This window comes from Balaenoptera musculus, chromosome 1 (assembly GCF_009873245.2).
Source record: "Balaenoptera musculus isolate JJ_BM4_2016_0621 chromosome 1, mBalMus1.pri.v3, whole genome shotgun sequence".
Taxonomy (NCBI): Eukaryota; Metazoa; Chordata; class Mammalia; order Artiodactyla; family Balaenopteridae; genus Balaenoptera; species Balaenoptera musculus.
The window spans coordinates 78693385-78837563 of NC_045785.1; the positions used below are offsets into that span (position 1 = coordinate 78693385).

Here is a 144179-nt window from a genome sequence, read left to right on the forward strand (position 1 = left end):
TGTTCATGCGTGCTGTCTCAATCCATCCAACAAGGTTTTATTTGGTGTGTTATTCCCATTTTACAGATGAGAAAACAAATGAAAAAATAACTTTCTCAACATCTCATGACTGTTCAGAGGAATCCTATTTAACCTACAGGTCTGCAAAGCCGTTTCTTCAGAGGTTTAGGTAAACAGCACCCGAGATTAGCACTTTACCCCCTCTCACCCACCTGGTGTTTGAAGGCTCACAGATCATGCTCTGGTTTTCAGAGCTCACTGGTCTCCTATCACCTTTACGCCCAGCGCTTCCTCCTATTCCATATCTATCCTAGTTTGCTTTCTCCTGAGCCAAAGAGTCACCTAACCTTTTTATTTTCCCCCTTCATCTCCTAATGTAATTCTAGAATTGTGGAACTTTCCAGTTGGAAGAAACCATGGAGACTTTTCTGAAGAGGAAAGCCTAGATGGCTTGTCTGAGATCACAAACCCACTGTCTGAGGGAGGTGGCACCTAAGTCTGCATGTCCCCCTGTTTAGTGCTCTTTCCACTCTCGGGTCTGGCTCTCAGGAGCACAAGTGGTCTATAAGCAAAGCCTAGTGGAAGAGCCAAGGCTAGCACCCAGGACTCCTCCCTAACTGCAGGTCCTGTGCCTTCTCTAACAAGATGCATTCATTTTAGTTACGTCTTGCATCCTGATAATAACCCTTCCTGTGCCAGTGCAGTACTGGGCTCAAAGCACGTGAGGCTTCTTTCCCCATTTCACTTGTAAGAAAACTAGACTCTGAAAGGAACCATCAGGAGTTACCATTACTGAGAACTACTAAAGCATTTGTCATAGTAACATCACGAATGTTTAAAACGTGTTAAGATAGGTACGATCTCCATTTTATAGAAAAAAGAAATTGGTCCAGGATGGTTAAATGACATATTGGGTTATATGTTAGATTAGATAGCTAGGATGTGGCAGACCCAGGTTTGAACTGGAGACTCTGTACCACCAAATTTCTGCTTTTTGTACAGTGCACGCTGCCAAGGTCATATGACAAGCGAATGATGGTGGTGTGAGAACAGCCTAGGGTTTCGACATCTAATCCAGTATTCTGTCCTTTAGACTGTGCAAGACATTCTGGTAAAAGATTGATATGCATGCACATACACAAACACACAGTTTTAAACACCCTTTAGTATAAATATAACAATTTCATCCAAAGGACTAATGTAATTTTAAACTTCATGGTTATTTTTGAAGCGGCAGAGTTTTTATTTCAATGTCCTAACCTAAACTATGAGCACATGTGCTCTCATTAGAAGAACAGAGTGCCATTCTGAATTTCAGACCCTGTGGGAGACGATGGATGAAGACCTCATCCTGTTAAAAAGAGTTGTCAACATTTTGGCTTTTGCTTCAAGGTACAAATGGGGCTCCCAGTCGGTTTGGGTTTTATACAGAATTGCAGTTCCAGTTTAACTCCCTGAGAGTCTTGATTTATTATAGGGAGATGCTGGCAGACATTTTAGACTTGCAAAATGACTACCAATCACAGTTCAGGCTTAATTGGTTCTAAATTCGTTCTGCTGATGTAGACGTTTGGAGAGTGGGGAGGAGGGACGGGTGATACTGTCCTTATTGAATTCCTGCTGTGCTACAGATAAGAAGCTGTGTTCCTCACCCTAAGCCAATGGTGTGTCCCTCCCTGGCTCTGCCTATTAGCTGAACACACACTGCTAAGCATGGAGAAAGCCTCACCTCAAGCTCTAAGAACCCACTCCCTGAAGCACTGGTTCACTTGGCATTCCCCCTTGGTTTTTTTCAAAATGCCTGCCCTTCAAGACAAGGGGCATGCCAGACCCACTGTGAGCTGCCCAGATCAGCCGCCTCCAAGGCCCTTCACACAGTGGGACTGCAGCTCTCACATGACACTCCACCCCTTTCACCAAGCTTGGCTCAGGAAGAAAAGATGACTTACCAAGTGACTTCGCACCATTACATTAGCTGCTTTTTATATTCTTCTAGAAGATGCAAGAAACTGGCCCGCCTCCCTTTTTCTTTCTGGTGGTGAGTCTAACTCCCCCAGCTTAGAAAAGAGGGCCCACAGAAAATTTTTTTTGTAAGACTGGAAATGAGCCGAATGGCTGGGGTGCTGCCTCAGATAATCAGCAGAGGCCCCAGCTGAGCTCCTGACCGGAGGGGCTGCAGGAAATCAGCTTCTCGGGGTGAGCTGTGGCTCAAGAGTTTGGAGATGCTGAGGATGCCAGAGGCCAGCTCATAGTGGGAGAGAATATGGGGTCCTTGTGACTTCTAGGATTCGGCATTGGCCCTTGCTGCTGCCGTTTCCAGTGTGATCTGAGGACGCCAGTGTGCTCAGGGTCCCCGTCTAACAGAGGCTAATGGGAGGATGAGCTTAGGTGTTCCCTGGGGTGCCTTCCAACTCCAGTATTCGGATCTATATAAGATGCTCAGTAAGTGGGAAGTGTTGATGAGGGTTAATAATGAGTAATATTCTTAAGAGCTTGAGCATGTCATACATTTATTTTTTAGCTTTGTAAATGACTCACTTTTATGACATATGAACAAGTCTTTTATTCACTGAAGAACTTAAAGCATAATAGCAAGTGAAGGAGGATGGGATGGTTTTCAAGTGTTGCTCTGCCAAGCACCCCATCAGGAGAGCCAGGTGTGCGGTGAAGAGGAGCCATGTAGGGCAGGGCAGATAGGAGCATTCCCAGGAGGGCCTTCATCAGCTCAGGCCACATTTCCCTTACTAGGAGAAATGGCCTCAGGTTGCACAGGTACAAAGGTGACCTGGGAGGTTCTCTTGGGCTTTAACACCGAAGTGTGAAATCTCAGGCTGATCCATCACCACTGATGTCCAGCCCAGAGTCTGATCTGGGACCAACAGATGCCTCCAAGTTTTCAGTTTTGGGTTTCTGTTTCATGGGACTCTGGGCCTAAGTGTTTGGTCAGCTAACAGGTTCCCAGTTCGAGAGACACACCTCCAGGCTTTGGTGCACTGAGAGATGTCAGCTCCTCCCTGAATTTAGGGTAAAGCCCCAATTGGGTGCCAGCTCAAGGGCAGACTGTGTGCCCATCAGGCTGACCGGACCCATGGTGAGCTGTCCTGGAGCTGTGTGCTGTGTACCTATTCTGTGCTCTGGTGCCCAGCTCAGGACTGCTCCAGGCCTCGACGTGGCTCTGCTGTGTCTAGAAGAGGAGAAAGCAAGTCCACTGTCTTGGAGCTGGGCTGTCAGCCGGCTGCCGGGAAGGCTCTCGGCTGCACCCTGGGCTGGAGTCTCATCTCTACCAGTAAGATTTGGGTAACCTTATCTCTCAGAGCTTCAGTTTCCTCATCTGTAAAATGTAGACTCTATTCTACAAATATTTAGCGTCTGCTCCTAACCAGGGCCTGCCTTAGGTGTTGAGGATACAGTGGGATCAATGGGAACAAGACAAACAGGGTCCCACCATCATGGAAACAAACCTCTCTCGATCTCAGGAGGATCCCAGGAAATTATGTACAACGCTTAGCATTTTGTCTGGTCCCCAGTGGGTGCTCACTACGTGTTAGCTCTAATGAGTTTTCCTCCAAAGGTGGTAAAAAAATCTTTTAAAATACGCTCTTTTCCACCTTGCTCTTTGCACATGTATTTCTTTCTGCCTGGAAAGCTCTTCCATGCTCCATTTGTCTCACTAACTCAGGTTCACCCATTTCTCCAGTTAAATGCTCACTTCCTCAGGGTAGCACCTGCCTGACCAGATTTACGTTCCCCCATTGCGCGTTCTCATGGCAACTGGCACTCTACTTTGACATAGTATTACCTTGGTAATACTAGATACCATTACCTTGGCAACTACTACTTGTTTAACGTCTGTGTTCCTGACTAGACTGTAAACCTGGTGTAGACAGCATCCATGGCTACCTGAGCCTCGGCACCGGGCTTTGAGGTTCTCCGTGAATGTCTGACCATCCTACTGGCTGACGTGTGAAGGGCATGTTCTCCTCCGAATGAGAAAAGTACACCAGACCAGGACAAGGAGAACCTGACCCATCAGGAGCACATGGGCCCTTTCTTTCCTCCCTTTCTTCTCTCTTCTAATATGAAGAGGAGGGGCAGCCAAGAGATGGCTGAGAAAACCATGCCCTGGGAAGCATCCTCATCTCCCTGGGAACAATCAGGTGAACAAGTTACGGTGCAAAGGAAGGCATGTTGGGTTTCCCATTGGTAACAAGCATTAATCCACCAGCTCTGAGGGCACTGCTGAGAACAGGGCAGTCAGAGTCTTCTTTGAGAAGTCAAGTCACACTCTTTTTTTTTTTTGACATAAAAGTGTTTTACTGTACCAGGAGTTCACAAATCTGTGGACAGCACACACCAGTGAGAATTCCACATCATTGGGGAGGGCAGATGGGGTGGTGCTCAGGACATGGACAGAGCCCTTGGACCCACTGTTCACACAGCTTCACGTCGGGAAGGGTCGGGGGAGAAGGAACAGGCAGGGTCGGGTGTAGCCCAGCTGTGGGTTTTGGAGAAAGATTGCATAGCTCGTTAAACCTTGTCCTTTTTTCTTTTTTTTTTTCACTTTGCCCTGGGCAACCAGGGTGCCTGCCCAGCACTTGGACAAGTCAGCACCCCTGCCCTGTTAGGGGTTCTGTCTTCCCCTCCCAGTAGGGCCATTTCTGCTGGGGAGAGGACCAGGGTGTGGGGAAGGTTGAGGGGATAGAGGGAAGGCCTGTGGAGGGACCACAGGGGGACTGGGAAAGGCCCTGCTCCTCACATCCCCCCTTCCCTGGTTAAGTCACACTCTTGTCTGTTCTCTCGCAGCCAGGCGGCGTGATTAAAAGAAGTCTTGCCTCTTGTAACTATAGAGAGAAGAAGGTTGAGAAAATGAAATCCAAGCCCACATGACGGGAATGACGTCAGCATCAGAGATGTAACTGTGTTGACTCTTTACTCTGTCGCCCAGTATGAAAGAAGCCCCCCACCGCCACCTGAGTACCTTGAGAAAGAGACAGTCATTTACATGCGACTCACTGGAAATGTTAATGTTCTCGCCCTTTGGTGCACTGTTGGATTTAGCAAAGCAGCCATGTGACCTGACCCCAGTGATTTGCTTTTGGTCAGACTCCAAATCCTCGGGGCAGTGCTGGACTTCCCATGTGCCTTCCTACAGGCCCAGCACAGGGAACGGCGTGGCAGTCCTCTGTGCCAGGCCTTTCCAAACCTCCATGCCTTTGCCCATGCTGTTCTCTCAATCAGAGGTCCCTTCCTTCAATATAAATTTGGAAGACTGTCTATCATCTATCTATCTATCTGTCTGTCTACCTACCTAACTACCTATCTACCTGTCAAACTTCCATTCATTCTTTAAGACTAAGACAAAATATTTTGTCTCTGACCACCTTCCTTCCCCCAAGTTGGAGTTCAGTGCTTTTATTCCTGAACTTTATAACAACGTAGTGAAGTTATTTATAGATTTCCTCCTCAGTAAATTGACAACAGAAACCAAATCTTGTTCGTCTTTGTATCCCCTTCAACTAGTATGGTGCCTAGCACATTGTAGGTACAGAATGAATGAAAAGCGGAAAGCCAGGCATTGGCAAACCTCATCCCAGGGCCAGTGGGTCAGCCAGAAAGCCTAAGGACAAGTGTATGTGCCAGAAACTGCTAGTGGGTACTTCTGTGGACAGACTGAAAACAATAAGTTGTCGAAGGCTTGTGGGCAAGTAAACAGCATGAAGAAGTTTCAGTAGAACTTTGGGTACATGATTTGAGGGTATAATGGGTATGATGAGGTTATAGCATGGAAATCTTATGCTCATTCTACAGATGAGAGAACTGAGGCTTTGTTAAATGTTTTACAAAAACACACACAGTTAGTAAACAAAAAATCTGCTTTAGAATCCAGATCTGATTTCAGAGTTTGTGTTCTTAGATACTATGCAAAAACTCAACCAAGTCTGCAAACACCACCTGGACCTAGTGTCCTTGAGGTCTTCAGGGAACGTTCTCCCAGCTTGTTAAGTGGCTCCAGAATGTCACTAACCCTGACTAGGCCCACTTCGGTTTCCTCTTTGGTAAAATGAGGAGCATTGAGCTAGGTGACTGTTAAGGCCAATTTTAGGCTCTGAGATGTTATGATTCTCTGTGGAATACAAATGGACTTCCTAACCTGGAAATCAGCGTGGTCAAAACGTAAGTGCACTCATTTATTGGTCCTGAAAGACTTTCACAGTTTGCAGTTGTGACTCCAAAACACAACAAAGGCTATGACATATTACCTTAAGTATTATCTTAAAGGTCTAGTTATTCTTCCCGAGTGGGCATTTAAAATATGCCCAGGCACTAAAGTATGACTCTTGAATTCACAGAAAGCATCCATTTACGTGAATAGTCATATTTAAGTCACAGCAAATTTTCACTCACTCTCCACGGCTTAGGGCCTTTATTCTATCTGTAATTCTGTAACATACTGAAAGAAAGTTCAGCATCACACCACCTGGACCTGCGGCACCCCACCCCATCACATAAGTCTCCATTAGACATACGTGCACTTCTCTGCCTTCAGGCTGAATTTTAGGGTAGAGCGCCTCTGAAAATGTCTTTGTGGTTCAGAATGAGCTCTGAAATGAAAAGTTCCCACCCAAACCACTGAATAACATTGTGTTGTTGTTTTCATCAAATCTATGCAGTCACTTCTTTGATTTGGCTTTCATTTGGAATGATCTGTCCGATGCCATTTTTCTGAAACATTCAGAACAATATACAGTCTCATTACGGTCAGCTACATAGAGTGGACCTTTCAGAGCATAAAGAAACATCTGTCCTCCATCTGTGGTGTCTAGAAAATAGGACTTTCAATAGAGTACATTGTAGGACTCTAATGCTTTTAAAGGGCAAGAAATCCATTTTTGACTAAAATCTCCAGAAATATGTCTAACAGAATATTTTCATCTTACATACTGTTTTTCAAAGAGCATTTCAAAGGCCACTAGTGCAGAGCATTTAATAAGAACATAATCTTTAGGTTCAACCAGACCTGGTTCAAATACTTGTTCTGTCATGTAGTAGCTGTGTGATCTTGGAAAGTGACTTGATCTTGATAATTTTAGGTTTTCTCAGGGATGTAAAATAGAATAATTGTACCTGTTCTAGGAGATAATGTTTTCAAAGAGAATGACACTTAGTAGGGCACTAAATAAATGTCAGTTGTTGTTCCTGCTTCACTGTTGCTGTTGTTAATACTTGAGGCAGAGTGGCCTGATTCCTCATGCAGCTGAAAGAACACGGGATTTGGAATTAGAAGACCTGAGTTTGCACCCCACTGCTGCCACTTACTAGTTGGGTGACCTTGGGGAAATCACTGAATCCTTCTCAACTCAGCTTCCTCATCCCTAAAACAAGGAAAATAAAAACTAACTTACCAATAACATATGTGAGGTGTAAATGAGGTGATTTATGTGAAATTTCTGTGCCAACTGCCAAACTCTGTATGCATGCATTATTTTGTCATTGTTAATATTATGGACTCAATGTAAGTGTCCCCCGCCCCCAAAATGCAGATGTTGAAACCCTAACCCCCAGCGTGATGATGTCAGGAGGTGGGGCCTTGGGCAGTAATTAGGTTTAGATGAGGTCATGAGGGTGGAGCCTCCACGATGGGATTAGTGTCCTTATAAAATGAGAGAGTGTGGAGCTCTCTTTCCCTCTCCTCATCTTAATTCAGCTGTCTACAAGCCAGGAAGAGGATCCTCAACCGAGAACTGAATTGGCGACATGTTGACCTTGGACTTCTGGCCTCCGGTACTGTGAGAAATAAATGTCTGTTGTTTAAGCCACCCAGTCTGTGACATTTTGTTATAGCAGCACCACCACCAGAACTGAAGAACAGATCTCATTTTTTTTCAGGAATTTTCACCTACAGAAATCTTGGTTATGTGCTCAAGTGATGATAACTGATTTCCACTTAGCCTCTGAAGTGAAGATTCTGGGGATGGAGTAAGGCAGCACTGAGGGTAGACCGTCTGTCTTCCCCAACAAAATTTCACCATTATTGGGTACTTGTCTTAGAGCTGACCTCTGTGAACATTTAAAGTCCACAGGTCTGAAGAGGTGCTGAGACAGAGAAGGGTTGTTGACTATGGTCTCTTCCTGTTGCATGTTGTTTTGATGTTATAATTGTTAGGTTTTTCAGATCTCACCTCCCAACCCCTCCCTGCATTTATTTTTATTTTATTTTATTTTTATTTATTTATTTTTGGCTGTGTTGGGTCTTCGTTGCTGCACGCGGGCTTTCTCTAGTTGCAGCGACTGGGGGCTACTCTTTGTTGCGGTGCACGGGCTTCTCATTGCGGTGGCTTCTCTTGCTGTGGAGCACAGGCTCTAGGCACGCAGGCTTCAGTAGTTGTGGCACTTGGGCTCAGTAGTTGTGGCTCACGGGCTTAGTTGCTCCGTGGCATGTGGGATCTTCCTGGATCAGGGCTCGATCCCGTGTCCCCTGCATTGGCAGGCGGATTCTTAACCACTGTACCACCAGGGAAGTCCCCCTCCCTGCATTTAAAACAACTGGCAATCCAGCCCCTACCCACCCTCCTGGGTACCTGATCCCTTTGTCCTCCCCCTAGGGTGGAAGTCCTTGGGCTTGGGGCTTTGAAACCTGCCAGACTTAAGTCTGAATCTTGCCTCCCCAACTTTCTAGCTGTGTTACCTTGGTCAAGTCACTTAACCTGTCCACACCTCCATTTTCTCATCTGCAAAATGGGAGAGAATAACTTGTTGGGAAAATTCAGTAAGACAGTACATTTAAAATTCTTAGAGCCACGTCTGTCAGCCAGGGTCACTCACCATCTTCACCCTCCTCCCTTGAGCTCTCGTCTTACCCCCTGCTTGCTTCTTTTCCCTGATTATTGACACCTCTCTGGGGCCTTTGGTGAGACGATCACCAAGAGTCGGTAGCTATTGTGCACCTGTAAGAAAGTGTCCTTGGGGAAACACTAATCAATACTGTATCTCAGTAAAAACAATAGACTCAGTTGAATACATTTGCTGATTGAATGTTTGAAAGAGAGAGTGTGTAAGCTTGGATATTCACAATATCTCTGGTGGATACACACACAAAAAAATCGTAACACTGTATATCCTACTCTCTGCATATCTTTTTGTATTTTCTTTTAATTTTGCATCATGTACATGTAATACCTATTTAAAATTACTTTAAAAATGTCAGTGATGTTGGAATACGTTCTTGGCTTAGATAATCTAGAAAGAGTTCTCCAATGCCTTGAATGTTAGCATAGACTCCAAAACTTTCTAATATATAGACAGGGGAAATTGTGGTTCTTGAAGCAGAAAACCACTGTCTAATAATAGCCTGTTAAAGGCTAGAAGAAGAGAGTCTAATCCTGCAGCCTCTTTCCCTTAGAACATCTGTAAGCTCTCTCCTCAAGATTTGTAATGTAACCATTTGTCACCAATAATAGTAGTAATGTTTATTGAGACCTTACTGTGTCAAGCACTGTTCTGCATACATTTCACACACTACCTCACAACAATCTTGTTAATCTGTGTTAATTTGCACAACAGTCTTGTGAATTGAGTCATTGTTATTCATATTTTACAAAGTAGAAAGTTGAGTCTCAGAGAGTTTGCTAACTAGCAAGTGACAGAGCTGATATTCAAACCTGTTAGAGGTTTTTTAATGTTTCTTTTTTATGATTATTTACTGGATAAATTTGACAGATAAGATTTTGTAAATTTAAGGTGATATTTATTTATCACATTACATACTTATAGTACAGTATTACTGTCTATATTCATTAACTGTACATTAGATCTCTATGGCAAATTCACTGCTCATTACAAGTCTGCACCCTGAAACACCATCAGTCTTATCCCCCACCCCTGATCCTCTAACCATCATTTTATTTTGGTTTTTGTTTGTTTGTATAGGTCAAACCTGTTGTAGGTTTATGATACGGGGCATTGGACCGTTATAAGGATTAAATTAATTAATACATTCAAAGTGCTTAGAACAGGATTCCTTGTAGTATTCCTCCCCATTAAGTGCCAACGTTAACTTTCTGGAGTCAGGGAGGAATTCTGTAAGTGAGAAACATGAACAAGTCAGCAAAAGTACATGAAGTCATTTTTATAAACAGAAATATAAGTTAAGGTCCCATTTATTCTGTGAGCTCTATGTTATTCAGGATAGTTTTCCCTTTGTTCTTATTGCCTATGTATGCCATTGCCTAGAAGATCTCCTGCCATAAATTTTAAGTTATTTGTGCCCCCCTCCAGCATTTTTATGCTTTTTCATCACAGAGATTTTTAACATAAAATCAGAGAAAGGCAGTATTTTTAAATGCAGCCATTAGGATGACCACCCACACCAGCAGAAGCTTTGTGATTGTATCTTCCTTCGTGGTTCTGATTGGGGTGTGTTCCTACCTGTGGGAGGTAAGAACAAGTGAAGCAGGAGACTTGTAGGGCAATTTGCTGTTCCAAGTGGTTAAGGTATAAAGACACTTTGAGATCCTGTTTTCAACATGTACAGGAGTAACAACCACATAACTGCCTGCTATATAAAGCAAAGGAACAAGTAATACCTGAGCCTGACTGACAAAATACACCACGTTTCTGCAGTCAAATGCCAGGCTCATAAAAATATAAAGCAAGAGAGGAAAATCCCTCCCTTTTGCCACCAGAACTACCCTGTCCAGTATGACAGCCACCAGCCACATGTGGCCACTGAGCTCTTGAAATGGGGCTACTTTGAATTGAAATGTTCTGTACGTATAAAATACATGCTGGATTTCAAAAAATTAGTGAAAAACAATAAAACATACCAATAGTTTTATATTGATTACATGTTGAAAGGATATAATTTGAGTGTTTAGGGTTAAATAATGTAATTAAAATCAACTTCATTGCTTTCTTTTTATTTTTTAAAACGTGGATACTAGAAAACTTAAAATTACCTGTGTGGCTCACATTACATTTCTACTCGGTAGAACTGCTCTAGACAGAAGTCTGAACTTTACGCTGACCTGACCCTTAAGTCTCCAGTATCTTAGTACCTTAGAACTATATAAAGTGACTAAATTCAAATCTAGAAACAAGTAAATTTATTGTGCACATATTAAGAATACAAAGATTAACAATACAGAGTTCTTGTCCTTAAGATAAAGAAAGTAAGTTTCATTGGGTCCTACTTGAGCCAGGCCCTGGGCATCCTTGCAAGCTAGATACAATTTCCACTGCACAACTCAACTCCAGCTTCACAGTCTTCTCTGTTTGGAGGCCCAGAAAGCTTCTCCAAACCGATACGTGCACAGGTATTCTCTTCCCCATGATCTTCTCGACACCCTTAGTCACAAATACCCTCTTTCCAACTCTAGCCTATGTGTCAGTCCACTCAAGCTGCTATAACAAGGCACCAGAGGCTGGGTGGCCACCCTGGACTTCTTGCTATTCCTCAACAACAGCAGGTAATCTCCTTTTCAAGGCCTCCACCCAAATGCTCCGATATCAACGTGGCTCAGTCTCACTCCTCCTTCAAGCCTTTCCTCAGCTGCTTCCTCTCCAGTGAGCACTTCCTTGACCCACATACCTTAAACTGGTAATTGCCCATCCCACATACTCCCTTCCCCTGCTTTATTATAACCCTTATCACCAGCTAACATATTATGCCTCCTACTCTTTTATTGTTTATCTCCCCACAATAGAATCTAAACTCCACAAAGGTGGGGACCCTATTTTGTTCACTGCTGTCTTCCCAGTTCTTAGAACAGTACCTGCCACAGATGTTCAATAAGTATTCAGTATTTGCTAATGATTGAATGAAATTCTCAGAGCAAGATAACGAGGCACAGAGAAGCTCAGTTTTAACCTTAGGTCACAGGACTAGTCTGTGCCGGGGTCAGAATTAGAACTCAGCCAGCGCTCATTTCACCCTCTCAATCTGGTTCAGCCACTGAAAGGGGGCTCCCCTTCGAACCGCAAGAGCTGGCCGGCTGTGCTGTGCTGCAGGGGAAGCACACACCAAGGTTCAAACGCAAATCCCGCTGGAAGGACTGAGCTGAAACAGAACCAGGTCTTTTGGCAGCACTGCTGACAGTCTCTGAGATTAAGGAAAGTCACTTGAAGGCATAAGCTGAAGGTTTCCAGTTTTAAGACTGGCTTTAACTTCTTTTCTTTCAGCTGTAGCTTTCTGGGATGATGAATGTACCATATGTCTGTATCTCCAGGTTCCCATACAAATTAGGAAACTAAAAATGCCCGATGATTAAAACAGATTTCTGCTTGTTTCCATGGGAAATCAACTGCTGCGGAACCTTAGGAAACGGGAGGGAGACTGTTCAGCTCGAGGTGCCGTCTGGGAGTGGCTGCATTCTGCCTAGACTCCAGTCCTGTCTGTTCACAATTTCGGACAGGTGAGATGCTGTCCTAGGCCGCTTGCCCTGCTGGTGGCCAAGGGCCACCGTGAAGATCAGTGTGTCTTGTCTGACTCCTTTGAGCCTCCGCCACCAGTGGACTGGGTGCTCTACCCCAGGCCCTCCAGTGTTAGATCCTGAGCCAACCACACTAGCTAGGGCCCCTTCCTAATGACAAATAGACACTGAACAGTGCCGAGCCCCCAGCCTCGTCCTCCCACTGTGGTTTCAGCGTGTGTTGAGCCCACTAGCAGGTCTTCTGGTGGACAGAGGGATGCACCCTCAAGGATTCTTGCTTGCAGACTCACTGCTGGCTACTCACAAGTAGGCAGAGTTAACTTGGGGAAGAGGCGGGGGTGTTCTAAACACAAGAAGGGGGCCCTGGGCAGCCGCACCAAGGACGTCTCTAGGAGGCTGTGATGGTTGCTTGTTGCCACCTGCCCCAGAATTAGCACCAGTTTGCTTAAAAGAGAGAATGCTGAGAGAAAAGGCTGCAAAAAGATTTCAGTGTTGCTTGCCAGTGGCAATCTTTGGCTTGTCTGGGGAAAACTGGCTCAGGTGCTTCCTCTAGCCTAAGTTGAGGATTGATTAAACCACCTCCACCACTCTCCTCCAACCCCCAGGCAAGTTGAGGGTGAAAAGATAACCTTTCTCTGCTTTCCTAAACCATAGTGTAACTCAGGCTGCCAGGGTGAGGCCCAAAGCTGGAAACTTGGCAGTAAAGTTGAGTGTAGAGTTTAAATTTGGATCCAGACGGCTTACTAACTCACTAGCTGGGAGACCTCAGGGAGCTCACAGCCATAGTTTGAGTGTCTGTAAAGTGGAGATGAAGATACCTCCTCCTCAGCGAGGTTACCAGGATGAAATAAGCTAGCTTAAGTAAAAGCACTCATCCTGAGCCTGGTAGGCAACAGGTGCTCAGTGCCTGTGGCTTCTCTTTTTCCTTCCCTTTGTTGCTATATTTTACTGGCAAAATTGGAAACAGGGTAGCTTGCTGAGCAATAAGTAGGCAATGCGGTCCCTCCTCCCATAACTATTACCACCAGCACTAGCAGCTCAATTCTTCTCAGAATTACTACTGGGGATGCAGACAGTACAGAGAATTCCAAATCCTTGTACATAACATCCCGATTGACTTGTAGCTCATCAGCCAGGCTTGGTTGTCTTGTCTAGGTGGAATGTTTCTCAGAGACACTAAGTGGAAAAGGACACTTGTGTTGTCTTCTGCCAAAATAAACCATTGGTAGGACCTTGTGGAATTAAGACCATAGATCACAATGCATTCCAAATGCCTTGCCCTAGGCTAGTCAAAATATTTTGACTCCTCTTGTGTTTAAATGACTCACAGACATGATTCTTTACCACGAGGCCATCCTAACAGGTTCCACGTAAGCCAGATTAGAGGAAGCAGAGTTATCATTTTGTGGTCCTGGGGAGACTTTTAGTAAATCAGTCTTTCCATTACACCTATGATGTACAAAATCATGCTCTGGTAACTTGATCTATTTCCGTAGATTTCCAGTAATAGCTTCTCAGTACTGTGGGCTCTGTTTCTACCCCAACCCAGTTCTGACACTGACCACCCGGAGTTGGTACAGGCTCCACAGGTTAAGGGCAAAGTCCCCCACAGGACTGCCCTTACTTCAGATGCCAGCCATGAGTCTTGGGAGGTCGCTAGGCCACCCACTCTTCTACCCAACTGGCTACAAATTTGGGGGTTCCATGACTCCCTCCATTTTGAAAATTCACTAGAATGACTCACGGAGCTCAATGATTACAACTTTATTGGATACAACCAAGAGCAGCCAAATGAGATGCATAGGATGAGGTCTAGGAGAGAACACAGAGTTCAGTGTCCTCTCCCCATGGAGTCAGGGCATGTCACTCTCCAGGCACATCTATGAGTTCATTAACTGGAAAGCTCCACTGAGCTCCAGTGTCCAGGGTTTTTATTGGGGTTTCATTACATAGACATAATTGATTAAATCATCGGACTCATGATTGAACTCAATCTCCAGGCACCCCCAATCCCAGAGGTCAGGCTGGCCCAAAGTTCCAACACTCTAATTACATGGTTGGTCCTTCTGATGTCCAGCCCTTATCCTGAAACTATCTAGAGGCCCAGATGAGTCACCTCATTAACTTAACAAAGGCACTTCATCACTCAGGAAATTCCAAAGGTTTCAGAAGCTCTGTACCAGGAATAGACAAATACCAAATATATTCTTTATTGTACCACAGTCTTTTATTATTTACAAACCATCAGGGCTTTGAGTTTAAGCTTTTTCCTTTGGGCAGTGGAGACTTACTTAAAGCAAGTTGAAGTTATCATGTATTGAGCAGCTACTATGGCCAGCCATTCATAGTATGTGCTGAGAGCAGTACCTTTGGGCAATAAATTGGGCGATTGCATGGACGGTGGTCTGGCTGAAGCTAAGATGGGAAAACTGGGAAAGAGGCAGTGGCTGCTGTGTAGCCATGAAGTGGTGAGAGCTAAACTGGGGGAGCAGAAGTGCACATGGAAATGGAGGAAAGGGAGGAGTTGAGAGAGATTTTGAAGGAAGCTTTCGACTTATCATTTAAAGTTTTGTCTCCATTATAAGAGGCTACACAATGGACTGAGAAGTTAGAACTACTTGAAGAGTTAAACTATCTTCTAAAGATATGCAAGTAATATTGACAAAGTGGGTCCTCTGTGATTAACAGAACTTTGTATTCTAAACATTAAAAATTCAACTGTACACACTGCTATATTTAAAAAGGATAACCAACAGGGACCTACTGTACAGCACAGGGAACCCTTCTCAATGTTATGTGGCAGCCTGGATGGGAAGGGAGTCTGGGAGAGAATAGATACGTGTATATGCATGGCTGAGTCGCTTTGCTGTGCACCTGAAACAATCACAACATTGTTAATCGGCTATACTCCAATATAAAATAAAAAGTTTAAAAAAATTCAATTAACATTAAAGATCTTAATGCTTTACCTCTTGAACAAATTTCAGGACCCCTGTCCTGATCTTTAATGCCATATTCCCATGCATTCTTCTGAACAAAAAATGTGGACTCCTCTTGTCTTCAAATGGAAGACTTGTTTCTGTTCTGAAATGAATACTGTCAGTTTTTACCTTTCAAACAACTTTCTGAGATTTGTTCACTTCTGAGTTCAAGGTCCTTCCTCTCCTTGTAGATCACAAATTCATGATGTATCCCTGTATAAATCATGTATAAAAGAGAACCTGTAATATTGTTGTGTGAAAAACCAGCTATTTCTTCCTGCATGCAGATTTAAGTAAACAATAAAAGTAATATTTCAATATTCTCAGTGTGTACTTTCTTTCCACACTAATTATTAAAACAGTGAATCGCTCATATCTGAGGAAGTACTGCAATATGACAGATATTTTAGATATGAATTTTTCAAAAAAATAATTTAATGGATTTAAATTTGGGGGTGAAGAGAAATGATGATTATTTTAATGTATCATGGGTGATATGTTACACTGAAATAGAAATGAAATAGTAAAAATTATATATAGTTTACTCAGGCAGTAAGCACTCATTATGCTTACTTTAAAATTTTTTTATTATATATCAAGTTAACAAGTTGACTTTTAAGAAAATTGGCAACTGGCAACTCTTCATGTTTGTCAATATACTTAAAAAAAAACTTGACAGAAAGACTCCTCCTTTGACATTTTATTAAAATAATTAAGTGAACAAGTAATTTTTGAACATCAACTATGTGGGAAACAGAAAAAAAATGTAAAGTGTCAAAAAAGAAGATGTAATTAGCTGTTGAATATTAATGAAAGTTAACATTTACTGCATATTTCCAATGTGTCAGGCACTGTGCTGATCTAATCATCACAGCCACACTATAAATTAAATACTATAACTATCCCCGTTAAACTATGCCTGAAGCTCAGAGAGGTTAAGCAGCTTATCCAAGTTCTCACAGCTATGGAAGATAAAAAGATGATTCATTACTGTAAGAGTTTACAGAAAAGAAAGTGTTTTTTAAAAAAACTTTATGGAGAGAGAATTTGAATTGGACATTTTAAAAGGCTGACGAAATTTGGAGGAGAGTGGAGAGATGAGAAAAGAGAAATGTCTCGAGAAAGCAGAAGGTAGTGTGAAGACCTGTACAAAATCAAGGTGGTAGTAAAGAGTTATAAAGGCATGTGCCAATGGGATGAAAGTGTCCCCTCAGAGCAAACAACTGCAACACTTCCGAAGGTGATTTGGCCAAAAAATGTTGGGTCCATAGGCATTCAGTTATCATATTAGTTACAAAAACACACAATGCAGATTAAAGTCCAGATAAATCCAAATCCTTTTAGTTAAGGGATTACACTATTTCTGTGCAGCTCCTTGAGGTCTCACGGAGATCAGGAGATGGAACTATACTTGTGTTGGGGGAGGTCACTGAGAAGACGTGACCACTGGTTTGACCTGCAAGCTGGACCCGAGCAGGTGGAGGCACCGCATCCCTCCCCTTGCTTCCGCCACTCCCAGAAGCTGCCCCAAGGATGAAGCCTTGAAATAAGAATGTGGTGATGAGACTATCTAGACTGTGTACGCGACTGAACCCAGTTAAGACCTCTATATAAACTTTTAAGATTCCAGAGGGCAGGTGCAGAAATCTACTTGTCCTGCATCTGCACAAGACAAGCCTTGTTAAGTAAACCTCCGTATGAAACCTGCCACCTACCAATCTGGAGTGGTCTGCCTCTTTCTTCTGTCTCTCCCTGCCCTCCCAGTAAGGGAGCCGGCATCAGATCACAACCGGGAAGCTCCCAAGGAGCTTTGTGAACCATCAACTCACTCCTCTTAAACTTCTAGATTCACTCCAGATTTGAAACTTCTTCCAGTTCTTGACAGAAGGAAAAATACCGACCAATCTCCACAAAAGTCATTCAGCAAAGACCATGATGACTCCTGCATTTTCTTGTGAAAATGGTGGCAGGAGATGCAGAAGTGCGTCTTGTTCTTGCAGCTGAAATCTGTGCCATACCATTTGTCTTCATTAGCCAGACACTGAACAGATCTAACCTTGCAGAGAGTTTTACGTGAAACCTTCCTCTCACAAATTTTCAGCAATCATTTTGGAGTTCCAGAGGCTGGCCAACAATCTACAAATGCTGTATATTAAATGATCTCATCATTCTAAGTAGCAGTCAGCCAAGATTTTTAAAATTCCTTTCCCCTTAAAGCACTTAGAAGTCCCCTATTATTGCCCACCACCATGCTCCTTGGTAGATTAGCTGGGATAAGCTGCCAGTCTGATTTGAAGAAAAGCACTGTGATGTGATGCGATTGTTAGCCTAGACAGGGTCACAATGTGTCCATCTGGGGACTGTGGCAACTGTGGGTGATTTGGGGAATGGTAGTAGCACCACTCCTGGTCATGAAAAATTAAAGCTTGCCCAAGTAAAGAACTGGTAACTTTAAAAGTATGGTTACTTTTTCTTCCTTCTCTGGATACAGACTGAAAGACAAAAACACTCAACATTTTGTATTTGTTTTAGATTATTAAAAGATTTTTCAAATGCATCTTGTATCAGGAGTTTAAGGTGCATCAAAATGGAGCATTTCAAGGTGGCTTAATTGGAGTGTCTCCCTGCTCAAAATGAGCTACACAATATCTCTCTTCTCAGTCAACATGGGCTGATGTTGGACATAATTCATCCTTAATGGTCCTGACATATATTCATTACGGAGAAATGAAGAACAAAACATTTTATCTGGGAAGATAGTCTAGAGATAAAACTCCAAAGAAGCAAGGAAATTGATGTTTATTTCCCTTAAGCATTACGGGAAAAAAAAAATCACATTTTCTAGAAGTTTAAAAAATTCTGTTATAAGGCAGAAAGGAAGTACAAGAGTAGAGTGTAGGCTTGATTCCATTGTAGGCGCCTTGATTCTGTTCCTGGCTCTGCCACCTACTAGCAGCGTGACCTTGGGCAAGTCACATTACCTACCTGTGCCCCCAGGTTCCCCATCTGTGAAATGGGGACAGTGATAGTACCTACTTCATAGTGTTGTTACACGGAGTAAATGAAATCATACATGTAAAATGCTTTAGACCCTGCCTGGCAGAGAGCACTCAACAAATGTTAATTTACTACCCTATTTGTGGCATTCAAATCACTGTAGCAAGTTATCAGACTACCTCTTAAAAATTCCAGACCAGGTTGCTCACAAACCAATTATTGTTATATTCTAAAGTTCCTGAAACCCTTTTGATCAGAAAATATTTGTTTCAAAGCAACTGGTCAAAAGCATTATTACAGAATAGATAATTTTGAGTTCTGGTTTAGCCAATGAAATCAACAGTTAATATGAAATGACATCAGATAAGGTGTAAATAGACTGTTGTAGGGAGTATCTTACAAGCTGAAGAATGTTGTTGACATTCAAGAAATCTGGATGTTTTCAGTTTCTTAAACGTGATCACTGTTGTTTTCATGTTATGGTAAAATCATGCTCCCTTTGGCCACAGGAAGCAAGTTATGTGCTTATAAGTTATCTTATCCAAACTCTAGTCTTTTCCTTTATCTACATTGCTTTTGGAAGAAATCAGTGCAGTTAACTCAGAAGTATCCACCCCTCCCGCCCCCAGACACATACTTATCCATTCTGTACTGTAAGATGGTACTTCCTTTTCACTGAGGATTAATTTTTAAATTCCTTTAAAGTAAGATAGAAAGTAAGATAGTTTCTAATCATTTTAATGAAATATTATCATGCCGGACAGAAATTCACGGTGCCTTTCTTTGATATCCCATAGTCAGAGCACATCACTTCTATCAGCCCTCTACTGAATGTTCCTCAGAAAGAGGGCTGGACAGCTGTTAATGTTACAACAGGCCTAGAGAAGCACTCATAGGAGAGTATGTTCACAGCACCAGGGAGGGAGGACACCTAAGGACATGAAGTTACTCCACCACTGTCCAATTCATAAGAAGGAAAAAGCCAGTTACTGTTAAGGACTGTGAAAAGCCTGAGACTATTATTTGCAAGCTAAAAAATCAGCTTGCTCCAGTTTCTTGGATTCTGGTAGAAGACATGAAGCTCCTGGATCAGAGATGGAAAAATGTTCATCCCTCACAGCAACAGCAGTAGCCCGAAGTATCAGCATTTTTTATGTGTCCGTTCCTTGAGCTCTAACATATTAACAGTAGGTTGTGTTATAAGAGAGGGACCATGAGCTCAGTGAATGTGAACCCTTTATAACGAGTGTGTCTGCCTGTCCTTTGCTCTGGAGAGAGACATTATCTTTATTATACTGGACAGTAAGTATGCATGCCCTTTGCTCTAGAGGCAGACATTATCACTATCTTCGAAGGCTGTTCACTGTACAAGTATCTTTGAAAATCTAGTCCGGAAGAAAGGGCAGTTAGTGTCTTGCTCATAAGATGTGCAGAAATACTAGAGACCCATGGAGAGCTGTCTCCCAGTGGTCATTGATAAACTATTCTACGATATCTCTTCGAGTGCACAGAATGAATGTGTTTGTCTTATACCACTTTCAACTATTTCTAAAAGAATGTCAAAGGATCTAGAGGCCAATACAAACGTATAAAGGCAAGGGAATATTCCTCAGTGTAAAGGAACAAGGTTACACTATTACCAGTGAGAATGGGGGCTCTTTGTCCTATTGAAGATAGCAGGCACTCTGTTATGGCTGTTTGTAAGGAAAATGCCTGCAGGTCGCATCTATCAAGAGGGCTCATCTCTGTAGGCATTCATTAAATTAGTTAACACGGCCTATAATTCCCTTCTCTTTCCAAAGGGGGAAAATCTTATGACGGTTCTGAAGTCTTTAACTCTAGAATAACAATTCAAATATTCTATTCTGAGAGAGTTTATTCTTCTTGGGATGTTGATAGATATGACAAAGGAAATAGTTCCATGGTAAATGAAGTTAGAGACATGCTAGGTTCAGCAAAGTCAACAAGTATTTTTAATGTGGGACTTCTCAGAGCCCTGAGCATGGTAATATGCATTGTGAATCTCCAAGAGGAATATAGCGTTCCCCAAATGACTTTGACCACAGACCCCTATTTCTCAGCGTACTCAGAGGTTCTACAGAATGCTACTTGGAAATGCCTCAGTAGAGGAATGGCTCTATCTCACTGGTAATGGATGGTGGAAGACAGAGGTGCTTTGAGAAGATGTTGCCTAATTGGTCTACCCTGCTCTAGACATATTTCCCATAGATAGCAGCACCGGATGCCTTCTTGGATCTTTGGTTACATATTGGTGATTATATCCATTACTGACTGAAATCTAGGGAGGATAAATATGTACCATATTAAGATCAATGTGAAAAGTTCTAGCACTGAATAAATCCTAAAAAATCACCTATTCCAACCCCTTCATTTCAGATAAAGAGACCAAAGATCCAAAGATATTAAGAGGCTTGTCCTAAGTCACAAAGTTAGTCAATGACAGAACCACACCTGGACTCCAGGTCTCTTAATCTCGGTTTATGCTCTTTTCACTGCTAGCAATAAACGTGATCATAAATGATCATTATCATTGATACTGAGAAAGCTAACCAGGCTTTCCTGTTGATTTTTTCCCAGAGAGGTAAACAACGTAAGTAAATTCAGGAAATTAATAAATGAACTGAAAAAAGGCTCAAGAAAATGTATCTTGTGTCAGTATGGGTGGAAGCTTTAAGAAGAGAGCATCCAGGCATGCTTGTAGCATCTTCTAAGTAAACAAAGCACAGTCCATGATACTTTTCCAAAGAGAGAGTCATGTTTATGTGAGTAACAACAGCATCTTCAATTTCACTTACCCTGATAAGGTGTCTTGAGCCATGGATCTTCATGCCTCAGAGAGAGAGAGAGAGAAAGAGCAGCTTTTTAGTCAAAGGAAAGAAGCAGTTCCTTAGGCCTGAAATTAGGTGCTTTGTCAGGGCTGATGTCACTGAAATTTGAAGCTAGTTGATGTTAAAAGGTGATCTGAGATGTTCTAAGGTACATTCTATACATGCATAATATGATACGGTATTAAGAAAAGGCTGAAAATGTTGAGTCCTGGGAAAAAATGAGTTACCTTCCATAGAGGTAAATCCGAATGTATTTTGTTTAATAACTAAGGAAGTTCTAAACCCCTAAAGAGTGTTTCATTTTCCTTAGAATAATTTACTTCATGGACAGAGCCAGTCATTTGTAGATTGAATTAATGAGTTAGTACATATAAGGTTCTTAGATCAGTGGCTGTACATGATTACTAAATAGTAGCAAGCAAATATTATTTAGTAATGCAGTTATAGCAGTGATATTTGGGTACAAAAAAGTCCTTAGAATGTCAAACTCATTTTTTACTTTAAACTTATACTACATAGCTATCATATAAACAATAATTCTAAGAATGAGGCTCTCTGCCTGGTATATTTCATATTGCCTAAACTCAGAACCACAGACACTTCATGATCTTTCATTAAGTTTGCTTTCAGTCATAAAATGCTTTTCAATTAAAGAGTAAGCTGTGAAATCACCCCAGGAAGGCACATTTAGGATATGAATACCCTATTGAGAAAAGTACAAATGAATGCAATTTCAAAAACTACTGAAAAATTACATCATTAACCTTACTGAATATACTTGATGGATTCAATTTAAAAATAAATATTCCTTTTCCATGGATTGAGTAGTGGTTAAGCCTGAGAACTCTGAAATTAGACTCACCTGGGTCCAAATCCTAACTCTTCCACTCACTGGTCATGTGACCTTTGGCTAGTTACTTGATTACAAAGTGCCTCAGTTTTCCCCTCTCTCAATAGCAGAAAATAACACTGCCTACTAGTGGATGGTGACAGCGACTAAATGAGACAATACATATAAAGCTAGTACTTAGCACATACCATGTACCTAGTAAGTGCTTATTCATTATTATTATTTCCAAAGAATATCCCACAAGTTAGTGGTACCAACCACTTCCAACTCGTGTGCATGTGTGTGGAGGGAGGTGTATAAATGATACAGGGCTGATTTTAGAAGAATTTGACCCAAAGTTTTCTAGAATCCTATTTTTAAGTCCTCAGCAACACCACCCTCTCCTCTGGCACAAATTCTTCTGCCTTTTTAGGGTCAAGACCACATTTGACCACATTACCTCTTGGGCAACTTCCTGCTCACTCGACTTTTTCTAGGGAAGGTTTCCCTAGCATTTTTATTGGCATAGAGTCAAGGATTTCAAAACTGTTGCTAAAGGTGGGTTTTATCTTGCAGCTATTAATTCAGAAAGTGGTAATGGTTGCAACAATGTTAACAGCTGAAACTCAAAACAACCATGTTTCCTGTTAGCTCAGGATCTTTCCCACAAAGCTCAGAAAAGGTCTGGGGAGCAGATGTGCACAGAGTGGGTAGAGAATGCTGAGTAAAATCCTGCTGGTGGTTTTGGTTTAGAATTTAGATTTTACTTTCACTATGACTAGGCAGGATCAACTGACATCACAAAACAAAACAAGCATAGCAGGTTGGTCTTAAAGAATAAGCCCAGCATTGAAAAATCAAGGTTTAAGCAGATACATGTTCATAATACATAATTTTAGTATAAACTACGAGCAAAAGGGTTCAGGTTTTAGAGCCTGCAGTTTAATACAAATTATACTGAAAGTCAGAACCAGTACAAGAAATTGAAACATTTTTAAACTTGTTCTTTTGAAATTTAATGCCAGGCTCTCTGCTAGGTGTTGATGTAGAGATGAATATACAGTAGAGAAGCAAAACGTAAAGAAATAAATGGCAGGACACCAGTAAGTGCTGAAATAGAGGTTCAAAAATAAGTGCTGTGGGAGCACAAGGAAGAGAGAATTACACTTGGCTGGAGCCTGCAGAGCTCCACAGAGAAGGCAGCTTTTGAAATATGCCTTTAAGGAATGATATAGTCCAGCCTGCTTTTTCCTGTAGCTAACAAGACAATGTAATATAATCACCATTTCCATACAATCCACCAGAGCGATTGCAGATATTCTAAGCCTCACTAGAACCTTAAAAAGAAGGTATTGCTGTTCTAAGAGACAGATGGGGAAACTGGGGTTCAAAGATTAAGAAGCTCAGGGTCACATAGCTGGTTAGCGGTGGACACAGGATTTGAGCCCAGATCTACATCGCTCCGAATTTCTTATCATGGTCGTGCATTGCTCAGAAAGGTCTACTTCTGCTCCCTATTTGTCAACCAGTACATAGTTAACTTATGTGTGGAGTCTAAGTATGGAAACTCACTCTGGAAGCCCATTTGGAATGTCAAATTTTGCCCTAAAGAATTGGGTATTAAGTGAAAGATCAAGATGGTGGCTCTGGCCCACAGTTCCCTCTCCTTTCTCTGAACTTCAACCACATTTAGTTAAAAATGGTTTATTTTGATTCATATGCATGCCAGATTCCCTCTCTCATGCTCTGTGAACACCCTGAAGTCAGGGAATAAGCCTTATACTTCTTTGAGACCCTCAGGGTCCAGCCTTCACAAAAGTTGGCTGATTGCTGATTCATCTAGTGTTTTACAGAGGGCTTGATAAGTGTGTGTGTTGATTTCTGTTAGGTTGACTGAAGTGAGGTGACTAGACTTACAGCTTACATTCTGTAAAATAAGAAAAGGAGACCTAAGCAGTACCACACAGTGGCTTTCAGACTAGCGCCTCTCAGACTTTAGTGTGCATGGGAATCACCTGACTACACGTAGAACTGTCCAGTTCACCCTACTAGAAAGCAGGCACAGAGTAGACAAAAGTATCACAATTAAGCAACTGTCAGGGATGGGGTGGGGGAACTCAACTTGCAGGGATTCAAATCCATCTCCAAACCTCCTTGCTGTTTCTGTCCTTTTGTTCTCAGGGCAATGAACTGTAGTAAATACAACAGCTACCATTTACTGAGTACTTGTAAAGTGTTTGGTCCTGTTCTTGGTGATTTAAGCATGTTATTTAATTCTCACAGCACCCTATAGTACTATACCTATATTGTTGATGGAAAAAAAAATGTAGCAGTAACTTCCTTACATTTACACAGGAAGAGTAGGGATTTCCTCCTGGTTCACCTGAGTCCAAAGTCTAGAATTGTGGTTCCTTAACACTGGGTAGTGTGGGAGCATTTCAGGGATGACTAAGCTTGAGTTAGGGTGCCAGTGGCACAAGGAGGATAGAGGTGCACTCAGAAAGCTCTTGGAGAATAAAACCCTCCACAGGACATTTGTGCCCTTAGTACTCACCTCACTGAGCATTTAAATCCCGGCAAGGCATTGAAGAGCTGGAACTACCTCAGCTAGTACATGGTGGCCTGCAAGGTACTCAGTACTTTTTAGCAAATTGCTAGTCAGCCTCTGTCTTTTCCCCAGGAAACTTTCAGGAATTTTTCCGCCTGCTATCTGGGAGGATGGCCCCACTCTAGAATTTTGTGTTGATCTAGGTTAATGAAGGCTAGTATTCGGGTCATCTCCTAAGGCCTAAGAGGGTTTCAGGTTGTCTTCTGGGAAAGACACCCAACAACAGTACTGGAATTGGAAAAAGTGTAGGAGTTTGCCAGAGGAACATGGAAAAATCAGTAAAAAGCCTAAGAGAACAACTTTTGGACACATTTTAATTTTGGCTTGGGGTAAAAGGAGGTGCCTGCTTTCTTAAGAACCAACTAACCAACTGTGTAACAACCAACCAACTAGTGAAAGAGGACTAGTTGTCTATGAATTCCTCTGTTGGCATACACCTGTCTTTTCCTGAATGCCAGGACAAAGCAATAGTTTAATTTTTGGTGCTCTTAGAAAAGTTCGTACTGGTAAGGCATCCCAGAAGACCCTATATTACTTAGTAATCTTTTCTGGACATTTTTCCACTGGGCAGATTTTCCATACAGATAACTGTCAGCTTTCAAGAAGGCAGAGTTCGCTTTTCATCCTGAAATTGGGTAGGGAAAGGTGGAGAAAAAAACTGTTCAGATCAATTTAAAAGAAAAAAAAAAAAGGGAAAACCCTTCCCCCATACTCTTTAAACAACAGGTGGTTTTGACGTGCCTGGTCAACTCCTTCCTGCACAGCACGAAACTGTAGGCGGAGCGTTCAATTTCAGCATCCCTGGAACCTGCGGCCGAGAGATCCAGGCGCCCTGTTGTTAAGGTCCGGGAACTTGGGGGTTCCTGCTGGACAGCAAGCTCAGGTGTCAAGCGAGCGGCCCATGGGCTTTATGGTCCAGAAAAACTGGTTTTTGCCCTTGTCCTCTGTCTCCTTCGAGGCGTCCCACCACCCCTTCCCACCGTTCAGTTCTTCTGTGCGGGGAGGATGATAATGAGGAGGGATTATCTATCCTGACCCCGGTCCTTCCGAGGAGTTCCCAGAAGGGCTATTTTTAGGGGTAGCTGCTCCCCTCTAACTTACCCAGGGGAGGAGCTGCGGTCGTGGAGTGAGCGCCGAGCGCAGGGAAGCCTCGGGTTTTCCGCGCATTGTTAGGGATGGGGGAAGGTATTAGCCCCAGCCGATTCCCCCGGCACTGGCCGCCAGGTGGGCGTCTTAGAGGCCGCAGTGGCCCCGCCGGGAAGCGGCGGGAGATTTTCTTCCGTGTTCTGAAGGAAGTCCCCTTGGCGGCCGGCCCGGGCTCGGGGTGGTCTCCGCGTGGGAGGAAGTTCCCGGGCCCCGTGGCCTGCGTCACAGCGGGCTGGGACCGTGGAGCCGACGGGTGGGGGGCGCGGCGACCCCGGGGCCGGGCGCTGGGCGGCGCTGGCTGCCGCTGGCCCGGCTGCTTGCAGGGCGGTGCTGGAGGCGGCTCCATCCGCGGCCGAGGAGGCGGAGGGGCGGAGGGCTGCGAGGCTGGGGCGTTAGCTGCGTCCCGGCCCGGAGCCCGCGAAGAGGACGAGGAGGAAGGCGCCGCCGTGGCCGCAGCCGCAGTGCTCGGAGCGCGACGAGCCATGAGCAGCGGCCCCGCGAGCGACCCCGCTGTCGCTGGCCGCCGCTGAGCCCGGCCGGGGGACGGCTCGCCGCTCCCCAGCACCCCTCGCAGCCGGCACCCTCTCGTCCAGAGGTAAGGGCGGGCACCGCCGAGGGATGGGATGGAGAGGGACGGCCCGCCGAGGACCAGCGGCTCGGTCCGCTAGGTGCGCTTGGGCCACGACTCGCCCCGGCTCTCGGGCGGGCAGACTGTAGTCTCCTGCCCAGCGTGTGCTCCCTGGAGCCATACGCTGCTGGGGCTCGGGGACCCGCCAACCCCTTCCCCACCCTTCCCCACGCCAGCCCCAGCGTCGGGCGAGAGACCCCAGCCTGGCGCCAAGCGCAGCGCGGCAGGTTCCGCGGACTTGGGGGGATGGGGCTGGGGGACCAGGAGAAAACGGGGCCACGCTGGGAGCGATCGTCGTTCTACCTTAAAAAACCCTGAGACCCCAGGGCCTGCCCCTTCTGGTCTGCTCTTCCCTTGCCGCCCCCGAACCCCTGAAGTTAGCACTTTTGGAGAGAGAGAGAGGAATTAGAAGGTCTCCGAAGGGAACGAGAGCGCGATGTCTGCTCCCCAGCAGGACCCTAGGGGAGAGAGAGTTTCGCCGGATCGCGCGGGCCCCAGAAGCCAGGTGTTTAGGCCGGCGGTCGAGGCAGGACCGCTGCCTTCGACCCAAACCCAGGCTCGCCGGCCTTTCCCTTTCCAGCTGGTTCTCAGCGACGAGATGGTGAGGGATGGAGTTAGCAACTCAGCAACCTTAGGATGTGCTCTGTACACCCTAATTCTTTCTTCTCTCCCTCCGCCAGTTCTTCCCTCCCCCACCCACGCCTGCCGGGGTACATCAGATTCCAGTCCCTTCAAAACCTCGCTCTGTACCTAGCTTTGAATGCCACGGACACCTAGCCCACATCCCAGGACGGATATTTCAGAGGGTTAGGGCCAAACTTCACTTTCGAATTCTTTTTAAGCATTTTAAACTCCCAGCAAACCAGTTAGGAAACACTTTCAAGTCCCCATCCACCTTAAAGTAAAAAGTAAGAACCGATCGACCTGTGTGGGAGTGCCGGTGTTGGGCAGAGGGAGGCTTGAATGACTATTTCATGCAGCCTTATGGGGGAGGAATAGGTAAAGGAAATGGCAGCCCTATTTTAGTCACACTGTTCTTACAAGCCATCGATAGTGTAAGAAATGTAGCCTTAACCAACGGTCACATTTCCGGACAGGTATGTAGTGGTTTCCTAAGGCATACCTGAGGTTTCTTCATGGACAAGTCATTAAAATGCCATCCAGATGAGCGATGAGAACAAGTGGTCTTAACCCTCTCGGCACAATACTGCAGAATCGTCAGAGCCAATCAGCTTTATGTGTTTTTACATTCTCTCTATTTTTTGATGATTTATGTAAGCCCCAAAGGTAAGCCGAACTTCACAAAATTTGCTCAGATTCATAAACCATGTGTTGGGTGTGTGGACATAGATAACAGATTAGATGTATACAACTCTTATCTGTGATATTTGCATTTCTTGTGACTTGCTTCAATAGGGAAGATGTGGATGTGACCCTGATTTGCTTTACTTTCGAGTGATTATATACTCTTTAGGTCAGTGTGTTTGTTTGCTTTTGAGGGAGCGGTGGGGAGCAGCTTTGGAAGGATGAATGTTTTTCATGGTTCACATAATAGATTGACCACAGATAAGGCCCACTAACCCAACAGCCATATCAGAGATAGCAACCAGGTTTAACAACTTTCTTATTAATAAAATTATCAAAGCCTTTGTTAATGGTACTAATCTCTTATTTCTCAGATTGACTAGGCACTTACCTAATGAAGTGTGTTTTTAGAAGGGAATGCTTTTAGTGAAAGGAAAAAGTATGAGGAACTGTAAGAGAAAAGAATGAATAGTTTTCCACTTATAGGAAGTTTATCTTTTAAAAAAATACAAAGTTAGCAATATTTTTAACTTCTAAGGTATCTAATTTTTACCAAATTTGTAATGATTCTTAATAGTCTGTAGTATTTTTAAGTTGTAGTCACCAGTGACTTTATAATAAAGCCCAAGTTTAAAAAGAAATAGAGTGGAAACGCACACTTATTTTGCCAAGTGTTGTGTTAATAATTTAATATGGAGCGCCACTATAATACGGTCTAGTTGCTGTAGGTGTCTGACACCTTATCTCAGGATCTGACAACAAACCCTTAAGGCAGATGGCCATTCACATTTCACAGAAGAAAGAGGCTCAGAGTTTGTGACTTACCCAAGACTCTACAGCTAAGTTAATGCCTGAATGAAGCCAAGCCTCTAGTATATTTTAAAAAATTTTTATTGGGGTATAATTGATTTACAATGTTGTGTTAGTTTCAGGTGTACAGCAAAGTGAATCTGTTATACGAATACATATATCCAAAGCCTCTAGTCTTAATGATTTACTTTTTTATCCAAAACTGCCTCTTTTTCTTTTTCCTACATAAATTTTTGTTAACTTACTGTAATGACTGTATGAGGAAATGGAGATCAAGGAAGTTAAATCACCTGTCCAGGGTTTTCCGTGTAACTTGTATACAGCAGAATTCGAATTTGGAATCAGGGCCATGTGTTTCCCAAATCCCTGTTCTTGCCGCTGATCTCTATTAAATGACTGATTTAGAGCTTAACCTAATGAACATTTCACTCCTGCTCATCAGCTGTTCTCATCCACATTGATAATGATGGCCTCATGGGCTGCAACACACTCCCAAAGACTTTATACTCAGTCCCTGGAGTGCTGGCTGTATCTCTAGCCCCTGAACACTCATGAAAGCATATTGCACCCAATATGTGAGGTGACATCACTATGCACCTTGAATTCACTTAATTTCTCTTAAAATATAAATCATTCTAGACTGGCATGGGGTAAAGGGCATGGCCTCAAGATAGGAAAAGCTGATACAAATTCTGGCTCTATTGCACAATGCAAGTGCCAACTAACTCACATTATTGAGCTTCTCTGAGCCCCAGATTCTTTGTGTGTAACGGGGTTATTAATAAAGCCTACCTAGCTGGATCACTGTGTAGATTAAATGTAACAATGCATATGAAGGACAGCCCCTGTCCACCTAGTAGGTGCTTAATAAATGGTAGGGGTTACTGTATTCTAGCATGGATCGAAATTTCTGCTTTATTTTACATTTGTGTATTTTACGTGCATATAGCGATTAGTCGATGTTGTCAGAGATTCACTCTTTTGTATAAAGACCTTATCTGGTTTTTAGCATCTTTAACTTTTGTATCATATCCCTTTTTTGTAGTCTTGACTTATAAACATTTACTCACCTGATGTAGTTTTTCCTTTGCTCACTCTGCACATTTTTTAGAACATTACTAGCCATATTTCAATGGGATGGAATTTGTATTTTTTGGCAAATGCACTGTCCTGTTTTCTGCCTCTCCTGTGTGGCCTCGAATATCTAGAACATTAATATACTCCCATTTGCTTCCAGCGCTGGCACAGAAGGGCAAGTGGGTAATCTCAGAGCTTTTCTTAAAGTAGATAGTTTGGCAGGTATATTGAAAATTTCCTAAATGTATTAAAAGGTAGAGAATAACTGAACTCATTTCCAATATCAGGCATGAAACAAAAAAATAACTTGGGCTATTTACTTAGAAGTGTAACACACTGTCACAAGTTCTGGGAGTGAATTTAGGATCCTTTTCTAGTGTTGGATGGGTGTCCTTTTAAAATATGATTCTATAGTCTGTGAGTGGCAGTTGGTAGAGACATGGTAATATTTAGAAAATGAATAGAGTTAAGAAAAGGAAAGAGGAAATTGGCGAAATTCAAAAAACAATTTTAAGAAAAATGTTTTAAAACTTAGAGAAACAACTGAAAGTGTTCCAGATGACTGAAGTATCTAGGGTCAAAGGCATCCAGGAGAACTATATGTTCTTTAAAGAACCCTTCTAAGAACTCAGAAGAACCCAAGCTCTGCCCATACTGGAGAGGGGTAGGTCGGAAGAGCAAGGACAAAAATTAGTTTGGCTAAACCCAAACACTGCCCGAGGGCTGGAAGCACAAGAGAGCATAAGGAAGCTCTTAGGGAAGCATTTTTCAATCTTTAGTTCATTACTACCCGCCCTCCAGAGTGTTTTTTAGATACATTGTAATGCCATAGATACACTGGTATACCCATTTACGTACTGTGGCCTGTTGTCCGGCTACAAACCTGAAGATTCTTTTACCCTGCCCCACAGACCCCATTTGACCGGGACAAGATTGCCCCCCTGTTGAGAACACATGGTAGAGCATGATTCTAGATTATGTTTGAAAACCACAAAAGAGCCATATGGAACTAAAAGACATGAAGAACAGTATATACATATACATTTTTTTCCTTTATAAAGAAGCATACTCTATTGGCTCTCAAGCTGAAATATGTTTGTAAAAATATGTCTTCCAATTGTCCCAGTTTCATCTTGGCAAAATTATTAAATTCATTAAGTTATCTTCCAAACCACCTCTACCTGTGTTATTTTGTATTTGGGTGGGAAGCCCTCCCCAAACTTTAAATACTCAACATCTTTTACTTACTTACTTCTAGTATTCTGGGAAGGCTCTGATACTAAACATTCATTCTTGTGACTGGTCAATTACACATGAGTATAAATTAGTTTGTATTTATTAGAGCATTTGCATTTTACAGTAGTTGTTTATTATTATGAAACACTATGTTGCCTATCTAAGAGATTTTAACTCATAACAAGTAGATATTTGGGGGTAAGGGTGGGGCTTCTGAAGTCACTCAGCTTTTTCACATTCGGTTCCTTGCTTCGGTTCCTTGCTTCGGTTCTCTGGGGAACATGAGCCTGGGCTTCTGATGTGGAAGCTCAGAACTGTTAGGGTTAGAGAAGCTTGGCTTCTTTCAGCATTTGGAGGCTCTCAGCCTTTGCATGCTCCTTCCCCGACAACAGCTCAACCTCTTCTCCAGCCTTTATTTTAACCATATTGTTTTTTTCCCTCTCCTTTCCCCTCAAACCTCCAGAAACATCCTTGTTTTTCAACATCTTTTCTCTTTGTTTGATTTTTGGAGCTGTGCTGAAAGTCCCAATGGCCTCTGGGGGCAGAGGCCATATAGGCCATTTCTGTCTCTCTCACTTCTGTATCCACAGCACCTGTACAGTGCCTGGGACAGAGCTGCTCAAGAAACAGTTGTGGAATAAATATGTAACGGTACATTTTACAGTAAAGTTTCTAACATCTTAGAGTGTATCCATTTCCCTTTCTATTATTTTAAATTCTAGAAATGAAATTTGAGAGTGTAATTAGAAGTTATTCTTCTCAATAGGGTCATGAAATATGTATACAGAAATATTTCTATATGTAATTGGAAATTTGGAGTACTATATAAAATATGAAGTCAGAACATCAAAACAAATCCTAGTTAAAAGTCACTAAATAAGCTAAATAGATGAAAGCTTGTAGGTCCTGTGTTCTCCCTGTATATGTGAAGAACTTGTCAAATCAATAAAAATTACTAACTACTCTTCCTCAAATACCTTAGAGATTTATGAAAATTAGAAACAGGTTCAAATATCTTTTTTTTTTTTTAATGGGAAAGATATAACCTATAAATCCAACTCCTGGAAAAATACAATAGGGGATTATTTAGCTAATAACACCTTGATTTTTAAAAATAACTGTGAGGATAGCTTCGCTAGGAAAAACCATCACACTAATTTGTATTATCACCCTTGAAATTAGCAAGGTCCAGGATAATGTTCTTAAAGTCAGCAAAGTTAGGAAATACTGTACAGCATACAAAAAACCTTTCTAGTTAATGCACAGCTATGTGGATCCCTGTAACCAGAAAATGGTTAAAGTTGAGGAGGTAGCAGCTGGAGGTGTGTCTAGGGTTTGGATCTGTGTTGAGTGTTTAAGCATTTTATCTAAGGATCTGGATAACGTAACGTGTTATATTTCTCAGAGTGGCTCCACAGTGGATAGGGAAGTACAGTGTTGAAGGAAAGACTGGAAATGAGCTTGGCAAAATAAAATAAAATAAAAATGAAAGGAAACAGTCAAAACTGAGCAGTGAAATTCATTTAAGGAAAGTATAGAATTGTAACTTGAAGAAAACTAAATAAACCAACCATACAAATATACTAGATTTTTGTTTGTTTTGTTATGTTCATTTTTGTATCACCAGTATTTAGAACAGTATATGTTAGCAAAGGATCAGTAAATATTCGTTGAATGACTACATGAATGAAATGCAAGATGGAGAAAGACTAGCTACATGCCATTAGGGCAAAAGTAAAATTAATCCTAAGGAGATGGTGATGGATAACTAGAAGACTGAATAGACTGTTAGAAAACACTTTTTGGACAAATCATTTATGAGTATGTGTTAAAGTTTTACTTTAGTCTTACATCTAAGAGAAAAGATTTCTGGTAGGTCAGTTTTAAAATTCATCCTGACTAGGGACATTTTATAAGCATATGGCTGCTTAGATATCATTGTTAGGTTAGATAAAAAAAATGTGGGTTCAAGGTTATTAGACTCTTGCCTAACAGTTGACAGTTAACTGATTACCTCTTTAGCTGGTTTCCAAGGACAAGTCTTATCCCCATTCAAGATCATGCAGGAGGCTAGCCAGTGCAATAAGGATGAAAAAAACTAAAGACATAAAGATTGGAAAGGAAGAAGTAAAAGTATCTCTCCTTACAGACTTTGTGTTTGAAATCAGGATTCCATATCCCAAGGAATCTACAAAGCAACAAATAAAGATAAATGCCACACTAATCTCTAACTGACATGTGGGTATTTAAAATTTACAAACAAAATCTTTGAAGTAAATCTGTTGATGGTGACTGTTTCAGTCAGCCCTTGTACCTGAACTTGAAGATGATTTTACTTATCCTGAAAGGGTATCTAATAACATAATCACATCACTAACATTTTATCTAACTTTTTTTTTACTTGACAGCTTTCCCCTAATGTACTTCAATAAGCAGAACAGCCTACTGTGGACCTAATTAAGGAATTTAAGGAGCAAATCAATTAAAACGAATTATTTCCAGCATCTCTTTTACTTATGAGTGCCACATCCTGGATTATAGGAGAGGGAGCACACCTTTGGTGCTACCTAGAGGCTGTCTAGTGTGTCTCAAACATGTTTTGAATATTAAAAAACTGCTCCTTTTTCTATTGCTCCAAATTTGAAACAATCTCAAAGCAACATTTTGAAATGTTGTCAGATAAGAATGTAGATGCCCAATGATAAAAGAAGGCCATATTGATGGCTGGCTTATTAACTACAACTAAGAAAGTGTTTAAGAAATCTCAGAATTTTAATTTCTCTAGAGGTCAGGAATCTCTTTATTATTCTACTTGTTTGTTTTCAGTTATTTATAATTTTGAATTATCAAAATTCAGCACAAAAGCAGGAAAGCTAATTGCCCCTTCTGAAAGAACACATTTGGTTTGGGTGAGTGAAAAAATATCTTTTGGCAACTAGGTAGACTATATGGTAAGTAAATAATTTTACAGCTTCATATTGAGAAAAATTTTTTTCCTTAGTTACCAGTTACCTATTCTATTAAGCTAATTAAAAAATAATTTTATCTCAATATGGGTTATTTATCATAAAAATCACATAAGCTAAAAAAAATGGTGGATGACAGTATTTAATGTGTTATGCTTTGGTTTTTAAGATAAAATTAATTTTATAAAGCATGTTATATAAGACAATTATTATCGTATTATTATTTAAATGTTATGAAGAACATTATATTTATGTATAGATATGATACATAGGTTAAAACTATCATAGATAGTATTTGCCAAAGGTTATTCATTAATTATCTAATTATAATATTAGTCCCAGGTCTTAATATTAATTATGTTTAATTACAATTTACATTGCCACTTAAAAATGATATAATCACAGTTCATATTAAAAATGTATCAGGGAAATATGACATTCCATGGTTTCATATTACTGCAGGAGTACAACAAACATTAAATAAATTGGCACTAGTTATAATTCAGTGTTGTTGAACATATCTACAAAGACTTAAATTTTTAGTGTAAATAATGATCTGGGGAGCAGTCTCTTAGAACTATCTGAGATGCTGTGTCCTCAGTTTTATCTGCCAAATAAAACATAATTCAACGACAACAACAACAAAATGATCTGACCTATGAGACAAATATCAAGAAGTTAGTAACTTCCAATTAAATAGGCATCCTATCAGAGGACAGATCAGTCATGCATGAACTAAAATACATTTTAATAGCTTTATTGAGGTATAACCTACCTTCTATAAAATTTATTTGTTTAAAGTATCCAATTCAGTGGTTTTTAGAATAATTACAGAATTGTACAACCATTACCGTAATCTATCTTAGAACATTCTCATCACCCCCCAAAAAAGCCTATACGCATTAGCTATTACTCCCCACCACACCCCCACTTCTTCTCCCAAGCTCTAGGTAGCCCCTAATCTATCCTCTGTCTCTATAGATTTGCCTATTCTGGACATTTCATGTAGATGGTATCACATAATATGTAGTCTTTTGTGACTGGCTTCTTTTACTTAGCATATATTTAAGATTCATCCGAGTTGTAGCATGTATCATTACACCATTCCTTTGAGTTGCCAAATAATATTCCATTATATGGGTATACCGTATTTTCTTTTTCCATTCATCAATTGATAGACATTCAGGTTGTTTCTACTCTGGAGTTATGAGGAGTAATGCTCCTGTGAACATTCATATACAAGTTTTTGTGTGGACATTTGTTTTCATTTCTCTTGGATAGATATGTGCAGAAGTGGAATTGCTGGGTCATATGGTGTCTCTGTGTTTAACATTTTGATATAAATGAAGTATAATTTTTTCATCATCTCCCAAACTAGAATAAAATCAGGGCTAAGACATTTAACTGTCTTTTTAATGAAATTTAACAAAATAGTTTCACTTGTCCAAGTACTCATTATTAGGAATATCCATTGAACTTTGAATTTTATATAATTCAGTCATAGTTTGCAAAGTACTGTTAAAGTACTACCGAATCTCTTTGAATTAAAAGTTCTGATTGAGAAATACAGAAAGAGCTACTGAAGGCTGACCAGAAAACTATTTGCATATTTTTTTAGTTCCTTATCATTAGTGACCTGGATACCACACTACCTCCAAACTTCCCTTTTGTGCATTTTTCTTCTTTTTGTGGTGGGACAGAGGTGAATATTTTTCATATTCTTTTATTCTAGATATATATGTTTATTATCTCCTGCTTGGAATATGTGAATTCATTCCTTTGAGTCTTTACAGTCTTGTTAATTTCCCTCTGGAAAGAGGTAAAGGCACTTTTAAAAGTAAAACACCTATCATTGGCTAACATTCTTTCAGGCACTACTCTTTTGCCCAGGATGGTGATAGAGGGACTATCTTTTTAAACTGTAGATTCTATCTGTTTTGGTCTATTAGAACTACTCTTTTACTTCACTATCAGACCAAGACCTAGGAGAAATTTCCCTTAACTCTTTCCTACACACTCTTATGAAATCACCCAGGCAGATTTCCCCTTCTCCCTTCATTTCAAAGTGAATCTGTTTGTTAAGGAGGTGTTTTCCTAGCACACACAGGACAAAATTCTGTGACCACTTAACTTTCATTCTTAGAGGTGTTTGAAGCAAGGGAGAAGCTATACGTCTAGTAGGCGCCCGAAGAAATCACTGACCACAGAAAAACAGAGCACTATAAAAAAACCACTTCCAGAAACAGGCAAATATACAGAAAACCTCTGAACCAATTCCTACATACAGTTTTTTTAACAGTTAGACAAATGCAAATACAAGTGCAAGTATATACACAAACCTACTCTAAGCAAAACACAAGATAAGACTTCTGTGAATGTTATCAAGGGATAATTTTCAAAAAGTTAAACATGACTCGAATATAGAATGAACATGTCAAAGGTTTATTCAACTCCTTAATGAAGGAGCTGGCAAGATGGCAAAGCGTTTGGTTTAAAGAGCATTCCAGGAACCATTTTAAAAAGGAATGTTAGAAAAACATTGCTAGGTTAGATACAAAACTAGGTAACATCCTTCAGCGCAATAAAAAACATATGTTTTGGGTTTTCTTTTCTACCGAACAAAAATCTGCAAGTCTGGAATGTAATCAGTAGTAATTAGCAAGTCAAAAAAAACAAAAAGTATTTCTCTAAATTATCCTTGTGTAGGCCAGTTAAACAGTTCTTCAAGATAATAATAAAAGGATATTCTGCCCTCCCTTTGCCTCACTTCCAAGTTTTAGATACCTTTTTCCCTAAAAATGCATAGTTGCTCATCCTAAACTTACTTTATAATGGCTTTGGTTTTTCTTAGTATAATAACAGACATTTGGCCATTGAATATGTCAAGTTCAAAACACTGGCCATGGAAGTTCTCAAATTTAAAATATGAGTTGGAAACTTTGGGTTCTACACTTGACTCCCCTTCTTGGGAGTTCTTTATGTCATTCAGATATCAAAATACCTCTCTGATCTCATCCTGGGGAGGAGTTCTGCTTTAACTCCAACCCCAAGTGTAACCAATCTTATGGCCCAGCCTACTCTCCAAGCTCTCAACTTAGATAGTAAATCACCATAAGCCCAGTAGAACAGGAGTCCTTTCAGATAGCCACTAGACTTTGACATTCAAGGCCTCAAATTGCCGTAGATCAGCAAAACATCCCAGGCTCAGGAAGAGAAGCAAGAGATCTCAATAGCGAACATGCCATGAAGTTCCTTGATCCAGGGGCTGCTCTTTTGAGATGAGCAAGTCTCCATGGGACCTCCAAGAACCATTACAACAGAAATTGGCAAACTGTGGCCCGCGTAGTTTGGGTCTGCAACCTGTTTTTGTATGGCCCACTTGCTGAGATTGGTTTTTACATTTTTGAAGGGTTGTTTAAAAAAATTTAAAGAATATGCAACAGAGACCAGATGTGACCTATAAGGCCTAAATATTTACTGTCTCTCCTTCTATAGAGTAAGCTTATTGATCCCTGCATTTGAAAAATAAAAAACAAAAAAACTTTGTACTTAGCATGTATCAAAGAATTACAATAGATTTCCTGTTTAAAAAAAAAAAGCTCTCTAGTAGGCTAATTCAAAGATTTGCGCTTGGTAGGGACATTTTATAGGAAAAGAAAATGGTTAGAAAAGTGTTAGATTCAACATCAAAAGAAAATAATATTTGGTTAAAGGCTACTAAACTCTTGGTTGACAGTTTATCAACTGCTTGGGTGGTAACTAATTTCCCAGAATTTCTTAATGTCATTAAAGTTCATGAGAATCAATTAATTAAGCACTGTATCAGGAACATTAATTTCTTTCTGGGAAGAGGTTGCAAGTTATATTACACAAACAGATTTGGAACATTTTTTTTTATAAGGCAACGTATTAGTATATATTAAAAGCATACAGTAAGTTATAATAAAAGAAAACTAGATTCGGATTCTTTGGATGTCACACTATTACAGTTTAATTTAGGACTACACAAATAAATAGGAAGATGAAAAACTTGGAAAAGAGTCAAAAGACCATTACAAAGAGGATTAGAGCATTGAAAAACTGAATCTATGTGGAATAAATGGAAGGAACTGGGATATTTCAGCTAAGACAAGGAAGACAAGCAGAAATTTAATTACTTCCAGTGATGTGAAGGGATCTCCAATGGAATCTAAAGAGTGATTGTATATCTCTTCTGAAAGGAGACAGAAGTTTAACTTGCAGCATATGAATTTTCTGTTTTTAGATTCCATGTATATGTATTAGCATATGGTATTTGTTTTCCTCTTTCTGACTTACATCACTCTGTATGACAGACTCTAGGTCCATCCACCTCACTACAAATAACTCAATTTCGTTTCTCTTTATGGCTGAGTACTATTCCATTGTATGTATGTGCCACATCTTCTTTATCCATTCATCTGTCGATGGACACTTAGGTTGCTTCCATATCCTGGCTATTGTAAATGGAGCTGCAATGAACATTTTGGTACGTGACTCTTTTTGAATTAAGGTTTTCTCAGGGTATATGCCCAGTAGTGGGATTGCTGGGTTGTATGGTAGTTCTATTTTTAATTTTTTTTTTAATTAATTTATTTATTTATGGCTGTGTTGGGTCTTCGTTTCTGTGCGAGGGCTTTCTCTAGCTGCGGCAAGTGGGGGCCAGTCTTCATCGCAGTGCGTGGGCCTCTCACTATCACGGCCTCTCTTGTTGCGGAGCACAGGCTCCAGACGCGCAGGCTCAGTAATTGTGGCTCACGGGCCTAGTTGCTCCGCGGCATGTGGGATCTTCCCAGACCAGGGCTCGAACCCGTGTCTCCTGCATTGGCAGGCAGATTCTCAACCACCGCGCCACCAGGGAAGCCCTGTTTTTAATTTTTTAAGGAGGCTCTATACTGTTCTCCATAGTGGCTGTATCAATTTACATTCCCACCAACAGTGCAAGAGTGTTCCCTTTTCTCCACACCCTCTCCAACATTTATTGTTTGTAGATTTTTTGATGATGGCCATTCTGACTGGTGTGAGGTGATACCTCGTAGTTTTGATTTGTGTTTCTCTAATGATTAGTGATGTTGAGCATCCTTTCATGTGTTTGTTGGCAATCTGTATATCTTCTTTGGAGAAATGTCTATTAAGGTCTTCTGCCCATTTTTGGATTGGGTTGTTTGTTTTTTTTGATATTGAGTTGCATGAGCTGCTTGTAAATTTTGGAGGTTAATCCTTTGTCAGTTGCTTCATTTGCAAATATTTTCTCCCATTCTGAGGGTTGTCTTTTCGTCTTGGTTATGGTTCCCTTTGCTGTGCAAAAGCTTTTAAGTTTCATTAGGTCCCATTTGGTTATTTGTGTTTTTATTTCCATTTCTCTAGGAGCTGGGTCAAAAAGGATCTTGCTGTGATTTGTGTCATAGAGTGTTCTGCCTATGTTTTCCTCTAAGAGTTTGATAGTGTCTGGCCTTACATTTAGGTCTTTAATCCATTTTGAGTTTATTTTTGTGTATGGTGTTAGGGCATGTTCTAATTTCATTCTTTTACATGTAGCTGTCCAGTTTTCCCAGCACCACTTATTGAAGAGGCTGTCTTTTCTCCATTGTATATTCTTGCCTCCTTTATCAAAAATAAGGTGACCATATGTGCGCGGGTTAATCTCTGGGCTTTCTATCCTGTTCCATTGATCTATATTTCTGTTTTTGTGCCAGTACCATACTGTCTTGATTACTGTAGCTTTGTAGTGTAACCTGAAGTCAGGGAGCCTGATTCCTCCAGCTCCGTTTTTCTTTCTCAAGATTGCTTTGGCTATTCAGGGTCTTTTGTGTTTCCATACGAATTTTGAAATATTTTGTTCTAGTTCTATGAAAAATACCATTGGTAGATTGATAGGGATTGCATTGAATCTGTAGATTGCTTTGGGTAGTATAGTGATTTTCACAATGTTGATTCTTCCAATCCAAGAACATGGTGTATCTCTCCATCTGTTTGTGTCGTCTTTAATTTCTTTCATCAGTGTCTTATAGTTTTCTGTATACAGGTAGTTTGTCTCCTTAGGTAGGTTTATTCCTAGGTATTTTATTCTTTTTGTTGCAGTGGTAAATGGGAGTGTTTCCTTAATTTCTCTTTCAGATTCTTCATCATTAATGTATAGGAATGCAAGAGATTTCTGTGCATTAATTTTGTATCCTGCTACTTTACCAAATTCGTTGATTAGCTCTAGTAGTTTTCTGGTAGCATCTTTAGGATTCTCTATGTATAGTATCATGTCATCTGCAAACAGTGACAGCTTTACTTCTTGTTTGGATTCCTTTTATTTCTTTTTCTTCTCTGATTGCCATGGCTAAAACTTCCAAAACTATGTTGAATAATAGGTGTGAGAGTGGGCAACCTTGTCTTATTCCTGATCTTAGAGGAAATGGTTTCAGTTTTTCACCATTGAGGATGATGTTGGCTGTGGGTTTCTCATATATGGCCTTTATTATGTTGAGGTAAGTTCCCTCTATGCCTACTTTCTGGAGGGTTTTTATCATAAATGTGTGTTGAACTTTGTTGAAAGCTTTTTCTGCATCTATTCAGATAATCATATGGTTTTTCTCCTTCAATTTGTTAAGATGGTGTATCCCATTGATTGGCGTATTTTGAAGAATCCTTGCATTCGTGGGATAAACCCCACTTGATCATGGTGTATGATCCTTTTAATGTGCTGTTGGATTCTTTTTGCTAGTATTTTGTTGGGGATTTTTGCATCTATGTTCATCAATGATATTGGCCTGTAGTTTTCTTTCTTTGTGATGTCTTTGTCTGGTTTTGATATCAGGGTGATCGTAGCCTTGTAGAATGAGTTTGGGAGTGCTCCTCCCTCTGCTATATTTTGGAAGAGTTTGAGAAGGATAGGTGTTAGCTCTTCTCTAAATGTTTGATAGAATTCGCCTGTGAATCCATCTGGTCCTGGGCTTTTGTTTGTTGGAAGATTTTTAATCACAGTCTCAATTTCAGTGCTTGTGATTGGTCTGTTTATATTTTCTATTTCTTCCTGGTTCAATCTCAGAAGGTTGTGCTTTCCTAAGAATTTTTTGATTTCTTCCCGGTTGTCCATTTTATTGGCATACAGTTGCTTGTAGTAATCTCTCATGATCCTTTGTATTTCTGCAGTGTCAGTTTTTACTTCTCCTTTTTCATTTCTAATTCTATTGATTTGAGTCTTCTCCCTTTTTTTCTTGATGAGTCTGGCTAATGGTTTATCAATTTTGTTTATCTTCTCAAAGAACCAGCTTTTAGTTTTATTGATCTTTGCTATAGTTTCCTTCATTTCTTTTTCATTTATTTCTGATCTGCTTTGATGATTTCTTTCCTTCTGCTAACTTTGGGGTTTTTTTGTTCTTCTTTCTTTGCTTTAGGTGTAAGGTTAGGTTGTTTATTTGAATTGTTTCTTGTTTCTTGAGGTCGGAGTGTATTGCTATAAACTTCCCTCTTAGAACTGCTTTTGCTGCATCCCGTAGGTTTCGGGTCATCATGTTTTCATTGTCATTTGTTTCTTGGTATTTTTTGATTTCCTTTTTAATTTCTTCAGTGATATCTTGGTTATTTAGTAGTGTATTGCTTAGCCTCCACGTGTTTGTATTTTTTACAGATTTTTTCCTGTAATTGATACGTAGTCTCACAGCATTGTGGTCGGAAAAGATACTTGATACGATTTCCATTTTCTTAAATTTACCAAGACTTGATTTGTGACCCAAGATATGATCTATCCTGGAGAATGTTCCATGAGCAGTTGAGAAGAAAGTGTATTCTGGTTTTTTTTGATGGAATGTTCTATAAATATCAATTAAGTCCATCTTGTTTAATGTATCATTTAAAATTTGTGTTTCCTTATTTATTTTCATTTTGGATGATCTGTCCATTGGTGAAAGTGGGGTGTTAAAGTCCCCTACTATGATTGTGTTACGTCAATTTCCCTTTTTATGGCTTTTAGCATCTGCCGTATGTATTGAGGTGCTCCTATGTTGGGTGCATAAATATTTACAATTGTTATATCTACTTCTTGGATTGATCCCTTGATCATAACATAGTGTCTTTTTTGTCTCTTGTAATAGTCTTTATTTTAAAGTCTATTTTGTCTGATACGAGAATTCCGACTCCAGCTTTCTTCTGATTTCCATTTGCATGGAATATCTTTTTCCGTCCCATCACTTTCAGTCTGTATGTGTCCCTAGGTCTGAAGTGGGTCTCTTGTAGAGAGCATATATACGGGTCTTGTTTTTGTATCCATTCAGCCAGTCTGTGTCTTTTGGTGGGAGCATTTAATCCATTTACATTTAAGGTAATTATCAATATGTATATTCCTATGACCATTTTCTTAATTGTTTTGGGTTTGTTATTGTAGGTCTTTTCCTTCTCTTGTGTTTCCTGCCTAGAGAAGTTCCTTTAGCGTTTGTTGTAAAGCTGGTTTGGTGGTGCTGAATTCTCTTAGCTTTTGTTTGTCTGTAAAGGTTTTAATTTCTCTGTCAAATCTGAATGAAATCCTTGCTGGGTAATCTTGGTTGTAGGGTTTTCCCTTTCATCATTTAAAATATGTCCTGCCACTCCCTTCTGGCTTGCAGAGTTTCTGCTGAAAGATCAGCTGTTAACCTTATGGCGATTCCCTTGTATGTTATTTGTTGTTTTTCCCTTGTTGCTTTTAATATTTTTTCTTTGTATTTAATTTTTGATAATTTTATTAATATGTGTCTTGGCATGTTTCTTATTGGATTTATCCTCTATGGGACTCTCTGTGCTTCCTGGAGTTGATTGACTATTTCATTTCCCATATTAGGGAAGTTTTCAACTATAATCTCTTCAAATATTTTCTCAGTCCCTTTCTTTTTCTCTTCTTCTTCTGGGATCCCTATAATTCGAATGTTGGTGCATTTAATGTTGTCCCAGAGGTCTCTAAGACTGTCCTCAATTCTTTTCATTCTTTATTCTGCTCTGGAGTAGTTATTTCCACTATTTTATCTTCTAGGTCAGTTATGCATTCTTCTGCCTTAGTTATTCTGCTATTGATTCCTTCTAGAGAATTTTTAATTTCATTTATTGTGGTGTTCATGATTGTTTGTTTGCTCTTTAGTTCTTCTAGGTCCTTGTTAAACGTTTCTTGTATTTTCTCCATTCTACTTCCAAGGTTTTGGATCATCTTTACTATCATTACTCTGAATTCTTTTTCAGGTAGACTGCCTATATCCTCTTCATTTGTTTGGCCTGGTGGGTTTTTACCTTGCTCCTTCATCTGCTGTGTGTTTCTCTGTCTTCTCATTTTGCTTAACTTACTGTATTTGGAGTCTCCTTTTTGCAGGCTGCAGGTTCGTAGTTCCTTTTGTTTTTGGTATCTATCCCCGGTGGCTAAGGTTGGTTTAGTGGGTTGTGTAGGCTTCCTGGTGGAGGGGAATAGTGCCTGTGGTCTAGTGGATGAGGCTGGATCTTGTCTTTCTTGTGGGCAGGACCGCGTCTGGTGGTGTGTTTTGGGGTGTCTGTGACCTTATTATAATCTTAGGCAGCCTCTCTGCTAATGGGTGGGGTTGTGTTCCTGTCTTTCTAGTTGTTTGGCATAAGGTGTCCAACACTGTAGCTTGCTGGTTGTTGAGTGGAGCTGGGTCTTAGCGTTGAGATGGAGATCTCTGGGAGAGCTTTCGCCATTTCACATTACATGCAGCCGTGAGGTCTCTGGTGGACCAATGTGCTGAACTCAGCTTTCCCACCTCAGAGGCACAGGCCTGACACCCGGCCAGCGCACCAAGACCCTGTCAGCCACACAGCTCAGAAGAAAGGGGAGAGAGAAAGAAAGAAAGAAAAAAATAAAATAAAATAAAGTTATTAAAAATAATTATTAAAAATAAAAATATTAAAAAGTATTAAAAAAGAAAAAAAAAAGAAAGAAATTAGTAACCAAATCAAAAAACAAATCCACCAATGATAACAAGCGCTAAAAACTATAGTAAAAACAAAAAACAAAAAAAACCAGACAGACAGAACCCTAGGACAAATGGTAAAAGGAAAGCTATATAGACAAAATCATAGAAAGAAGCATACACATATACACTCATAAAAAGAGAAAAAGGAAAAAAAATATATATGTATAAAAAAAAGGATGAGAGCAACCAAATCAATAAACAACTCTACCAATGATAATAAACTCTAAATACTAAACTAAGATAAACATAAAGCCAGGAACAACTTAGATGCAGAAAGCAAACCTCAAGTCTACAGTTGCTCCCAAAGTCCACCGCCTCAATTTTGGGATGATTCGTTGTCTAATCAGGTATTCCACAGATGCAGGGTACATGAAGTTGATTGTGGAGACTGAATCCGCTGCTCCTGAGGCTGCTGGGAGAGATTTCCCTTTCTCTTCTTTGTTCGCACAGCTCCTGGAGTTCAGCTTTGGATTTGGACCCGCCTCTGCGTGTAGGTCACCTGAGGGCATCTGTTCTTTGCTCAGACAGGAGGGGGTTAAAGGAGCAGCTGCTTCGGGGGCTCTGGCTCACTCAGGCCGGGGGGAGGGAGGGGTACGGATGCGGGGCAAGCCTGCGGCGTCAGAGGCCGGCGTGACGTTGCAGCAGCCTGAGGCGCGCTGTGTGTTCCCCCGGGGAAGTTGTCCCTGGATCACGGGAGCCTGGCATTGGCGGGCTGCACCGGCTCCCGGGAGGGGCGGTGTGGAGAGTGACCTGTGCTCGCACACAGGCTTCTTGGTGGTGGCAGCAGCAGCCTTAGCGTCCCATGCCGGTCTCTGGGGTCCGCGCTGATAGCTGCGGCTCGCGCCCGTCTCTCCTTTAAGCGGCGCTCTTAATTCCCTCTCCTCACGCACCAGGAAACAAAGAGGCCAGAAAAAGTCTCTTGCCTCTTCGGCAGCTCCAGACTTTTTCCCGGACTCCCTCCTGGCCAGCTGTGGCGCACTAGCCCCCTTCAGGCTGTGTTCACGCTGCCAACCCCAGTCCTCTCCCTGGGATCCGACCGAAGCCCGAGCCTCAGCTCCCAGCCCCGCCCGCCCCGGCGGCTGAGCAGACAAGCCTCTCAGGCTGGTGAGTGCTGCTCGGCACTGATCCTCTGTGCGGGAGTCTCTCCGCTTTGCCCTCCGCACCCCTGTGGCTGCGCTCTCCTCCGTGGCTCCGAAGCTTCCCCCCTCCACCACCCGCAGTCTCCGCCCGCGAAGGGGCTTCCTAGTGTGTGGAAACCTTTCCTCCTTCACAGCTCCCTCCCGCTGGTGCAGGTCCCGTCCCTATTCTTTTGTCTCTGTTTTTTCTTTTTTCTTTTGCCCTACCCAGGTACGTGGGGAGTTTCTTGCCTTTTGGGAAGTCTGAGTCTTTTGCCAGCGTTAAGTAGGTGTTCTGTAGGAGCTGTTCCACATGTAGATGTATTTCTGATGTATCTGTGGGGAGGAATGTGATCTCCACATCTTACTCCTCCACCATCTTGAAGGTCTCTCCTGCAGCATATGAATTTAAAAAGAATTTTCTGACACCAAGTCATCAGGCTTTCCACAAATTTTCATAGAGACTGGGTCTTTGTTTTCAAAATTTGAATAGAGTTGGGGCTCTCTGCCCTGGGTTGAGTGTATTCTTTCCTAAAGGTTTAGCCAGATAATCCCTTGAGTTCAGCCATGTGTTTTCAGTTCAAGATCATACTGGGTGCAAACCACCACCAGATCTGCTCTCCTTTGAGGAGATTAAAAACCAGCCACTGTCCTCAGGACATACTCTGTGACAGGTGGGGTAGGATAAACGAATATATGTGTGGCAAAGATAAGAGGTAGCACTACCATAGAAGAATAGGGAAATATTTGCAAGTATTTAAATATCTGGAAAGAGAAACAACAAAAAATATGGCTCATAAGGCAAAGACCTGGAGGAAGGGAGGGAGCCATCCTTACCTGAGGAGAGAACAACAAATACAAAGGCATATCCCTGGCGTGATGGGGCAACAGCAAGAAGGCCAATGAGGGTGGAAGGCACTGAGCGAGGGGAGAATAGTAGTTATTAGGAGAGGGTACTGTAGGCTCATGAAGTGTCTTGTCCTCCTCTACTCTGAGTGACGTGAGGAGCCATTAGAAGGTTCTAAGCAAATGAGGTTCATAATATGACTTGAGTTTTAAAAGGATCACTCTGGCTGCCGTATAGAGAAGCCATTAGCCCAACTTTTTGGCCTCAGGGCCTTTGTAATCTTAAAAAATTATTGAAGACTCCCAAAGAGCTTTATGTGGGTTATATTTGTAGATATTTACCATATTAGAAATTTTAAACTGTTAAGTATTAACTTATTTTAAAATAATAAGAAAACGTGTTAACACAAATAATATATTTTTATGAAAATAACTATATTTTCCCCCAGAGAAAGACAATGACATTGTTTTAAATTTTTACATATTTCTTTAATGCCTGGCATTCAGTCTGTTCACTAACATCATGTAGCCTCCAGAAAATTCCTCTGTACATTCACCAGAGAATGTGAGTTAAAAAGGCAAATCATGTGTAGTATTCTTGTGAAAATAGTTTTGACCTCACTGATTTTCTAAAAAAGGCACACTTTGAGGAAAAAAATAGTAGAGACTAGACTGTAGGAGGCAAGGATGGAAGCATGGAGACTAGTTGTGAACCTGTTGCAGTAAACCACATGCGACATGCTGGTGGTTGGGATGTAGCAGTATAATTAATGAGAAATGGTCAGATTCTGGATATATTTTAAAAGTTGAGCCAATAGGCTTTGCTGACAGAATAGACCTGGGTGCAAGATAAAGACATCAAAATTAACTCCAAAGTTTTAAACCAGAGGAACTGTAACGTAGAAGATTGTGGGAATAGCAGATATGGGGTTGAAATAAAGAATTGTGTTTTGGACTTACTGATTTTGAAATGCCTATTCAACATCTAATTGTAAATGTCAACTCAGCAGCTGGATGTATGTCTGGAATTCAAGGGAGGAACTTTTTATTGCCTTTACATCCCTCAGTACTTTTAAAAGAAAGAATGCATAAAGGTGAGTTTTCTGAGTCTTTCAATGTCTGAAATATATTATTCATTCTACTCTCAGATTTGAAAGTTATTTTGGCTGGGTATTGAACTCTAAATTTACAACTGCTTTCACTAAGAATTTTAAAGACTTTTTTTTAAACCATTTTTTTTTAGCATCCAGTATTGTTATTGAGAAGTCTAACAATATCAGTGGTTCTGAATTTTGTTTCTTCATATATGCCCTCTAACCCCCTTTATTTCCCAGAAGCTTTCAGAATCTTCTCTTTATCCTTGATGCTCTGACACCTCATGATGGTATGGGGCTTTAGTTATTCCTCATGCTGGACACTTTGGTCATCCTTTTTAAAAATATTGAGTCTCATATTCTGCAATTTGAGAAAATTTTCTTGCAGTATTTTCTGTGTAATTTCTCTACTCACTTTCTCTTTATAATCTTTATGAAATTTTCGTTTTTCAGATATTGGATCTGGAATCTATATATCTATTTTTTCTTCCCCATTTGCCTTTTTGTTCCACTTCAAGATGAATTTTCTCAACATTATAATCTAACCCTGATGTTGACATTTCAATTATCTTGTTTTTAATTTCCAAGCTTTTTCTGATATGTTTATGGACACAATATCTTCTGCTAGCTCCCTGAAAAGATTAATTATAGTTTAGAGTTTTTTAAAAGTGATTGCTCTTTGCTTTGCATGTTTCTCCTGCTTTAGGCTTTTGTGTGTGTTCATTTGCTCCTTTGATTGTGTATTTGTCTTCTTTATATCTCTCTTATAAAGGCATTTATATGTGGAGGCATTCCCTAAGTAGCAGGTAATTTATAATTGTCTTCTCATTTAATAGTGAACCATAGAAAGTTGTTTGGGAGTTCTGTGCAAATTGTAGAAGTTTTCCACTAAAGAACTTCACAATAGGTTGTCCAGGTAGTGAGTGACCTTTTTTGGGAAGGCTTCCACTTGGATGTCATTATTCCTGGATTACAACTCCTAGCATCTCATTGCCTTCCAATATCATGTCTAAGTCATCTTTATCCCCCATGCAACCCAAGAGTGTGTGTGTGTATGTGTGTGTGTGTGTATATATATATATATATATATATATAGCAGTGTGTTGACTGGACACATAGACATGTGGCTCTGTTTCATAAACCTAAAAGCACAGAGCAGCAGGACTTGTCTCATATAGTATAGTCAGAAGTGGAATTGGACTTGTAGTTAAATATCCTTTCTACAACTAATACACCTCCTACTTTCCATCAGAGCCTCCCTCAGGATAGAAGAGATTTTCTGCTTATTTCAGGAACCTGGAATAGAGCTAGAAATATTCTGTCTGCAGCACCAAATTTCATTTATTATCTTGTATTTTAACTTTCAAAAACATATGAAACCATGTCCCCATTGGTTTCAGTATAACACTTTTAATCCAGAATCTTTGAGTAAAGTCTATGTACCTAGAAAATACACATGTATATCTTATGGCTTCTCATACTCCCCACCTGGATGCATTCACCCACCCCAGTGTGAGCACTGCCACGTGTGGCTAAGAGTTATGAGTTCAAATGATGTCAGAGATACCCTCTGCCTCCTCCTAATAGTGCCTTAAACAAGAAAAGACATTCTTTCTTTCCCATACTAGTAGGAACATGATCATGGGGGTCTATAATGGCAAGGGTTCAGCCTCCTTATGTCTTGATGTTCCACCATTGCTATCATGTATCCCTTGTTGGTCTGATTGAAGTGACATACCCTCCTCAGAAGTGAGGAGGAGGGTATGTTGAGGGCAAGCTCCTTTCCTTTAAGGACACAACTCAGAGTTGAAGATATCTTTTCTATTTCACTGGCTAGGACTAAGTCACATGGTCACACCTGCCTGCAAGGGGGCTGGAACAGGCACTTATCAATTATCTTGTAAAAAGGAGACACTGGATACCAGGAGACAATAAGTGATCTCTCCTACCGTGGTGTTGCCATCTTATAGCTCAGGCCACAAAGAGCGCAGGGCCATGTTAGCACCTTGCAAGGAAGATTCAGCATGAAGGCTCTTTCTGTGACTACTCCTGGAAATAGTGACTCAGCTTCCAGGAAGTCTCCCGTAAGGGGATGAATCAGTCCTGCAGCTGCAGCTGCTGGCCATCCGGTAGACCCCAGAAAGGCAGCGGTGTTCTTGCATGGCAGCAGTCAGAGGAACAGCCTTTCCACGGTGCTGTGATTTTCATGCTGGCAGGTCTAACCACCTGAAGGTGTGGGGTAGGGCTGGGTACTTGTTCTTAGGAACTGTTCCAGTGGCCTTATCTTCACTAGTCTTAGCTATTGAGGTTTCCTTAAAGCTTTGGGTCATGCTCCAGGGATGCTAGGTGCCGAGGAAGCTTCAGGAGCCACATAGTCAGGAATGGGGTGGGGAGGATCTAACAGATTTGCATATCTGGGACCTCTAAATTTCCAGATATCTAGTTCAAGAATTGGGGTAGGTTGGCATTTTCATGCGTTTTTGTTTCAGTATATCCATGCAGCAAAGACAGGTAAAACAGGTAAATTAGAGGTGGTTGATTTGAAGAAACTGGCCTATCTTGAGGTAAGTGGAAAAAATTACCAGATGTTTTAGAGGACACCACAGTTTGGGGGTACTTTTAGGCATATTCCGTGAACAGTAGATATAGGGAAACATACAGTAAGTGGAATTTTCAGAATTCAGAAGCTTCCCAGGAGAGAAGCCTAGCTAATATTTTCTTAATTAAATAATGAGGTTGATAATTGTCATATTTACTGCCAAGCATTTTTCTAAGTGTGCATAATTTAAAGAGATTGCCACAGACCTAGATTTCAAACCTAGGTCTTTCTGGCTGTAAAATTTGCATTGTAACCACTGCATTATGTTGAACAAAATGGTAAGTAGAGATAACTTACTTCCATTTTTACCTTTTAGATTAACGTGGCTGCTTATGACTAAACTTAGAGTTCTCAGAATACAGATGTTCAATGACGTAATATATACCCATAAGGCAACAACAGGAATACTTTTATTAGTTTTACTGTTGGCATATATTGCTTTGGACTAAGGATTTCTTATCAGCCTAAATGTACAAAACTAGAATCACTTCATAGAGAAAAGAATTTGCACAAATTACCCTGAGGTTTTGTATTAAAATGCTATTAATATCTCACTGATGCCATAAGAAGGAATATACCCCACCTTTATGAATGGTTTTGCCTAGTAAGCTCAGTCAGCAGTGGCCATTGTGGTTTGGAAGAAAGATGCTTAGTATGATGACAGTCTGTTTCTGCAAAATTTTCAGGAGACCTATTCTTCAATAGAAGGAAAGAGAATATTAGACCCAAACTGGAGCCATGCACAAAGGACTGTATCACATTAGAATATTTGATATGCAAAAACAAGAATGTTTTAGGTGAGGCAACAAGGTGTGTTATTGATGTCAAGCAGCAGACATATTTATAGAGACTGAGGAATGTATCTGACTGCGAGCATCTTCACGTTCACTCAGCTGTATTGAGGTTTTTTTTATTAAACTGAAATATACCATGCTTTTAAAAAGCCCCTTTGTGCCACATCCAAGTAAGAGCAGAATAGGTCCCTTATATGAGGAAACCACAAATCTTGAAAACAGTGGTGTTCCTTGATGTTCTTTGGCCGCACTACTGTTTGGTTTAACTAGCATTTCTGGTAATGGAATTGCTTGAGTCTCAGAATTAGTTTGCTTAGAATTTTGTTTCTGCCAGACCTCTTCCTGTTGACATATTCAAACTGAATCAAAATTACTTGTATGACATCATAAGCAGTGTAGGTATAGCATTTGAAAACAGTCTAAGGCTCTGATATATTAATTAATCTATTTGGGTGTGTTTGCTTGGAAACCTGGAAAGAAGCCTGTTTTAAAATATATTTGTTTTTTGGGCTTCCCTGGTGGCGCAGTGGTTGAGAATCCGCCTGCCAATGCAGGGCACACGGGTTCGAGCCCTGGTCTGGGAAGATCCCACATGCCGCGGAGCAGCTGGGCCCGTGAGCCACAATTACTGCGCCTGCGCGTCTGGAGCCTGTGCTCTGCCACAAGAGAGGCCACGATAATGAGAGGCCCGCGCACCGCGATGAAGAGTGGCCCCCGCTTGCCGCAGCTAGAGAAAGCCCTCGCACAGAAACGAAGACCCAACACAGCCAAAAATAAATAAATAAATAAATAAATAAATAAATAAATAAATAAAGAAAAAATATATATATATATTTGTTTTTAGACTATAATCTGAGAAAGAGAAAATTTTTAATCTCTATGACATTTTAAGAGTCATTCCCAATCTCTCAACATCTCATACTCCAACTAATTTATTTAGTGAAAGTGGGGAAAGTAGCAGAAACACTACCCAAGCATCATCAGTATTTTTATATTAGAATCACTTATGAAGAAGGTTAAAGAAATCTTCATTATCTTTCCTAAACTAAGTATTTGACATAAAAATTGAACCTGTGTATTATCTTTCATTATCAAGTAATAAACTATAAATTTGTTATTAAAAATATGGATGTACAACAGGAAAATAGACTAGCTGTACTCTCATTTAGCTATGGGATGTGGTAGATTCTACTCTTAAAATTCTTTAAAATTATTAAGTGCTTGACCAAGAGACTGAAGAGCTAAGAGATTTAAAGCCAAAAAGTTACGGGTCAACACCAATGGAAAAGCAAACAGAAAGTTTAAAGATAACATCTCTTAATATGTTATACTATGAATATAATATGAATTTAAAAGAAAGCATCTCTGGTATTATGATGTAAGTTAATAGGACATGTTAAGTAGTAGCACTCCCAGTTTTTAAGAAACCCTTCTGTAGAGTAAGGGAAAACACCCTTTCCTGCTAACTAATTCCTAAATTAAATCAGGAAGAAATTCAATTTTCAATTCTGTTATCCATGAAATGTTAGGTTTAGTGACTTACTTAGAATAATTGGCTCTAAAACCAGATCACCTTGGTTGCATCCAGACTCCTCTACTTACTGCTGTGTAACCCTAGGCAGGACATTTAACCTTCCAAGGTCTCAATTTCTTCTGTAAGGGTACCTAGAGCCTAGGGATGTTTGGGGATTAAATAATATGATACATGTGACGTGCCTGACACTGTCTAGGCACATAGTAAACCTTAGCTCATGCTGTGGTGGAGATGGGATTTTTCTTTATTCATAAAGAGATCTTTGCTGGTAAGATCCACACTCACTGTTATTCTAAAATAAAACACCTATAAAGTAAAAATGGACCCCATCAAAACTACAGTTCTCGTGTTCGATGCATCATCCACATTAGAAAATGTTCTGGAGGGGTAAATCATTGCTATGCCTGTGGAGCTCCTTGTCATTACTCCTCAGACAACGAGGTCAGAGGCTGGGAGTGCCAAAATGAGCAAGGCAGCGTCTGCCGTCTGCCGTTACAGAATTTATCGTGTGGGCGGGGAGATGGATTCGTATATAAATAACCCAGGGTAGTGAAGGAGTGAACAGAGCAGGTAGGGAGAGTGTTGATCTTGGACTGCCTATGAAAACACTCAGCCACAGGCTTCCAAAATAGGACACTGCAGTTATGGTCATGACCCCGTCAAATGTTATCCTCTTCCCACATGAGGGCGGGCCGCCTGGGGAAGCCTGTCAGTCTTGATGTGGTGATCCGGGGAGAGGTGGGGTACCTATTAACTTTAATTAACTTTAATTAACTTTAATTAATTAATTAAAGACATGATACGAAAATATGAGTTCATAGAGTACTGAAATCATTTTAAGTAAGTGAACTCTGCTTCGGTAGGCACAGATAAAGCTCCAGTTTCTCCTTAAGACATCCTCTGGTTCATAGGTTTACTTTTTAATCACAAAAAGAGGAAGTACGAGGTTTCTAGGGAAATAGATCTCAACCTCAGCTGCATGTTGGAATCACCTGGGCACCTTTAAAGAAGAAACGTCCTGCCTGGGGTATGTTCTGATTTAACTGGACCCGGGTATTAGTGTTTTTAAAACTTCCCAGCTGATTCCACACATGGAGAGCCACCGCTCTATGTACCCCGCATTTTGTTTCCCCCAAGATTTTCTAATAAATTTCAGGAGCCCAGCTCAGCCCAGATTCTGTCAACAGGTTTTCCAGTGGGTAATTCCTAATTTAATACCAGTACATGTGTTTTCCCTTTGGAAGCACATGGCACTCTCTGCTGTTTCAGTAAGTGATGTTGGCTCCTGGGGAAATACTCATCTTAGGCTCCGAGCAGAGCAGCGGTGGGCTTTCTCAGCTAGCACTCCACCCCCAGAGAGCAAGTCGCACCCATTTTTCACATCTCAGTGGCGTGACCAACCCACAGGTTTTGTTCTAGAACCGTCTATTGAATAATTTAACAACAGGTTCTTCCTGTCTACCCTAAATCTCTCATGCCACAGTTTGAGGCCTGTTTTTACATCTGAAATTGAAGCACTTTGTAGTCGGTACCTTAGTCTATCCATATACTTCTAGGTTCTTGAATCATCTGTTAGACTTATATATTCCTTTGCTTGTCTCGATTTAGGTAACATGTCTCTATAAATTCTGTTTCTATTGCTTTATTCTTTCAATCAAAAAATATCTATTGAATGACAAATATGGGTCAGACACTCTCCTGGACATTAGGGACAAAATAGTGTCCAAATCTGACAAAAATTCCTGCCTTCATGGGACTTACGGTCAAGGGGGAGGAGACAAGAGAAACACGTAAGTAACTAAAATGTGTAGTATGTTCAAAGGTGCCAAATGCTATGGAGAAAAATAAGGCAGGGCAGGAAGAAAGGGAGTGCTGGGGCTGGGGTTGTAATACATGAAATCAGCTTTGCTGTATTATCCACACGAGAGCTGGTGACCGCTTGGCCCAGAGTGGTAGTGACAGAAACGGTGAAAAGTGGTTGGAATCCGGATAAGTTTCATCAAGTCCTGAAGAAGGCAAGGGATTGAGCCCTGCTGGTGTCAGGAAGAGGAGAATTCCAGGCAGAGGGTACTGCAAATGCAAAGGCCCTGGGGCAGGAGTGAACCTGGGATGTTGAAGAAACTGCAGGAAAGACCAGTGTGGCTGGAGCTAGTCAGAGTGAAGGAGGCTATGACACTGGTGCTGAGCGTGGGGAGAGTGCAGACTACATAGGGCCTAGTAAGATTTTTGTAAACATTCTGGCTTTTTCTGAGTGAGATGGAGTTGTCAGAAGGTTTTGAGCGCAGGAGAAACCCAATATTTTAACAGGATCATTCTGCCGCTCAGTTGAGACAAATCTATATGGGTCAGTGGTAGAAGCAGGGAGACCAGCTGTGAGGCTATTGCAGTAATCTAGCTGAGAGATGATGACGGCTTGGACCAGGGTAATAGCAATGGAGCTGAGTTGGAAATATTGAAATCTGGATATATTTTTGAAGGTGGAACTTGTTGCTCTTAAATAAGTGTCTATCTAATATTTTTCCACATTCCTCTCGAAAGATGGAACTCAGACTCCAGTAAGGGACTGAATAATGCTAGTTATAGCAAAAGGTTGACTTACAGGCTCTTGTTACCACCAATTCAGTATCATGTTTTTTGCAGAATTATGGTAGATTCACCATGGCTTCCCACAGTCCTGACTCTCCCATTTTCGTGCACGTGTGCTTTGCCAGTCATTTACCGTTGAGAATTCTGACCCAAACTATCAATGATCACTCTTCCCTGCTGTTGCTTAGTGAGTACCTGTCCTTCCCTTCTTGCAGTCTTTACCTTATTCTATGGTAGGTCCCTGGAAGGTGATTTAGACAGGCAATGGAAGTAGAGGAAAGAATATGATACTGCTACAATTATTATCTGGGAGCCCAAGTTCAAAATAAATCAGGCCGAGAACCTCTCTTTTCCCACTCCTCTCCTATCTTCCCTCTCCCAACTCCCTGAACAAGGCAGAGAAAGATTTTCCTTTTCAAACTCCGCATAAATCTCCCAGGTGGCCTTTTATACCTTCTTTGCTTCTCCTCTGCCCTGAAGCAGAGTGTGGGTATCATGAGAAAATGCAGAGTGTTGCAAAAAAAAAATCTGGTGGTTCTCTTCTTCAAAACTAAGTGCACCTAACTCTAAATTCTGGTATTTACAGAAATAATTTCTGTTATACAGGCATACCTCACAGATGTTGTGTGTTTGATTCCAGACCACCACAATAAAGCAAATATTGCAATAAATCAAGTCACACCAATTTTTTGGTTTCCCAGTGCATATAGAAGTTATGTTTATAGTACACTGTAGTCTATTGTGTGCAATAATAGCATTATATCTAAAAAACAATGTACATACCTTAATTTTAAAGTGCTTTATTGCTAAAAAATGTTAACCATTATCTGACAATGCAGGGTAGCCACAAACCTTCAATTTGTGAAGTGCAATAAAACAGGTATAATAGTTATTCATTTTTAACAACTGAGAGAATTTCAGAAAACGTGTATACTCATTCTTCATCATTCATTCATTCAGCAACTATTTACCGAGTCCTTTTTACGTGCCAGGCACTGTTCTGCACACTGGGAGGTACGAGTGAACAAAACAAAGTCCCTGTTTCTTATGAAACGTACCTTATAATGCAGGAGACAGACAAAAACACAAGTAAACACATATGTAGTACATCTGATAAAGATAATGCTGTTGATAAAAGTCACTTAGGAGAATGAAAAAATGGAATGCTTGGATAGTGTGCCACTGGTGGTGGCAAGCTAGTATTAGTATTTTAAAGAGGGTCACCAGAGACAGTGTTCCATTATCATGTTAATGATAATATGACATTTTCACAGTAACCTAAACAAGTGAGAGAGTAATTCAGTCCCACATCTGGTGGGAAAATGCTCCTTGCTGTAGAAGTCCTTAGGTAGTTTTCTTCTCTCTGTATACTTCCAAAGTGACTTCATACTGTCCCATGGCTTTAATCACTTCCTATATCCTGATGACCCCCACATTTATATCTCCAGCCCAGATCTTTCCTAACTCTAGCCTAGTATATCCAACTGTTTCTGGAGTCCCTCCACTTGGTCATCTTAATAGATGTCTCATATTTAACATGGCTCTAACCAAATTCCTCATCCCCCCCTCCCCAAATTTGCTCTGTCGTTTCCTTCTCCCTTCAGAAAATGTCAACTCCATCCTTTCTGTTCCTCAAGTCAAAAATCTTGGTGTCATCTTCTTCTCTCTCAAACCATACATCTGATCCATCAGGTACATCATGAGTCACTTATATTGGGGAAAACAAGAAAAGGAGGAAACTTGGGGAGTTGGGATGAAGACATTAAGGTTAAATATAAATAGAAAGCAGAGCACTAATAGAAGTATCTGCAGGTTGTATTTGATGATATGAAGAAAAATTGAAGCTAAGGGAACATGTACCCTAGAACTCAGGTTGACATGAAATCATATCATAAGTCAGATTCCCCTAAAAGAGCTACAATTTCAGAATGGTCCACATGTTTGGGTATGTCTTAACATCAAGAATTAGTTGTTTGTTTTTTTGGTATTGAGCTGCATGAGCTGAAGACCTAAATAGACATTTCTCCAAAGAAGATATACAGATTGCCAAAAAACACATGAAAGGATGCTCAACATCACTAATCATTAGAGAAATGCCAATCAAAACTACAATGAGGTATCACCTCACACCAGTCAGAATGGCCATCCTCAAAAAATCTACAAACAATAAATGCTGGAGAGGGTGTGGAGAAAAGGGAACCCTCTTGCACTGTTGGTGGGAATGTAAATTGATAGAGCCACTATGGAGAACAGTATGGAAGTTCCTTAAAAAACTAAAAATAGAACCACCATATGACCCAGCAATCCCACTGCTGGGCATATACCCTGAGAAAACCATCATTCAAGAAGAGTTATGTACCACAGTGTTCATTGCAGCTCTATTTACAACAGCCAGGATATGGAAGCAACCTAAGTGTCCATTGACAGATGAATGGATAAGGAAGATGTGGCACATATATACAATGGAATATCACTCAGCCATATAAAGAAACGAAATTGAGTTATTTGTAGTGAGGTGGATGGACCTAGAGTCTGTCATACAGAGTGAAGTAAGTCAGAAAGAGAAAAACAAATACCGTATGCTAACACATATATATGGAATCTAAAAAAAAAAGGTTCTGAAGAACCTAGGGGCAGGACAGGAGTAAAGACGGAGAGGTAGAGAATGGACTTGAGGACACGAGGAGTGGGAAGTGTAAGCTGGGATGGAGTGAGAGAGTGGCATGGATATATATACATTACCAAATGTAAAATAGATAGCTAGTGGGAAGCAGCCGCATAGCACAGGGAGATCAGCTGGGTGCTTTGTGACCAGCTAGAGGGGTGGGATAGGGAGGGTGGGAGGGAGACGCAAGAAGAAGGAGATATGGGGCTATATGTATATGTATAGCTGATTCACTTTGATATAAAGCAGAAACTAACACACCATTGTAAAGCAATTGTACTCCAATAAAGATGTTAAAAAAAAAAAAGAATTAGTTGGCAGAACTGAGGCTGCCAACCTTAGTTCTTCCCAATCAACCCATGGATTGGGAAGAGACTTCAGGTACCTATGGGAATTTTTTACATAAAGTGCACCTAAAGCACTTTCTGTCCCCTGCTTCTGGAAACATTGTGTGATCTGAAACTGGAAGCAAGAAATTCAGAATCATAATTTTAAAAAGACAGTGGGGCTTCCCTGGTGGCGCAGTGGCTGAGAGTCTGCCTGCCAATGCAGGGGACACGGGTTCGAGCCCTGGTCTGGGAAGATCCCACATGCCGCGGAGCAACTAGGCCCGTGAGCCACAACTACTGAGCCTGCGCATCTGGAGCCTGTGCTCCGCAACAAGAGAGGCCACGACAGTGAGAGGCCCGCGCACCGCGATGCAGAGTGGCTCCCGCTTGCGGCAACTAGAGAAAGCCCTAGCACAGAAACGAAGGCCCAACACAGCCAAAAATAAATAAATAAATTTAAAAAAAAAAGACAATGAACATTTGAACCATTTTTCAGAAAAACAAATCCTCTTTGTAGACATATCTGCAATAAAGCAAAACACTTTGCTGAAGCATCAAGAAAGGGAGGATGTGATAACTTTCTAGGGGCAAGAGATGGTTAATAGTTAAGTGTCTTGACCAAATTAACTTGAATAAGAACAATGAAAAGGAAGGAAGTAGTCACTGTCCTTCTGTTTTGATTTGGTATATGTTTCCCAGTATTCAAATTCTCAGTACAGAAGGTTCTTGCTGTTTTGCTGCACTGAGTTCCTGAAAGTCACATGCAGATCCCCCTAAAGGAGACTGGAACAGTGTGAAATTGGGGGATTGCATTCTCCACCCCAGGGGTTTACCATCAAACGAAAAATAGGTGTAACCAAGAGTACAACATAAAAGATCTTCTGTGGTTCTGGTAAAATTGTGTTTTTCTCTCTCCTTACAACAGAAGTGTTAAGTGTGGTACCAGTTACCCCCTTGTGGAGAGAAGCTGAGTCCTTTGTAAACTTTTAAAAGATCTTTCCTCAGACTGGATTTCTCTCTCAGTGCCAGATTTTAGGCTAGAGATTTGATTGCCCTGAATTCAGTCCTCGGATAGCTAACTCCCCAAATAGGCTTTTTGGCCAATGGATGACAAGGCTGAATTTCCCATAAAGTAGGTTGTTAGAGACTAAAATAATTTCTCTCATGAAGTAGAATGAGTTTGAGCATTGGAATCTGACAGAGCAGAGTGGGAAGTTTTGGTGTGCCAGTCACAGGCTTTGTAACCTTGGAGAAATCATTCATCTCTCTTGTACATTTCTTCTTCTGAAGAGCTAAGATAACACCTGCCTCATGGGTTTCATGTGGAAGCTCAACAGATAACTTGTTTAATGCCTGGTATTTAGTAGGCATAATAATATTAAGTATTCATTGTTATATCTTTCCTCTCCCTTTTAACAAAAATGATCTTTCAAAGCTTGTTTCTTTTGTTTTATAAAGAATTGTTTTTAGTTTGATACCTCAAGTTAGAGCTGAAGGCCCTAAACACCAAGAAATTCTTATTCTTAATAGTAAACTCCCTATCACACTTATCAAATTGGATTGTTAGCTCTATTGATTATATTAGTAGTTGTCATATATGAGTGCTAATTTCCTGCCTAGTACAGCAATTAGTGTTTGCCAGAATTACCTCTTACACACTTCCCAGAAACCCAGTGAAGGAAGATACCATCCTTTTCCCCATTTGAAAGATGAGGAAACAGAAGGATTGAGTAACCTGTTCATGGTCACCCAGCTCACAAGTGACAGAGCCAGGATTCAGACCTGGACACTTTGACTTCAGTGCTGTGCCTTGAATACTATAATACTAGAGTAATCCTTTAATACTGCAGTAGTACATTAATATGAATGTCTCTTCTTGCCTTAATCACCAGGGACATAACTCCTCCAAATAAGTAGAGATTGGGCATGGAAAATGTAACCTATTCCTTCTGTTTTTATTTCTTTTGCCTTTTCCTGTAATAAAACCAGAGGTCTAGACTGAGTAGAGATTCTATACCATTTGGGGAAAAATAAGTGTGTGAAAATAATACATTAAGCTGAACTTTTAAAATCATTTAAGATCGCATGTCACTGAGGAAAGTCTTATTTGATCCCTGCAGACCCTTTGCCTTCCCCCTATTTAATTCTGTGAATTAAAAGAAAAGAAAGGTACAGATTATTTATTAGATCAGCTTAGTCTTTATTACTGTGCTTCCACTCCCTTGGATATTTTTTCTTTACTCCGTTTACATGTTTTTTGCCTGTTGCCATGGTAAAGTTCATTCCATGATGTGAGAGATCTTGGTGCCAAAGAAGGTTTTCCTAGTGTTAAATCCTGCATTTTCACTTCCACATTTTTATCTTGGTGTTACTAGGGCAACCCAAATAATTTCATTTTCTCTTTGAAGTTGATACCTTTTAAAGCTGTTATACCCTCATGCTGACTCATTCATGTTCTTACCACTTTTTTCTAGTTTAATTCCTGCAGCTACTTTCTTTCCACACACGTTTTTCTGCTTTTCTGTAGTCATAACAGCTGATGTATTGCAGTGTAGTGGTTAAGTATTTGGGGGATTACAAATTCCATTGAGGATTAGAAAAGAGCTATGGATTTTCTCACCAGAAAGAAGCACCAGTTTAAGAAAAAAGGATGAATATACAATGGGGAAAGGATTGTCTCTTTAATAAATGGTGCTGGGAAAACTGGACAGCCACATGCAAAAGAATGAAACTGGAACACTATCGTATACCATACACAAAAATCAATTCAAAATGAGTTAAAGACCTGAAACCATAGAACTCCTAGAAGGAAACATAGCAGGTAAGGTCATTGACATCATTCTTAGCAGTGAGCTCTTGACACCCAAAACAAAGGCAACAAAATAAAAAATAAACAAGTGGGATTACATCAAACTAAAAAGCTTCTGTACAGGAAAGGAAACCATCAAGAAAATGAAAAGGCAACATATGGTATGGGAGAAATTATTTGCAAGTCATACATCTGATAAATGGTTAATATCCAAAAAATATGAAGAACTCATACAACTCAATAGAAAAAAAAAAAAACCCCAAACAATCCAATTTTTAAAATAGGCAGAGGATTTGAATAGATATTTTTCCAAAGAAGACATACAAATTGCCAACAAGCACATGAAAATGTGCTCAACATCACTAATCATCAGGGAAATGCAAATCAATGGCTATCATCAAAAAGACAAGAAATAACAAGTGTTGGTGAGGATATGGAAAAAGGGGAACCCTTGTGCACTGTTGGTAGGAATGTAAATTGGTGTAGCCACTATAGAAAACAGTATGGTGTTTTCTCAAAAAATTAAAAATAGAACTACCATATGATCTAGCAATTCCACTTCTGCGTATTTATCCAAAGGAAACAAAAACACTAACTGGAAAAGATGTCTGCACCCCCATGTTCATTGCAGCATTATTTACAACAGCCAAAACATAGAAACAACTGAAGTGTCCTCTGATGGATGAATGAATAAAGTAAATGTGGTATCTATATACAATGGAATGTTGCTCAGTCATGTAAAAGGAGGAAATCCTGCCATTTTCAACAACATGGATGGACCTTGAGGGCATTATGCTAGGTGAAATAAGTGAGACAGAGAAAGACAAATACTATGTGATCTCACTTGTATGTGGAATCTTAAACAAAACAAACAAAAAAACTCATAGATACAGAGAAGAGACTGGTGGTTAGCAGAGGCTGGGCGGGGAGTGGGCACGGGGGTCGTGGCTGAAATGGGTGAAGGCGGTTGAAAGGTACAAATTTCCAGTTATAAGATAAATGAATTCTGGGGATGTAATGGACAACATGATGACTATAGTTAACAATGCTGTATTGTATATTAGAAAGTTGCTAAGAGAGTAGATCTTAAAAGTTCTCATCATAAGAAAAAAAATTTGTAACTGTGTGGTGATGGATATTAACTAAACTTGTTCTGGTAATCAGTTCACAGTATATAATATGTCAAATCATTATGTTGTAAAGTTAAAAATAATACAATGTTATATGTCAGTTATATCTCAATTACAAAAAGAAATAATGGATGGAAATATTAAATAGTCTCTCATCCAAATTTATTTGGTTCTTGGGTTTTGAATAGCAAGTTGCAAGAGTTTGTGTAACAAAAAATCTATCCCAGTCTATTCCAGTTCAGATTGTGAAAGTTAAGGTACCTATTTATTTCCATTTTTTATTTTATTTTATTTTATTTATTTTATTTTTGGCTGCATTGGGTCTTTGTTGCTGCGCACAGGCTTTCTCTAGTTGCGGCGAGCAGGGGCTACTCTTCGTCACGGTGCACAGGCTTCTCATTGAGGTGGCTTCTCTTGTTGTGGAGCACAGGCTCTATCTAGAGTGCAGGCTCAGTAGTCGTGGCGCATGGGCTTAGTTGCTCTGCAGCATGTGGGATCTTCCCAGACGAGGGCTCGAACCCGTGTCCGCTGCATTGGCAGGCAGATTCTTAACCACTGCGCCACCAGGGAAGCCCCTATTTCCATTTTTATTTTTACTTCATCCCAGGACAATTTCATGCTTGTTTTTATATCTGTCCTTCTCTGACAGGGCTCTTGGCAAACTGCCTGCAGAGGTTAAATGGCTAGTTGGTGTGCTTCTTTCCTAGTGCTGGTCTGGCTCACATAAACCCTTTGGGTTTGAATCCATACAAATAGATGCGGAGCAAAAAGAAGGGGTAACACGTTTTGAGTCTCCTTGTTTATAGATCTGTTGCCCACATACTCAACTATCGCTTTTTATTTATCTTTTATCCCCAGTACTTGACACAGAGTGGTTGGATAACAAATGTTGAAAGAGGAAGAATGGGAGGGATGGAGGAAAAAGGAAGGGAAAGAGGAAGAAAGAAATGGAAGGAAGAAGGTTCTACCCAAGGGAGGAAAAGAAAAAAAAACAGACTAAAGGAGACTCTCCTCTGACCAAAGGCTGAATTTCCTGTGTGTAACTCAGAAGTCAGTTCCGAAGGAGGAATTCTAGACAGATTCTGAGTGAGATGACTACTGTGCAGGCTGGTACACATTCGGACGGATGCAGGTGAGAAGAGCAGCCTTTGGCCCTCATAGCTGCCACCTTAGAAAAAGACTGCTGGTGAGTCCTGGTGACTTTTTGTCCTTTCAGTCTAAGAACATATAACTTGGGGCACCCCCTGTCTCATAGAATCTGAACGAGCTCAGGCTACCCCTTCCCTCATGTCTCCAGAGACAGAAGATATCAAGTCCAACCTTATTCGAATAAACAGAACCAAAACCTTTCTAATGAGTGATGGAGGGCAAAATGATATGTCTCAAAGGGGGAACCAAAAGCCGTCACATTTCAGACCTTTCATTCTGCCCAGAATGTTCTCCTGGTCCTGGCCTCCAACTTTATCAAAGTAACTATTCCTACCTATACTTCCTATTTTCATGCAGGCATCACTTCCTAAACCCCCTGTAGCTCAGGTACCTCAGTATAGTAAGTCCCCTACATACAAACGAGTTCTGTTCTGAGAGCACGTTCATAAGTCCAGTTTGTTGGTAAGTCCAACAAAGTTAGCCAAGGTCCCCAACTAACACAATCGGCTATATGGTACTGTGCTGTAATAGGTATATAATACTTTTCACACAAATAATACATTAAAAACAAACACAAAAAATAAAACATTTTTAATCTTAACACTACAGTTCCTTGAAAAGTACAGTAGTACAGTACAGCATCTGGCATCGAGTGAACAGGCAAGAAGAGTTACTGACTGGAGGAGGGAGAGGAGGTGGGAGATGGTAGAGCTGAAGGATCGTCAGCAACAGGGGACTGAGGGCAAGCTGCAATTTCAGTCACGCCTGACGTTGATGGCACAAGTTCTGGTTCCTTGCTGGATTCAATTCTATCTACCCTATTGGAAAAATGACCCAGTGATGTCTGCGTAGTAGCTTTTTTTTTTTTTTTTTTTTTATTTATTTATTTTTGGCTGTGTTGGGTCTTCGTTTCTGTGCGAGGGCTTTCTCTAGTTGCGGCAAGCGGGGGCCACTCTTCATCGCAGTGCGCTGGCCTCTCACTATCGTGGCCTCTCTTGTTGCAGCGCACAGGCTCCAGATGCACAGGCTCAGCAATTGTGGCTCACGGGCCCAGCTGCTCCGCGGCATGTGGGATCTTCCCAGACCAGGGCTCGAACCTGTGTCCCCTGCATTGGCAGGCAGATTCTCAACCACTGCGCCACCAGGGAAGCCTGGTAGTAGCTATTTTTATCTCATCGTAGATGACACGGTAGCACTGGATTGCATTCTGAACGGCTGCCGCAACCTTCGTGTACCGTTCTACGTTCGGGTCCTGTGCCTCAAAAACTAACAGTACCTTCTCAAATAAAGAAAATCCCCTTGCCATTTCCTGCATCATGAATCTCTTCAGTTCTTCAGTTACTACTTCTTCCTCTTGTCTCTCTTTGTCCTTTCTCTGGGCCTCCAATTCCATCAGGTCTTCATCAGTAAGCTATGCAATGTAAGTACACAAAAACACAACCACTTGTAGAGGATGCACGCACGTGACAGTGTACGCCAGACACGTGAACTAACTTACTTGATTGGACACGCGAACATGTTTGTATCTTTGAAAGTTCGCAGCCTGAAGGTTCGTATGTAGGGGACTTACAGTATGCTACCAGAGTACCCAAAACTTCCACTTCATCATGCCTGTCACAATTGTGATTAAATGGTTGTGTGTCATTATTTACTATGTCTTTTCATCATGATATAAGGTTCATAAGGACAGGAGTTATATCTGTCTTAATCAATGGTATAGCCACATTAGTGAGCTCAATACCTTACAGATAAAAGCTACTCTAGTACCTCTAGAAAGAATGAATAAAGCTGCCAGGCACCGTGGTAGGTGCTAGGAATATAGAGCTTTTCAAAGGCACCGAATCTATCCTTGAAAAACTTTGTGCCTCTAGAGTAGCTATCTCTAATGATAATATATCCCTCTCTCAGCCTCCAGAAAGGAAAGACCAAGGATGAATCAAAATCCTGTGGCCTTCTACACCTCATTTCCCTAGGTCCCACTTCTTTCCCACAAGAATACCAACACTTTTCATATCTAAGAACATTGAGTAGAAATGAACGAACTTATCTCTCACCAATTTCTGTTCCTTTGTTGAGTAGACATTTATTTTGTTTTTACAGAAACAATTTTAACTTATGTCTGTATAACCATTTTTTAGGGCCCTAAAACATTGGTCTGCTAAGTTTTTGACATGGGTCATCTGAAATAGGATTAAACATTACAGGATAAGTAAAAACAAATAAATCCCCACAGTTTTTCCATAAACCTTGTCTTTTCCCTTGGCCCTAAGCCACCCAAAAGATTATTCACTCATTCCTAAATCCCACTTTACTTCAGAATTTCCGAAGATCTCTCAGCTTTGAAATGTTTGACTTTTAAAAAAAAATTTTACTTGTTTCTTCGTCACTTTTTCCTTCTAAATCTGTTTTTAAATGTCTATGACCTTTCTGCATAGTTTTTCAGTATTTGTGATTAATAATTAAAACCTCGCAGTTTAACAACTCTTGAATCAGTTTTATTCCTTTCAAGCATCCTCAATCTGCCTTTTCATCCTACTGATGAGTTTGTTGAATAAAACTGCTTTAGATAACTAGATGTCACCATGCAAGTTGATATATTACTGGGCTTCAGTATGTTGTTTCTAGGTCTTTGAACCATTTAAAAATACATTTGGCAGAGCTCAATATCTTTGAAATAGTTTTCTCAGGAAGACCTCATCTGGCCCCAAGCCATCTTTCTTACTAATAATAGCAACTGCAAGTAAACAATTTCAAAATATTGCTATACAGTTTGTCTATAAAGATGGTACTGTTTTGGATCTTATTACAAGTTAGCTGATGGGCTCTAAATTTTTCCCTCTATTTTCTTTCTGCTGACAAAGTATTCAGATTAATAAGTCTGAGATCTCACACTTGGAACTGTTTTTGGAACTGTTCTTGGAACTTTGTTTTTAATGAATTATTAATTTGTTCGATTAATATATATTGAGCACCTGTTACGTGCTAAGACTGTTAGGTGTTGGGAAGACAATGGAGACCAACATTCATCCAGAAGCACACAAATGAATGGAAAATGGTGTCTCTGACAGGGACCACCAAGAGAGATCCACAGTGCTGTGAGAGCCTGCAGGGTTGGATTTGCCCTAGTCAGGGAGATCAAGGACAGCTTCTCTGAGTAAGTGGTACTAGAGCCAAGCTCTGCAGGATACACAGGAATCTGAAACGTGAGGAGAGATTGAAAGAACATTCCTATTGTAGGGTTAGCACCACAAGGATCTGCTACTATTGCTTGTATCTCCATTGTAGTGACTTTTTGAGAGCCCCAGAGATCACTCAGCCTTTGCAATCATGTATATTGCATACATATATACATGCAATCATGTATATATACCTAGTTTCTTTCCTTTTTCTGGAGGGCGGGAAATAGGGTTTTATTATGTGTTTTGTTGTTTTTGGAAAAGAATATATCATCTTCAGAAACAGATGTATTTTAATGAATTGATTTATATTTTCCAAGGAATTTTCCATTTAGATTTTTGGCACAGTCTAGGTGTGAGAGGCAAGTGGCCTTTGACCATATTCTCCTAGAGCCTTCATATAGAGAAGCTTCTTATGCCCTTTGTCAGCCTCTAGGATGTGAGACTCTAGGAGAACTGAATATCATCATGTTAGATTTTATTTAGCTTTGCTGTGAGAAAATAAGAGTTGGAAGAGGGAACTCATATAATGTCTAAGTTGGAAAGGATGGGCCATGAAATCAATATGTTAACTTTAGAGCCAAACCCAACAAATATTTTTCTTTTAGGCACAAAGCCTTGCGTTAAATATTTATTGGTTGTATGGACAAAAACCTAATATTCCAATTTTCAGGTGCATTCATGTCACTTTTAATATTCTGACAGTAAAATTCTGGTCATTGTTGATTTTCTCCTGTAGTTTTTTTTTTCTTGGAGACTGGAGGATCTGAACTTCTTCCTTCCATCATGGATTTTAGCCAACAGAAAAGACAGACCAAGAGCTAACTTCTTGAGAACAACCTTCTTGAAAAGCCCCAAAGAGATTTATTCAGCATTTAATATTTTTCTGCTATTAACAACGCTACCATGGTCCCTGATCTGAAAAGGGAAATTGTGAATGGCAGATTCTTACAAAGATGAGTTTAATAAAAAAGGACGATAAAAATGGTCATACTATAAATCCATTAGTCTTTCAATCTCTCACTTTAACTGCCAATCTCTTGTTTCCTGAGGAGGCTTACTTTTGTTTCCTACTGTATTTAACATGGCTGGAAATTTGAAATTTTACCCCATTAAAAAAGAAAGCTTAGTAGCAAAGTTTTGATAACAAGTTGCTTTAACTTCCCTGTCACTCTTTTGGTTGGTGCTCTGTTTTCATACATACCAGACTACTTATGTGTGTGAAAAGGTGTTTGTAAAACACACCAAACTTTCTGTTGGAACAGAAAAGGCAACATTCCCCCCATAGAATCATTAGGAATTCGAGTCAACAAACTATTGAGCATTTTAGGCCCCATAGCAAGCAATATGAAAGAAAAGGTGATCTCTGCCTTTTCAGACTACTCTATTTTGTGAAAAATAAACAAAAAACTTTTTAGTTTTAATGTTCTAGAGAGCAGGAATGTTCTAGAGAGCAGGAATATTCCCGTCTTCTCCGCCTACCTCTCCTCCCTGTCCCTTCCTCAGAAAGAAAGTTGCCTTCCAGGTAGATGCCTTCCTGCACTTGTTTAAATCTTCTGGCCTGCACTGTATATTCATGGTGTGTCAGCTGCTTAGAACTATTGTGCTTTCTTTGTTCAAAGGGGAAAACTGGACTGAAGATAAGCCTCAGTCTTTTTTTGTCCATTAAAGGAAGAAATAAATCATCTTCGGAACAATCATTACAGATTTACTAAATTGAAATCTAGACTTAGTTTTTGGATGTGAAGACTGGTAAGAACCGAAACCTCGTCTAAATCACATAAGGGGAAACACACAGTCTTTTCAAGGGTTTAGAATCCTATGGGGTCGGGGCAGGGAGGGGGTTTGAGTATACACTAATTCCTGGAAGATTGTTCCTGGTTTAAAGGAGGTGGAAACAGTGTGGAATGAAGAGGTGACCAAGAAGACCAGTGAGGTGCAGAGAGCTGAGGGAATGAGTAATATTTTATGATAATCTTTTATGGTCAGGGTTTAAAAAACTATTAGATCACAATTTAGCCTCATTTTCAAAAAGATTTCTGAGTTGAAATTTACTTAAAGTATATAGAATAAGCATTACATAATTATTAGTGTCATACACATGTAGCTGAAGCTCTTTGACAAAAATTCCAAAGAAATCAAGATCTCACTAAGATTTATAAATGCAGTATTCCAAACCACTATATTATAAATAAGACTTCTTTGTTTGGATCTGTTTTCTGCCACCTGTTTCTTAATAGGGTAATGTTTTGATAAGGGAGTCGCAAAATGTGGCCATTGGGTACAGGTTGGTGCCTAAGAAGTCATCATCGAATGACACACCCTCTTTATAACTGGTGACAGACATTGTACATTAAAATTTCAGTGACCCTTAACTTTGAAATTATAAATTATTCCTGACTCTTGTCCTCTTCTCAACCAGTCTCTTCAGTAGTGGATGTCCTTTGAATAATCACTATTTACAGTGTGAAGCTGTGTGGTAATAGTTACTCTCTTATTTATTGTAGTATCAAACTATAACAGAGGATAATAACATAATAGAAGAATTTGGTCTTTACTACAAAATGCTCAATTGGGTGTGTGTATCTGTGTGTGACTGTGTGTATATGTTTAGGCCTCTTTGAATTTAACAAACATGTATTGAGGGTCTATTCTAAGGCATTGTGCTATTTTCTAGAAGATACAAAGTTAAACAAGATACAAACCTTGTCCTCAATGAAATGAAAACAACAACCTCTTTAAATGCACCATTGGCACCAGAAACAATAATCAATCACATGTACAAAGAAGAGCAGTTACAATTCATGCTTTTATAGGAATTTCTTTCATACACATTCTCCTAGTAGAGTACACAGGGGTGAGGCAGGCACTTTGTCTATTTTGTTCACTTCCATTCCACCAGCACCTAGCACGGTGCCTGACATATCTTAAAATTTATATTTTTAATGTACATTTTAATATACATTTTAATAAATATTTATTATAATGCTATAATTATTTATAGCAAGTGCATGAGTAAATGAATTATGCTTGTGAGAGAGAAAAATCAGCTACTGATAATAGTACATAACAAATTTTTGGTGGTGGTGGGATGAATTGGGAGATTGGGATTGACATATATACACTAATATGTATAAAATAGATAACTAATAAGAACCTCCCATATAAAAAAATTAAATTAAATTTTTTAAAAAAAGCTTATGACTATGCTAAAGATAACTGTGGAAACTAGTATGTAAAGCAACAGCCTTGAGATGTGTGGCCTGAAGCACGGTGACTAAAGGGGTTTTCTTTAAATATGGGAAGGGTATAATGAGAAAGAGGTATTATATCTTAATTGATTAAAAGAGAACTAAAATTGCCAGGTAGGCATAATTTTTGTTCCCCACCTCTCTTAGAAAAACAGGTTAAGCTCATTTTGAATACTTTTCAGATAATGTGATTGGGCCATTAATTTAACACATGGCATAGTGGAAATATCCAAGGAGATGATAGTACAGAAGTATCCATTGGGTTGCAAGTTCAACTTGCCTCATGATTCCTTCTGAGTCTAAAGTTCTCATTTATGGGACTATAAGAGCACTATAGCTTAAGAATCATTTAAATGTATTAATAATTATTTTTCATTTTATTTTCAAAGAGGGACATGAAAAGAGAAATTCTATTTAAACCATTTGTTTCCTAGTATATTTTAGATTCTGTACATTCAGATCAGCATGATGTAGTATTAACTAAGCTGTAGAGTAAGAGGTAAGATTTGATTAGAAGTTAAGGCTCACCACTAGCTGTGTTCCTTGGGCAAGTCACCTAATCTCTCTTGGCTCAGGTTGTTCACTCATAAAATGAGAGTTATGGAGTGGATGACTTCTGAAAGTGCCTTTCAGGTTCTTAACTGTTATAACCCATTTATGAGTTTCTTTAAATTAAGTATATGTCTATAGAACCATATAATTATGGTCTTCTTTAGTGGATTTTTCTAAAAATATTTTGTCGCATATACCACAACTACAGAGTAAAACACAATCTAGAGAGTCACACTCTCCTAAGAAAGAAAGATATTTTTATAAAATTAGAAACTTTGGCTTTTGTCCTGTTTTTTATTTCCATCTTTGCACTGCTAGAGGAAAAGTAATTTTTTTTTATAATTGATATTTTGAGCATGTTCTGATGACTTTATTTTGATTGGTACCACTGAGAAGAACCCATAAATAAATCATGGTATTTCTGTGCCCTTCCTCTTTTGCACTGCTTTTCTGTACTGGCCTTGGCTGTGCCGATGTCCTGGCCCTGCACTGTGGGATCTTCCTCCCATGACATTACTCAGACGCTTTGCTTTTATAATCATTATTTCCAAAACGAAAGGCAATTGCACCCCCATCTTTATTAAAATTACTAGTTATTCACTGATTTATTCAGCAAATATTGAGTGCCTACTATATGCCAAGTATTATCTTCTAGGTACAGGGACACGTCAAAATACAAAATAGAATTGAAAAGAAAGTTCCTGTCCTCAAGAAACTTTCATTCTTTTAGGGGAGACAGACAATAAGGAATATAAGTATTTTTTGACAGATGGGATGTGGGATGTAAGAGACAAAGAAGACTCACAGATAACTCCAAAAATGTTGGTCTGAGCAACTGGAAAGATGGAGTTGCCATCAAGGGGGAAAAGTTGCAAGAGCGACAGGGCTTTGCCCGGGATGGGAGAGATGGAGATAAGGGAATGGAACTGGAGTTAGTGTGGCACATAGTGAGTTTCATGTGTCTGCTGGATGTCCAGATGGAGATACTGAGTAGGCAGTTGGGTCTGCCATTTAAAGCACTATGCTCACAGGGGAGTGAGTTAGGGAGGAGAACTGCATCGAAGACTAAGCATTTAGCACACCTAAGTCAGAGGTCAGGGGGAAGATGAGGCAACAGACAAGTAGTTAAAGAAGGAACAGCATGGAAAACAGGAGGAACACCTAAAGGCTGTGACATCCTGAAAGCCAAGTAGAGAATGGTCATTTTATGCCAAATGCTGAAGATAGAGCAGGTAAGGTGAGGGCTGAGAATTGACCATTAGACTTAGCCACATAGATGAATAATATATGTGGGTTTCTTTCCTGTAGAATTCACACTTGATGCTCAGGAATTACTGAATTTTTAAAATTCATTTTTGTAAGGGGACACTCACTATGTTACTGATATGATTACTCTTATCACTTGGAATTGGCCCTTGTTTCCTTGAGTGGTATATGATTGTACCGTCTAAAGGTGATGCCATTCTCCAACTGCCAGAAAAATGTGGAACAAAGCACTGTTAACCATATATACCCACCTGATAGCCGTTGGAAAACAGTGTTAGCAATCAGATTTGAATCAAAGTAGAATATGTTTGATATTCTTAAAGTCATGGGTTAACAAATAGAGTAGAATTTGTTCTGTAATTAATTTTGGAGAAGATATTAAACTTCTCCTGAGAGGGAGGAAGACAGATTGTTTCAGGAAGAACCAGATAAATGAAAGAAATAAGAAACTCTGAGTTTGCAACTAACTTTACCAATATTCTTTACCAAAGGATATATGATGTGATATTTTTGAGATGTAAAATTTTATAGACAATGAAGCCATTAAAATGACTTTTGGTAATAAGTATTTTTAATAAAAGTAATGCAAATAGATTTCTGCAAAAGGATACAGAGGCAAATATATAACATAATATAAAAGTTTATATATTTTTAATTAGGATACCAGAATCTCTTTTTTAAATTTTTTTAAAAAAATTTTTATTGGAGTATAGTTGCTTTACAATGTTGTGTTAGTTTCTACTGTACAGCAAAGTGAATCAGCTATACATATACATATATCCCCTCTTTTTTGGATTTCCTTCCCATTTAGGTCACCACAGAGCATTGAGTAGAGTTCCCTGTGCTATACAGTAAGTTCTCATTGGTTTTCAATTTTATACAGAATATCAATAGTGTATATATGTCAATCCCAATCTACCAATTCATCCTACCCGCCCCCCCTTGGTATAGGATACCAGAATCTCTTGATTGAATGTGAAATGCCATGTTTCCAAAGACATTATTAGGTAAGCTAAAATCTTACATAATGGTTGGAAATTGGAGCTGGAAGAAATATAAAGATAACCATTTATACTTCTAAAATAGAAAAAGTTTTTAAATATAAGTATAATTATCCTGATTGATCTTTAGGGCAAAAAACTATGTAAACTCAGCAGTTTATTCAGAAGTGGCTTCTTCAGCTTGAAATGGTCACAAATTGTGTGGAAACTACAATGATAGTGAAAGAGAAATTGTTTCATCACTGTAATACACAACTTTAAGAGGTGCTGAAATTTGTGAAAGAATACAAAATTTTTTTTCAATTAAGCAAGCAGAAGGTTCATCTACCCTTTGTTTAGTTTTGGAGTTTTTAAGTCAACTTCTCCTTTACTTCCTCCCTTTTTTTTACATCAAAAATAATTCCAAGGATTAAATCTGTGCTGGATATTGGCTTTGAGCCTTGTGATATGTTAAAACAATAAAGTCTATGTGTATGTGTATTATACATCTGTGTGTACATTATACATATGTCTACATACATTTATATGTATTATATATGTACATACATATAAGAGCATGTACATACATGTGCACATACACACACTTACCCAAAAGAGGTTAAGTACATTGAGTAGAGTTATGACGCTAAAAGTCTGTTTCATCTTGACTGTTTGTTTCTCTGACAGTCCATCTTAAGTCCATCTTAACTAGGCTGTACCAGTATTAGGAAGCAGTAGATAATACTTAAGTTTCTTAGATTCCTCAGTTTGTCTTTATTTTACATATTAAGAGAATTATGCCAATGAAACAACTCAGCCAAGGACTCGGACAATCTCACTATTGAGTGCCGAGGCCTTTGCTTTTTCAAGGTGAGCCATAGATAAAGGAAGGAACAGTGAGCCTCTACCTCAGTGGTTCTCAAAGTGTGGCTCATGGAACACCAGTCACCTAAACATTTTTAGGGGGTCCACAAGATCCAAACTAATTTTTAATGCTAAGATATTTTTTGCCTTTTTCACTGATGGTACAAAAGCAACGGTGGGTAAGTCATCTTAGCATGAATCAAGATAGAGGCACCAAATTCTATTGTGGAGCATTCTTCATTGGCACACATTTACAATTTAAAGGAAGAAAAAAACCAGTTTCATCTAATGTCCTCATTGAATCAGTAAAAATTATTATTTTAATAGCTCTCGACCTTTGACTACATATTGTAATAATATACAGTGTGATGAAAGGGAAGAATACATAAAGCACTTCTGCTGAATTCAAAGTACAGTAGGTGTCTCAAGGGAAATCCTTATTTGAGTTGAAAGTTGAATTAGCCACATTATCATAATGTACCATTTTTAATTGAATAAAACAACTGATTATTCAGACTTGAGTATGTGGAAGATACTTTCGCAAAATGACTGAAGCGAACTTGACATCTCAAGGAAAACAACTGATAATATTTGCTGCCACAAATAAAATTCAAACTTCCAAGTGATGAATAGAACTTTGGAAAATTTGTGTCCACCACAAGTTGGATAGCCTCCAATTACTTAAAAAATTTTCTGATGAAAGCAGTAGTGATATTAATGAATGTGATTTTTAGGTATGATTTGTCAACATTATGGAAGATCTCCATAACTAAGTGATCCAGTATTTTCCAGATGACCAACGCATGTTGTTACCAAATCATGCACAGATAAAAGATCCATTCAAAGTGCAAGATAGACGAATGAGTTGTATTTTTTTTAACATCTTTATTGGAGCATAATTGCTTTACAATGGTGTGTTAGTTTCTGCTGTATAACAAAGTGAATCAGCCATATGTATACATATATCCCCTCCCTCTTGCGTCTCCCTCCCACCCTCCCTATCCCACCCCTCTAGGTGGTCACAGAGCACCAAGCTGACCTCCTTGTGCTATGCAGCTGCTTCCCACTATCTATCTATTTTACATTTGGTAGTGTATATATGTCAATGCTACTCTCTCACTTCGTCCCAGCTTACCCTTCCCCCTCCCCGTGTCCTCAAGTCCATTCTCTACATCTCTGTCTTTATTCCTGCCCTGACCCTAGGTTCATGAGAACCATTTTTTTTTTAGATTCCATGTATATGTGTTAGCATATGGTATTTGTTTTTCTCTTTCTGACTTACTTCACTCTGTATGACAGACTCTAGGTCCATCCACCTCACTACAAATAGTTCAATTTCGTGTCTTTTTATGGCTAAGTAATATTCCATTGTATATATGTGCCATATCTTCTTTATCCATTCATCTGTCGATGGACACTTAGGTTGCTTCCATATCCTGGCTATTGTAAATAGAGCTGCAATGAACATTGTGGTACATGACTCCTTTTGAATTATGGTTTTCTCAGGGTATATGCCCAGTAGTGGGATTGCTGGGTCGTATGGTAGTTCTATTTTTAGTTTTTTAAGGAACCTCCATACTGTTCTCCATAGTGGCTGTATCAATTTACATTCCCACCAACAGTGCAAGAGGGTTCCCTTTTCTCCACACCCTCTCCAGCATTTATTGTTTGTAGATTTTTTTGATAATGGCCATACTGACAGGTGTGAGGTGATACCTCATTGTAGTTTTGATTTGCATTTCTCTAATGATTAGTGATGTTGAGCATCCTTTCATGTGTCTGTTGGCAATCTGTATATCTTCTTTGGAGAAATGTCTATTTAGGTCTTCTGCCCATTTTTGGATTGGGTTGTTTGTTTTTTTGATATTGAGCTGCATGAGCTGCTTGTATATTTTAGAGATTAATCCTTTGTCAGTTGCTTCATTTGCAAATATTCTCTCCCATTCTAAGGGTTGTCTTTCCATCTTGTTTATGGTTTCCTTTGCTGTGCAAAAGCTTTTAAGTTTCATTATGTACCATTTGTTTATTTTTGTTGTTATTTCCATTACTCTAGGAGGTGGGTAAAAAGGATCTTGCTGTGATTTATGTAATAAAGTGTTCTGCCTATGTTTTCCTCTAAAAGTTTTATAGTGTCTGGTCTTACATTTAGGTCTTTATCCATTTTGAGTTTATTTTTGTATACTGTGTTAGGGAGTGTTCTAATTTCATTCTTTTACATGTAGCTGTCCAGTTTTCCCAGCACCACTTATTGAAGAGGCTCTCTTTTCTCCATTGTATATTCTAGCATCCTTTATCAAAGATACGGTGACCATATGTGTGTGGGTTTATCTCTGGGCTTTCTATCCTGTTCCATTGAACTATATTTCTGTTTTTGTGCCAGTACCATACTCTCTTGATTACTGTAGCTTTGTAGTATAGTCTGAAGTCTGGGAGCCTGTTTCCTCCAGCTCCGTTTTTCTTTCTCAAGATTGCTTTGGCTATTCGGGGTCTTTTGTGTTTCCATACAAATTGTGAAATTTTTTGTTCTAGTTCTGTGAAAAATGCCATTGGTAATTTGATAGAGATTGCATTGAATCTGTAGATTGTTTTGCATAGTATAGTCATTTTCACAATATTCATTCTTCTAACCCAAGAACATAGTATATCTCTCCATCTGTTTGTGTCATCTTTAATTTCTTTCATCATAGTCTTATAGTTTTCTGTATACAGGTAGTTTGTCTCCTTAGGTAGGTTTATTCCTAGGTATTTTATTCTTTTTGTTGCAATGGTAAATGGGAGGGTTTCCTTAATTTCTCTTTCAGATGTTTCATCATTAGTGTAGGAATGCAAGAGATTTCTGTGCATTAATTTAGTATGCTACTACTTTACCAAATACATTGATTAGCTCTAGTAGTTTTCTGGTAGCATCTTTAGGATTCTCTATGTATAGTATCATGTCATCTGCAAACAATGACAGTTTTACTTCTTCTTTTCCGATTTGGATTCCTTTTATTTCCTGTTCTTCTCTGATTGCTGTGGCTAAAACTTCCGGAAATATGTTGAATAATAGCAGTGAGAGTGGGCATCCTTGTCTTGTCCTTGATCTTGGAGGAAATGGTTTCAGTTTTTCCCCATTGAGAATGATGTTGGCTGTGGGTTTCTCATATATGGCCTTTATTATGTTGAGGTAAGTTCCCTCTATGCCTACTTTCTGGAGAGTTTTTATCATAAATTGGTGTTGAAGTTTGTCGAAAGCTTTTTCTGCACCTATTCAGATTATCATATGTTTTCTATCCTTCGATTTGTTAATATGGTGTATCACATTGATTGATTTGCATATATTGAAGAATCCTTGCATTCCTGGGATAGACCCCACTTGATCATGGTGTAGGATCCTTTTAATGTGCTGTTGGATTCTGTTTGCTAGTATTTTGTTGAGGATTTTTGCATCTATGTTCATCAGTGATATTGGCATGTAGTTTTCTTTTTTTGTGACATCTTAGTCTGGTTTTGGGATCAGGGTGATGGTGACCTCATAGAATGAGTTTGGGAATGTTCCTCCCTCTGCTATATTTTGGAAGAGTTTGAGAAGGATAGGTGTTAGCTCCTCTCTAAATGTTTCATACAATTCGCCTGTGAATCCATCTGGTCCTGGGCTTTTGTTTGTTGGAAGATTTTTAATCACAGTTTCAACTTCAGTGCTTGTGATTGGTCTGTTTATCTTTTCTACAATTTCCTGGTTCAGTCTTGGAAGGTTGTGCTTTTCTAAGAATTTGTCCATTTCTTCCAGGTTGTCCATTTTATTGGCATATAGTTGCTTGTAGTAATCTCTCATGATCCTTTGTATTTCTGCAGTGTCAGTTTTTACTTCTCTTTTTTCATTTCTAATTCTGTTGATTTCAGTCTTCTCCCTTTTTTAATCTTGGTAAGTCTGGCTAATGGTTTATCAATTTTGTTTATCTTCTCAAAGAACCAGCTTTTAGTTTTATTGATCTTTGCTATTGTTTTCTTCATTTCTTTTTCATTTATTTCTGATGTGATCTTTATGATTTCTTTCCTTCTGCTAACTTTGGGTTTTTTCTGTTCTTCTTTCTCTGATTGCTTTAGGTGTAAGGTTAGGTTGTTTATTTGTGATGTTTCTTGTTTCTTGAGGTAGGATTGTATTGCTCTAAAGTTCCCTCTTAAAACTGCTTTTGCTGCATCGCATAGGTTTTGGGTCGTCGTGTTTTCATTGTCATTTGTTTCTAGGTATTTTTTGATTTCCTCTTCAATTTCTTCAGTGATCTGTTGGTTATTTAGTAGCATATTGTTTAGCGTCCATGTGTTTGTATTTTTTACAGTTTTTTCCTGTAATTGATATCTAGTCTCACAGCATGTGGTCAGAAAAGATACTTGATATGAGTTCAATCTTCTTAAATTTACCAAGGCTTGATTTGTGACTCAAGATATGATCTATCCTGGAGAATGTTCCATGAGCAGTTGAGAAGAAAGTGTATTCTGCTGTTTTTGGATGGAATGTTCTATAAATATCAATTAAGTCCATCTTGTTTAATGTATCATTTAAAATTTGTGTTTCCTTATTTATTTTCATTTTGGATGATCTGTCCATTGGTGAAAGTAGGGTGTTAAAGTCCCCTATTATGATCGTGTTACTGTCAATTTCCCCTTTTATGGCTGTTAGCATTTGCCTTATGTATTGAGGTGCTCCTATGTTTGGTGCATAAATATTTACCATTGTTATATCTTCTTCTTGGATTGATCCCTTGATCATTATGTAGTGTCCTTCTTTGTCTCTTGTATTAGTCTTTATTTTAAAGTCATTTTTTCTGATATAAGAATTGCTACTCCAGCTTTCTTCTGATTTCCATTTGCATGGAATATTTTTTTCCATCCTGTCACTTTCTGTATGTGTCCCTAGGTCTGAAGTGGGTCTCTTGTAGACAGCATATATACTGGTCTTGTTTTTGTATCCATTCAGCCAGTCTGTGTCGTTTGGTTGCAGCATTTAATCCATTTACATTTAAGTAATTATCAGTATGTATGTTCCTATTACCATTTTCTTAATTGTTTGGGTTTGTTTTTGTATGTCTTTTCCTTCTCTTGTGTTTCCGCTTAGAGAAGTTCCTTTAGCATTTGTTGTAAAGCTGGTTTGGTGGTGCTGAATTCTCTTACCTTTTGCTTGTCTGTAAAGGTTTTAATTTCTCCATCGAATCTGAATGAGATCCTTGCTGGGTAGAGTAATCTTGGTTGTAGGTTTTTCCCTTTCATCACTTTAAATGTGTCCTGCCACTCCCTTCTAGCTTGCAGAGTTTCTGCTGAAAGATCAGCTGTTAACCTTATGGTGATTCCCTTGTATGTTATTTGTTGCTTTTCCCTTGCTGCTTTTAATGTTTTTTCTTTGTATTTAATTTGTGATAGTTTGATTAATATGTGTATTGGTATGTTTCTCCTCGTGTTTATCCTGTATGGGACTGTCTGCACTTCCTGGACTTGTTTGACTATTTCCTTCCCCATATTAGGGGAGTTTTCTACTATAATCTCTTCAAATATTTTCTCGGACCCTTTCTTTTTCTCTTCTTCTTCTGGGACCCCTATAATTCGAATGTTGGTGTATTTAATGTTGTCCCAGAATTCTGAGACTGTCCTCAATTCTTTTCATTCTTTTTTCTTTATTCTGCTCTAGGGTAGGTATTTCCACTGTTTTATCTTCCGGGTCACGTATCTGTTCTTCTGCCTCAGTTATTCTGCTATTGATTCATTCTAGAGAATTTTTAATTTCATTTATTGTGTTGTTCATCATTGTTTGTTTGCTCTTTAGTTCTTCTAGGTCCTTGTTAAACATTTTTTGTATTTTCTCCATTATATTTCCAAGATTTTGGATCATCTTTACTATCATTATTCTGAATTCTTTTTCAGGTAGACTGCCTATTTCCTCATCATTTGTTTGCTCTGGTGGGTTTTTACCTTGCTCCTTCATCTGCTGCATATTTCTCTGTTTTCTCATTTTGTTTAACTTACTGTGTTTGGGGTCTCCTTTTTGCAGGCTGCAGGTTCGTAGTTTCCATTGTTTTTGGTGTCTGCCCCCAGTGAGTGAGGTTGGTTCAGTGGGTTTTGTAGGCTTCCTGTAGAGGGGACTGTTGCCTCTGTTCTGGTGGGTGGGACTAGATCTTGTCTTTCTGTTCGGCAGGGCCGCATCCAGTGGTGTGTTTTGGGGTGTCTGTGAACTTAGTATGATTTTAGGCAGCCTCTTTGCTAATGGGCAGGGTTGTGTTCCTGTCTTGCTAGTTGATTGGCATGGGGCATCCAACACGGAGCTTGCTGGCATTTGGGTGGAGCTGGGTCTTAATGTTGAGATGGAGATCTCTAGGAGAGCTCTCGCCGATTTATATTATGTGAGGCCTGGAGGTCACTGGCGGTCCAATGTCCTTAACTCAGCTCTCCCACCTCAGAGGCTCAGGCCTGACACCAGGCCAGAGCACCAAGACCCTGTCAGCCACACAGCTCAGAAGAAAAGGGAGAAAAAAAGAATGAAAAAGAGAATAATAATAGATTTTAAAAATTATTAAAATAAAAAATAAATAATAAAAAAAAAGAAGAGAGCAACCAAACCAATAAACAAATCCACCAGTGATAACAAGTGCTAAAAACTATACTAGGATAAACATAAGAATTAGAAACAAATCAGTCTCAGACAGCAAACCCCAAGTCTACAGTTGCTCCCAAAGTCCACCACTTCAATTTTGAGATGACTCGTTGTCTATTCAGGTATTCCACAGATGCAGGGTACATCAGTTGATTGTGGGGATTTAATCTGCTGCTCCTGAGGCTGCTGGGAGAGATTTCCCTTTCTCTTTTTTGTTCGCACAGCTCCTGGGGTTCAGCTTTGGATTTGGACCCGCCTCTGCATGTAGGTCGCCTGAGGGCATCTGTTCCCACCCAGTGAGGATGGGGTTAAAGCAGCAGCTGCTTCGGGGGCTCTGGCTCACTCAGGCCGGGGGGAGGGATGGGTACAGAATGCGGGGCAAGCCTGCAGTGGCAGAGGCCAGTGTGACGTTGCACCAGCCTGAGGCGCACCGTGCGTTCTCCCGGGAAAGTTTTCCCTGGATCACGGGACCCTGACAGTGGCGGGCTGCACAGGCTCCCGGAGGGGAGGTGTGGATAGTGACCTGTGCTTGCACACAGGCTTCTTGGTGGCGCAGCAGCAGACTTAGCGTCTCATGCCCGTCTCTGGGGTCCACGCTGATAGCCATGGATTGCGCCCGTCTCTGGAGCTTGTTTAGGCGGTGCTCTGAATCCCCTCTCCTCGTGCACCCCAAAACAATGGTCTCTTGCCTCTTAGGCAGGTCCAGACTTTTTCCCAGACTCCTTCCCGGCTAGCTGTGGTGCGCTAACCCCTTCAGGCTGTGTTCACGCCGCCAACCCCAGTCCTCTCCCTGGGATCCGACCTCCGAAGCCGCAGCCTCAGCTCCCAGCCCCGCCCACCCTGGCAGGTGAGCAGACAAGCCTCTCGGGCTGGTGAGTGCTGGTCGGCATGGATCCTCTGTGCGGGAATCTCTCCGCTTTGCCCTCCGCACCCCTGTGGCTGCGCTCTCCTCCGTGGCTCCAAAGCTTCCCCCCTCCGACACCTGGAGTCTCCGCCCGCGAAGGGGTTTCCTAGTGTTTGGAAACCTTTCCTCCTTCACAGCTCCCTCCCACTGGTGCAGGTCCCATCCCTATTCTTTTGTCTCTGTTTTTTCTTTTGCCCTACCCAGGTACGTGGGGAGTTTCTTGCCTTTTGGGAGGTCTGAGGTCCTCTGCCAGCGTTCAGTAGGTGTTCTGTAGGAGTGGTTCCACATGCAGATGTATTTTTGATGTATTGTGGGGAGGAAGGTTATCTCCATGTCTTACTTCTCCACCATCTTGAAGGTCCTCCCTGACGAATGAGTTTTAACATCAAGGAGTTTGAAAAGTTCATTGATATAGTTTTCAGATTCCATATTGCAACTAACCAAGTTAGTCTGATATATTATCAAAAGTTAATATCCCCAATTATATAAAAAGTCTGTTAAGATACTCCTCCCTTTTCTAACTGCATACATATTTGATTCATAAATTTCAATCAAAACAACATATCTCAGCAGATTGAAGAAGCAGATATGAGAATCCAGCTATATTCTATTAAACCAGCTGTTAAAGAGATTTAGAAAAATGTAAAACAATGCCATTATTCTCATTAATTGTTTTTGTGTTAGAGAATATAGTTATTTTTTATATAACAATTTATGGTAACTGGTAATGTGTTTGTTATTTTTAAGTGAGTTAATATATATTTTTGAAATTTCTTGGTTTTAATTTCTCATGTGGCCGGTATTGGTAGGTATCACCCACCTAAAAAGTGCTCTTTGAGGTCCTCCTCACTACATTTTGAACATGAAGGGATCCTGAGGTCCAAAAGTTTGAGAACACAGCTCTCAATGAAATACACATTGGTATATTTTATTCCTGAAATTGTTCCTTGCTTCAAAGAACAAGCCCAATTCCCTCCAAGATGTACAGGAACTTATCATGAAGGAGACAATAACTAAATCTATCAAAGGATGTAGACGACAGCACAGGTACCATACTTGTTAGTGCTGTCACTGTAGCTGGCTAGGGTCCCCCCCAATCTGATTGGGTGAGCATTGCTCCATGAACAAGCATCTGAATTCACCCATCCATGTAACAGACAGTTGTTCAGGGCCTCTTGTTTTCCAGAGACTGTGGTAAGTGGTAGGATCAAAATAGAACAAGACAGTCGCTTCTAGGCAGAATGTGGAAGTTAAGATGAGTTCGTGCCTGTCTGTGACCGCCACTGGACATCTGTGATGAGAAAACATTTGGGGCCATGAGATTATAATGATCCATTGAGAAGAAAAAGGTCCTGAAAGGTCAGGAAAATCAAACTTTGGACTAGTCTGAAATGCTAATAACACTAGGAATAATTGAAGTTTTTTATTTAGCTTGGGTGACTTGCCTGCAACATATGTTTTGAGAACACACATATGCATAACATGTAGGTTTTCCCCCTTCAAGAAACTTGCAGGCCAGTGGTGGTAACAAAGTGGAGTTAAGAAAGTTGTGTTTGGGGACTTCTCACGGTGGTCCAGTGGGTAGGACTCCGCACTCCCAATGCAGGGGACCCTGGTTCCATCCCTGGTTGGGGAACTAGATCCCGCGTGCATGCTGCAACTAAGAGTTTGCGTGCCACAACTAAGAAGTCCTCATGCCACAACAACGAAGAGCCCGAGTGCCGCAACTAAGACCTGGCGCAGCCAAAAATAAATAAAGATTAAAAAAAAGAAAAGGAAAGTTGTGTTTCAATAAAGTGAGGCAATCATATCAAATGCTGCACAGATGTCAAGTAGGTAGGTCATAGGTAAAAGCAGCACCAAGCGGTTGAATTTTCAACGTTGTGTTAAGGAAGACAAGTTACTGCTTAAGAAAAAGTCAGATAAAGCAGTGAGATGGAATGGAACACATTATAATAGTTTCCAAAGATAAACAGCAGTGAACTCAAAGAAGAGGCTCTGGTTTTCTCTAGGCTGTTTACTGTACAGCCTTTAATTCACTATTAGGGAAGAGAGGATCCAGGAAACAAAAAGGCTTGGGAGAAAGAGCACCAAATGTAGCCTTTCCCTGCCTTTAATCAGACTGAATAACAAGGGCAGGTGTAAAAAGCAAGATTATTGGATCCAGAGATGGCAAAAGGGAGAGAAACTGTCTTTCTGGCCCTCACTGGCCACCCTTATTCCTTGCCATGAGATAAGGAAAGAATATTCCTTCTCCCAGTAGCTGGATGGTTACCTTCAAGTCTTAGATCATAATACAGGCAGTGGGACTGAGCGATAAGAAAGGACAGTGCAGGCTAAGAAAAGGATGCGTCTCTTTTCCGCTTTTCCCAGAGCCTCAGTGCACGCAATTCATTTATCCTCTGTCATTTAGATAGAGTTAGGTGTTTCCAGAGAAAACTGATTTCTCAGAGGATAAGTTTGAGGTTCACAGTGAAATATAAGGAGTTTAGGAAATAGAGAAAAAAATCAAGTCAAAAGCACAGGAGCCAAAAAAAGAGGGAGGGCAAAAAAAAAAATTGAAGTTCTCCCCAACACCTCCTCCCCACAATGAGATTGTCCCTTTTACAAGAAAAGGACCAGTGGCAAAGTCGTTTGCCTTCCCCAGGGAGCAGGCAAAAGGCTTTACAAATAGGGCTTAGTAAATAATACCAACCAATGCTGAGGATACACTTAAAAAAATAGTTTGAAGCAAAAACCCAAGATGATAAGATAAATAGCAGAAACATTTTAAAGGATGGGCTCCGCTCTTTCTGGCATCGTGATGCTCTGTTTAGGGGAAGGGAGACACCAGGAAATAACGGGCGGCTCTGGTCATGCTCTCTGGTCCATGTGGAGCTAAAGGGCACCCGCTGATTAGACAAGAGTTAGTAAAGGTACTTGGCGTTTTCTACATGGGGCTCCTTATTTCCTCAACTGGTGGATTTCTCAGTGGCTTGTTAAAACTCTGAGGTGCTGTGACAGCTCCTGGACTGATTCAGACCACTGAATCCGACGAGTTGAAGCAGAATTTCAAATGCTGTTAACAGAGCAGTAGGTTGTGCATAAAGGTAAATTAATTCACCAGTAATCTCCCTTTTCTCAGAAACATGATTCCGGTGACGGAGTTCCGGCAGTTCTCTGAGCAGCAGCCCGCCTTCCGGGTTCTGAAGCCGTGGTGGGATGTATTTACCGACTACTTGTCCGTGGCCATGCTGATGATCGGGGTGTTCGGGTGCACTTTGCAGGTAGGTGCCTGGACTCACGTCAGAACAGAGCCAGGGCAAGACACTAAGCCGCTGAAACCTCTTAAAAAAGAGTGTGTGATTTTTAACCATGTGTATATTAGTTGCTCTTCTCTACTTACGTGTGGTGTTTGTAATCATGGCAGGGAGCCTGAAGCCTAATTTCCCAAACTTTCCTAATTAGGTAAATATGGTACTTGTAAGATTTAACTGAGCCCAGAGAGCAGTTGACTAGAGTCAAGTAATATTTGATGTCACGAACATCAAATATTCGAAGGGAGTCCTTTATCTTTCAAAGTTGGTTTTATATCCACAGCAAAATGTAGACTATAGCAAAATATAGTATGTATAGCCAGAGTGCCATTTATATTGTTAAAATGGAACGTTTTTCTTTACCTCTTATATTTACCCCTGATAAGATTTTCTGGAAGGACTGACATTTTGATGAGACATTATCTTACCCAATGCTTAGTTCTGAATTAAATTGTAACTGAACCATAATTTGTTCTATATAGATACTGTGTATTCATATATTGAATCCAGATTTTTTTGCAAACCTATGTATCAGGCACCATACTTTGAGGACATATATACCTATAAACAGTTCATATCTAGGGGGAAACTAAACAAACAACAGAAAAGGTTATACTGTGCTAGAGGCTTCTGAAAAGCTCTATGCGAGTCCAAAGGAAAGGAACAAGAGAAATGGTTGTATTAAAACTTGAGAACCAGTCAGGAAAAGGGAGCTGGGGATGAAGAAAGTGCCAGGAAGAGGAAGGAAAGCTCCAAGTCATGGATGTGAGAAAGGACATGACGTCTCTAAGAAACAGTCATTAGGACTGACACCCTTTGGGTGTCATCAGCGTGAGAGTTGAAGCCATGCCTTGGAATGGAGTCACCCCAGGAGAATGTGGTTGGCGAGATGATGTCAGGAATAACAGTAAAGAGTGAATGAATGAAAAGGAGGCTCCTCTCAAGAAGGCTGAGGAGGGGCAGCCATAAGGATGGGGGGAAACCAAGAGAGCAGAGGGGCTCAGGTGTGGTCAATGATGGCAGGGGGTTCAACTAACTCATGGGCTAAGGGGAGAAAAGCAGCAACTAGGGCATTAGAAATCTTAGTGTCACTGGTTGGAAAAGTGAATGGGAGTTAAAGGCTTATGGAACTTTCAAGTAGATCATCTGAGAGGAAGAGGAGCCAGGAGAGAGGGAAATAGCTAGAAGTGGTGCAGAGTAGAAATAAAGACCTTTTTAACGTTGATTTTAATAATAGTTATCATCTAGTGCTTCCTACGTGTCAGGCACTCTTCTGAACACTTTACACATGTTTTAAATCATTTCATCCTCATGCCAACCCTAGGATATACTATTATTATCCCCATTTATAGATGCAAAACTAAGGCACAGAGAGATTAGAGAAACTTCCAAGGTGATTAGCAAAACCCTTATTGAAATCCAAGCAGTTTGGCCCCAAAGTCCCTATCCTTAATCCCTAACACCATGCTGCTTTTTATCTGTGGGCTGAAAATATCTCGCCCTCCTCCCCCCACCAAATAAAAAAAGGATGCCAATGAAAAACTAGAGTTTGAAAGAGAGAAAGGGCATTAATTCATTCATAAATAAAACAAATAGTTGTTGAAGAATCTACTGTGTGCCAGGCACTGTTCTAGGGGCCAAGCATTATCAGTGCAGGAGGAAAGAAATAAAAGACAAATATCCCAGCCTTGTAGAACTTAAATTCTATGGGGGAAAAAACAAGCAAAATAAGCAAAATCAGTTGATAAATTATATATGTTAGAAGGTAATAAGGACAATGAAAAAGAAAATAAAGCATACGAGGATGGTAGGAGGTCACAGCAGGTGAGATTAGGAGTTGTGGTTCTCAAATAGGGTGGCCTCACTGGGAGGTGACTTTTGAGGAGGGAACTGAAGTGAAGTCAATGCGGGAGCAGGCCTTGCAGATGTCCCGGGAGGAGCCATCCGGACAGAGGGAACAGAAAGAGCGAGAGACACGATGAACAAAGCAGTCACAGGACCCCTCCCCTTCTGCAGGAGAATTTGACATTTGGCTTTCTCAACTTTCTAGCTCAGCTTCCCTGGGAGCCTGATAAAGGTAGAATGTTAACTGTGTTACTAGGCAACATTGCTTATGGCATAAATGGCTGCTGATTGGTCAACTGCATCTGGGCTGGGAGAATGATAAGCGCCGGTAGGAAGCCATAGATGGGATTTCTGTGATTGTGGTGACACTTGTAACTGGCCATGTCCCTTGATACATGCAAGGTGTATCTATTGAGTTACAAGAGCTCTTGGCTCCTTTGGAGCATAAGGCATTGAAGCCAGAGTAAATCCGGAATCTGCCTACAGTGGATCTCTTTTTCGTGCACCTGAGATGATCGTGGAGAAGCTTGGGGAGAGACTAGCTCCTGGGCAGCGGTGTGGGCCACCACACAGGCAGTTGTGAAGATTCCCCCAAAGGGAGAGAGTCCGATGCTGCCTGGCTGACAAGCTGTGACTCCAATCCTCTTTCTTTCCAATGATTCTGGTACCAAATGAGGTTTATGATAATACTATAAGTTTGAATGTTGAGATGATCCTAGGAAGACCCCTGGTGATGTCACAGGCCTGAAGCAGGGGTATTCCTTGCGTGTTGAGGGAAAAGCCAGGTGGCCAGTGGGCTACAGCAGAGTGAGAAGAGTGATAGAAGAATGAGGGCTGAGAGGTAACAGCTGCCGGATCATGTAGGGCCTGGAGGCCACTGTAAAGGTTTTGTCCTTGCTCTGACGAAGGTGGGACATGTTTGGAGGGTTGGCGTTATCCGACTTAGGTTTTGACAAGACCACTCTAGGTGTTGAGAATACAGTATGGGGGGCAAGAGCGGAAGCAGGGAGATTACTGAGAAGGCTAGTGCACTAATCCAGGGAAGACATGAATCAGATGTCTTGGACCAGGACTGAAGCCGTGGTTCTGGATATATTTTGAAGGAAAAACATTAAGACTTGCTAGAAGATTGAACTGAGCGTGAGTGATATGTATGAGAGAGAAAAAGAGAAATCAAGAATGACTCTAAGATTTTCAGGCCCGAGCCACTTGGAAAAAGTTTGTTTTTGAGCATGTTAAGTTTGAAATATTTTAGATATCCAAGTGGAGAAGTAAGCAGTTGGATATAAGACCCGGTAGTTCAGGGTAAGAGAAGAATGGTCATCTTCAGGAGGAAGGATGTGATGGATCCAGGATCCAGGTGGGATTATCCTTGATTTGGGTGGAGGGGGTACCTTCCACAAGGATAGTAATGATGGCTACAGATGCATTTTATTGCAGGAGAGGAGAGGCACAGTAAGATGGGAGTGTGTGCCTTGTAGCTTCTGTGAAATAGTAAGTGACACATCTGCTGAGAGATTGTGAGGTAAGGGAGGTAGCAGGATGTGACAACAAGGTAGGTAGTGGAGAAGGGCGAATTTTGGAATGGCAAGTTTGGGAAATAGCAGAGAGAGGTGACATAGATCTGCAGGAGGACTCTCCGTCTGTCTTTATTACTGTGCCACGCACAGCACCAGCACTGCCACAGGACCTGCTTATGAACAAGCACAGGAGTCGTTTCTCCTTTTGTTTTTTTTAATTTTTAATTTTATATTGGAGTATGGAGTCATTTCTCTTGTTTACTTATTCCATAATAGGATGAAATGCAGAAAAGAGAAACCACACAGAGCATCTATAAGAACTAGTAGCTAACTTGGAACAAAATAAATGAAAATGGTAGTGTGGACCTATGAAAATGTCTATGATGAACATCATTTAGGGATGTGGCCACAGTGAGTTCAGAAGGGGATTCAAGGACAACTTAAGCATCTCTTCCTGAGCCCTGGTCAGAACCGTCTTCCCGGAGCACAGCTCCCGTCACGTCTCTCTGCTGCACAGAAGCATCCCACTGAGCACCCTGCCCAGCACGCTCAGTACCTGCCCCTCAGATGGGTGACCTAATCCGGACTCTTCACACACAGGCCTGTTCTATCCTTACAGCCCTTAAGAAGAATATGGACGCCAGTTGACTGGGTACAGGAAGTGTAGTCTGAGATGTCAAGATTCTAAAAAATGTGAAATACCCCAAAGGAAGATTCCATCAGAATATGAAGGTTACCAGGCTCAGAATTCATATGGGGTGGACCATTTGTTCAACAAACATCCCTAAGCACCCGAGATACGTCAGGCATTATGTGGGGTGCTCGAAACACTGAAAGAGAAATACAGTACAGCCCCTGCCCTCAGACTGCTAATAGTCTACAGACTGTACAAATACAGGAGCAATGCCATTTGGTGTGTAAGCGCCTTTATGGTGGTAGATTTCAAGAGCATTAAATATGATGACATCTCAGCTACTGGAAGTTAGGGACTTGAGGAGGTGAATTTGAGCTAATTCTCAAAGAATGAGTATACAAAGCCAAACTATACATTTTTAAAAAGAGGAATGGAAGAAAAAATCAGCATAAGCAATAGACTTAGTGTGATCATTTCACAAAGCCCTCATTATGGGTCCTCATGGCATTTTCGGGGGCATCCTGCACTGGGTGGGGCATTCCCACAGAATCCAGGATGCTAATAGCACTCGCATTGAGTGACACTGGTAAGGAACCTGTGCTCCCTGTGTGTAGAATCCTTATGTACTTTATCTAGCTCCCAGAAGGACCCTTGGGGAGTAGATTAGTCCCATCTTTCAGGTGAGAATTCTCATCTGAAAGGTTAGGTAATGCCCCAAAGCCAAGAGGGATGCAGTGAGGGTTCAGATCTCAGGTCAGTTCTCCAGCATGTGGCTTTCACCCCTGTGCACCCTGCTATGGGATATTATGGAATCATTGCAATTGCACAGATCCTGTGGCCAAGTTTTGGCTTGTAAAACAGGATTTTAAATATAAAAACAAGTGCAAAATGACTAAAAGAGAAAATAGAAAGTTATAAAAAGAATTGATTTTCTGAATTACAGCTTAGATTCTCTACAAGATTATTCACTATACACCTGCTATTTAAAAAAAAAAACTTCCAACCTATAGTGAATATTAAAGAGACAAGAAATAAGATATAAATTACTAAAGAAAGTAAAACCACCCAGTATTCATATTACGAATGAAAGTAATGTTTCCAAGGGGGAGAATTTAATCTCTTATTTTAGCGCTCCTATGATAATCCTCTGAAATTGGTTTAATGACTGATAGCTTCATAAGCAAAAGGTTCTCTGTGAAGCTCAAAATCCTTTCCCATTTCCAAGGTGATCTTACAATAATCAAAATATGTTTTTATGCCTTGATTTTCCTTTTGTGAAATGAAAGTGCAGTCATTCTGATCTTACTTACAAAACAAGTTAACGCTTGGGGTTTGAAAACACGACAAAGCAAAATCTAAGTAGGGTTAGAAGAGCACTCTGGTGGTAAAATAGGAATCCAATAGCTTTTTGACTATTTTATGAATGGCTTCTTCCAATGGCAAACAATATTTCATTATCTCTTTATTCCTAAAAGATTGTGTGCATATAGGTTTAACACTATGTAGCTTTAAAGATACTGGGGGAAGGAGGAAGTTATCAGCTATCAATGGGGTGTTGATTCTTTCTTGCCCTGATGTAAAAGGATTAAAATCAACACTTGTGGGCTTCCCTAGTAGTGCAGTGGTTAAGAATCTGCCTGCCAATGCAGGGGACACGGGTTTGAACCCTGGTCCGGGAAGATCCCACATGCCGCGGAACAACTAAGCCCGTGCGTCACAACTACTGAGCCTGTGCTCTGGAGCCTGCAAGCCACAGCTGCTGAGCCCATGTGCCACAGCTACTGAAGCCCACGTGCCTGGAGCCCATGCTCCGCAACAAGAGAAGCCACCGCAATGAGAAGCCTGTGCACCGCAGCAAAGAGTAGCCCCTGCTCGCTACAACTAGAGAAAGCCTGTGAGCAGCAACGAAGACCCGATGCAGCTAAAAATAAACAAATAAATAAATTTATTAAAAAAAAAATCAACACTTGTCTTACTCATCTGACAAATATTTATTCATTTCTGAGCAAGTAGCTATTTTCAAGGCTGCCATGGAATAAGAGCATGCATAAAGAGCATTCCTTAGATTACATCAGAAAGAAACAAAGAAACAAATATAAACTCATTGTAAACCAGGAGAGTGTATGTATCCTATTTCTGTACAGTCACAGACCCTCAAGGACCCATAGCATAAACACCCAACCTTGTGCTGTAAATAAACAACATTATTCAGATACTCAAAACACTCAATAAAATAGACGAAATCCTGAAAGGTCAACACGTTGCTTCCTGGAAAAATAAGATTGCTTTAGATCTCTGCTCCGTGACTCCAGGTTATCTTATTATGACCGAATCCAAACCAGCCCATCATCAGGCCATTACCAAATATAGAGTTAACAGTTAGAAACCAGAAACAGGAACTGGAAGACAAGCCCCCTGGAAACCCTAGGGGACTGCTCTGTGACTGCTACACAGGAAAGACATTTCCTGCTTTCTGAATTAGGGGGGAAAAAAAGCCAAGAGAATGATTTCAATGACTTGAAACCACCTACCAAAAAAAAAAAATCCTTGTGTACTAAGCCAATCACCAGGAGCAAACTGGCCAGCAGGCTCACACTGGAGAAGAGTTTGGAACATCTGAACTGGTTGGTTGGAGTTAATCCCCGCTTTTATTTTTGGTACATACTCAACTGCTTCTCTGATTTAGACCCATCAGCATCAACGCCATGGCACATGGCCTTCAGCTGATAATGCTCACAGGCAGTTCACTGGAAAGCACAGGTGTTAAAAATTATAGACTGCAGAGGGATTTCAGAGTAGTTCATTTTGATAATGTGCCCTGAATCCTTGCTTCTATAATACCTCTCTCCCCCAATCCTCTGTCCCATACTAACCGGGATCTCTAGTAGATCTTTTTTCTTTTGCCAAATCTGAATTTACAGATGGAGACTCAGAAATTTGTACTTAGATTAGCCTATTGTTTAAGGTGAAATTCAGAATCCTGATGAAACAGCAGATAGCGCCAATGGGTAGGCTTAAAATGAAGACCTCATCTAAGATATGTTTTCTAAAGTTTCTATGTACCCACGACATGTCAATATTCTACTTCAGTCTTTGGGGAATATGAAACAAAAATCATTTGATGGTGAAAATAATTTTAAAGAGAAACCTTTCGCATGTCTGTAGGGATGGTGGTGGATGCTGTGAGAGAAACACTACTTCAAAATCCCTGTTACATCTAGTAACAAAAATATGCCTTAGTTAGGACTTCCTTGTTATGGTGGTTTATTCAAACTCATACTTTTTTCTTCCCTAGAACTTTATTTCTTGTCATCTATCAGCTTGACAACTTAATGTGCAGTGAATTCCTGGCCACAAGAATAATATATGAGTGCCTTTCACCTCACTTGCTTGGGTTTAACACGGGGCATGAATCTAAATGCTTTTCCTAGATCATCTGCTGCCGTCCAATGCCAGTCAGTGAATGGGGAACATTTCCTTTTATTTCACTATTATGGATTGTTATGACCATGTTGCCTATTGATTGTTTAATAATACATCTTTTCCCTCAAATAATAAAGCACTGACAGAGTACTGGAGTTTTTCCTATGTGAAGCAAATGAGATTTACTGTATATTTAGTCTCTGTTGTGGATCCTGTACTGTAAATCACCAAAATCCGTGTTTAAAAATCTCTGTTAAGTGGGTTTATCATGATATGGAGGGAGATAATCTTGTATTTCTAATCAGGACCCCTGACTTGGAGACCCTCCCCGATCCTCTCATCCTATCAGGCAAACAGATCCACTTGAATTCTGTCCTCGCTTGGTTCCTCTCCAAGGCCCCTCTTTCCCGTCTCCCTGAGAACACTGACCACATCTGGATCCTCCCAGCCATACAGTGACCCCGTGGTAAGGATTAGGCTAACACTGGCACTACATTTTAACTGCAAGGCTAGTAGGTTTCTAGGTTATATCTGGAGTCTTCTATGTAATATAAATAATGAGTGCTGCTCTTTTGTCCCCTATACTACTGTTTTCCTTTGTAAAATCCTGCATTTTTGTTATTTTATAATTCCTATTGTTTGGGGACATCTGGCCTTCATACAGTTTTTCTTTAAATCTAGTATTACTGTTTTGTGTCTAATTTTTAAACTATGAAATAAAACACTCCCAACTAGAAAGATACATACCAACTAAAAGATTTAACAAAAAATAAGATACCACTCAGAATGGCAACAAAAACTATCAAATATCTAGGAATTAAGCTAATCAAGAATACACAAAGACTTGCCTGGTGGTGCAGTGGTTAAGAATCTGCCTGCCAATGCAGGGGACACGGGTTTGAGCCCTGGTCCGGGAAGATCCCACATGCCGCGGAGCAACTAAGCCCGTGTGCCACAACTACTGAGCCTGCGCTCTAGAGCCCACGAGCCACAACTACTGAGCCTGCGCGCCACAACTACTGAAGCCCGCGCACCTAGAGCCGGTGGTCCGCAACAAGAGAAGCCACCGCAATGAGAAGCCCGCTCACCACAATGAAGAGTAGCCCCCGCTCACCGCAACTAGAGAAAGCCCGCGCACAGCAATGAAGACCCAACGCAGCCAAAAATAAATAAATAAATAAGTTTATAAAGTATAAATAAAAAAAAGAATACACAAGAACTTAAAAAACTTTAAATGCCTAGTCAATGACATATAAGACAATTTGAATAAATGGAAAGACATTGTATGTCTTTGGATGGCACAAACTTGATATTACGAAGATGTTCAGTCCTCACAAATTAGTTTATAAATTCAAAGCAATATTAAGAAAATTCTAGTTAGATTTTTTTTTTTTAGAAGAAACAACTTGGTGAACATATACCAACATTTATATGAAGAGTGCTCACTTATGGTGGTGAAGGGGAATAGAATGGTGTGAGGTGATAAAAAGAAAGAAAAGAAACAGAGAGGAGGAAGAGGAGATGAAGGAGATGGGGAAGGAGGGGCTTTGCAGGAACTGATAACATACTGTACCTTGAGGAATATGGAGAGTTCAGCCCTCTGCCCGGAGGGTCCCCAATCCCACCGCACACACAACAAAACACTTTGACTATATGAGCTAATTTCTTCAGAAGCTCCATCTAATTCTCATCCCTTTTCCAGTTGTAAATTTCTAAATCTCTGTGCAAATATTCTATTTCACAAGCAGGAAATTTCCTAACTCTAAATTTTACAAGTGGGTGAATTGTTAGCTCTAAGATTTAGCATCCTCTGTTTCAAAAACAAAACTCTAGTTGGAAGAATTACCTCTAATTGTTAGGAATAGAAACTTTATAAGGCCAGGCCTCGTCTGTAGGGTTCATTCCTGCACCCCCAGAATGAAAGACAATAGCAGTCCTGTGGGTCATGTGTAAGTGCTGACCAGAGTTCATTCTGTGGAGTGAAGGGATGAGTGAGTGAGGAAAAGTGGATGAGACATTTTTGGCATGTGCTAATGTACAGTGAGCATTTAACGGCTGTGGAAAGGGACTGAGACCTTTGAATTACAGAGATACTGTGCTAATTTCTGGGTATTTTACACCATAACTTAAGAGATTGTGACCAGCAGAAAAGAGAGACCAAAAACCCTTCTATGAAACCTGGTTGAAGGTATACATAGCCTAAAGTTGAGAAGATTGATGGGACTATGAGAACAGACAGCAGATGCTCAAAGAGCTGCCATGTGGAAAGTGCAGATGGTTTAAACTGATTCCACGTGTCCTGGAACACCAAATAGAACCAACAACAGAAGTTTTAGGAAGGAAGATTTTCGCTCAATACAAACTCAACTTTCAAAAAGTTAAGAACTTTCTGAAAATGTCGTGTTAGGTAGTGAGATTCCTATTATTGCAGATGCCCATGTAGAGAGTGAATAGCCTGGTGGAGGGGAGGCTACAAGGAGAATCCATGTGTCCTGAGAACCATGCGCATTTGCCTTTAACATATAATAAACAGTTCCAGGCAATGGGGTTAGGCAGTGATAAAAATGACAAGGCCCTGCCAAAAAAATAAAGATACATTTAGGGGCTTCCCTGGTGGCACAGTGGTTGAGAATCTGCCTGCCAATTCAGGGGACACGGGTTCGAGCCCTGGTCTGGGAAGATCCCACATGCCGCGGAGCAACTGGGCCCATGAGCCACAACTGCTGAGCCTGCGCGTCTGGAGCCTGTGCTCCGCAACGGGAGGGGCCGCGACAGTGAGAGGCCCGCACACCGCGATGAAGAGTGGTCCCCGCTCACCGCAACTAGAGAAAGCCCTCGTAGAGAAACGAGGACCCAACACAGCCAGAAATAAATAAATAAATAAAATTTTTTTAAAAAATAAAAAATAAATAAAGATACATTTAAAATATAATGTCAGATATAAGTGCTTTGTAAGGAAAAAGCAGTGTAAGGAGAGAGAGGGACAGGGGTCCTACTTTAAGTAGGGTTGTCAAGGAAGTCCTCTCTGAAAAAGTCACATTGGAGCAGAACTAAAGGAACTGAGAGAGGGAGGTATATGGGTATCTGGAAGAAGAACATTCCAGGCAAAGGAATCACAAGAGGCCAGTGTGGCAGATATAGAGACAGCACGGGGGAGTGTAGCCCCTTGCAGTGTTTTCTTGCTAGGATCCACTGTGTAAGGCTTGAAGTCAATATTGACCTAAATTGAGCATTAATGCAAATGTCAGCCTTCTGAGATTTAAGCTTCAGACTTGCCAGAGTTAAGACAAAGAATTTAATCCTGCAGTGTCTGGAAACTGGGACCTTATGAACTACCAAAACAATTAGTATTACCTCTTTGTTGACACCTAACTAACCACAGTGTGTGGAAGAAAATGTTAAGAATATATCTCATGGCCCATTCAAGACTTCAAGTTGCTAAAAGGCAGGATCTGTGTGTGATATATCTTTGTACCCACCTTTGTGTCTTAGACCTAACACTCAAGAAATGTGTGTAGAGTGAATGCATCAATGTGCTTCAGCAGCTCTAAGAATTCATTGACTCTTTTAATAATAAAAACAATTGTACAAACTGTAATTTAAAACTGGATCATAAACTGATGGAGGAAAGCTTTGTGTGGGATAATTAACGACAAGGTAATAAAAATCAGATCTCCCTTGCAAAAAGTAGAAAAAGCAGCCAGTAGCAAATGCTCTTTCTTTAGTAGTATCCGAGATTAACCACAGCACTCTGCAGAGCTGGATAGGAATACGAGGAGCATCCTCTCTAGAATAATTAGCATAAACCTAGTGCCAGAGAAGGGAGACAGGCCCTTATGCTTGAGCAATAAACTTGAAAGAAAAAGTGCTTTGAGGATGTAATGCAAAAATGTGCTAATAATAGATCAACAATTCCTGACTTGTATATGTTTTATGCCCTCACATGTTAGAAAACTACAGCCAAAGTTTGTGTATAAAAAAAAATCATGCTGTTATGGCAGAGAAACTTAAGAAACTATAGACATTGAGGCACCTCAGTAGAGCAAGTTACAGAGTCATTTCAGTGAGACCAATGAAGTATATTTTTACAAAACTGAGAATTTATGTTTTGGCCATATGTGGTTGTTTTATAATAAAGTTGAATGCCATGGTGAAAACCAGGCTTTTCTTACCCAGATGATTGCCCATTCATACAGATGTTGTATGGAGAAGTATATTTCGGGCATCCCCAGATAAACCACATTATGAGTGTTGATTGAGTTCTGTAACAGTATTAGTACTTGATCTTGTACCCATAGAATAGATTTTATGAACTGCCCCGAGAGTCTAAAAACCTCCATGTTGTTTTGTGGGAAAATGGTTTCTTCTTTCTAAACAACCAGTTTTCAAATGAACTTTTGAGGGCTTGCTTATGTTCATTAACTATTTAGTATACTTTAGTCTTTTGGAGATTTTTTAAAATTCGTTTAAAATTTAGTGGTTTCTGAGTAATGATGATATTTTCATGATATTGGTTTATTCTAAGAAGGTTACAGTCCTGCACTAGTTAAATTTCTTTTAAAAATAAATAGAATTTCAGAATTGGAAAAGAATTTAGAGGTGATTTAGTATAAGTTCTCATCCAGTATAGAAATCTCTTTTATAGCTTCCTTGACGGATTAATATCTAGTTTCTACTTGAGTATATTTGGTGATAGCAAGAAGTGTTCTGTTTAATGAAATTTTTGCTATGAAACTGCAAATAAATCAGCGCATATTTATTGAATGTTGACTAGGTTCCCAGCACTGTTAGGTATTACTGGGAATACAAAATAATTTAAGGCTCCATCTCTGCCCCAAAGGAGCTTAAGGAATAGTTGGAGAAGCAAAATAACACATTCATTCATTGTACCAGTTTATTCAGTATGCTATGTTATAGGCACTGTGCTAAGTTCTGACAACACAAAACTTGGTCTTGGCCCTGAAGATGTTTAAACTGTTGCAAAGATGGACATTCATATACATCCTTCTAAAACAGAAGATAATTGCTGCCGGGTGTGTGTGTGTGTATGTGTGTGTGTGTGTGTTCATATTGCAATGACCATATATTGCAGTAGCTGCAAAAGAGGAAGGATAGTTAAGTCTACCTGGGGAAATCAAGTTTCTTGATATTCTAGGTAGGATGGTTTAAATTATATTCCTGAAAAAAAAAAAGTGTTGTGGTGTGTTACAAAGAATAAGACTTGTGAGGCAAATGTCCACGTGGAAGTGTCTAGCAGATAAAGACTTTCAGCTTTTTAGTGTAACAGCACTTTATTTCTAAGAATAAAGGAATAAAGGCTTTTAAATGTACACTTGACTGTTCATCATGTAATAGCAAGTTTAAATCTTTAGCCTTCCTAAGAAATAAACTATGCTAACTGGCAATATTAGAGTTAGCTACTTTAAATTTGAGTTGGCATCTCCCTACTCAAGGTATATTAGTGTTAAGAGCTGGTGAGATTCTTTGCACCGATACCTAAAGCTAAGGCTGTGTAATCTTAAGTTCAAGTACATTAGCTTATGTTTTGGGATGTTGATGTTAAGTTTTAAAATGTTGGTGCTGGTTACTGGACTCATAAAATACCTAATGCATGATGAGACAATGTTGTAGAGATCCCTTTCTGAATCACTTTTGTGTATCATTGTACTGGTCAGTTGCTTAACTTAATATTTTTAGAAATTCTGCAGTATCAGCCACAAATCTTTTGTCTAATAAACAGGCCATCAGCTACATCATCATTTTACCTTGTAAGAAACCTCATATGCTCACTGGAAATATAAAATCTTGGTTAATTTTTATAATTTCGGCTAGGTCAAGTAAATTAAAGAGAAGAGTTAAATCTTTCCCCAAAGCTTCAAGCAGAAAACATGGGCTCTGCCATATGATTTTGGGTAAAATACTTGGCCTTTCTGAGCCAGTTGTATTAAATGAGTAGGATTGGCATCATTCCTACTTCACAGATATGAAAAAAAAATGATGGTAAAATAGAAATTTATTATTTTTAGTCTTTTAAACTATAGACTTCAAATGCCTTCTCTTCATCTGGGGCATTTCCGTATGTCACAGGTGTGATGAGTTGGGTCTCTGGCAAACGGATTGAGAGAAATCCGAGATCAAGGTCCACATGCCCAATTCTTCCCTCCCACAGCTATCTGCCTTCCTCTCCCAGAGGATCTACAGGAGCTATAGAGACAGAGGACAAGACAGACAAAAGAACATTTAATGAAAACTAAGCTCTGGCCCCAAACCTCACTATCACTCTCCTGGTGAGCTAGGCCAGAACTCAGATAAGTCACAAGGACTTCCTTTGCCTAAGTGCTGAAGACCTGGACCAGAAGCTGGAGAAAGCACAGGAAGCCTCCTTACCCTCTTTCCCTGTACTTGAATCTCTGTTTGCCCAGATGAAGAAAAGGGGAACCTGGGCAAGGAAGAGACAGGGTGAGGAAGCGGTGGGGAGGAGGAAATTGACTATTCTCCCTAAAGCCAAGAGGAGAGCTTGTGTGAGCTATCCTCCCCTGGCCCTCCGAGGGTATAATCCCCTTCCAAGAGGGAGGCAGCTCCAGACCCACCCTATCACATCAACTTCAAGGAAGAAGAGAGACTTCAAAGTGATGACTCCTAAGAGAAGCTCTAAAGAGAGACTCCAAACAAACTAATTCCAAGAGATCCCCTGCTTGAACTCAGAGCCTTAACCCCTTATGAGCACCAAGGTTTAACACTACTCCTTTAATGTTGCCACCTCTACTAGCCCTCCTTCTCCTAGAAAGAAGTAAGGAGGAACAAAGAAGAGTCTTGAGTCCTGCCCAGAGATCAGCGATCTAGAGGAGTCAGAAAAAAGAAAAAATCCATAACTGAAATTCACCTTATATGGTAAAAGATCTATTCGCTTGGAATGTGTGGAACCAAATTAATGGTATTTCTGAAGTCCAGATAGCTTAACTTCCAAAAAGCATAATGACTGGGAAAAAAAATTCTCCTACCATCCACCACACCTAAATGACAGATTATCATGACTCTTACCTTACCTGCAAGTCTTCTGTGATGTCATAACAAGGTACAGCTACCACAGCCTGGAAGTTGACATCATTCACTTGCTGAGTACTAGAGCAAGTTATTCTTTGATTACTATAGAAAATTTCTAAAATAAATGATCTTTTTTTTAAAGATTCTTTTAATACTTTTTTGTTTATTTGTATGATTCCAGTGTTAAAATTCCTTATCTTTGTGCTGTTTGTACGTTGGTGTGGATAGTCCAGAGGATTTATGTTTCTCTGGGACTCTCCCAATTTCTTTTATCTTACTCCTGCTCACAGATTTATCAGTGAACTGCACAGTGTCCAGAGATAAGTCAGTTGAGTACAGAACTATGGTTTCAGTCCCCGGGGGTTGCTTCAGAGCCTTTTCTTCATTATTTCAAGAGCATAATTATAAATATTTCAAATTCTTAAGCACCAGAAACAAATTGTCTTGGTTATGAATCACTAACAGTATGTTCCTAATGTTTATCCATAGTTTTTGTATCTGCACTGAATTTTCTCGCATGGTTTGACTTTGAAATGGATGCTTTCCACTTAAATCTTAAATTGCCATGGATCAAATAATTCATTAGTCTACCTGGCTTATGGGAAAAATGCCATGAAGCAAAATGAAAACAGTTTTGAATCTCATCCACTCCCTCATTTTTCTTTTCTTTTTTTGTGTCCTGGAGAAGCTTTCTTTAAAAGAAAGGGGAAGAAAACATAACATAGATACAACTAAAATACAAGCTACAGGAAATGAAAGCATCCTTGATGGCTGGGAAGTCTCAGGCTAACTGAGGGTTTAAAAAAAATTAACATTCATAGTACGTATAGTCATCCTTACCCTCGAAAAGTCAGTGTATGTGTATTCATAGTGGTAGGAGAATTGCCTTTATTAAGAGAGGTATCAAAATGCATACAGGATCCTAAAGTAGATGTGATGGTTTCTTCTTTTACTTGGAAATGAAATGAATAGGTAGTGCCTCCCAAATCTGGCACTCTCTTTGTGTATCTTAAATGAGTCAGCACTTAGCTCCGGCTTTAGGAATCACTAGGCTGACATCACTTGGCAATTTGGAGGTTGTGTGAAGTGAGCTGTTTCATCTCAGAGGAAAGTAGCTAAGGCAGATTTTTCCAGATGTTCACTGGCATCTGATTTTATACATGTGTGTACTTGCCGTTGTTGTGGTTTGTTTTCCTTTGGAGAGGGGGCACAGTGTTTATTTATTCACCTCATATTTAGTACATTCTTACTTTGTGCCGGGCAATGTCAACAAGGTTGGAGCTTGCCTTTAGCGAGCTTATTGGTCTAGGAGGTAAAATGATAATAGACAATTACACTATGTTTCCACAGGTACTACGATAGAGGGAAAATCAGTACTTAAAAACTGCTCCAGTTAACTGTATACTTTTGTTCTATTAATGTATAGTAATGACTCAGGTAATTATGCTTTAACTTTTTCAATGTTTAATTCTTCTACCAGACTGGTGGCATTTTATGTTCCTCAAGCAGACAAATTTCTGTTGATGCTTCACTAGAGAAGATTTGCTTGATGTCTGGTTTTTAATCATGTACAGATCAATCCTATAGCAAGTGTACTATTGTTACACCTTACCACCAAGAGAATTCGTTAATTCAAAAATCTAAGTTTTAATCAGCTCACCCCTCCAACCCCTTCGATTTTTTCCCCAGGACATTGCCTTCATGCCCCAGAGGTGCCAGGGTATGATCTTGTGCTTCTCCTTTTCCTGTTGCTATTGAGGAAATGAGCAACCAATAAAAGCAGACTTTTTACTCAGCCCTTGTGTTTATTAATAAACATCTGAAAGTTTGTCAATTATCTTTAGACTGCTCGCTCTCTTCCTTTCTTTACTCTCTGGGTCTAAACTTCCTCCATACACAGGGTGTTATTTCCTGACCAACACATGAGTTTTAAACATCATCATTAAAGAAGGAAGATACCACGTGCACAGCAGGCAGGAAATGATGCCACACCCTTGCAGTTATGCTTTTCCATCTCCCCTGGGGACAAGGACTTGTTTGTGTTGGTGAGAGTCATGCAGTGTGTGTGGTGCTCGTGGATGTCTGTTTTTGTGCTCCAGTGGTGATTGCCCCCAAATACACGTGTATTGGACTTGGAGAATAGCAAGCCTTGTGAATAAGACATTTGCTGAGAATGAAAGCACTTAAATCTTCGCCCTTTTAGAACCATCTTCCCTGCCTTTTCAGTTCCTTCTTTCTCAACAAGATTTTTGGTACTTAAAATATTTTCAGTAGTTAGCCTTAAAACAGATTCTGCATTCTCAGAGTTAATCCTATCACTGACGAAGGTAAATCTCACGTCTCTTGAGGATAGATGCTTTGTCTTCTAGCATCTTATTTCTGAGAGAACATAATTAGTTCGTGCATTAACTGATAACTTAGTGACATGAAAGTTAATTCCCTTCCCTTGTATCTCCATCTCTTTTCCCAGGAGAAATGGGTCTACCTCAGAAAGGAAGAGCAACAGTCCATCTTTCTTTCTTTCTTTCTTTATTAAAAAAAAATTTTTTTTTTGGACACGCTGTGCGGCATGCAGGATCCTAGTTCCCCTTCCAAGGGTCGAACCTGCACCCCCTGCAGTGGAAGCTCGGAATCCTAACCACTGGACCGCCAGGGAGGTCCCATCTTTTTAATCTTATTCCTTGTTCTTCCCAAATGCAGCCCTTTGCCTCCTGTCTCTGGAACCCACAAGGTTCTGATCTTACCCTCCCCACAAAACCTATCCAAGTCCAGCAGCTTCGAGGCCCAAATGAAGTTGCTCCTGCTCCATGAATCCGTCTCTGCTCACTGCAAGCCTTAGCTTTTATTTCATTTACCACATCATTCACATGGTATATGTACAGCCTTGTGTGCACTGTTGTTTGACTTTTCATGTGGTTATTTATGTCTCTCCAACGAGACTGTAAGTGCTTTTAGAACAGTGAACGTTAGTTCTGCCTTCTTGATCTTCCTATAATGGTTAGCATAAAGTAAACATTCAATAAGTTTTAGTAGATATTCAATAAAGTAGATATTCAATAAGTTTTAGAACATTAGTTATGCCTCCTTGATTTTCCTATAATGGTTAGCATAAAGTAGATATTCAGTAAGTGATAAACTATCCTTATAGTTTTAGACTATATATCGACTATATATATAGTCTATATATATATAGACTATATATATATATATATAGACTATATATATAGTTTTAGACAGAGTATCTCTCTGAACAAGCCCTGGGGAATAGGTCTTCGGGATCTGTTTCTTGCTAGGTCACTCTTAGATCAGCAGAGATAGCTTGTTTTGTTCTATCAGACTGGGGACAAATCTGGACGATCAGCTTCAGGGTGCAACCCTTTGGAACCAGTTGTATTTGAATCTATGGAGTGGAGGGAGGGTAAAAGATAATCACCTTCCTGTTGGCCCACCTGCCACTTTGTGGCTCCAGTCTACATGTCTGTATCCAACTTGCCATAACCCAGTTAAAGCACCATCTTTTAAAAGAACAGGTCACAATCTAAAGAATACCCCCGGGTCACACATTAACATATTGGAATGATGCCTGCTGTTTTACCATATGCAGCAAGTTTTCTCACTTCTTTCAGTGATAATATAGTCATAACTAAGATTTAAAGTCTAAACCAGAGAAATAATTTTGGGGTTATAGTTCATAGAAAAAATATTGTACTTAATTGTTGAGGTTGTAGGAAAATAAGTACTCTCATATGCTGTTAGGGGGAGATGTATAAAGAAATCCAGCCTTTTCTTGTGGGGAGAGGAATTTGACATTGCAGGTTTACCTTGTTTGGCGCTACCCAAGCAATGTTGATTCTTCATAATGGTAGTCTTGAGACTAATTTTATATTACAGCACACTGTCTCTCTCTTATGAAAAGATAGTAAAGCAAGAGTTATGCTTGAAAACACTCCCTGTGTTCAACGTGTATAGCCATGATAAAATATAAAAGGAGGTACCAAAAATGCATACATGGACTCAAAAACAAGATAAACACTTCTGTGGAACACAAATGGAATACTGAGCGGGGCTGAAGCAACAGCTGGGCTGTCATCCAAACGCAGGCAGTAGTGGCCAGGAGCTCAGCTCCTGCCAGTAAAGGAACTAAAAATGCACCAAGCAAGATAAGAGACTGGAGCCTGGTCACTGTTTGTAGCCAAAGGTCCTCACTCCCAAAAGGAAGCTAAAAAGAATGGCAATTAACTGGCTGCTGGAGCTGGTACTTCAGAGGAAACCGTGCATCTGGGGTGCCTCCCAACCAGGAACTGAGTCAGCCTGCCCATGTCTCCCTGACTGGAACTGTGAGATCCTGACATCACAGGAGAACATCAAAACACCATGACAAGTCCTAATGGTGGACTGGGGAGCTGGGCGCAGGAAACCACAAAAGAGTGCGTGAGAGAAAACAATCTCAAACAAGCCTACCACCCAGAACACATGAAGAAAATGATACTAAGAAAGTCTCTCAGCAAAACTGACAGTTGGAATATTGATTCACTCCACCTGAGATGAAACTAAGTTTTAAAACAAGCAGTGAAGGGCTTCCCTGCTGGCGCAGTGGTTGAGAATCTGCCTGCCAATGCAGGGGACACGGGTTCGAGCCCTGGTCTGGGAAGATCCCACATGCCGTGGAGCAACTAGGCCCGTGAGCCACAACTGCTGAGCCTGCGCGTCTGGAGCCTGTGCTCCGCAACAAGAGAGGCCGCGACAGTGAGAGGCCCGCGCAGCGCGATGAAGAGTGGCCCCCGCTCGCCACAACTAGAGAAAGCCCTCGCACAGAAACGAAGACCCAACACAGCCGTAAATTAAAAAATTAAAAAAAAAAAAAAAAAACAAGCAGTGAAGTTAAAATAAATACATTTACTTTAAAAAGTTCAAAAAAAAATAAAAAGCAGAAAAAATAGATTTAGAGTGGTCAAAGAAATAACATTAAAAAGTAGGTAGATATGATATAAGAGCAAATGGATATAAAAAATTTAGAAATCATGGAAATAAAAAAGCCACTGAACTTTAAAATATCACTAGGTAGAATAATGACACTGCACTCAGTTGTAGAAAGAAGTAATGACTTAGATAAGAGTTCTGAGTTACCCAGAGGCCAGCACAGAGAGAGACAGGGATTAAAAAGCACAAACACACACCCGTGGAAGATCGGTTGAGAGACTCTAACATACATCTAATAGGAATTGCAAAAAAAAATGGAAGAAATGATGAAGCAAGTTTTGAAGCAATTATTTAAGGAGATATGCTAAAGTTTTCCAAAATTGAAGAAAGTCAAGTCCTTAGCTACAGATATCAAGCAGTGTTCATCTACATACACTTAAAATTAAAGTGAAAATATAGAAGATCTGGGGTTAAAGGTAAAATCTTCAAAGCTACCCTAGAGAATTATTAAGGGAGATACTTTAGCCAAAAGGAAAAGGAACCCAGGGGCAAGATAAAGGATCTAAGAAAATTGGTGAGCACATGATAAATACGTAAATAATCACAATCAACTACAGATTATTTTTTTTAATTGTGTGTTTCAAAGGGAAGCTAAAACAAACTCTGGGAACAAAATGGGATAGTTCAGCGGGTAGTTAAAACATGCTTGGAAGGGGAGGTAGGGATTCTGAAAAGCTTTAAGTGTATACATTTTGAGAAATTATAGATAACCTTTATTACAGAAATTTAGTCTTCACCTTCCCAACCAGCTGAAGCAGGATGGAAAATAGGAGATGTGGAAGATGTTATCAATGCAACAGAAAGCAGGAAGGAGGAAGAAATGGTATATATAAAAATAAAAATATGGAGAGGGAGGCACAAGAGGGAGGGGATATGGGGATATATGTATATGTATAGCTGATTCACTTTGTTATACAGCAGAAACTAACACAACATTGTAAAGCAATTATACTCCAATAAACATGTTAAAAAATAAAATAAAATAAAAATAAAATTATGGAAATAAATCCAAATATCAGTAAATATCCAAATATGAGTGAGGTTAGCAAAATAATGTAATAGATTAAATTCACTTGTAAGAGAAAGAGGTGATTAGTTTAGATTTTTTTAAAAATACATAAAACAGACACCTAAAAAAATAAAACAAAATCACAGACAAAAGTGCAAAATAGAGATTAAAGAAGGATATTTAAAAAACAGGAAAAATCCGGCGGAGCTCTGTTAATATTAGACAGCATTTCTAAAATGCACTCTTTATCAAAACAAGGTATCTATTTACATTTTAAAAACATGCATAAATTCTTGTAACACCACACAGGATACAAAAGAGTCTCAACACCCCAAGGAATTCCCTGGTTCTGAACCTTTGCAGTGAACCTCTGGCAACCACTGATCTGTTCTCTGGCCTGATTTGCAGAATGCCATGTAAAATCAGGCAGCATGTACTTTTTTGAGACTGGCACTGTTTTTAAGTTAACAATTGCCTAAATGCACATCGTCATTGGAATGTTTTTAATAAATTATAGCACATCCACACCATGTAATAATGTGGCCCTTAGAATGAAGTAGATCCCTATGTGGCGATGTGTTAAGGTCTCCAAGACATACTATGAAAGTGAAAAACTCAAGGTGCAAGGACAACTCATATAGGAAGATCCCATGTGTTTATATGTCATGTTTCTGTAAATGCACAGATACAGATCCAGAAGAGTACGCACCAAGCTTATCAGGGCTTCCTAAGGAATGGCAAGGGAGTAGCAAAGGTGAAGGGACTCCCTTCTGTGCTAAATATGTGTTTTTTCAAAAAGATTTATAATAGCAAAAAATAAAATGTTTAAGCATAACTTAACAATAAATGTCCAAAATCTATTTGGGGAAAGCTAGGAAACACAAAATTAGATTGAACAAGTGGAAGCACACCATGGAGAGGAAGAATCAACACCATAAAGATGTCAGTGCTTCTTAAATTAATTTACAAATGTAATGTAATCCCAATAAAAATACCACCAAGGTTTTGTTTTTTTTTTTCTGGATCTAGACTATAAAGTTGATTATAAAGTTCATTGTGAAAGACGAGCATGAATTTGAGCACTTGCAACACTCATGACTGATTCAGTTGTCTTTCTCCTGTGCTTGACCTTGAAGGGCGCATTGCTCTGGGTATCTCTACCATATCTGACGAACAGCAGAACCTCCACAGTGGTTGACTTTTCCTGAGGCACACGCAGAACTACTCAGCACTTGTGTTCTACACATCCTACACCACCGCCATCGATGTCATTTATGTCTCCCTCATGTAATAGATAAGCTGGCCCTTATTTATGTTGCTCTATTTTTGTTATATCAAGCAGTTCCTCTGATGCTAAGTGGTTTGGTCTGGTTTGGTTTGGTTTGAACCTCAGCCCTTTGGTGTCTCATTCATGCAAATGTGAAACTGTTTCAACATGCTACCACTGTTCCCTGCTGCTTCTCACTGCAATCCTTTTCTGGAAACTGCCTAAATTAAGTAGATCTTATTTTTACATTATAATAATGGGTGTTATGATTCTAACAAAGGGACTGAGAATCAAATAACCATCATCAAAGATAAACAATCAAAGATGTAGACGAACATTAATGATTTAAAACTGAAAATTACTATTAAAAGGCCCTAAGTTTACATTGACCATGCGAGGTATTTCAATGTGCGATCAAGAGTGTACATACTCTACTTAAAAATGCATCTCTTTGCTAGTATAAATGTGATAATTACAATTTTAAATATTTGATTTCTTTTCCTAGATCTGAGCAGCATTTCAGGGCATAGTTTGGATGGGTTGCTTCCTTTTTTAAAGAAGTTTGAATTTTACTTTGTTTCTCTTGAAAGACATCCCCCTGTAGAAAGTAACAGCAAGAAATTCAGTTTATTTCATTGACCTTAGAATTTTTTTTCAAAAACAGCTGTGCTGTTATCTCAAAATAATTTGCAAATGGGAATTCATGAATCCAACTTTAGTGAGCCCATTTCTCCAATCACTGCAACCCTTGTGTTTCTTTTCCAGAAATATTACCTAGATATTATGACAGACATGGAACAATTTTACATGTATATTTTTTATTCCTCTAGGAACTTTAATTGTAAAGTCTTGAGGAGCATTTTATATATTTATATTACTGGATGTCAGCTGCTCCTTAGGACCTAGAGGATATTGGACCAAATTCCAGTCCATGGCCTAAGTTCTGACAGACTCCTAGAAGAATTAGGTTCTCATGGTCCCAGTTCCTGCTTCCATGGAAACAGTTTATAGATTTTTAGCATCCCAGGCAAACTCTCTTTGTCTGTTCAGTTTTGATCCAAGCATGAAATTTAGTCCTTTTTTTGCTGTGATTTCCACAAAATTCATTCATAATAGGGGTGTGTGCGTGTGTGTGTTCAGCAGATTTTACCAAAGGTTTAGGGAAGAGTGAAAGGTATTTACATCTCAAAACAGAAATAATGAGTGTACACCCCAGCCTCCTACCATGTTGCTTGAGCTATTTCCTTCGATTCTAGCCCCTCTCTGCTCTGCTGACTCACTCCTCCTAACTCCAAGCCTGTTCATCCCAATACAGCGTGGGGGGTTTAGCATCTTTGTTGCCTGGCTTCACCTGACCTTTGCCCTCAGTGACTCACCTCCTTCTAGATCCCTGTCTTCCTCATTCCCAAACTAACTGAGATATTTTCTCTAACATAGATGATTTTGTTCAAGAATTATTCTCATGGAGGACTTCCCTGGTGGTCCAGTGGTTAAGACTTCACCTTCCAATGCAGGGGGTGTGGGTTTGATACCTGGTCGGGGAGCTAAGATCCCACATGCCTCGTGACCAAAGAACCAAAACATAAAACAGAAGCAATATTGTAACAAATTCAATAAGGACTTAAAAATGGTCCACATCAAAAAAAAAATTTTTTTTTAAAGAATTATTCTCGTATCTGCTTTTAGGAGAGTTACTTTCTCACCTTGCTATATTGTGGATCAGATTCTCTTGTTCATCTTGCTTTTTAAATTTTTCTCTCTTCCCCCTACCCTCATTTCTTTCCCCTCTTTCTCGCCCTCCCCCTATATAAACACTCTGTGTAGCTCTAGTCTCAATGCTTTTTCCTCCAAAGGCAGTCTGAGGGTTGTCCCTAGAAGAAAAGGATGGGATCCCTCGTCATAATGACATGTGTGTGTATCAGCTGGTGGTGATGGTCTGAGCCTCGATCGTTTGTAGAATGGGATGTGGGCGGTGGCTTTCTCCCTGGTCTTACCCCAAGCACTCTCCCTTAGCCCTGCACCGGCAGCCTGGAGCCCTACCATTATGCCTTTGCAATTTGTTTTGCAGCCTTCCCTTAAGGCTTGTTTTGTACTTTAATCTTTAAATTTCTGGGTAAAGGTAAAAAGAAGTGAGGTATAGGTTTAATTAGACAAGCTTCTCAAAAGAGCAGAAAAGGTGAAACAGAAACTTTCAAGTTCTTACAAGCTGCTATTTACAAATATCCCACAGAAACACCCTTTACCCATTTCTTTTTTTAAAAGAAACCTATCTGCCTTATTTTTTTCTGTCTTCTTTCTCTTTTTTACTGTAACTTTGAAAATATTGATGCTTCTACCAGTTCTTCTCAGTGTTGCAGAGTTGCCGTTAACCATGGAAGGTAACTTCCACTCTTTACTGCTGGACTCTGTAACCTGCCCTCTTCCTTTTCGTAGTCCTGGATAGACAACCTGCCATCACATTCTTTGGGACTTCAACCATGAGCTGTGTCTCTGCTGGAGTCTTCCTAGGATGTGTTCTCTTGGCAGCATGAGCAGCTTATTGTTCGTAGTGACTAAATTTCAGTATCTTTTTCTACTCTGTGCTCATTTCTGAGTAGTTAACAACTTCTGGAAAATAGATCACTGTCTTTACCTTCCTGGGATATCAATAGGCACATTTTAAAAATTACATCTTTGTGAAGATTGAAAGAAATATGACATCAGAAGGCAGAGAGGAACTTCTGGAGATTGCCTATGTGTTCCCCTCCTATGTTGGGCTGTTCTCTTAAAGCCATCGTAGCAGAAACTCGGAGAAATGAGGAGACTATCTGGAGTGGTGGAAATATACTAGCCTGCTCTGCTGTTTCCTAGCTATATGAACGTGGGCAAGTTATTGAACTTCTCTGAACTTTAGTTGGGTTCTTCTGTAGAATGGGGAGAAAATGACCTACCTCTCTAGCATGGCAGACGCTAGCCAATCAGGTACCTTTGTGCAGAATATAAAAAGGCATCCCATGAGGGTGAACAGCTGAGCGAGGGGGGCACAAGCAGGATTTCAGCCCACACTTGCCCCTCAGCTGGGCACGCTGGTGCAGGGCATAACCTGAAACCCTCTGCAGCAGCCAAGCTCCAGAGGTTTATCGTCTTCCCCCATGAGCAGCAAGCCTGGAGAAGGTCTGGGCAGGGGGCAGTAATGGGGCCGCCTGGTTGCTTGGCAGGGACTTAGCACCTCCAGAAGGTGCCTGCCTTTTTACCTTCTAGCTCGTCTCTATTTTCATCACACCATTAACAATGTCATATTAGCATACTAGCTGTATCTCCCATGTCACCAGGTTATGGTCATATTCTCATGCCATAGCAGTCTACTTTGTAATAGAGTCAGTTTCTACTTCTAGAATCAACATAAAGAGCTTTGCTGTTGCAAAATCATTGTACACTATGGATTTTCAGCCATTTGACATAATAAGGTACAAATAGACTTCCCCTGCATTATTAATTCCATGTTATTACCATCAATTTCTTGGTTATTATTCTTTCTCTGAACTGTTTGCTTATTGTCCAGATGATTCCACTTACGTGTACTTCTTCCTGGGGATGATTCCTCCAGGTTGATTCAAGGAGTATTTTGCCTCATCCTACCTCATCTTCAGAAAGAATGTGTTCTCTCTTACCCAAATTGCAATCTTATGAGACTGCTGGACATTCTTAGGGCTTAATATTCTTTTCAACAAATTGAAGCATTGGTAGAGGGATAGAAGTTGATGTAATATTTTGTGTGAAAAGCAGCAAGTTTAGACATAACTATTTTACTATCGAACATTTCTGTATTTTTTCATCTCTCTTTGAAGAAATAGTTTTTACAAAAGCTTAGTAAATTCCCATTTTATTAAAGCCATTCACGTTCATCTGTGCATGTCTAAGATATGGATAGAAAGAAAAGAGGAAACGATAAAGATGGGAATTTCTCCCATATTTCCTCCTTTTAATGCTTCTCATACAGAAACTAATATAAATCTTGGGAGCCATCCAATTCAAGACTGGGTCTGATAAGAGGATGTACTTCCCAGACCAATGACTGATTCTCCGAGGCTTCAGTGAGAGAAGAAATGCAAATTAAAAAAAATTTTTTTAAACATGAATGTTCTTTAAATATTTATTTTGTTGTGAATCGTTCTGTGTCCTAACAAAACTGCTGCGTTTTGTGTCATGAGTTAGACATGGTGAACAAAGATATATCGATACATTTCATTTTTCCAACATGTGGGCTAAGAATAAAAATCTCGGTGCTGGAATTGAACATTGTATTCTCCAGGCAAAGGAAATGGACATTTATTGGATGTTATTGCTGCTTTCTTCGCACTAATGACATTATGAAAGCTCTTTGAGTAATATAATTTGAAAATACTATTTCTTTGTTTCAGGTCATGCAAGACAAGATAATCTGCCTTCCAAAAAGAGTGCAGCCTTCTCAGAACCACTCTTCCGTTTCGAATGTCTCTCAAGCAGTGGCCAGTACCACCCCGCTGCCTCCACCGAAACCGTCTCCTACTAACCCAGTCACTGTGGAAATGAAAGGACTGAAGACAGATTTGGACCTTCAGCAGTACAGCTTTATTAACCAGATGTGCTATGAGCGAGCCCTCCACTGGTACGCCAAGTATTTCCCTTACCTTGTCCTCATCCATACCCTGGTCTTCATGCTCTGTAGCAACTTTTGGTTCAAATTCCCTGGTTCCAGCTCCAAAATAGAACATTTCATCTCAATCCTGGGGAAGTGTTTTGACTCTCCCTGGACCACACGGGCTTTATCTGAAGTGTCTGGGGAGGACTCAGAAGAAAAGGACAACAGGAAGAACAACATGAGCCGGTCCAACACCACCCAGTCTGGTCCAGAAGGCAGCCTGGTCAACTCTCAGTCTTTAAAGTCAATTCCTGAGAAGTTTGTGGTTGACAAATCCACTGCAGGGGCTCTAGATAAGAAGGAGGGTGAGCAAGCGAAGGCTTTATTTGAGAAGGTGAAGAAGTTCAGGCTGCACGTAGAAGAAGGTGATATATTATATGCTATGTATGTTCGTCAGACTGTACTTAAGGTTATAAAATTCCTAATCATCATTGCATATAATAGCGCCCTGGTTTCCAAAGTCCAGTTTACAGTGGACTGTAATGTTGACATTCAGGACATGACTGGATATAAAAACTTTTCTTGCAATCATACCATGGCACACTTGTTCTCAAAACTCTCCTTTTGCTACCTGTGCTTTGTAAGTATCTACGGATTGACGTGCCTTTATACCTTATACTGGCTGTTCTACCGTTCTCTGAGGGAGTACTCTTTTGAGTATGTCCGGCAGGAAACTGGAATTGATGATATTCCAGACGTGAAAAATGACTTTGCTTTTATGCTTCATATGATAGATCAGTACGACCCTCTGTATTCCAAGAGGTTTGCAGTATTCCTATCTGAAGTGAGTGAAAACAAATTAAAGCAGCTGAATTTAAACAATGAGTGGACTCCGGATAAACTGAGGCAGAAGCTGCAGACGAATGCCCATAACCGCCTGGAATTGCCTCTCATCATGCTCTCTGGCCTTCCAGACACTGTTTTTGAAATCACAGAGTTGCAGTCTCTAAAACTTGAAATCATTAAGAATGTCATGATACCAGCCACCATTGCACAGCTAGACAATCTCCAGGAGCTCTCTCTGCACCAGTGCTCGGTCAAAATCCACAGCGCGGCGCTCTCTTTCCTGAAGGAGAACCTCAAGGTCTTGAGCGTCAAGTTTGATGATATGAGGGAGCTGCCCCCCTGGATGTATGGCCTCCGGAACCTGGAGGAGCTCTACCTGGTTGGCTCTCTAAGTCACGATATTTCCAAAAATATCACCCTTGAGTCTCTGCGGGATCTCAAAAGCCTTAAAATTCTCTCTATCAAAAGCAATGTTTCCAAAATCCCGCAGGCAGTGGTTGATGTTTCCAGCCATCTCCAGAAGATGTGCATACACAACGATGGCACCAAGCTGGTGATGCTTAACAATCTGAAGAAGATGACCAATCTGACAGAGCTAGAGCTGGTCCACTGTGACCTGGAGCGCATTCCTCACGCCGTGTTCAGCCTGCTTAGCCTCCAGGAGTTGGACCTCAAGGAAAATAATCTGAAATCTATAGAAGAGATCGTTAGCTTCCAGCACTTGAGAAAGTTGACAGTGCTAAAACTGTGGCATAACAGCATCACCTACATCCCAGAGCATATAAAGAAACTCACCAGCCTGGAGCGCCTCTTCTTTAGTCACAATAAAATAGAGGTGCTGCCTTCCCACCTCTTCCTATGCAACAAGATCCGATACCTGGACTTGTCCTACAATGACATTAGATTTATCCCGCCTGAGATCGGAGTTCTACAAAGTTTACAGTATTTTTCCATCACTTGTAACAAAGTGGAGAGCCTTCCAGATGAACTCTATTTCTGTAAGAAACTCAAAACTCTGAAGATTGGGAAAAACAGCCTATCAGTACTTTCACCAAAAATTGGAAATTTACTGTTTCTCTCCTATTTAGATGTTAAAGGCAATCACTTTGAAATTCTCCCTCCCGAACTGGGCGACTGTCGGGCTCTGAAGCGAGCTGGTTTAGTTGTAGAAGATGCTCTGTTTGAAACCCTGCCTTCTGATGTCCGGGAGCAAATGAAAACAGAATAACTTATTTTTGTTTAAAGTTTGACTGAAACATGCTTCTACCAAATACAGTATAAATAATTAGGTAGTCTTAACGCCTTTCCTATTTTATTATTTTTTTCTTTTTCACACAAAACAAAATGTACACAAAGACTGAGTAAGGAGTATGTATTTTTAATAAAAATTTAATTGTATTTTTTCAATATTAATATTTTAAAGTTTTATTTGTCCTGGAACCTAATGTATCTATTACTGTTTTCCACTGACAGAAACAGATGGTTCCGTCTGTTTTTTTGTTTTGGTTGTTTTGTTTGTTTTGGTTTTTCAGTTCATTCTTGTGAAGGGAAGGGAATTTTAAGTTGCATGCTTTTGGTGTTTTTTAAATCAGTGAAGATATTTTGCCAAGGTCATTTTTAGCTTGTTTACACCTGTACAGGGTCCTTATTTTTGTTTTCATTGTATGTGTACCAAGGAATCTGTGCTAGTTATTTTAATTCCAGCTGCCTTCTCCATTGGCCAAGTATTTCACTCTATAGAAAACACTTCTCTGGAGTGTAAACTCACATAAGGGCATTGTCATAGACTATTATTTTCGAAATTTCCCCTTGCCTCCAACAGAACCCTAAATTCTATTCTTTCACATACCTGACAGTTATTTATCCTTGGGCAAGGATTTTGTAAGTGAGTAAAGACAATAATCTCCCATGGTCAGCTTGCTTGAATTGGTCATTTATAATTTAACTGATTTACATTTTTACCAACATTTAAAAAATATCATTGAAAAGGAAATACAGAGGTTCCTCCCATGTAATATCAATATTGTATGTAGTACTGGTGAACAACCTTAGAAAAGCTAATTTATTTTAATTAAAATAGGTAATTAAATTTAAAAATCGGAATCAGAAGCCTGTTTTTCAGTAACTTAATCATCTTTGATATCTTGATATGTGAATACATCCGATGGGAAAAAAAAAATGTGCTACTAAAGCACTCTGCTGAAGAGCTGGTGCACCCAGGCAGGCACACTGGTTCCTCTGGGTAGTGTGGAAGTGGTGATCTCTATTCAAATTCTGCCTGTTACACGAAATAATCCACGTATATGTACGTATATAAATCTGTCTCCCTCAAGCCTGCCCTTGCTGCAAATGCTAGTGATGCAAGCACAGAAAGTCTGCTCTCTTTGGCTTAAAAAAAGTATCTCATCTAAAATGGTTCTGTTCCATTTTTTTTTTTAAGTGTGAATAAATTGCTAAGTAGATAGAAATAATTTTTGCCTGGTGGTTAGCCGAGTTTTATTTATCTCTGTACTTAAACACCCAACGTAGTATGGGTCTTGGGCAAAAGTTTTCACTGACTATTAAGCTGTATAGAACAGGAAAGTGAAAGCACTATTTGTGCCCTCAATCCAGGACCAGTGCTACCTATCGTGGGAATTTTGTTTTATGCTCCAAATTCACACTGTTTTCGGAACCCTAGTCTGACCTAAGGAAGTTTTGTGACTTAACGAAGAAAAGTAGAAAGATGGTTTGGGGTTTCAAGATGCTGCTTTTAAAATTTACCCCTTGATCCTGGTGACTTTGTTTAATGCTACTTTGAGTCATACATGGAACACAGCTATGGGAACTACTCAGCAGATATATGTACCTCAATTGTGTTTTAAATGTTATGATACATCGTGGGGTAAAGGATTTGGGGAAGAGATGCTTTTCATTTATTTAATAATTGAATCATGTAGACCAAAATGCTTTGCTGTCTCTGCTCTGTGTTTAAGTGTTAACAATGGTGATTTTGTATAGCTGGTTTATTTCGCCCTGGAATTGAAACAAAATGTTTAAGATAGTAACATGGTTATATTTCTTGTAGGATAAAATATTCAATTCTAGAATGTTGTTAGGATCCTGATTATGAACAATGTGTTATATTTAGAAACATAGCCCTACCTGTTTTAAACAAACAAACAAACAAACCTGGAAGATTGTCCATGGCTGAGCATGACAAGAATACCCCTGTTGAAAGGTGGTAAAACATTAGGTGCACTATTTTTCTGGATAAAATTTATAGTTGTTTTCTATATCACCCTTAAAAGGGACCTATTCAGGTTAAAAATCATATTTATGCTGAAATCTTTATCTGGTGTTAACTCATAATCTCATACGTGTTCATAACTGAAGTCACTAATAATTAGTCTTTGTGACAGTTTGCTCAAAATGCCAAAAGAATTTGATTCGCTTTCTTAATGATTTCACAGGCTGACCCCTAACCTAAGTTCTAAATAACATCCAGTAAATCAGTATAGTTCTATGACTTTATGGTTTAACTAGGAAGGAAAATTCATAGATGTTTCTGTTAGATTTTATAAAAATTCAAAATGTTCAAACTTCATCTTGAGTCTAAATTTTCTGACCCTGACCCTTTTTAATATTGTATATTTTTGTTCACATTCTTAAGTGAAAAGCATTAAATTACTCTTTAGCCTTTAACTGGGAAACTCAGGTAAATGAACTGCTGACTTTTCTAAAGTTCTTTAATGAATCAACTCAGTGTTAAAAGGGGTATTAAACCCAGTCCTTTTCGTATTTTAACAAGTGCTCTTGCTAAAAAGGAACAACTAGCTCTATTTCTCCAACTTCTGTAAGACTCATGAGAAACAGCTTATGTAAATATAAAAGCATCGTATGTGCTCTTAAATCCTATGGCTATTGGACACCCATAGTGAGTATGCTCTTTGGTCAGTTTTAATGGTTAAGTGTAGAACGGACAGTTGTCTGGGGATGGTCTGGTTGAAACAGAGCATCTAAGTATATCCCAGTGGAACTCACCTAAGATGACCACATCTCAGAAAACTAGTTATATGTTGGGTTTTCACTTTGTTTTGTTTTTAATACAACACTTTTAATATAAGTGTTCTTGATACAGTGAAACCTGTTATTTACACTGGTAAATTTTCTGATTGTTCACCCACCCTTCTCTGCCTTAGGTTTCCAATGTAGCTATTGTAATGAGTTCTAACAATTTCCATGGCATCCTGTGTGCAGGCACTGCTTTTTCAGAAAGGCTTGGGACATAAGCCTGCTGTGAATACTTTGGTCATTTAGAGGTGCCTCCTTATCTGCCTCTGAAGCCATCTTTCTAGAGAGGGGCTTAAGCAACCTGGAATCTTCCTTGGGTTACTTGCGATGAGGAAAGTCCACATTTGTGCAATATGTTATCTTATGATTTCTGTTATAAGAAAGAGGAGAAAAAAATCTTTACATCTCTTGTTATCATTTCCCCCAAGGGTTTTGCTGTTGTTTATGTTCCTAATTCTAAGAAAAGTCCATTTTTTAAGGAGTATTTTACTCTCTAATCTAATTTCATACCAAATACCTGATCAGTAGTAATGATATATTTACTAAAAGAGTGAACACTCATGGTCCATCTTTATGAAAACTGTCAGCAATATGTAGTAGCGAATAGATAAGATAAATCTCAAAACAATTTCCATTTGTGTTTAGAGACTAAATTAAGATTCAATTTACACTCTCCTATAAATCCTGAATGTGATAATGCCGTTCAAACGATTCACATTTTTGGTAGGATCTCAAGAACTCAGGGTAGACAGGGTTCCATAGCAAAACAGCACAGTTATTAGTGAGGGGAATGCCTCAAGGGTCGGTAAGATTTTCTCACTTTTTTTCTTGTCTATTCAGATACATTGTAAGAAAGCCTGGACAGTCTCGACCAGACGTGCCATTGATTTTTCAGATTTAGGCCTCAGTGACATGCTTCTAATACAATTACATACCATCCTTCCAAACTAGCTGTCCACTCTTACTCCATCTTCCCAGAGCCTTTCACTGATAAAAGTAACATCCTTAAATTCCTTTTGGGGAGAGGGAAGAGGGTCTCCTCCCACCCCAAGGAATTTTTTTTTATTTAGAAGACCTTAAAAAGGGGTATATAACTTCGAACAACTTAATTTCTCGGCCATGTTAAATAACAGTCCCTATGCATGGTTTCAGATGTGGAATAAATTTGCTTTCTGCTGAATACCATTCCCTCTCCCATACGATTCTGCCTATTTAATGAATATTTTTACTAGGGTTGAAACTCAATGCCTTACGTGGTCACTTAGTTTTCCTTCTGCTGCTTGTTTTCTCGCGCTGTATGTGTTCGGATTGTGTCAAATGCCGGCAAAACCTCTAAGACTGTCAAGAAAATGCTTGAAAGTTGGTTTGTCATAGTGTAGACTCATGATACAATGTCTTAAAGTTATTTGGCTATGTAGTACCTAGGAACAGAAAATAAAGTCATTTTTGTAATTTAAAATTGAGATTGGTCCCTTTCTTATTCATTTGTACAAATCATGTTTCTCTTTTGTATTTGTTTTTCTCTTGTATTTTTGCATATTCTGTTATTAAGGCTTCCTGTACTCTGCAGGAAATAGGCCGCATGCATGCTTTCACTTTGTATTTAGCTAGTTTCTGCAATTGTGACTAATTATTTCCTTCCTTAATTCTCTGTACTGCATCTCCCCAAGGTGCCCCTGGAGTTTCATTTGGGTAATTAGTGCCTTACTGTGTAATCTGGAGTGCAGTTTCTGTGCATTTGCCAGATCAGATTGTACAATGGCTGTCCAGCCCAGCTTTCAGTAAATACTTTTATGGTCATGATTGTCGTTAAAGAAATCAGAATGGTTCTGTACAACCAGAAGGCCTCCCCTAGTTCAACACATACACCCCAGGCTTAGGGAAGCCCTTTATAAGAAAACTTTATGTACCACTTATGCATAAGAAAATTGTGACTGGTAAATTTCAAAGCTAAATTGTCACTTTACATATTTTTCTATAGTTATTTATGACTCAGTTATTTTACTGATAATCCTTTGGAGAAGAACTGTTGAGATGAGGAAAGATTGTGAGTGTGGTGAGAGAGGCCTTGCGAATGTGTGCATCAGAAACTTAGAAGGGAGTTTGTGAGAGATCTGGAGAAACGTGGGAGACAAGAACTGTGATGGGCAGCAGATTAGAGACATCTGGTGATTTCAGTGCAATTTGCACATAAGAAAAAGTCTCTTGTCCACGGCCACCTTCCACTGCCCCATCTTCCAGTCCTTTCATTTGTACAGACTATTGAGATAAACACTGAAATTAACTAGATTGATTCAGTTATTCATTACTGTTGGCTAGCAAGATATAAGATAAGCACTTTGATTTGGATGAAGAAGTATATGAAGAGAGTAGTCACTAAAGCCAGTTTTAGACTCAGTGGGATACTTAAATAGCCATAACACAAGGCCTGCATATTTCTGAATGTACATTTAAACGTCATCCTAAATATCCAAGTAGGAAAAAGTGAAAAGCTCTTCATAAGCTACATTATTTTCGTGTGTAAATCTTTGAATACAGGTTATACTTTAGATTTCATATTTAAACATTTTTGAACAAGGCAAGGTACAAGTAAACATTTATGTGATCAGGCATACCATAAGTGATGAACTATTTTCAGAGTTTGGAGATTTTGCATAAAAAACACAACGTTAGGCAAAGATTTTATTACCAAACATCAGAACAGAAATGACCATTCTGATTATTTTGATTCAGGGGTTCTTCTTTTATAAAATTTGCGAACAATTAGAAGATGGACTTTATTTTTTTAAACATTTAAGGAATTAATTTTTTTAATTGAAGAATAGTTGATTTACAATGTTGTGATAGTTTCAGGTATATAGCAAAGTGATTCAGATATACAGATACAGATATATACAGATATATTCTTTTTCAGATTCTTTTATGTTATAGGTTATTACAAGATATTGAATATAATTCCCTGTGCTATACAGTAGGTCCTTGTTGTGGAATTAATTTTATTTCAACTCAGGTTACATTTAGCACCGTTAAAAAAGTATTTAGTTCCATTCTTATTAGTTTCATGTAATACAGATCTTGGGGAAAGTGACACAAAGAGGCAACATGCAAGTTTTGCATTTTATATCTCCTCCATAGTTCTTCTAAGAAAAAAAAATCAACTATTCAGCAGAGATTTTGGTATAGGAAAAAATTACATTACTTCAATCTGAATTACAAGGTTCTTGGGATTCCGTTTTAATTTCACATAGATTATGTGTAATAATTTTGTTAAAATCATACTCTAAGTAACATTTGAACAGCTTTCAACATCTCAGGCTGATTTAGTCCAAGAATAAATAAAATCAATGCAAAATGTGAAGCTACAATCATTGTAAATTTGAGAAATAAATGTCCACAAGTTTATGAAATAGTTGATGTGTTCCATTTATGCCCATTGAGTTGTATGTATAAATTATATTTCTTAATGATATAAATTGCTTTATGAAAACTACTTTATGATGTAGCCAATCTCAACAAAAACCTGAGGCCATGTACATTAATGACCTCTAAGTGGTGTTAAAGAAAAAATTAATCTGACACTTGTTAGAATGGTAAGGAAGACTTTATTCAGGACTTATTATTTATTCAGGGTTTTATATTAATTCTCCCCAGGTTCTAGCCTCTGGTGATACAACTTGCATATTTTCTTGGGAGTCACATTCTAAGCCTTAACAATATCAGCATGCTAACAGGTTTAGTTGTTTTATGCATCCAGAAACAAAGACAGGATGTTAACTGCCCTAACTTTAGTGAGGAAGTATTTTTCCCCTTTGTTTTTTTTTTTAATTGAAGTATGGTTGATTTACAATGTAGTGTTAGCTTCATGTGTACAGAAAAGTACTTCATATATATATATAATTTTAAGATTATTTTCTATTCTAGGTTATTATGAGAAGTGAGGAAGTATTTAAAATGAGTTTCTGCTTGTGAAATTGAAAACTAGAGATTCAGCTTCAATCAAAACTACTCAGTCTAAACATTTAGCTACATAAATATTTTAAGGCCAGATAACCTCTTAAAGAAACTGAATTGGTTTCAAATGGGCAATATGAAAAATGTCAGAGGGATTAAATAACCTGATTTATATTACATAAGGCTTTTGTTTGTTGTGGGGTAGTATGGGGAGTAGAGGTGTGAGTCAACGGGGAACCCCCTGATAAAGGGTGCTCAGTGCACTTTCTAAACTTCAGGCTGATTTGTTGCCCTTCAATTCTACCAACAATGTGAAAACAATCAAATCTCAAGTATGGAAAACTAGCTAGACCATTATTTTCAAATAACTTTTCCTAACTCAGAAACTGATACAATAAAATAAATGAAAAGAAATAATTTTTTAAAAAGAAACTACTGGTGACTATTGAGAGCTTTAATTATAAATCTGATCAAGAACTTGCATCAGGGGATAGATGGAGGAAGGGATAAATTGGGAGATTGGGATTGACATATACACACTGTTATATATAAAATAGATAACTAATAAGAACCTACTATATAGCACAGGGAACTCAACTCAGTACTCTGTAATGACCTATATGGGAAAAGAATCTAAAAAAAGAGTGGATATATGTATATGTATAACTGAGTCACTTTGCTGTATACTTGAAACTAACACAACATTGTAAATCAACTATACTCCAATAAAAATAAAACTAAAAAAAAAAAAAAAAAGAACTTGCCTCAAAAATGCCTGAAAGTTGACTCTAAAACCTTGTAGTAAATGCTTGTAAGACAGAAGTTGCGTTCTAGGTTGTTTTAAAATGTTTAGACTCATACACATTTTTTTCTTATGTGTACAGGGAGGAAACAATCATTATACAAAAATGTATCTAGGACTCTATAAATGCTTTAAATAGACCTGACAATAAAGGAGTTATACTTTACCTATGTACTTTAATCGATTAGCCAGGGACCCACTGAGTGTTAGACATTCATAGAAATGCCCCTTCTACCTTCAACTCTGTCCATCCAAATCTAATTTTGGCTCTACTTATACTAAGATCACTGAGACTTTTTAAAAGAATTTTAAGACTTATTTAGAATTTCTCTTAACACTTTCTACATGCCTCATTATCTAGGGCACTTATCACTTGTACTATGGTTATTTTAGGACTTATCATATCTCTCCTTCCAGAGTTGGTGTTCCAATGATTGTGGAAACCAAGACTTAATTTATCTTTGTATTTTTCTAAAGTGCTTCCCATTGTGACTTCTATGAGATGGACCTTGAAAAGATATTGCTGAATGAATCAAAAGACCTAACTTGCATTAACTGAGGGCCTTGGAGATATAAAGGGCCATCATTCCTGTTCAAACTGGTTCTCGAATGTATTATTTTCCCAGAGCTGCCGTAACAAACTACCACATACTGGGTGGCTTAAACAAACAGAAAATTATTGTCTCACAGTTCTAGATCAAAGTGAAAGCAGGGTTGGTTCCTTCTGAGGGCTGTGAGGGAGAATCTGTTCCATATGTCTATGGTTTGTTGGTAATCCTTGGCTGATAGATGCATCACCCAATCTCTGCCTTCATCTTCATATGGCGTTATCGCTGTGTGTGTCTCTGTGTCCAAACTTCTCCTTTTTATAAGGACACAGAATACTGGATCAGAGCCCACCCTGATGCCCCCATCTTAAGTTGATAATCTGCAAAGACCTTATTTCCAAATAAGTTCACATTCACAGGTACTGGGGGTTAGGACTTCATCTTTTGGGGGGACACAATTCAGTTCATAACACTGAGCAAGACAATTCTCTTTCTTGATAAAGCTATTAAATTCCAGGTTTCTTAGAAACACGGAATTTGGAGCCCTTGGTTAGTCCAGAGGTTTTCAAATAGTATTCCAAGAAGCTCTAACTCTTCCACAAAGTATCTCAGGAGGACTCGGGGACCACATAGGGCTCCTGGTTTCATAACTGTACCAATTACTATTGCCTTGTAACAAACCACCCCAAAACTTAATAGGGTGAAACAATTATTTTATTACACTCCCAGATTCTGTGGATAGGGAATTCGGAAAGGGCACAGCAAAGGCAGCTTATCTCTGCTCCATGATGTCTGGGACCTCAGTTGGGAAGACTCGGTGACTGGAAGCTAGAATCTTCTGGAGACGTCTTCACTCCCACGTCTGGCATTTGATTCTGGCTGTTGGCTGGAACCTCAGCTGGGCCTCTCCATACAGCCTGGGCTTCCTCACAGGATGTCAGCTTCAAGGTAGTCAGAGATCTTAGATGATAGCTTAGGGCTCCGAGGCGACTATTCCAACAGGCAGAAAGCGTAGTGCCTCACATTTTATGATATCACTTCTGCCATTGGTTGAAATAGCTGTAAATCTTGTCCAGTTCAGGGGCAGAGGAGAGGGGACACAGAACCCCACTTTTCAACGGGAGGAGTGTCCATGTCACATTGTAAGAAGCATATGTGGAGCAGGAGATATTGTTGAGGCGCCTGTGAAAAATATAATCTGTCACACTATATACACCATCCTCTTCAACCGTTGGGCAGCACCTCTCCATAACTGATGTTCACTAGCAATTGTAGCTAAGAAATACAAGATCCATGAAGGCCAAGTACACTCACAAACTTCATACAATCTTTCAGCGTATCTGGTGATTATTGTAAAAAACCAGAGAATTGAGAAAGCTACTATTTTCTTCACTCCTTCTGTTTCTAATTTCTTTGGGCAAGCTGGGAGAGCCTGGCAGAATAACTATTACGAAATAACTGGAAGAAAGCCATCATTTCATTTTATTGAATCACATCTTAAAAATCGTCAACTTTTTGACAGGGTATAAGCAAGGTGCTTTCAGAAATTTTATTTGATTATCATATGTTTCTCCCAGTGTCAGCCAAAATTTCCTCAGTTGCTCAGGGATGCATGTGTACACAAACATGCCTACACCCTGGGTCTGTTACTTACACAAATTAATAAGAGGAAAAGTCTTATCAGTGTCTGTGGGGAAAACTGCAGAGCCCTGCCGTGGTCCCTTAGCCAAGTTCCTCAGCTTCCGTTCTTTTCCAGGCACAGAAGCTGTCTCCCTCCCTAGCTCCCTTCCTGACAAACCCTCACAGTGACTGCAGGACAGGCAGCAAGAACAGGTCTCTGAAGCCTCTGACCCCTTGCTTGCAGCAGCCTTATCTGTTAGGTCCTATCCTTCTAGCTCAGGAAGAACATTTGGGGGCTGGAAAAGTTTTCTAGGAAACAATTACTCATGAGCAAATGGACCAGAAAAGTCCCAGAGATGTTCTCCAGCAGACAATTTAAACTAATGACTCACAGCTGGGCAGCCTGCCCTGCTACAGCTGATGTGAGCTATGTAATGCTGCCTTAAGATCTGTGTTCTCCCTGCATCCTACTAAATCTCCAAACCAGTTCACTGAGGGCTCTCCTCGCTCATGTTCCCTCTCTAAAATCCACCAGCATATTTAGTTCACTCAGAAGGAATAACTATTGAAGGGCATGTCTTCCACCATAAGGTTGTACCACAGGTGTCAGCTGGAGTCTGAATGTCTCAAGATTTAGATGAAGTTGGCTATTCCCCCATCCCATGCCCGTTGGAAGTCCAGCGTCCTCCCCAAAGTCCACACATTTCTGGTATGGTTACGGATTCAGGCCACTGGCTCTGAACCTCTGTTTCTATAGAATGTCTTCCACTCATACTCACTGTTCCCCCTGTTTGATGCCTGTTCTACACCTGAAAGACGATCTGCCCTTTCCTTGATTTCCCCCAGTGCACACACCAGGCTTCGGTGCATTTCAGATTTTAATGAAGGTTTGGAGAGATACAGAGCATTCATGAGAGCCATGAAAGCCACCTTAGAGCCCTAATTTTGTAACAGCCCTTCAGCCAGTCTACGGAGGGATTTGGCCATCCCCTCTACCTTCCTTATCACCCCTCCCCCCACCCCTCCCCACCCCCATCCTTCCCTCTCCCCAGCCCTCTGGTCTTTTCTCTGCTCCACCACAGCCCTAATCTCAAATTCCTCACTTCCAGCACCGGGTAGTTTAACTTTCTCCCGCTATCTACTTCCTCGCTCTCACCCCTGTCACCCTGGCAGCTTATCACAGTTTTTCTCACACACTTGCATCCCATAAGAGGAGTTCTCATGTCTGCTGTTAAGTTGTCTTATCAGCCAGTTTGTTACAAGTCGTTGCTCTGAGCTGCACCTCTCTGACTATTCCTCCTGTCTTCAAAATTCCCTGCCTTTCTCCTTCCCTCTGAAAATGCCGAATCTCCAAGCTTAATCCTCACTCCTTCGGCCCCCTTCCTTCTTAGCCCAGCCACTAGTGACCTCATTTACTTTCAGGGCTTTGTCTGCAGCCTTTCTGTAGCTACTCCCAGATCTCTGCCTCTAATTACCACTTCTCTTCCACCTCTCACCTCCAGCTAGCTTCTGGGCATTTCCATTTGTCCTTTATCTCAACACACCGTAATGTGTCCGAGAGCAAAGCTCATCTAAGCATAACTAGTCATGGCAGCAGCTTCCTAAACGGTCTCGCCACAGACCTCTCGTCCCTCCGCCCTCACTGTCTCTTCTCCGTTACTAGACTAGTTTTCCAAAGTCTAGTTCTGATCTTATTGCTCCTCTGTTCAAAAACCTTCTCGCTGTCTTCTTAATACGGTCTTAGACTTCCTTTCAAGATCTACCATAATCTAGGCCTGACCTACATTTCCAATACAGGCCCTGGAATCCAACGTGAATTCAAATCGTCACTCTCCATGTACCTGATGTATGACTTTGGGAAAGTTAATGTAAACTCTCTGGCCTCTGTTTATGTTAAAGATATCCATATTTTGGCCCTTCTCAGGAAGTACTAAAATGTTATATATCCTAATGCTGGTACCAAGTCTGTCCTTACTAAGTTGTAAATTTCTTCTTTTTCTTTAATTTATTTTATTGAAGTATAGCTGATTTACAATGTTTTGTTAATTTCTGCTGTACAGCAAAGTGATTCAGTTATACATATATATACATTCTTTTTCATATTCTTTCATCACAGGATGGTTTATCACAAGATATTGAATATAGTTCCCTGTGCTATACAGCAGGACCTTGTTGTTTATCCATTCTGTATATAGTAATTTGCATCTGCTCATCCCAAACTCCCAATCCATCCCTCCCCAACTCCCCCTCCCCCTTGGCAACCACAAGTCTGTTCTCTATGTCTGCGAGTCTGTTTCTGTTTCGTAAATATGTTCATTTGTGTCATATTTTAGATTCCACGTATAAGTGATATCATATGGTATTTGTCTTTCTCTGGCTGACTTACTTCACTTAGTATGATAATCCCTAGGTCCATCCATGTTGCTGCAAATGGCATTATTTCATTCCTTTTTATGGCTGCATAGTATTCCATTCTTGCACCCTCAGCCACAAGTCATAGCTATTTTCAAGGTCTCTATGATACAACCTAAAGTTTGATAGCCAGAAAGTAAAATGGAATGACAATGTAGTAATAATGCAGTCAACCAAGTGGCTGATCAGCTATATGGAGGAGCAGTTAGTGGTAACTGTGAGGAGAAGTGGGTAGAGTTAGGGGAGGAAGACTTGTTCCCTTTTCTTGGAAGTTCAGATGTTGAAAGGTAACTGGAGATATGGGGAGGAAGGGCTAGAGCCCGAATGCTGGCTGCCTCATAGCACCTGAATTCAAACCAGAGTTTACATCTCATCTCTGCCACTGTCTGGATGTGTATATTACAGCAAATCACTTAGCTCCTTGAGTCATAGTCTCCTCATCATACAATGGAGGGTGGCGGGGGAGGGGTACCCATCTTAAAGGCTGTTGTGATGATTAGTTGTGTAATGTGTAAGACGTGCTTAGTTCAATGCTTGCCCTCAAGAAATTTGCTTGTGTTATTATGACTATGTAATGAGCTCTGGGTAATGTAAAAAGTAGCCTACAATACTGCACATTTTCCGAAAGTCAACACTTATTTAGCACCTAGAATGTGCTAGGCATCGTCTCAAAGGCATTGTCTTTTGCCCTCAAGGAGCTGGAGCATCCCAGGAGAGCCACAGGTAAGCAGTTACCATTGGGCAGAATGATGAGTGGTGTAGCAGGCGTGTAAATGCAGTTAAGTCGTCCCTAGATATCTGTAGGGGATTGGTTCTGTGGAACAAAAAAGCCCAGAAGGCTACAAATAGGAAAAATGTTTATTTGGGGTCTGAAAAATTGCATTTTGGGAGACAGATTCAGGTAAAGCCAAAAGAGTGTTCCAGGGAAAAGAAAGAGTCAGGGGCTTATAAAGGCAAAAGCCATGAGGCTGTACTCTGACAAAAGAAAAGAAATATTTGTCCTTAAGGGATAGGCTGTCACCAGTTGTTTTAAGGTAAGGGTTGGGTAAGCATCTTGAGTTTCTGGCAGTTGTTCTGGGTGCCTGCGTTTAAGACAATAAGTGGTCAAAAGTTCAGATTCTATGCGGGCGAGATGTGTACAAGTCACACTTCCTCAGTGGCCTCCCAGTTCTATTTAGAGGGCTCTCTTAGCAACACTGGTGCCATTTTGATTTTCCTTTCACAGCTCCAGGACTCCTGTGCAGATACCAAAATCCATGGATGCTCAAGTCCCTTATATAAAATAGTGTAGAATAGGCAGCCCTCTGTATCCACAGGACCAACTGTACTACTCTGGAAACACAGGCGCTTTCTCCACCAACCAGCATTTTCTGAGCACGTTCCGGGTACCAGACACTGTTCTAGATGCTGAAAGATCAAAAATGAATATGATTCCTGTGTTTAAATATTTCATAATGTAGTAGGAAATGACAGCCGTGTCTCCAATAGCTACAGTGTGTTCCGAGATCTCACCTAGATGTCCATTCACACTACACATGAGCACAGGGAGGGTGCAGTCAGATTCACCTGATGATAGGAAGGGTTTCAGGAGGTGAACCTGAGCCGAGTCCTGATGCAGGTGACGCCCAGGAAGAATTGAGAGCACTGTGGGGAAAGAGATTTTTGAGTGGGCACAGAGGCCTGAGAGGCCCATGATGTCATTGGAGGTCTTAGGGGCAGGGAAGGATCAAGAGCCATTGAAATGGATGGGAAGTAAGGATGGACAGATCGGCTTGAGGGTGCCCTGGATATGCCACCAACACCAGAGAGCTCTTTGGTTTATCCTTCAGGCAGTGGGAAACAGGAAGGAATTTAAGCCTCTCCTCAGTTACATTCCAAGCCTGGATAATCTTACAGAGGCTGTCTGAGACCCTCCTCTCTGTTTTCAAATCCTTGTAAAAAGAAAAAACTACCATCTGGTCTTGAAGAAAACCAAAGGCTGCAAGGAGAAGCCAAGTGTGGGCAGACGGACAATGCCCAGAGCAAACTTGGCCGTGCATAATGAGACTCATAAACGGTAATGTGTTGCTTTAACTTGTCCTTGGCATGGGAGACCTCAGGGAAAGTACCCAGACTCATTCTCCTTTGTCCCTGCCTCTTCCTCTTCTTTCACACCCTACTTTCTTCCTTTGCTGCCGTTTTTTTAATAGACCAGCTGACTGCGGGAAACTTGCCTTGTTTAGAGTCTGGAAAGTCATAAAGGAAACCACTCAATTAAACTGAACTCTTAGTGTCATTCTCGAGTCAAAACCTCCCCCCTCTGCCTCTGCCCCTTGTGGTTTGGGGGTGCTCATTTGGAGGTGCTCTGGGTCTCAGGGCACAACAAGATGTACAGTTTGTATCTGCCCACCCTCTCTGAAGCCGGCTCCTGGCTGAGCCCGGCTGCTGGCTTGAGTCACGTGGGCTGGAGGGTCCAGACCAGAAGATGCAGAGGAGGACGTGGTTGGACTCAGCCAAGTGTCCCCGTCTGACCTCTTGCTCTTTTTCTGTCCCCAGAGGAAAGGTGGAGCTTTCCTGCCCACAGAACTTAATTTCCTTTTCCCATTCTTCACAATGCTGCATTCCCGTCCTGCCTCCTGGGGAGAATGGGACTTGGTGTTTCACGTGGCTAGTAGCACTCTGCAGAATCCCTTTTTTTCTCAAAACCAAGGACTTTGATAGGCCTACTGGGAAAACTACAGGTTGAAAAGCCAGAGGTTATCCGCCTCCTCTGCTGGTACCATTTCTTAGTTTATTTGCACTTCCTGCCTCTCTCAGGGTGGGACTCAGGTTCTGTCAGGACCCCGTGAGCCTGCCATGGTGGAAGCATCTCTGTAACCCGTGCTCACCCTGACTACACCCAAGGAGTCCCTCGCTCTTCCAACCACTTTCAGACCTAGAGGAAACACCGCCCCATAGCGACCACTGTCCGGAGCTGACCAGGTGACACAACCTGCAAGTGAGGGGGAGTTCATGCCGGCGGGATTTACTCGAACCAAAGAGAGAAAGGAGACCCAAGGATCCTCCCTGCTATAGATCATTCTGAGGCTGAGTTGTTTGTTATGCCCTGCCAGAGCTGTCCCATGTCATCAAGAAACCAGCTGTGCTTTATCGTGAAGCTGTAACCAACTCGTTAACAAGTACTCACTTTCCTCCTTCCCTGCCTTGCTTTTCTTTTCCCCTCATTTTCACGACCTTGCCATTGCACCTCCCAGAGAAGCATTAGCAGGTAAGCTTTAACCTCAGATGGTTTTCTAGGGAATCCACTAACAGTGGTCCACTGACCCATTAATTTGGTTGGTTTGTTTCTGGGTTGGCCTGGGCAGGTTTGTAATCACCTCTTCTCTCTACAGCCCCAAAAGAAGGTCATTCCTTGTTTCTGCCTTGGAGGAGAACACATTCAGATCTATAGATCCCTGGAAAGCATTTAGTCAGAAGGAGAGCCGTCACAGCACTATTAACAAGAAGAAAAAAAAAAAAAAAAAAGATTGGAAACAATCTAAGCTTCCAAAAAGCGGACAGTGTTATTTTAAATACTAGATAGACATTTAAAATAATGTTACAGACATATTTCTTGATAAATAAACTGATTTATGATGTGTTAATTGAAAAAAATTAAAATCTAAGGACAGTATGATCTCACTTTTGCAAGAAACAAAAAAAATATCTCTTCATAGAGAAATATTGAAGGAAGTTATATGTCAGATGCAAGCAGAGGTTGTCATCCGGTGATGGGATTATGAGTGAGTTATCCTTTATTTTTTTACATGTATCAGTATTTTATTTTTTTCTCTAAGAAATATATATGAATTGTGATTTTTTTAATTAAAATGTAAAAACGTACCCTGGACCTGGTGCTCACAAATGCACATTCTCCAGCAATATTCTGTCAATTTAGAAGGAACAGGAGATGAAGAACCCAGAGAGATTCGGGAAGACTAAGGATAACAGAAAAGCTTTTATTTTTTATAAGAATTATTAAGAGGAAATGGTTTGTAATTATTCCAATGATGTATATTTGTTGAAGTATAAAGGTAATATGTCTATATCTCTATCAGGAGAAAGGTTAGAGTATTGCTGTTGTTAACTATCTTTCATGAGGCGGTTCATAAAGCATGCCCATGGATTTCATTACTTTATTACAGTTAATAACTGTATTCCTAAAATAAATATATTGTTCCTTAAATACTTCTTTTGGTATACTTTTTAGTTCTTGAGAATCTTTAAGAATAAACCACTCACTGCATTTGTACAGGATGGGGGCAAATGATGGGCAGACCATTTATTCAACATACACTAAGCTTTGTCCATTTTCCAGAAACTAAGCTGGGTCCTGGGGAATCAGAAGTTGCAGACATACTCTTCCTTCAGTGAGCTGGTAGAGGACAAGGACCAGTGAACCGACATCTGCAGTTGACTGTAGTGGGCATTCTATGCCCAGGGCTCCAATGGGCCACAGAAGGGCATGCAATCCAGGCTGGAGACATGAGTGGTTAGGAGACACTTCTCCAGAGTAGGTGAAAGCTGATCTGCAGGATATGTGGGAATTAGCCAAAGAAAAGGAGAAGGGCATTCTACGTAGAGGCTAGGAGGTATAGAAGAGAGCAGATCCAGACACTGGAAAAAGCTAAATCTGTTGATCAGTTGTGTCCAGAACCGTTTGCGGTGATGGAAAAGTTTTATATCGTCACTGTTCAAAAAGTTAGCCACTCACTATGTGTGGCTGTTGAGCAGGTGAGGAACAGAAATTTTAATTTTGTTTCATTTTAAAAATTTAAGTAGCCACGTGTGGCTAGTGGCTACTGTGTTTTTAAACCACTTTATTAAGGTATGATTGACATACAAAAAGCTGTGCATAATTGATGTATACAGCTTGATAAGTTTGGAGGTAAGTGTACACCTGTGAACTCATCACCACAGTCTGTGCCACAGACATATCAATCACCTCTAACAGTTTCCTCCTGCACTCTGTTATTCTTTTCTCCGTGTGGTGAGAATGCTTAACATCAGATCTAGTGTGTATTGAACAGCACAGCTTCAGAAGAAATCTGCTGCTAGATCAGGTATGTTGCTTTTTTCTAGTGAGTTTCATTTTCATCCTGAAGGTGAAAAGGAGTCACTGCAAAATTTCAAAACAGAATAATTATATGAGTAGACTTAGGAGAAACATTACTTGCAAATTTGGAAGCAAAGTAATCTGGCGGGTTTTTAACATGCATTCACTTACCATAACCTTCTTAGAGAAGGTGACAAAAAAGAAGTGTATAAAACAAACATTGCCATAAAATTTATTTTTGGAAATGATCTGACAGAGGAAACTACCTAACAATTAGCTCACCTACAAACCAATAAGTAAAAGATAGCCATCACATTAGGAAATTGAGTAGATGGCATTAATGAACCATTCCCTAAGGCTCGCATACAAATGGCCAATTAAACATGTAAAACAGTGTTCAGCCTCACTAGTATTGGTACATTCTTTCTGGAGACAAGTTTGGCAGTATTTTAGCAAAAGACTTGAAAATGTTTAAGCCCTGTCAGCCAACTCTTCCATTTCTGGGAATTTGCCATAAGGAAGTAATTGGGATTTCTTGCAAAGATTTATGTACAAGGCTGTCTATGTCTCTATTACATACAACAGTGAAAAAAAATGACAACAACCTAATTGTGGTTCCCAATAGATTTATTAACTAAATCATGATACATCTACACAACTGGACACTACGTAGCCATTAAACGTCACGTTGTGTGTGAATACTTACCTGCATGGAACAAATATCTGTGATATATTTTTTAGTGGAAAAATAACAAATCCCTATTAAAATGTAAGATTTAAGTTGAATATAAAAAATTGTGTAAATAAAAAAAAATACTTGAGGGATATTCACCAAAATGTTAAATTTTATCACTTAGTAGTGTGATTAAGGGTGATCTTTGTACTTTTCTTTATGTTTCTCTGTATTTTATAATTTTCTACAATGAAAATATATGGAATTTAAAACAGAAAAGCATTTTTTAAAAGTTGAGGTTGTTAATTATGTGGGTAGAGTTCAAGTGTGACAGAAGTAATTGAAAATATGTAATTGCCACAATTCTGCTATGCTAGATAAAATATTGAAGTGGTGGCAGACATGTGCTTGTCTAGACTTGTGGACAGTAGAGGTTTTAAAGAGGCTAAGTGACTTTGGAGTCCTTTCCAGAGACTCTTCCCTGCTGTTGGTAGCAGCAGAAGTGCTTTAATTAATCAAGATAAAATGTTTTCAACTAGAGATAATTATGAACATGAAGATGATATTGCAGACAAATATGTGGACGGTTTATAAAGAGCAGGGCTTTTCCTTTGTTAGGTTCTTCCTAATATTTTAACCCAGATGTATCAGGAAAAGACGAGAAGAAAGTGGCAAAGAAAGCTTTAACCGGAGACCAAATAACTAGAAACTTCAGTTAATCAGAAATTCTTCTGCCTTTGAGTTTTAGGAGAAAATGGGAAATCACAAAAAAAGTGACTCTAAATTGAGGATTGCTCACCACCAACTTTCAGGACATTTCTCAAGGATTTATCAATTCAGACTAGTCTATAGACTTCATACATGAATATTCATCATTCTATCCAATGAAAATAATTCCTAATGGTGAATCTGAATTTCCAGAAGGATTTTCATTATCAACTAAAACAGATTAAATTACGTTCTATATACTCTACTTACTACTCAGAAGGAAGGGAGGAAAGGAGGGAAGGAAGGAAGGAAGGAAGGGAGGAAGGAAGGAAGGGAGGAAGGAAGGAAGGGAGGGGGAAAGGGAGGGAGGGAGGGAGGAAGGAAGGAAGGAAGGAGGAAGGAAGGGAGAGAGGGAGGGAGGGAGGGAAGACCATATAGATTGGGAAGACTGGATCTCATCCAAAGACTCACATGCTCTTGGTTTGGTCAGATACTTCGAGGGGAAAGAAGAAAAAATCATCTATTTCTAAAGTGATTTGGGTGGGTAATGGGGTTTGGGCTTAGAAGCAGAAATAGAGGTTAGTTAATGGACAGATGATGGCAACTATGGGTCTCAGCATATTATTCTGTTGAGTTACTATTATGTGACCAAGCCTGGGTGGGGCAGGACTGGGTTATACGTGAGTCTCAGTATATAAGAGAAAAACAAGGACAGTATAAGAAGGCTGTGAAGAAAAATACCTGTTTGTATTATTTTTAAGTACATTTTCAATCATTTCAATCAGTAGATGCTATGGCAGTGTAAAACGAACAAGCAATTTCACATTTTTGAGAGGTCAACACAATAATCTTACCCTGCCTCAGGAGGCAACAGGGTTCATCCAGAAACTGCTAGATTGCTGGCTCCTGTGAATACCTGGAACCCAGTTCCCTGTGCCCCAGTTGATGTTCACACACACACACACACACCCCAGCACATGGCAAAAACAAGTCAGGAGCAGACAGCTCCCTCTGTAGGACTGGCGTTCACCTCGCTTGGGTCCAGGTCTCCAGGGCTGTGGTTTCTGACCCCCTGCTTCCGGAACCGCGTGTGCCCAGATCGTCGGTGCCTGCCTGAAGGAGACTGGCTGATCTGAGATTCCTGTTCTGTACATCCCAGGATTTTGACCCCAGCTAGCTTTGGTCCTTGAAACTTGACTTCCGTTTGCAGAACTTTCCTGCCCAGCAGGCCTCTCATTCCATGTTCTACTGGCGGCTGTGCCCAGTTGCTGAGCGTGTCTGGGGCAGGCAAACACACTTCAGGTGTGGCACCCACAGTGACGCTGCACGTATCTCAACCACAGGTATGCACGTGCCTTTACATTTATGCTTCGTGGGGTGGTGAGAAGATCAAGTGACAGTGCACATCAGGCTGCTGGCAGGTAGTAGGTGACATGGCTTCTCACAATTTAATGGTTTTCTCCCTCCCCTTTTTCCCAACTTATCTGTGGCTATACATAGATGCCTTGGAGAATGTACAGGGTACAATATTTATGAAAGTTCCATGAATGTCAGAACTTGTATCCCCCAAGGCCTGGTGCTTAGCACATAGCTGATGTTCAATAAATGTTCGTTGAATGAATGAATGTGATCACTGTATGTGATCACTCTTACCTTATATGGGAACATCTCAGTCAGGCAAAGTGAGGGCGGGGAGCCGATGGTGCCCTGTGTGTTTTGCTCCAGCCCCAGAGTCCTTTCTGAAGATGAGGAGACCCCTGACCTCGGGGCCAATTTATCCATTAGGCAGAGAGAGCCTAAGGCCCATGAAACTTATTAGAGACCCACGAGAATGTTTTCATTTTCTTTTAAAATCAGAAGAAAATGAATATAATAATGCATATGTAATAATGATTCCAGTCTGGATTCTATTCATCTCTATACCAACACAGTTATAAAAGAAAATTCTTAATCTTTTTTCATGGAGGAAGGGGCCTACGAAAATCATAGTGTGGCCTTGGGTGTCCCGAGCAGAACAGCAGAACTCTCCAACACTGTGCTGCCCCAGAGGGCTGCTTCCTCAGGCACCTTCCCAGGGAGAAGCAAGCCCTTCCCTGTGAAGGCACAGCAGCTTCCTAACGTCCCCAGCCTCTTAAAGAAGGCAAATCCTAGCACAGTGAACGCTGTCTCCTCACTCCAGGACCCAAAATATGGGAAAGAGCAGCATGAGCTCACTCTTCTAAAGAAGACAAACCCAGATGTGACCTCATCCCCTGACTCGCAAGTAGAGAAAGCTCATCAATGACTCCACCTCCTTTTCCCTCAAAAGTCAAGCTTAAGCATGACCTCCCCTCCAATCTGGCAGGAAAGATCGGGCATGATGTCACCCCCGACCCCACCCCACACACCTCTCCCACCCGCCTGGCTGATGACACATTTTCACCCCGAGGATGGAGGACGGCTTCTCAGAAGCGCCTCTGCCTGAAGGCGTGGTTATCCCGCTGGCTGGCCGTTGCTTCCTCTCGGCCCTAGGGCAAGCCCCCCAGCCCAAAAGGCAGGCAGGAGTCAGTGAGGAGCCCCCGGTGACTCAGCACGTGGCAGCAGACAGGAATTTATTCACGGCTCAACATCCAATATGGAGTTTTTAGGCAAGTCTGGAGGGCAAGGTGAGCTGACTCACAGTGAGAAACTGAAAAGCAAAAGGGGAAACCCAGGGCTGAGAAATTCCTAGGAAATCGCATAAGCTTGGCCGGCAGGGGAAGGTTGGTTGAATTGACAGGGCTACGGGGCGGGGATGGCCTCAGACCTGCAGCAGCTCGCTGCCCTGCAAGCACTCAGGAGCACAGCCGTCTGTCCGTCTGTGTTTCCTGCATGTCCTTCTGACCTCCTCTGCCTGCACTGCGTCCTCCTCGCAAAGAGAGAGAACGGCCGGCCCCTGATGGGTGGGGCAGCCCAGGTGTGAATCGGGGCCTCAGCACCTAGTGAGTGATAGTGTTTGAATCTGCAGCCCAGATTTAATACATGAGAAAGGAACAGGACAGGGAAGAAGTTACCCTTGTAAATAAAAGACTAGCCAGATGTCAGTAGTGGGGAGGCTGGCAGGGTGGGCATGGGGGGTGGTGTGGGAACTCTCTGTACTTTCCGCTCATTTTGCTGCAAACCTAAAACTGCTCTAAATAATAAAGTCTGTTTTTTAAAATTGGCTGAGAGATTTTTTTTTTTTTTGAAGTCTTAGTTCTATGGCCATAGAACCCTGCCGAGCATCATGCAGAGGTCTGTTCTATCTCAAGAGGGAGACAAGGTAAGCAAGCCAGCTAAACCATCGTGATTGTAGGAGCCACAAGAAACGGAACATTTCCTTTCTCACACTTCTGGCATAGCCACTGCTGATATAATTCCTCAACTGTGTACAATTGCTTTGCATTCTACAGCTAGGAAGGAAGTTACAGCAAATGCTTCTGGGAGGGGTAGACTCTGGCGGAAGAAGAGCGGGTAGATTTATTCTTGAGAAAAAGTTTTTATATTCTAAGCCTCAGTTTCTTCATCTGTGAAATGAGGATAGCAGTATTATCTGTCTTACAGAGATGTCATGTGGGTCAGCTTTCGGTGTTGCCATCCGCCCTACTTACCCACACCGTCTGCTCCTCAACCCTCACCAGCACTTCCTAGCACCCTCTCTCATTTTATTTTTCTACAATGCATTTATCATCATCTTTATCATATATTTTACCCTTTAAATTCTCTTTATCTCCCTTTGGAATGTAAATTCCATACAGAAGGGATTTTTGTCTGCTTTATTCCGTAACCCCAGCACCTGGAACATCTTCTAATATATAATAAGTCCTATATAAATATTTATTGGATAATAGCATTCAATTTATGTAACGTGCTCAGCACAATGCCTTGTACATGCCAAGTATGTAATACACATTAACTAACTATGATTATTTGTATTTTTCCATGTTGCAAAAAAGAGTAAAGAATTATGAAGTTCCAGAGAGGACAGAAAGGGATGCAGATAAAAGAATTAGTAAGGATCCAGGAACATAAGAACAGACTTCCTAAATGGCATAGTTTTACTTTGGGTTGGGTCTACAGATGTGGGTATGTGAATGGCTCCAGGCCTGGACCCCTAAATAGCACAAAGTGCCCACCACATAATGATGATTCATTGTGTCTACATCAGAAAGCCTCGAAAACAATGTATGTTTGCTCTTTAGCCAACTAGTTCATCTCTTTTTGATTCTTAGAGCAGAATCTGGTGTGGGCCAGTTGTACTTTCCACTACAATTTTAATCACAAGCATTACATACTTTCAGTATTTCATTTGATGCATAAAAGGAAATATGAAGAATTGTCCAAAACCAGCTCCAGTTAGCCATCCCATAATAGCACCACCAGGAGTGTGCCAGGCTATAAGGGCCAAAGCAAAAGCTCAGAGAGACATCAGAGCAAAAGGCTGGAAGTGCTAAAGCAGGTGGGTCTGAGCCATGACAGGCAGCAGGAAAGAAAGAAGCATCCTCAGTGGATACTAAGCTATCAGGGCATCCTGATAAGACACATTCCTATTCTATGAGCTCACAGACTGTATGTAGCCAAAATCAGTCAACAGTCTGCCTCTCATTTTTTTTTTTTTTTTTTTTGCCTCTCATCTTGATGGGAAGTTGGTTCTTTGAAAATGTGCTTCTATCGTCTCACTTCCTACAACACACACACACTCCCCAAATCCTCCTCTATCAAGCTCAGTTTCTGATTGAAATGCTCTGCTGACCTTCAACAAGAAAAGGAGAAACTCTTCAAAATCATAATGAAGGTATCATTGTACCGATGCTTTGGGAGGACTTTCCTCCTCTCAGCTCTTACCTTCCTCACCTGGAGGTGCACTCAGGCTCCAGACAGGAAGGCCAGGAGCTGAGTTCATCTGAGGGCAATCTGTGAAGTCCAGGCACACCACCCTGGCTCGGCTTTCCCAAATGAAAAGAAAAAAAAAAAAGTGAGACAGCTACAGACAGGTGACTCAAGGGGCGCGGCTACACATCCAGTGCCTTTGTGCAAACTGTAAAAATGTGCCTCCTTCAGGGCCTTGGATCGGAAACATTTTTTATTCCTCAAGGCTGAAGCACTTGTGAGCCCAATGAGAGAAGTAGGGCTCTATTCCTCCTTGGTTGGACATCTTTGTGCAGGACAGAAACTGCATAAGTGCACCTGGTAGCTGGCTATGTGAGAAGGAGGTATTGGAGGGCTAGGGTTAAGGAAAAACAAAATGCCTGACCCCTACTGTATACACCCCAAGGATGAGACCCTTTTCCTTTGCAGCTGGAGTTTCATCTGTGGTTGGATCTCCCCGAGAAGACACTAACCTCCGAGTCGTCTTTCTCCTCCACGCTGCCCCCAGCACTAACCCTGCTCGAGGCCTGTGGTATCAATACTTAAACTAGGCTGAACTAGGAAGAATGAAGAAATAACTTAGAAGGCCATTTGGAGAGGGGCGATGTGATGTCATGGAAAGTCTGCAGGATATGGAAGCAGCTGGCCTGGCAGGCTGGCTTGATAAGTGTCCACTTGGTGAGGCAGAACTGCATTTCCCAGAGTTCCCTTCCCTGCACGTGTCCCATCAGAGTGGCCACAGGAGATATTCTTGTGGGAGATTTGAAGGGGAGAAGCAAAGCAATGGTCCTTTTGTAGCTCACACATGTTGCCGCTAATCTTCTGACTCACCTAATTGGCCCCAAACAGGTGTCTTTTATTGCTGCTCTTGCCTCCCCAGAGCTCTCCAGTGTGAAAGCAATTGCAGCTGCCACCCCACCTCCCCGCCCCCACTCCAAACTCTCCAGCTACAATCTCTTGAATTCTTAGCTGACAGCCAAATAAACCAACCCCATTCCAGACAACTGACCTCCCTCCCCTCCCAGGTAAAATGCCAGCATTTTCACAGGGGCTTTGAGAGACAGGGCTTTTGCTCAAAGAAAGGATGGGAACAGAGCTTGTAGGCACCAGACCAGGCTGGTAGGGGAGGTGTTTTGGGGTGGTTTCCTCCAAACCCCACCATGACCGGCATTACATACTCTATTTAGTTTCACGATAAACGTGATTATTTATGACCTTATTAGCAAAGACTATAAATACCTCAGAGAAGGCCTCCACTGTTTAAGTTCTCTTCCAGTTTTAGGGACATGCCGGAATATGGAGCAGTTCAGACAAGGAGGTCGCTCAGCCCTCCCTGCTGTTTTCCCTCTTGCTCCATCTGCACCCTCCACTGCCGACGTCCATATCGCCACCTTTCATCCCGCCACTCTCTCCCTTTCATCCTGCTGTGTTACTGCCCTGTCCTTCATCTGTCTTGCCAAAGATGAACAAAGGGGTATAAAGCTACCCTAGGATGGCTTGACACAGAAAAGATGTCTTTTCAAAATCCCAGAATGTCACGGTAAACTCGCTGAGAAACAGTATGATGGACTGTATCAGCTTTTCCAAACTCAGTCTCTCTGGAAAAAGATGTTGAACACTTGACTCATTTGCTGACAATTTGGGACAGTTAAACAGGGGAGTAAGAAGACAGAAAGAAGAAAGGAATAAATAAATGGTTTCTTTTTATCCATAGGTACCTGATTCAGGTGCCAAGGCTCACGAATCTTGGAATACAGTCAGCTACAATCATGGGTGATTCTCCAGAAGAAGAGACCAAATACTGGCAAAACAAGAAGCAGATTTGGACCATCACATTCCTACTCTAATGGATGCTGAGAAGTGGACGCAGGACAACCACCCCCAAATTTCCTGGTACTGCTGCTGTCATTGCAAAATCCTGGCTCCTACAAAGTATCATCTCTTGCCCCTGCCAGAGAAAACCAGTCTTTAAGAGAAACTAAATCCAAGGTCACTTACTTCCACATAAAGAGAATATTTTGTTGGCTGCCAAAATTCATTTTTCTAATGTACTCTTATCCAATAACTTAAGCCTGGTGCACTGGGCACAGTCCAACTTGGGTAATTCCATCCTCCCAACCAAATTCTCCCAAGGAGTTTGAACTGGACATGATATTCAATATTATTCTTCACTTCTTCAGCTATCCCCTCATGCATTAAACTAATGCTTTTCATTTCCAAAGCATGATGCGGATATGGGGATGGAGGTTCTAAAAAGGGATTATTCTTAAGAATTTAGTGATGAGAGGTTCCATTACATGCATTCAGTCAAGTTCTTTGGAAGTCAAGTCTGGATTCATTTATTTAACAGATAGTTATTAAAGTATATGCCAAGTACTGTTCTCAACATTGTCGATGCAACAGGGCACAAGAAAAGGTTTCTACCCTCAAGAAATAAATATTAGAACAAGTATATGAGATGAAGTTGGAGTGAGGGGCAAGAATCAGACCATTTAAGCCATGATCTAGAGTTTGGATATTATTATAAGGACAGTTGGAGAGTATTGGTGGAGTGATATGGTCAGATTTGGGTTTTTTTTTTAATAAGATCACCATGGAGGAATATCTGTGGGCCAGGGTCCTAGTCTTCTGCTATTTTCCACTGGAATTGAATTATTTGGGGGTCAACACAACTGTGGCCCTATTCTCCTCCCTGCAAGCCCTCAAACAGCATTGAATCTTGGTTCACTCAGAGGGCCAAAAAGGACAAAGCCACGTTTTGGCCACATGGGCCATCAGCATTGCATCGTTCCATGAGGAATGCTGCTTCCCTCTTCCTCTCTATATCTGGCTGTATACTTCACGGGCTCCCTTTGGTCATATGGGACACCAGACAAAAGAAGGTAAATGAAGAAGCATTAGTTCATCTCCACTGCTCCAGGAGCTGCCCATGCTCTGCTGAAGGTAGATCAGGGACAAAATCAAGGAGCAGAAACATCAATACATACATGTGGCTTATTGAATGGTGGCATTCTTAGATGAGCATTACCATGGAAAAGAATCATTAAAAACTTTCTAGTTATTGCCCGTCCTGTGAACAGTGACATATATAAATGAGACAGTCATAGAATCTGGACATAGAAGGGGATGTTAGTGGTCATCAAGTCCAACCTTTCACCTAGATATAAGATTTTATATTGAATCCTCCTAAATATCTTTTTGTTAGTTTAGATTTATCCTTCTACCCAGTTGAGATATTTTTGAATATTAATTCTCCTATCAGGCATATTAACCTATCACCAAATATGCCATGTACTCCCCTGCTTTTCCCAGACTCTTTTGTAATAGGGTTGGGGCCGTGTGACTTCCTGTGGCCAATGAACTGTGAATGAAGGTGATGTCACTTCTGGGCCAAGTCATTTAAGAGCCAGTATGATTCTTTTATTCTTACGTTCCCCTGACACAGAGACCTTGTAGGCCACAAGTTCTAGATGTCATAACTACAGGGGGAGCTTACATGAATTCCATTAAAGACTCTACATCCAGCTACAAATTGAATTTATCACCCAAAGACATTAAAAAGAGTAAATTAAATGTCATTAAAATCCATGTACACTAACGTCCCAAGGACCATGGTAGTTAATCCACTGAAGGTTTTTAAGCGTGGCTGTGATATAATCAGATTTGAATTTTAGAGATGTATCTGATGGGGAGCGAACTGGAGGGAGCTAAGACTGAAGCGGGAAGAACAGCTAAGAGGCTGGCTCAAGGGCATCTGGAAAGGGGGTGACGATTTTGGGAGCCACTACGAGCTGATGAAAAGCACAGTTCTGTCATAATCACTTCATTTCCACATTTGCCAGTGTTGCTAGACTGGTGTATCAGGGAAATGACCAAACCCATAGCCCTGAACCTGCTCTTGCCCACCACTCAGGCTGGTTCTGCCCATTCTCTCTCATCGGTCCTCTGGCCACTTGTACCCCTTTTGGTTTCCTTCACTGCCTTGAGGACTCTTTCCAATGCTGGGCTTTTGCACAAGCTCCTTCTTATGTTTAGAATGTTTTCTTACTTTGTCCCCTTTTTCAGGCTAATTCCGCAAACTTTAAATCTCAGTTTTCTCAGGGAGGCCTCCCCTGACCCCCTAAACCAAGTTAGATCTCCTCACTTAAACCATTTGCCCTTTGCTCTTCCCCTTTCAGGACATTCAATACCCCAGCAATCACTTCTTACAAAAGCACTTTCTCTCTTTTTGAGACTAAAAAAATTCCTTGAGGGCAAAAACCATGCCTGTTATGTTTATCCCTGAGAACTTAGAACAGTGCAAAGTAGGTGTTCAAATAACATTTGTCGAATAGGATTATCTAATAATTTGTTCTGAAAATGTGTCAGAAGTAAGTGTGACGCTAAGTGGATTGCAGATTTTAAATCTCCCCTTAACCCTCCTACACTGTTGGTGTGGGAATGTAAGTTGGTGCAGCCACTATGGAAAACAGTATGGGGGTTCCTCAAAAAAACTAAAAATAGAATTACCATATGATTCAGCAATCCCACTCCTGGGCATATATCCAGACAGAACTCTAATTCAAAAAGATACATGCACCCCTGTGTTCACAGAAGTGCTATTCACAATAGCCAAGACATGGAAATAACCCAAATGTCCATCAACAGATGAATGCATAAAGAAGATGTGGTACATATATACAATGGAATATTACTCAGCCATAAAAAAAGAAATAATGCCATTTGCAGCAACATGGATGGGACTAGAGATTATCATACTAAGTGAAGTAAGTCAGAAAGAGAAAGATAAATACCATATGATATCACATATATGTGGAATCTAAAATATGACACAAATGAAGCTACCTATGAAACAGAAAAAGACTCACAGACATAGAGAACAGACGTGTGGTTGCCAAGGGGGAGCGGGGGTGGGGGAGGGATGGATTGGGAGTTTGGGATGAGCAGATGCAAACTATTATATACAGAATGGACAAACAACAAGGTCCTACTGTATAGCACAGGGAACTATATTCAATATCCTGTGATAAACTATAATGGAAAAGAGTATTAAAAAGAGTGTATGTGTGTGTGTATACATATATATATATATATATATATATATATATAACTGAATCGCTTTTCTGTACAGCAGAAATTAACACAACATTATAAACCAACTATACTTCAATTAAAAAGAAAAATAATCTCCCCTTTTTGTTTTCAGCCCTTCTCCAGATTCTGGATGATTCCTCTTTCCTTAAGCTTCCTCAGAGATGACCTACAGTGATTCTTTTCATTTTCTGGGGTTGTCATTGCTTCAGTGCAGGGGTCTCCAAACTACAGCCCAGCCCAAATCTGGCTAGCTGCCAGTTTTTATAAATAAAATCTCATTAGAACACAGCCACACCTATTCATTTCCAAATTATTGGTGGCTGCTTTCACCCTACAAAAGCAGACGTGAGTAATTGCAACCTAGACCACATGGCCCACGAAACCTAAAATATCACCTTTACAGAAAAAAATTTGCCAACCCCTAGTCTAGGGTAAATTTTTTAACTCATTTAAGACAGCTATGTGATTTCTTTCTGTCAGCTCATCTACATTTGGATGTTTCCTCTTTGCCCATCTTTGAACTGCCTTTACAATTTGAGATGTATTCTTTCTATTAAAGAATTCAGAACAAAATAGACACCTGCCTATTATCATCTGCTGACATATATCCTCTGCCCCATGCAGTGTCTCTCCCACATTTGGTACTTTTTATGATAAAGTTCATTTATTTAAAACAAAAATCACTTTCTCATTTTTTAAGTTACTCAATTAACATTTTCTTTTCTTTTCCAGTTTTACTGATACACATGACATAGAGCGTTATATAAGTTTAAGGTACACAACACAATAATTGGAGATATATATATATGTAGTGAAACGATCACAGTAAGTTTAGTTACCAACCATCACCTCTGCCTCATTTGTTCTCCTTGCTCTACACCTGTGTAACAAAGTCCATTTTATCACCCTAAGTATTTTTGTAAGAAGCATTTCACTCTCAGTTTCCTTTTGCGGGTTATATTTGTTCTCGATTATGTGCTCCTCTGCCCATGACCCTTTACGATAAGAACTCACCAAAGAGCACTCTTTGCAGACACCATCATTCCTTTCTTCAGGCTCACCTCCACTTGTGTTATCAGAATTTTTTTTGGAAGTTACTTATCTCTCAAGATTGGATCTCTTGATTATACCTGTGAGTTTTTCTTTCTCTTTTTCAAAAATTTTCAAATGTTATTTTGAGTTTTGAAAGCATGTCAGAAGGAGCCAAGATGTCCCTCCTGAGCAATTTTGGGCTCTCAGATGATTCCCACTCACCTTCTACTACCCTCCATCCCGTTCCCACCTGGTCAGTTTCATGGGTTGAATTCTTTCCCTCCCCCAAAAAAGATGTGCTGAAGCCCTAAGCCCCAGTACCTGAGGATGTAATATTTTTTTGGAAATAAGGTCTTTATAGAGACAATCAAGTTAAAATGAGGTCATATGGGACTTCCCTGGAGGTCCAGTTGTTGGGACTCCATGCTCCCAATGCAGGGGGCAAGGGTTCCCCTGGTTGGGGAGCTAAGGTCCCGCATGCCACATGGTGTGGCCAAAAAAAAAAAAAGGAGGTCATAATCTATAATGATAGCATCTTTATCTCCAATAAAGAGGAGAAATTTGGACCCAGAGACATACACACCACAGAGAGAACACTACGTGAACATGAAAGCAGAGATGGGGCGATATATCACAAGCCCATGAACACCAAAGATTGGGAGCAAAGCACCAGGATCAAGGACAGAGGCATGAGACAGAGTCTTCCTCCCAGGTCTCAGCAGGAACCAAGCCTGTCCACACCTTGATCATAGACTTCTAGCCTCCAGAACCATTAGACAACAAATTTCTACAGTGTTAAGTCACCCAGTTGGTGGGAATTTGTTACAGCAGCCCTAGCAAACGAATACAGTCAGAATCAGTCCAGAGATGTGAGAGTTTGCAGGCTGATTCCAACGTGAGCTCCACCTCATTTCCCCTGGTTCTGCTGACTCTAGCTCCTCCCGTCAGAGCCTGTGGTCATCCCAGTAAAGATCTTCAGATTGAAGCTTAACCTCCAGATATGTTCATCTCAGTAACGCCAAGATGGGGCCTCAGATCTGACTTTCATGAAGCCATAGAGGTAATCCTGAGGCATGAGAAGCAGGGAGGGCCTAACTCACTTTATGTAGTTTAGTATCCTTCCTGGCCCCAGGGCCTTAGCACAACACCCGAGAACTGACAGACCCACATCTGCTGCTAACCTCAGCCAGACATTAGGCATAAGACTGGGCAGGAAATACTCTACTCCATTTCCAGGCATTTGAACCTGCCTGTGATGTAAGTCTGGCCTAGCTTTGGACAAATGTGCCCTTGAACTGGCAGGTTATACCTTCATACTTAAGGGACTATTAATCAGCACAACATGGCAGCTAATATGTAAAATGAATGGTAAAAAGGAAAGGCAATAAGTTCCTCACTAAATGAAAGAGATACAAATCTGAGAAACGCAATCTGGCACTGACTGAAAGTAAATTACCAGCTGATCAGACGGCTGTAAATACAGGGAGAGAGGCCTCAACAGGCAGCTGGATTTTATAAGGAAGAGGGAAATTAGAGAGGGCACAGGAGGTGCTGAGCAGAGACAGTGCTTTGCAAAGAGGAATGGTGGCAGCTCTGTCCTGCCAAGATTACAAAAGCAGGAAGGGAGTTATAGGAAGTGCCCTGTAGATGGAGCCTACTTGAAAGGGTAGCACCCCAGCTCCCACTCTCCGAGCCCCACCTGCGTAGTGAGCCTGAAGGGGTTAAACAGTCAAGTCCATATCCGGCAGCAGCTAGGAGGGCTGTTTGTTATTGCAACACAGGAAGTATCAAGGATCTCAGTTCAGAGGGGAAAACCTGTTTTAGCTTATACTCAATCTGAAAGCGTCTCACTTCCTACCAAAAAGCCAAGGACTTAAAAACCATTCTCATCCCTGTAGCCTACAGGGACAGAGTCCATGCAGACCTCAGCGGGAGATACCATCCCCCAAATAGCAGCTGGGCCAGTTTCTGCAGAGAGCAGAACTGAAAGAAGCAGCCCCTGCAAACTGAGAACTCTCTGCAATCAGCAGAAGGAGCTTGGGGCGAGGAAGGACACAGTAGTGTCACTAGAAACTCAGGACCCTCTGTGCATCCTAACAGAGACCCCCTCTTCCTCGGGCAAGTGAGGAGAGAGAGTGTGGTGAGCCTAGGAAGAGGTGACTGATTGGGCAGAAATGGTGGGAGAAGAGGATGACTGTGGTTTTTGCTCTGGTGATGGAAATGAACGTAGCAAAGAAGAGAAGTGATGGCTTAGTCCCATGGGTGTTATTGTTTCCATAGCCCCAGGCGCTGCCCCACAAGCTTGTAATCCCAAGCAAGGCAGCTGTGTGCTCTCATGGTCCAAGGAGAGAAAATAGAGAGGACACAGCTGCTTGGTTAGCTCAGCAACACTCCACCCTTGTCTCCCTTGGGTTCCAGCCCTCAGGCCCTGGACATGCCTGTCACCATGAGTGAGCTCTCGGGGGACAATGGACCCAATGACCACATCAGCTACAGTTTGCATCCAAAAAGAACCATTCCAATGGAACATGGCAGAGGACATACGAGAGGATGGGTAAGCAATATCGAATAAGGATAATGGGGGAGGGAGTGGGGAAAGAGGTCTTTGAGCTCGGATAAAGTCATTTCTTTAGCCAGATCTAAGGCTGTCATTAATTCCCTAAGATAGAGGCATTTTAAGTTACAACGTACCTGATGCCACTTGAAGCTTATTGTGTTGATACCACATTTAAATATTAACTGATATAATTAACTGTTTAGTTAACTGGATACAGTTCTCATTCCACATGTAAGGTTAGTCATTG

At 40.4% G+C, this 144179-nt stretch overlaps 2 protein-coding genes across 3 annotated transcripts; one reads left to right on the forward strand and one right to left on the reverse strand.

The window, feature by feature from the left end:
* Positions 1-24941: 24941 nt before the first annotated feature.
* Positions 24942-26184, reverse strand: LOC118899382 (basic proline-rich protein-like). The gene is made up of 3 exons (XM_036861081.1): positions 25794-26184; positions 25434-25500; positions 24942-25317 (listed from the first exon to the last, which is right to left on the reverse strand). Exons 1-3 carry the CDS (start codon positions 26182-26184, stop codon positions 25284-25286), a joined length of 492 nt encoding a protein of 163 aa, XP_036716976.1. The 3' UTR covers positions 24942-25283.
* A 13-nt stretch (positions 26185-26197) lies between these two features.
* LRRC8C (leucine rich repeat containing 8 VRAC subunit C) lies at positions 26198-116038 on the forward strand. Of its 2 annotated transcripts, none has more exons than XM_036828681.1 (3): positions 26198-26433; positions 83203-83344; positions 109497-111949. In XM_036828681.1, exons 2-3 carry the CDS (start codon positions 83207-83209, stop codon positions 111768-111770), a joined length of 2412 nt encoding a protein of 803 aa, XP_036684576.1. In that variant the 5' UTR covers positions 26198-26433; positions 83203-83206; the 3' UTR covers positions 111771-111949. The 2 variants fall into 2 exon arrangements, with proteins under 2 accessions (XP_036684576.1, XP_036684586.1); XM_036828691.1 differs by lacking the exon at positions 26198-26433 and adding an exon at positions 62418-62500 and having other exon boundaries at positions 109497-116038.
* Positions 116039-144179: the final 28141 nt, after the last annotated feature.

Bases quoted from the DNA above. Each gene is read 5' to 3' on its own strand.
- LOC118899382 (XM_036861081.1), bottom strand. From the start codon at position 26,184: ATGGAGCCGCCTCCAGCACCGCCCTGCAAGCAGCCGGGCCAGCGGCAG. The intron at 25,501-25,793 runs GTAAGTTAGAGG...TCTCGGCCGCAG, and splicing joins GACCGCAGCTCCTCCCCTGG to GTTCCAGGGATGCTGAAATT. The intron at 25,318-25,433 runs GCACGTCAAAAC...ACCCAATTTCAG, and splicing joins TGCAGGAAGGAGTTGACCAG to GATGAAAAGCGAACTCTGCC.
- LRRC8C (XM_036828681.1), top strand. From the start codon at position 83,207: ATGATTCCGGTGACGGAGTTCCGGCAGTTCTCTGAGCAGCAGCCCGCC. The intron at 83,345-109,496 runs GTAGGTGCCTGG...TCTTTGTTTCAG, and splicing joins TGTTCGGGTGCACTTTGCAG to GTCATGCAAGACAAGATAAT.